This window comes from Sorex araneus, chromosome 3 (genome assembly GCF_027595985.1).
Source record: "Sorex araneus isolate mSorAra2 chromosome 3, mSorAra2.pri, whole genome shotgun sequence".
Lineage (NCBI taxonomy): Eukaryota > Metazoa > Chordata > Mammalia > Eulipotyphla > Soricidae > Sorex > Sorex araneus.
This window is the reverse complement of record NC_073304.1, coordinates 167,010,070-167,152,812: the sequence shown is the minus strand read 5'-3', so window position 1 is coordinate 167,152,812 and position 142,743 is coordinate 167,010,070. Positions and strand designations below refer to the sequence as shown.

The 142,743-nt window shown below is 47.5% G+C and overlaps 3 protein-coding genes across 7 annotated transcripts; 1 reads left to right on the top strand and 2 right to left on the bottom strand.

Moving 5' to 3' along the window:
• Window positions 1-1,917: 1,917 nt before the first annotated feature.
• HTR3B (5-hydroxytryptamine receptor 3B) lies at window positions 1,918-36,560 on the bottom strand. Its single transcript, XM_055132173.1, has 9 exons — window positions 36,505-36,560; window positions 31,096-31,241; window positions 14,922-14,966; window positions 14,518-14,627; window positions 13,184-13,353; window positions 12,254-12,411; window positions 3,693-3,903; window positions 3,367-3,549; window positions 1,918-2,153 (listed from the first exon to the last, which is right to left on the bottom strand). Exons 1-9 carry the CDS (start codon window positions 36,515-36,517, stop codon window positions 1,918-1,920), a joined length of 1,272 nt encoding a protein of 423 aa, XP_054988148.1. The 5' UTR covers window positions 36,518-36,560.
• Window positions 36,561-71,568: 35,008 nt separating this feature from the next.
• On the top strand, window positions 71,569-130,626 carry USP28 (ubiquitin specific peptidase 28). Of its 5 annotated transcripts, XM_055130454.1 has the most exons (26): window positions 71,569-71,694; window positions 85,501-85,578; window positions 87,310-87,442; window positions 89,183-89,288; window positions 90,815-90,974; window positions 96,167-96,253; window positions 96,886-97,023; window positions 98,501-98,574; window positions 99,519-99,592; window positions 101,650-101,798; window positions 104,268-104,395; window positions 104,720-104,815; window positions 107,581-107,760; window positions 111,403-111,620; window positions 112,773-112,843; window positions 116,408-116,636; window positions 120,028-120,222; window positions 120,810-120,946; window positions 121,163-121,345; window positions 122,524-122,619; window positions 123,436-123,614; window positions 123,745-123,823; window positions 125,052-125,131; window positions 125,833-125,956; window positions 127,150-127,345; window positions 129,318-130,626. In XM_055130454.1, the coding sequence occupies exons 1-26, from the start codon at window positions 71,638-71,640 to the stop codon at window positions 129,491-129,493; spliced, it is 3,423 nt and encodes a 1,140-aa protein (XP_054986429.1). In that variant the 5' UTR covers window positions 71,569-71,637; the 3' UTR covers window positions 129,494-130,626. The 5 variants fall into 5 exon arrangements, with proteins under 5 accessions (XP_054986429.1, XP_054986430.1, XP_054986431.1 ...); XM_055130455.1 differs by lacking the exon at window positions 107,581-107,760; XM_055130456.1 differs by lacking the exons at window positions 121,163-121,345; window positions 122,524-122,619.
• Window positions 130,627-139,523: 8,897 nt separating this feature from the next.
• On the bottom strand, window positions 139,524-140,174 carry CLDN25 (claudin 25). Its single transcript, XM_004605051.2, has one exon. The coding sequence runs from the start codon at window positions 140,172-140,174 to the stop codon at window positions 139,524-139,526; it is 651 nt and encodes a 216-aa protein (XP_004605108.1).
• Window positions 140,175-142,743: the final 2,569 nt, after the last annotated feature.

The window sequence follows — 142,743 nt, the reverse complement described above, 5'->3', positions numbered from 1 at the left end:
ATCCTTCCAAATGGTGCCGTATTGGAGGCTCTTTCAGGATCAGGGGAATGAGATCAATGAGATCCGTTATTGGCATATTGAATACACTACGGGGAGCTTGCCAGGCTCTGCCGTGAACACTATATATTACATATTATAAGATATATATATTCCCCATCTTTGGACTCTGCTGCCTTCCTATATAGCTCATAGATGTTGGAGCTGCCAAGCCTAAGAGAGGGTGAAATGAATTGTGTCTCCCTCCCCCAATCCCTACTTTGAGGTCCTGATTCTCCAGGACCACAGAATGTGCCTTGGTGGAGAGAGTGGTCTGAGTTGAGATGAATTCATTAGGTGGGCCCTGGGCCAGTACAAAAAGCATCCCAGGAAGACAAGAAGAGTGGATGCAGCTGTGTCAACACACAGGAGGAAGGCGACCCAAGGAAGTGGCAGAAAAGACACCCCAGCATATGCCAGGGAAGGCCTAGGGAGAAATCAGCTCGATGTTGGGGCTTCCAGAACTGTGAGAAAATCTGTTTGTTTCCAGAGTATATGAATGTGCTTGGGACCGCTGTGGGCAGACCCAGATGATGATTTTGAGAACATGGATTAGAAGCTTCGTGACCCTCATGGTGGAAAGGGCACCTTTCCTGTTCCGGCTGGTACGAGGTTGACCTTGAGAGTGAGGCTGAAAGGAGTGAAGAAGGGACTCTGGGTGGCATTTGTCTTCTCTACCTGATTCCGTCAAAGACTTAATCAACATTCAACAATTCCGCTGAATCACTAAATGACGAAGATTGGGAGAAGTAATCTTATTTTTTTTTTGAAGTAAATAGATTTTATTCAGAAGTTTCTGAGGGAGGGAGGAAGGGATAAGTGGGAGAGAGAATAGTAAGAATAACACGCTCAAGGGAGAACGTGGGCTTCCCCAAGGGTGGAGGAAGCCCCTACGCATAACCGAGCTTTAGACACAAAAGTATGAAAGCATGAAAGTACACATCTCAAGAGGGGAGATGCGGGCAACACATGTGCTCTGGTGAGACATGTGCTCAGCCACGTGGGCACAAGCAGCACATGGGCTCAGGCAGCATATGCGCCGAAGTAATCTTATTTTTAATACTTAAAAAAAAATTCTGGGGCCAGAGAGAAAGTTCAACAGACTCAAAACTCAAAATATGCAGAGCATGCAGGGGCCCTGGATTTGGTTTCGTTTTTTGGCTTGTTTAGGAGTCACACCTGGCAGTGCTTGGAGGCCGCCCCCAGAGATGTTTGGGGGGACCATGCCATGTTGGAGCTACAGCTTGGGCCTACAACGCATGCGTGGTGCCCTTTGACCTCCCTCTCCAGAGGTCGGGGTTTGATCCTTGGCACCTCAAGGACCCCTAAGCACCACCAGGACTGACCCCAGAACACAGAGCAGAGCCAGCAAGAGCACTTGAGCCCCATCAGTGTGTGTGTACCCCGCAAAACCAACAATTTTAAAACGACATTAAAATGTACATCTATACTTGTTACATACAAGAAATTTTTGAGATTGCTAATGTGTAGACTCACTTCAGGGGGGCGGACAGAGAGAGGAAGGTGGGCGCACTTTTTCCTGAGCCCCTGTAGGGTTTTACACCATGGCCATGCAGTATTACTCCTGGGTTATCTGGCTGGTCACAGGGTGCACAGACCTGGGGGTGCTGAAGGAGACACGGGGACTGGAGTGTGGGGGCTGTGCCTAAGTGACCAACTCTTCCCCTTCTGATTTTCCCACCAAAGTGCTTTGCTGTGAGAATGCAGATGCAAACCAGTCTACCCGTGTTTGTCGGGAGAATGCAGATGCAGGTCGGTCCGCCACAACTCAAAATATGCAGAGCATGCAGGGGGCCGGGTTTGGGTTTTTTGGTTTTTTTTTGGCGTGTTTGGGGGCCACACGTGGCAGTGCTCGGAGGCTCAAAAGTCGCTCCACAGTGCCCAGAAGGAGCTCAGGGTGATGGCGTAGAGCCCCAGCACCACCAGGTAGCAGTGAAAGAGAAGCCTGTCAAAGCGGTCCAGGAGGACCAGCCACTGGACTCGCTGCTGCTCCGCCCGCGCCCCGGTCCCGAGAGAAGCATTGATGGAGTGTAGCTGGGCCCAGACTTCATCCAGGGGCCCCGCCAGGCCCGGGCGCTCTTGACAGATGGGGGAGTCTGCGGGACAAAAACAGCAGAGATGAGCCAGGGGCTGCCCAGGGACCCCTTTGAAGTCCCACCGAGGTTGATGGTCGCATCCTCTTTGAGGGAGGAGTAGATGGGGACGGCGCTGGGACTCTGTCTCCTGCAAGGCTGCGCCAAAGGAAGCCCTGGGCGGAGCTGGCATGGAGGCGGGCTGGGCTGGACCTGGAGATTTTCTGAGCCTTAGGGGTTAAGGTGCTTCTTAAAACTTTCCACCCTGTAAGAACTGCGTGCTGAGAACAGGTAAAGGATCAAACATGAGAACCTCTCAGTATCTGTATTGCAAACCATAATGCTTAAAATGGGAGGGAAGAGGGAGGAGAGAGAGAGAGAGAGAGAGAGAGAGAGAGAGAGAGAGAGAGAGAGAGAGAGAGAGAGAGAGAGAGAGAGAGAGAGAGAGAGAGAGAGAGAGAGAGAAGAGAGAAAGTAGGAAAGTGCCCGCCATAGAGACAGGCTGGGAGGGGAGGGTAGCGGGAGGGAAACTGGGGACATTGGTGGTGGGAAATGTACATTGGTGGAGGATTCGGTGTTGGAATATTGTATGACTCAAACCTGACCATAAACAGCTTTGCAATTCTGTATCTTTGTATTGTATCAAATCTGGTGATTAGATAAAAAACAAACAAACAAAAAGCCACTTTGCACCCTGGGGGGGCTGGAGAGATCCTATAGTGGGTAAGGACATTTGCCTTGCACTCGGCTGAGCCAAATTCAAACCCTGCATCCCATTTGAACCCCCAAACCCGCCAGGAGTAACTTCTGAGTGCAGAGCCCAGAGTAAGCATAACCAAGTGTGGCCCCAAAAACAAAACAAAACAAAAAAACAAAATAAAACAAAAAACCTGCAACTTTTCACCAAGAGAGATATACATCCACTGTTCATCCACACACCAAACCTCCACTGTAGTATTCTGGGGTCACAACACTGTCACTCTTGGTAACTGGTGAAAACTGTAAAAGGACTAAGTCAGGAAAGAATAAGCATCTGGCGTCCAGGCTCCCAGAGCACTGGGTGAAAGCTGGGAGAAGGTGGCCACAGGCCCAGGGAGATGGTGCAAAGCTTCCTTAGGAGGTAAGGAGTGGGCAGCACAGATTTCTCACGTAGCCTGACAGGGCCTGGTGCCAATGGGAACTGGTGCTGAGAGGGAGAAAGCAGGACTTGGTGGTGGCCATAAGGCCTCTCACAAACCTGGTGTCCCCGCAAGGCCATGCCCGGGGTCCGTTGGAGGCCCGTCAGCCTCGGTGTGCCCTTGAAGGCACAGAAGGGGCTGTGCTCTCTTGCTGCAATGTTCGTCGTGGAGAAATCTCACCAGCAAGATGGACTCGGATAAGCTGAGCACCAATAAGGCCATGCAGACTGTGAAGAAGACCCCTACAGAAAGGAACGGGCACAGGGGGGACATTAACCGGAGTCCCGAGGTCTGTCTACCCAGCCCAGAAATGCCCCCTCACACCCTCTGGTGAGGGGGGTGGGGTGGAGACAGGGGTGGCCTGCGGCCCCCAGGCTGCTCTCACCAATCAGTGGGGTGCTCCCTGCACTCCTTGGCATCTCGTCAGCCATGTTGACCCGGAAGACGGTGTAGCCCACCAACACGGTCGTCTTGAACATGATCCTGGCACGGCAGCTGGGCGGCAGGTAGAAACTCGCCAGGTCCACGAGCATGAGGAAGATGCTGGGAATCAGGAGGCTGACGACGTAGAGCAGCGGGCGCCTGCGAATCACCACCTGGCCAGGGCCAGGGCACCAGCTGAGCCAAAAGACTGGTGTTTGGCTAAAGCACCAGTCGGATAGCACCAAGGCCCCAAGATTTTCACAGGAGGTGAAAAGTCTATCAGATCCCCCTTAGAAAAGGGTTATTTTGCGACTTGGAAAAGAGGGGAGGCAGCCCTTAGAGTTAAGATGAATAATGACACCCCGAATAAGCTACCCTTTACTTACCCTTGCCATAAACAAGGCAACGAACCAAATGTTGAAATGCTTTATCGCATTCAATCCTCACAGCTCTAAGGACTGAGAGTTTTTTTAAAATCCATTTTAAAAACAACAAGACAGATCCAAAGAGATGAAATTGCCTGTCCAAATACACAGCTGGTGAGTCTGGGGAATAAAAACAACTGCTTTAAAGTCAATCTTACACCCAAATCTCTCGTCTTACACCAGGCCTTATGCAAGAGCTGTTATCATGTGGGGCCCAGTCCAGCTTCTCTCTAGGAATGTGAGTGTCTTAGCACCCCTGTGTCTGTCTGAGCCTGGTAGGAACCAAGAGCACTGTTAAACTGGGAGGTCTGAAGAGATGGTGTGCAAGGCCGGGGCAGGATGGAGGACAAACAGGAGGAGGCGGCCAGTACCCCAGGGATGGGGCAGGGGGAAGGGCACTGGAACCCAGGGAATGGTAGAGCTGTGTGGCTCGAATGCAGGGTAGAGAATGTGACTCCTTTTAGGGGTGCACACTCCCCTAGCCGACACTGAGGGAGGTGTAGGTCCCACTTCCTGCCCTCCAATCTCCTGCTTCATTCATGTGACCCCACACCTGCCAGGAGTGATCCCTGAGTGAAGAGCCAGTAGCACCATTGGGGGTGACCCCAAAAGCAAACAACGAAACAGTCACCTTGAGGAAAGAACAAGCACACCTCGGGGCTGAGTGTCAGACCAGACAGGAGCGTGGTGGGTACTCTCAGTGCTACTTCTACTACCTTAGTGACCTTGGTTGAGGATTTGAACCTCTTTTTGCCTTTTTTTTCTTAAAAAAACAAAAGGAAGGAATCAAAAGAGGATGGGGGGACTACAGTGATAGTAGAGCGAGTAGGGCATTTGCCTTGCACACGGCCAAACACCAGGTTCCATCCCCAGCACCCCATATGGTCCCCTAAGCACCACCAGGAGTAATTTTTGAGTGCAGAGCCAGGAGTAACCCCTGAGCACCACCAGGTGTGACCCCCAAAACAAAACAAAAACAAAAAAGGGCCCATGCATGCATCTATTTTGAAGCACTCCTTTAGCATGTGTGAAGCCCTGGTTCGAGTCCCAACATTACACAGCTTCCCAAATACTACTCAGAGCATCTCTGAGCACCGAGTCTAAAGCAGGCTGCCTGTGGTTCCAAAGCCAAACAAAAGACCAGGGCCTGGAAGAATCGAGCTGCGGCTTTAAACAGTGGGTTGTGACCCCATATGGGGCTGTCTAACTGAATGTGGAGTTCTGAAAGATCTTTGTTAAAAAGTTTGAAACTCCATCTCTTTGTGATCATCAGCAGAATCGTATGCCTGTCATACAGGCCCATCTGTCAGGATTGCATCACAATTTCTCAAGGAAAAAGGGGTCAAGAGAGGTCAAAGTTGAAGAACCCCTGGCTTCGAGTGCCTGCCTTGGAAGCTCACAGTTTCAAGTTCAAGCCTCTGGGGTCCCACATGTGCCTTGCTCACAATCTTGGAAGCTGTTTGAGCGCTGCTGTGAGAATTGGAGTACCACAACTAAAATGCAGTGACATTTGAGTACCACAACTAAAATGCAGTGACTCCAGGTGAGCACATGGATGAACAGTGAGGGGATCTTGGGTGAGGCCCAGATCATCGCCACAGCACCAACACCAGTAACTATGGTAAAGGGATGAGGGAGGAAATAAAACAGCCTCCCCTCGCCTTGCCGAGCATCCTGGGTGCAATTGAGATTACCGGTGTGCACTTTAAATAAAGCTCCTCTGGAAGGAGCTTGTGGGGAATGGCGCCCCTCCACCCAGCTGAGAGACTAGAAAGCAGAGCCGGAAGTGAAGAGAGGCGGGGTGTGGGGGGACCCCTGAGTTCTTCCAGACTGCTCATTCCCCAAATGTCAGGGGCACCAGGTGGTGGCAAAAGCTGAGCAGCCGGGAGGCAGGTTGGGGCTGGGAGCTGTGTCGTTCCAGGCTCCACTCAGTTCTAAGCTCTGCTGCGCATTTCTGTATCTTGACTTTTTAGACATGGGAGTCCCGTGCTCGCTCTTTGCACAAGGCCCCCGGGGTGAGCCTGTATGGCGGCTGCTCGATCAGGAGGCTCACTGGGTACCAACAGTCACTGGGACCAGAGGGGAGCCAGGGAGACCCAGGAGCAGACAACTGACTCCTGCTGTCTCTGAAAGGAGACGGTTCTCTGTGTTTGGTGCACAAAATGGAAAACTACAGACGCCCGCCCTTGCCCCTTCTCCTGCTGTTTAGCAGAGATGTTCCCATTCCTAACACAGACAGATCAGGACCATGGGGTTTGTTTTCTTTAAGAACAAAGGAGACAGTTTTTTTCATAGGCTGATCTCGGGCCATTCCCCTGTCCAGGGAATAGTGAGCCTGGGGACCCTAGATGCCAGAGGAGTTAGAACTGATCAGAGGACAGCTCTCGCTCGCTCGCTCTCTCTCTCTCTCTCTCTCTCTCTCTCTCACACACACAAACACACACACACACACACACACACACACACACACACACACACACACACACACACACCCCTGCCCCTGTAGCCCTGTTTGATGGGCCCAGACTCTGGGTGGTTTCACAAAGCTGCAGAGGAAGGTTGGCCCAGGATGGACTTTCCCCAGAGTCATCGCCTAATTCAGTTGATGAGATCTGGGACTTGCTGAGTGAAAACTTAAATATTTTGGTTTTAGAGCTGCTTGCTGACATGGGCTAAGTGGGATGGTCAAGAATTTGGGGAAAGGTCAACTCAGAGAAGCGATCACCAACTACATTGTAGTCGAAGGCCATGTGGGGGAAGGGAGTTGCGGGCTGAATGAGGGCTAGAGACTGAGCACAGCGGCCACTCAACACCTTTATTGCAAACCACAACAGCTAATTAGAGAGAGAAAACAGAAGGGAATGCCTTGCCACAGTGGCAGGGTGGGGTGGGGGGGAGATGGGATTGGGGAGGGTGGGAGGGACACTGGGTTTACGGGTGGTGGAGAATGGGCACTGGTGAAGGGATGGGTTCCCAAACTTTGTATGAGGGAAGTATAAGCACAAAAGTGTATAAATCTGTAACTGTACCCTCACGGTGATTCTCTAATTAAAAATAAATAAATTAAAAAATAATAATAATAAAAATAAATAAATAATAAAAAAAAAGAATTTGGGGAGAAGATTATTAAAGATAAGCACTGGGAGGATTACTCCACAGCTTAGAAGTTGGCCTCACATACCGAGGGAAAAGGCAGTACAGTTAGAGAAGGGATCCCCAAGTAAAGGGTGCTAGGAGGATCCGCTCAGGATGGGAGACGCACCCTGAAAGCAGACTATAGACCGAACATGATGGCCACTCAATACCTCTATGGCAAACCACAACACCCAAAAGGAGAGAGAGAGCCAAAGGGAATGCCCTGCCACAGAGGCAGGGTGGGGGGAGGGGGAACGGGGTGGGGATGGTGGGAGGGATGCTGAAACCATTGGTGGTGGAAAATGGGCACTGGTGGAGGGATGGATACTTGACCATTGTATGACTGAAATGTAAGCACGGAAGTTTGTAAGTCTGTTACTGTACCTCACAGTGACTCGATGATAAAAAAAAAAAAACTAAAAAAAAAAGAATTTGGGGAAACCAGGCTGGAGCGATAGCACAGCGGGTAAGGCGTTTGCCTTGCACGTGGTTGACCAGGTTCAATTTCCAGCATCCCATATGGTCCCCCGAGCACCACCAGGAGTAATTCCTGGGTGCATGAGCCAGGAGTAACCCCTGAGCAATGCTGGGAGTGACCAAAAAAGCAATATATGTAAACCCAAGGAAATGAGACTGTGCTGGGTTATACAACCACCAAGACTCTCTGTCCTTTCCAGATGTTGAAAATGTATCCTTCTTTGGAGAGTGGGACCATTAGAAATGTGAGGAGTTAAGGTGAGGTCTTTCAGGGCCAGGGATAGAGTAGTACAGAATAACTGTACTTTGTGTTGCATCCGGATGGTTTCCAGTTCGATTCCCAGCATCACACAAGACCCCCTGAGCACCATTAGGAGTGACCCCTGAGCACAGAGCCAGTAGTATCCCCTAAGTGCTGTCGAGTGTAGCCCCCAAACAAAGAAAGCTGAGAGATTTCTGGAGCAGGGTGGGCCTAAACCGTGGACCCTAACTCATAAATCAATTTGTGACTGATGATTTCAACATGAAGAAAGCCTGCAAGGAGGCCAGCATGGGCTAGGAGCTTAAGATGCGTCTGTCCAGTTATGATGGAGTCTGTTCCTAATGCTTCTACTCGCTCCAGTGGAGGGGGGGTATGGTGTTTCCCCAAACTGGGAATCTCCTATGGAGGTCAATCTTCAACAGCTCCCCCCAGGTGGGGGGGTCCTTGCAGGAGTGTACCCTCAGCATCAGCTGGGGGGGGAGATAGGTGGGTTTGGGGAGACATTTCTCCCTGCAGAACGGCCCCTACCAAGCGCCCATCATTCCTAATGGACTAGAGGAGCTGGTGCCTTTAAATTCCCCAGCAAAGGAAGGAAAAGCACTTTAGTTTCAGTCCGTGTTCTCCATTAGACACCCTTCAGGTGTTAGCAATATTATGCCACAATTTCATTATCCATTAAAGCCAGGTAATAATAAGTACACAAAGGTATTTGGAGCCTATTGATGTTAATGAAAGAGATCAATCTAATTCAGAATGTGTGTGTGGAGAGCTCCTTGGAGATGGAATAGGCCCCAAGGTTAGTCTCTAATTGCCTCCATGATGGTAGACCCCACCAGTACTCAATTTTGCATGACCGTCTTTATGACATAGTTGGAATTTTGACGCCTAGACTCGCGCTTCATATAGAACCCATTTTCCTCCTCTCCTGAGCCCCTCCCAACATTCCCAACTCCAAAAAGAATGGGAAAGGGACTGCCATGTAGGAGCCATGCAGCAGAGGGAGAGTTTCTTGGATCTGGGCCAAGAGTCAGGCTGGGTTGGTGGAGAGTTCATGATCCCGGGATTCCTGGAGTAATCCCGGAAGAATTCTAGGGCTCTAAATCCACCCCTCTCTGCTCCTAAGAAGGGTCTCTCATGAGAGCTGATGACCTGCATTCAATGAATGTCTCAGCCAAACTACTCCACCCAAAGAAAGAGAGAAGCACCGCAGAAAGAGGGTGACCAAGGGACTTTTCTTTTCCAGAGACCCCCCTGCATTTTTTCTAGCAAATCTGCTGACCCCCCAATTCCTGCCCAAATGGGTTTTAAATTCCGTGAGAGGCTAAGCTCACCAGTTCCCTTTAGTTCACACCCCCTCCAACTAATATCCATGAATTCTATGGATCCCTACCTCCGTCCTCTTCACTCTGTGGAGCCCAAACACTGGCCACAGATATGGAATTCTACCTCCAGCTCTTTCCGAAGAATCAGGCACCCTGATATGTGTGGCCGGGGAGGGGGGGCGGGGGGAGTGCAGGAAGTGAACCCAGAGGGTCCCCAGCTCTGACGTGACTGTGTTCTCATCCCAGCGGGATGCCACCAATCACAGCCCTCACCACGCCCTGGGATAAGCACCACGTGTTCCAGGCCAGCAGGATTGAGGCACCTCGTTGGCTCTGGTGGGGCATGGGAATGAGCGACTTGGACTGGATCGCGCTCCCTCCTGCCCCTCTGGGGCCTGCACGGACTAGGAGGGCTCTGAATCTCCTGTCATCACGCTGCTGGAGGGCGCCAGGTGCGGCTATGGCTGGCTTCAGAGGATGCTGGGCTGCAGGAGGGGGTGCGGCAGGCCTGGGCAGGTGGGCCCTGAACTGACACTTTGAGATCTGCAGAGCCGCAGACAGAACTGCTCCCGGTCTGGTGCCCGCCCTGCCATCCACGAGCCATAACCGTGCTCTGGATTCCTTCCCTGCTCTTTTCTGGGAGACCCGGGTTTGGGGGCAGCTGCAGCCTACTAGACCCCCACCCACCTTGGTCTCAGCAAAAGTTCCAAAAGCACATCCGCCAGCCCCTCATGTCAGCCCTGTGGCTGGGGCACAGCTTGGCTCGGAGGAGAGTAAAGGAAGGTAAACGCTGCTCCTTCCTCAAACAGCCCTTTGTGCCGCCTTCATCCTGCATCAAGTTGTATCTGGTCAACAATTCCCAGCAACACCACTGGCAACTTCTGTTATCACGCTGTCGGAACGCCTTCCTGCCTCAGTCACAGGTTTGTTGGTGCTTTGGTTTCTGTTTCTGGGACCACACCTGGTGGTCCCAGATCACCAGGATCACTCCTAACTGGACTCAGGGGACCCTAGGAGATGGGATCAAGCCAGGGTCAGCTGCGTGCCGACCAAGCACTCTTTGGTACTGCCTTGGTACTATCTCTTGGCCACTCCACACAAATTTTAAAAAGTAAAAATGAAATGGAGCTAGCTCACAGGTGCCTGTTGCCCCTGTTGAGAAGACAAATCGGTACCTAGGGCAAAGGGTGACACAGAGCTACAAACAAGAGCTGCCCTGGGTGGGGGAGCTGGAGTGGCAGGCACAAGAGCCCTGAGGAACCGGGCCATCTCCGCTCACCTGCCAATCCAGCCTCGCTCTCGGCCGTGTGGCGCAGGTAATGGGGTGTGCAGCATTCTGGAGGGGGGCTTGGGGGCGGGGAGCTGGCAGGTGACTCCATTCCACCTTGCGTGTGTGGCTCCCTCCCACCTTCCTTTAATGCTCGCCATTATTCGGGCTGCATTAATAATGTTTGTGGGCTCATATCTTTAAAATTAATGAGGTGTTTACTCTTAGCCAAGAAACTCATTGAAATTGGAAAAAGCTTTCTTTTCTCTCCTTCCCTTCCTTCACTTAAAAAGGGAGGGGGAAAAAAGTGGACAAATGGGTCGCAAGGCAAAATCTTCGCTAAAAACCTCAGAGCAGACGAGGCGAACCCCCACGCCCACCCACCGCACTGCTGTGAGCTACCCCGTGCTGTTGGTATCACAGCTGTTTAAGACGCTCTGAGTTAACAAGAGCTTTGCCGGGAAATCTGGGAAATCTGCGTGTTCCCCTTTACTCATAAGGGAGGCATCTGTGTCCTCATTAATAGTTTTTGTTTCCCCCCACACACCTCACACATACACACACAACAGCCTCTTAGCTCATAATTACTCATTATAACCTTCGTCTCTCGCCCAGCATTTCCCAGCTGGGGGCCAGGCAGTTCCCTCTTTGGGTCCCCAGGATAGTCCAAGAGGACCACAGGTAAAAATCATATAAACGAGGGTCCTGGGGCTTAGCCAGTAAGAACCAGCAGGGCTGAGTATAGGAGGGAAGCATAGTTGGAAGAAGGGGTAGGGGGTGCTGCTGGAAAAGAGCTGAGAAATGGTGGTTGGAATGTTCCTTCTGACTCCAGGGGTTTGTTTGTGGGAAATTCCCTCCCGAGTGTGGTCCTGCCAGCAGCCTGGGCTTGACAATGAGACCCTTGACTTGGCATGGGCACCTGGTGCCCCTGACCTCCAGCAGACTGTGTGAAAGCAGGGCTCAGCGCCAATGGGGGCGTCTAAGGTTAAAACAGACAGCAGGGTCAACCAGGAAAGGCAGGGGGGGAGCAAGGCAGCAGGCTTCCCTGTCCTGTCCCCCGCTGACCCCCCAGCACCCCTGCTGGATGAGTGACCAGCACACCTAAGAGCCTTCTGGCAGAGCGTCTGAAAGGGCAGGTGCACATCACGTGCACTCAGGGCCGTTTCTCTCTGATCTGGAACTACCAGGGGGCTCTGCAGACCCTGCCGGTGATCTGAACCTCTCTGAGATATTCGGGCTCATAGGCTGATCATGTTATGCCTCTGCATCTGGGATCAATTCATAATCGACTCAATTAAAAGCAGGAAGCTAATGCGGGAAAGCCGCCCTCCTCCCAAGTGGAGTTGTGTGGGGAGAGAGTCCTGTGGTCTGTAGGATCCAGACACAAAGGTCGGGGACACCTGGAGTGCTAGAAGGTTCTGGTCTCAGGCGTCTGAAGTATTCGCTGTGGGAACCGGAGCCCAGGATCTGGGCTCTGGAAGTTCAGGGCCTGAATTTCTGCTCTTGGAGATGCCAGGAGGCAGACACAGGTCTAGGGTCTTTTGACTCAGTTGCTCCGAGCTGAAAAGACTGTGCACAGAATCCGGAGCCTGACCTGTAGAGAAGGCCGTGGGCCCAGGACGGGGCAGCACCTACATTAAACTGAATCTGAGCAAAGCTCTCAGTGTGGCTCGCCAGGATGCTGTAGGCGGAGGACACGGAAACCAGCTCCCACTCGCTGTCGTTCAAAAGCATCTTTTGGTCCTGTTCAATGTCTTCTCTGCTCCTCAGGAGGGCCAGGTCTACATCTTCCACTGAAGAGAACGGAAATAATTGACTTGGAGGATGAGAACGAGGCACTGATCCCCCAACACCCCAATCTGAACCTGCCCTTGCCCCACACATACAGTAAGTGGGATGGAGTCCAGTGTCCCTTTCAGAATTCAGGATAAAACCTTTAGAGCAGGGCGGGAGCAATAGTACAGTGGGTGGGGCACTTGCCTTGCAGGCGGCCAACCCGGGTTTGTTTGATCCCTGGCGTCCCATATGGTCCCCCCAGCACTGCCAGGAGTAATTCCTGAGTGCAGAGCCAGGAGCAACTCCTGAGCATCACTGTATGTGACGGAGGGGGGGGGGGCAGAGCAACTCCTGAGCATCGCTGTATGTGACGGGGGAAAAAATAAGTTCACGCTTCACGGGAAGAACTACCATGAATTTAGAGTGTGGACCCCTTTATAATGATAAAGCGGGTTCTGGTATTTCCAAACCAACAGAAAGAAAATGGCTGGTCCTCAGACTCAGACTTGGTCTAAGTTTCTGCAGGAGCCAACTAACTACAAAAAGAGATTGAAATTTTTTAAAGTGGGGCCAGGGATGTGATTCCATGGTAGAGCATGTACCTTGCTTGTGTGAAGCCCTGGGTTCAATTCCTGACAACAGCAAACACAAATTTTTCTTTAAAACTTTAAGTTAATTATGTTCAAGAATAAAACAAACCTGAAGGAAAACATAAATAGAACTTGGCCTATGTGTGCCACACCAGTAAGCAGACTCGGAGTTATTAGGGTGGTCTTTAAAATGGTTTACCTGTGTGTAGAGCACTATTGAAGGTCAGGCTGCAGTTCTGGACATCAAATGGAAAAGCATATGTCTCTAGACTGCATGCAGAGACCACCTGGATGGGCTTAGAGTTTTTGATGGTCCCAGAGGAGTTCACATAGACGTAGGGAAGGTCAGGGGATCGCTCCACCTCCACGCTGGATGAAACCCAAGAGACATTGTTAGATTTTGTTTCAGTACATAAGCTGAACTTATTATGGGATAGCCGTATCCATGACATCCAGTAAAACCTCAGAGGATAAAAGTACACCTTTCACACTCAGCCTAACAAAGATGGACAGTCTCATGAGATTATTTATTTGTTGCTATTCTGATGCATGGAATCCATGAGTAGCTTCAAACATAGATAATAGAATCTGTATCTTTTAAAAATATTATTTTATTTTTATAAAAGTTGTTCACAGTAATTGACTACATTCAATATTCCAACACCAATCCCACCACCATTATGCCTCCCCAACACCATTATTTTGAATTTGCCCCATCACCACCCAAACCTGCCCCCAAAGCAGGTCCTAAATAATTTATTTTGTATTGTTTGTTATGAATAATTTGCTAAAAATAACCCAAAAAATTCCCTTAGAGGAAAGTGTGTGAAGATTGTTGTAACTGACCCTGGAACCAATAAGCCCTTGCATAAGAATTACTAACATGTTAGTATAGGTTGAGCCCTGTGTATTAATATATGTATATTTTTTGATCGAGATAAGTTGCCTTATACTCTCAAATCTGCATCTCAAATGATGCCAATTCATGGCACTTTTAACCTGCATGTTACCAGAGATATATTCCTCAAGTTGAGAAATAAAACCGATTAACAATGACCTGAGGTAAGGAGCAATTGACCTGAATCTTCCCCTCTAAATCCCCCAGAAATATACTCCAGGGCTAGAAAAGATAGTACAGGGCATAGGGCACTTGCCTTGCTTGAGGCTGACCTCAGTTTTATCCGTCAAGCTACATATGGTGTCCTGCATACCTCCAGGAGGCAATCTTTTTTTGTTTGTTTTTAGTTTTGGGGGGTTTTTTGTGTATTTTTTGCTTTTTGGGTCACACCTGGCAATGCACAGGGGCTACTCCTGGCTTTGCATTCAGGAATTACTCAAGGCAGTGCTCAGGGAACCATATGGGATGCTGGGGATCGAACCCGGGTTGGCCACGTGCAAGGCAAACACCCTTTCTTTGTACTCTCGCTCCAGCCCCCAGGAGCAGTCTTGAGCACAGAGCCAGGAATAGCCCTCTAAGTCATTCAAGGTATGCCCCCACCCTTCAAATAAAGAAATACACCCCAGCAAACTTACAACTCATTAATGATGATATCGGGGGCCCAGATGACACTGAGAGGTAGGGAAATCTCCGTAATTTCATCGAACAAGCTGGAGTTCCAGGATAAAAACTCATCATCCCAAACCTGTCAGGAGCAGCCAAAAAGGGAAATTTACCAAAACAGGCAATGTCACGCTCATCAAACTGCTGAAGGTGGACTTGATGAATTACCTAAATGATCAGCCTGTTGGTACTGTTAGGGAAGATATCCTATCCAAATCCTAAGTCTGGTCGCACAAACCATGGCTGTACCTCTAACAAGGATTCTAAAAATTACATCTGCTGTAGAACTAAAGATTAATAAGCATTAAGATGATATCCATCTCTTAGGATAATTCTATTAGGAGTTCAGCAGACATGGAGGCAAACAGCAGTTTACCTCTTGGTACCACACACTGGTCTTCAGCTTCTGAGTCTGTACATCCTGCAAAACAAAAAGAAAATCCACATCAAATCTCAGAATGGCAGTACATGAAAACCCAACTCAGTACTAAGGTAATTTAGATAAAATAATAATAATTATAATAATGATCATAAGATTTAGCTAGAAATACTGATTAAAAAGACAGTACCAGGACTCTTCAATATCTGAGAATTCTTGGTTCTATTTCTTATGTACTTCAGTCTCTATAAAGCTTACTTTGTCTATGACGAAATGGCACTTTGACTGCACTTGACATCTGAAACTATTTGTGGATATTTTTTCCACAGAATATTTTGCCATTGTCAACTGTCACTGTCACTGACATCCTGTTGTCCATCGATTTGCTCGAGCTGGGACACCAGTAACGTCTCCATTATGAGACTTGTTGTTACTGTTTTTGGCATATTGAATACACCACAGGTAGCTTGCCGGGCTCTCTGGGAGGGGTGGAGGAATTGAACCCAGGTCAGCCACGTGCAAGGCAAAAGCCCTACCCACTGTGCTATCGTTCCAGCCCATAGCTATCTTAAAATAGAAAATATTTTAAAAGGAGCAAGAAGAATAATTGTGGGAGAGAACTGGGAAAACTGGTTACCCTTCTGTGCGCTGACTAAGAAATATGATGGTGCAGCAAGCATCAAATTCTCTAGCTTAAGCCATTCACCTCCCATCTTCCCAGGCTCAGGTGGCACCACATAATTTTCCACTGATCAGACTTAAAACTTATAGACTTAAGCCAATTCTGGTCTGAAAAATAAAAACATTTTTTTTATCTGTAGTCAATGTACTATTTATCTTTCAGGGAGTCCTTTTTTAATTAATTTACGCATATTCCCTCTTCTCTTTGTTCTTGTTGTGATAACTGGAGGCACACATACCTGGCTAGGGTGCTTGAGGGGATGGCTAAGGGGGGCTGCGTGTCATATTCGGGGTCTCCACACCTGGCCATGGGGATCACCGAAGTTTGAACTCCTCCCAAGAGATGCTTAGGGATGAGCACTGAGTTGAGTCACACATGTGACAGTGGTGGGACTCGCAGAGTGACTGTGGCCCCACACAAGTGCCCAACAGAGGCTGCACTTCCTAGCCATGGTATTCCCACATGCTCACTGCTGTGACCATGCTGTGACCATGTGGCACCTGCTGGACCCACCTGGCTGTGGTGTGGCCAGAAGCCAGGGGCCACAGGCAGCAGAACTAACACAGAACATGTCCAGTGAACATGGGACGTCTGGACTTGAACTTGTGACCATCTGCTCCAGAGGCAGATGCTCGGAGCCCCATACCATTCCTTCAGGCCTTGTCTGAACTCCAGCTGCTGCTGGAATCCTTTCTGGCTAACTTAGTTCCAAAGCTAAGAATTTACAGAACCTCTGCATTTCGATAATAATCAGTGTAATGCCAATGTGTAGTAACATGTAGCTTGGGGAGTTGATGGCAAGAACTAACAGATGCTTCCTCCCCAGTTCAGGATAGATTTAATTATCCTGCTAATTATGAAACACATCAAAATTATATTTTTTGTATAGAAGGTCAAGCCATCAAGATGACCACTGTGAAGACTCCAGATGGGGTAGAAGATAGGCCCATTGGATACTTCGTCCACGGCATTGGTATCCCCAGAATTGTATGGTGGGTCTAAAGTACCAGGTGGACACAGAGTGGAATTTTGTTGTTGTTCCTTTGGGGCCACATCTGACCATGGTCAGGGATTACTCCTGGCTCTGTACTCAGGGATCACACCTAGCACAGCTCAAGGGACCGTATGGGGTACCAGTGATTGAACCTGGGTTGGCTGTGGGGCAAAGTAAGTGCCCTACATGTTGTACTATCACTCTGGCCCCCTGAATGGCATCTTTTGAAAGAAAAACAATCAACTGTTAATATTAGAGTTCCCTGAGAACCACTGGGTATGGCCCCCCACACAAAAAGTTCCCCCCTTATGGGTTGGCCAAACCTAGTTTGACTCCTAAGTAGAGAGCCTGGAGTAGCCCACAAACTCTACTGGGTGTAGTCTGAATCCCCCTAAATTAATTTCCCCCTTTTTGTATCAAGAAGACAAATTGCTACCAAAACAAACATTTCCAGGTACCTTGGGAAAGAAGGGGTAGACACCCTACTTTGATGGATTAAGAAGAGCTCACATAAGTGAACTTGTTCTACAGAATTTGATGAGGTGCCTGGGGAAGACAGTTTGTTCCAGTGGTATAGAGAGTGAAAGACAGAATTCACAAGTATTTCTCCAAGGAACAGCTTGAGGAGGTAGAGAGGGGACTCCCAGCCAGGGCTCTGCAGGGAGCCTGGGAAAAACAACCTCTACTGAGAGAACCCAAGGTTAGGTGACATCTCTGTCTCCCGAGAGTACCAGCAGAGAGAGCCTGAAATAGACTGTGTCTCACCCACTGAAGGGCGAAAGACGCAGCTCCTGGCTTAGCTGCAACCGATGAGCTGGCAGCTGTAGGTAGGAAGGGTGTTACAGTGGACAGAGCGCTTGCTTTGCATGTGGCTGACCGGGGCTCGATTCCTGGTACCCCATATTGTCCCCCAAACACCACCAGGAGTGATATCCCTGAGTATAGAGCCCAGAGTAAGCCCTGAGCACCACCAGGTGTGACTCTGAAACAAAAGTAAACCTAAAAAAATGGGGGAGGGGCACGAAATGTAGTTTATATTACTGAGACACAGAGCAAACTGTTGACTAATCTCTCACAATACCTATTCCTGACGAATTTCTTGATCACTGTCTCTCAGGGTCTGTGAATGCATATTAATGCAGTCCTGTGGCTGAGAAAGGGTCTCTGGGCATTTTTTTTTTAAATTTTGGTTTGTGGGCCACTCCTGGCGGTGTGCAGGGCTTACTCCTGGTTCTGTGTTCAGGAACCATTCCTGGTGGGGCGTGGGAGACCATATGGGGTACTGGGGAGCAAACTGGGGCCAACTGTGTGCAAGGCAAGCTCCTACCTACTGTACCATCTCTCCAGCTCCAGGGTTCTCTGTTTTTATATTTCATTTTCTTTTTCATTTATCCAGTTGATTCTTTTTCACTGTCACGTGAGACTAGCTCATCTTCTCTTTGAGCCTGTCATTTCACATGCAACCACAGCCTTAATTTTTTTTCTTGGCTTGCTCTTCAAGCACATAAACACTTGTCTAGCTTGCTTGTCTCTACATTTCTTTTTTTCCTCTCTCTTTTTCCCTCTTTCTTGTTTAAAAAAAAATTGAGACACCATCAGACATGTAGTCACAATGTCTGTTCAGGATTGGGTTTCAGTCATACAATGTACACACCAGTCCTTCACCAGTGTATTCTGCCCCAATGCCCCCAATTCCCTCTCTATTTCTCTATGTTTCTTTGCTTATTTCCACTCTGGAGAAACCTATATCCTCTCTTGAACACATATTTCCCCTCTTTTTCTCCTCTCATATCTTTTTCTAATTTTTTCTAATTTTTTTTTGCTTTTTGGGTCACACCCAACGATGCTCAGGGGTTACTCCTGGCTCTGCACTCAGGAATTACTCCTGGCAGTGCTCGGGGGACCATATGGGATGCTGGGAATCAAACCCGGGTCGGCCGCATGCAAGGCAAACGCCCTACCTGCTGTGCTATTGCTCCAGCCCCTCTCCTCTCATATCTTTCTAAGAAAGTTTTGTTCAATAAAACCTTTGTTTCACTCTAGAAAGAAAGAAAGAAAGAAAGAAAGAAAGAAAGAAAGAAAGAAAGAAAGAAAGAAAGAAAGAAAGAAAGAAAGAATTCTTTTTTTCTTGGACTGAAAGATGGTTCAAAGGTGTGTTGCCCCAGAATTGTTAAATTCCTGGCACCACATGGTCTTTTGAGCAGTTCCAAAAGTAAACTCCCTGAGGACTATTGATGTAGCCCCAAAGTAAACATAAATAAATTTTAAAAAATTGAATCCTAAGCGATAGCACAGCAGTAGGGCATTCGTCTTTCACATGGCCGACCCATGTTCGATTCCTCCACCCCTCTCGAAGAGCCCAGCAAGCTACCGAGAGTATTGTGCCCGCACAGCAGAGCCTGGCAAGCTACCCGTGGCATATTGGATATGCCAAAAACAGTAACAATAAGTCTCACAATGAGAGACGTTACTGGTGCCCGCTCAAGTAAATCAATGATCAATGGGATGACAGTGACAGTGATAGTGACAGTGGGTCCGAAGCAATAGTACAGTGGGTAGGGCATTTGCTTGTATGGGGTCAACCCAGGTTCAATCCCTGGCATCCCATATGGTCACCCACGTACCACCAGGAGTAATTCTTGAGTGCAGAGGCAGGAGGAACCCCTGGGAATTGCTGGGAGTGACCCCCAAAGCCAAAGTAAATAAATAAATAGATTCCATCCTAGAAGCTGTTCTTTTAAAAGTAAATAGGTAAAATGTGGGGCCAAGGAAATAGCCCAGGGATTAGGGAGCTTGCCTTGCAAGTGGCCAATCCTAGTTCTATCCCTGGCGCTGCATGGTCCTGAACACAGTCAGGAACAGCCCCTGAGCATCACTGGGTGGTCCAGAAAATTAAATAAAAGATTTTAGAAAATCAAAATCTAACCATCTTCCCCCTAGCATCTTATTGGGGGTGTCTGAAAAGCTACATCAATTCAGCCCTACAGAACACAACGTTGAAAAGGAGTTTGGGGCTAAAACTAAAATCCTTTTTTGTTAACAGAGACAAGTTTCTCAATGCCAGCTGGTGAACATAATTGGTTCTCTGGTGGCATTATTCACAGCTTTCCCTCTGTGTATCTTTTTCTCTTTTTTTTTTTCCTTTAGATACCTTCCATCTTGCTTGTTAAAAGCAAAGGATATTTCAGAGAATTGGAATTCATTAGTCTTCCTAACAGAGGGAGTCTATTTAGATCTAAATTGGTGGTTAGCAAATATACAGATAATTCCCGCACATTCTTATTTATCTTTCCCAGTTCCGAGGACTATAGAAACAGATGCCTCAGCGTCTGGCTGGGAGGCACTCGTCAATGGACTGGAATACAAAGGTATCTGGGATTTGGAATTGACAAAACTCAATAGAAACAAATGGAGACTCTTCGTTGTTGAGTAGATTATCTCTATAATCAGATTTCCCTAAGGTACTCATAATACCCAGAAATTCTAAGGCAAGACTGTAGTCTTTCATATAAACAAAACAGGAGGCAAAAACAATATAATGGAAGCGAAGTGCAGTGCTGAAAGCTGGGCTGGAGCCTCTTCGTTCTAAACAAAAAGTTTCCTGTAGTTCAGCTGCTTACACATGCACCCAACAAGTTATCTGCTCTCCCTGGGGGCTGCTCAGCTGAGCCGGATCTCGGAGCAGATTTATCAAGTCTTTTAAAACTGGCCCTGTGAGTCAGTCACCTCAGTGAGGAAAAGGGGTTACCTGAAGGTAACAGAGGCATTTGCAAAGTATTTTAACTTAAGTCAGTCTTCAAACAATAAAGACAACTGTAGAAGTGGTACTTACATATTTTCATTCCAATCATTTCATTATGTGTACATACATATATGTAAGTTATACTTACATATTTCATTTTATATCCTTTTCATTTATGACAAAATTTCAATTTGATAAATTTGTTAAATTCATTATTTCAAAATAATTCATTTTCATTATTTCATTACATATTTCATCAAGATATTTCATTCAGACAAATATTTATCTAGTTTCTTGGAAGATATATTGTTATGCATATTGTGTAAATGAATGTGAGGGTTCGAGATTTAGGTCAATGGGCTGGAGCATATGGATTGGCTGACACCCAGGTTTGGTCCCAGGCACCACCTGGCCACCACCCATCTCCTGCCCCCAACCCAGCACCACCAAGAGTGACTCCTGGAATTTCAGCCTGGGAATAGTCCCTAAACACCACTGGGTGCGCTCCTCCATCCCAAATCAATGACAACGTTCATCCTTTACTTGCTTAGTAATAAATTGGAATATTTTCCCAGATGGACTGGAGTGATAGCACAGTGGGTAGGGCATTTGCCTTGCATGCGACCGACCTGGGTTTGATTCTTCCATCCCTCAGGGAGCCCGGCAAGCTACCTAGAGTATTCCACTTGAACGGCAGAGTCTGGCAAGCTACCCGTGGTGTATTCAATATGCCAAAAACAGTTACAAGTCTCACAATGGAGACGTTACTGGTGCCTGCTCAAGCAAATCAATGAACAATGGGACGACAGTGCTATAGTGCTATTTTCCCAGTTAGCTATGTGCATTTTGGTGGATTCAAAGGAAGGAGGAACTGTTGTTAGTTGGAAAAACTCAGAAATATTCCTTTCAGAGGCTGAAATCTGGAGGACTATTAATATTTTGCAGATGAAAGAAGAGGAAGACATTCAGTGGATGAAATAGAAGAATGAATGGAAAAATGACAAGAGTTTAGATTCAGCCTAGTAGTGAACAACTACTGAAGGCTGAGTAGAGAGGAATATGAACACATTTTGTTTCCAAAGGGCAATTTTGCCAGATATAATAGTATTACCTAATATTTTCTAGTAGCAAATTAGTATATTGCATAAAAGTAAAGAGACATCTCTGTTTAAAATGATAGTATTCTGGCGCATATGCTGCCTGAGTCCATGTGCTGCTTGTGCCCACGTGGCCGAGCACATGTGGTGCCCGAGCACATGTGTCGCCCGCATCTCCCCCCTTGAGATGTGTACTTCATGCTTTCGTGTCCAGTGCTAGGATGTGTGTAGAGCTTCCTCCACCCTTGGAGAAGCCCGAGTTCTCCCTTGAGTGCATTATTCTTACTATTTCTCTCTCCCACTTATCCCTTCCTCCCTCCCTCAGAAACCTCTGAATAAAATCTATTTACTTAAAAAAAAATGATAGTATTCTATGTAACCATCGCAAGAAGCTGATTTTCTTTTATCTTTTTCTTTTCAGCGTAGGAAAAATTAGGTTTAAAAAATTCAATTTGATATATCTTTATTAAGATCTTTCTAAATTTTTTAGTTCTCAATAAACTTAAATATTTAGTTCTAAACAAGCAACCTCTGAAGAAGCCTGAGCTATTCTACTTTCTCTGAATTGGAAAAGTCAGAAAATGGAAGAAGAAGAGGGGTAGAGAAGGGACCTGGAAAGGGGGTTTAATTTCTTACTCAAGGCTGAGCCTACCTCTGCTCCAGGGATTCAGAAGAAACAACTGAAGTCATACTCTTTTCACTAGGCAAAGTCTAACAATCCAGTCATCACAACCCACAGACTACAAGGACAAATAGTTCTTATGGAGGAGAAGTCGCAACCACAGACAACATCCAAGTTCAACACCCAATTAAAGAAAAGACTAGGGGCTGGAGTGATAGTACAGCAGGTAGGGTGTTTGCCTTGTAAGCAGCCAACCCAGGTTTGATTACCAGCATCCCATATGGTCCCCTAAGCACCGTTAATCCCTGAGTTCCTGAGTGCATGATCCAGGAGTAACCCTGCATCGCCAGGTGTGACCTGTGACCCAAAAAATAAAAGAAAGAAAGAAAGACTTAAATGAATGTTTTTACGGGGCTTTGCATATGAAAGCTCCAGTAAAGTACTTCCTTCTGGAGAAGGTATGGGTAATTCCTGACATTTATCAAAATATCATTGCAGGGTCCTCTTTTTACTTATGTGAGTAAGCACACAAGGTGAATAAAAGTTAAATTAGTGCGACAAAGGCTTGAAGTTGTAAGTCATGTAAAACATTTTACATGACTTGAGAGCCCTGTTATCTCAATTAGACTTTTAGTTCAAAATTACCTTTTCCATTAGTTCCAATTTCCAGTTTTGAAAAACTTAAGAGTATGATTCATAATGCTAAGATGTTCACAAAAGAAAATACTTTCATTAAAATTGACGCTGTGAAATTATTTTCATAAAGTAGATTAAGGTGACAACGTTGTTTTGTGGGGTATGTTACATCCGTAAATGTAAAATTGAAGGGGGATATAGAATAAAAAATGGGAATGGGAGAATGGAATTTAGTTTTTTGCTCCTTTCTTTGGGGGGCTTTCCAGAGGGGGTCACCAGGACCATGCATCACAGAGATTAGGGGGTCATGTGGCACTAGTGTTTGAACCAGAGACCCAGTATATGCCAAGTTGTGCATTTGCCATTTCTCCAGCCTGGGCAAATAGAGTCTTGCTGTTGTACAGATTCATACCAATTTTGAAATGAATCTGACAGAAAACATTACATTAGTTTCAGGTGTACCACATACTTACTTGTATATAGTGTGAAATGATGGCCATAATAAATCTATCTTATGTCCATCACTGTATATCATTGTCATATTTTTCCTTGTGCTGACACGTTTGTAAATTTTATGTGAAATGTAACAACATTAGTTCTACATGCTTTGTTTTAATCAGTTAATCATGATGGCACCAGAGAGAATTCAGGTATTAAGGTGCTTATCTTGAACCCCCCCAAAAAAAGAAAGAAAAGGAAAAACAGATGAAAAACAAATAGCAAAATGTGTGATAAATGGGTGAATCACTTCAATTAAAATGCACAAACTGACAGATTCAAAAATTGAGGGCCGGACCAGAGAGAGAGAGTACAGAAGGTAAGGTGCTTGCTATACCTGTGGCTGACTAGAGTTCGATCCCCACCACCGGATATGGTTTCCCGGTGCTGCTAGGAGAGATTTCCTGAGCACAGAGCCAGGAGTAAGCCCTGATCACAGCTGGGTGTGCCCCCACCCCCAGCCACCAAGAAAAAGCAATAGTTTTTTCTGCAACTGTAAAGCCAGGTGATTCCTAGCCAGGCTGGGGATATTGGGTTTTGATTCTTCTCTGAAGTCTTTCAATAAAATGCTTTGCCTTCCCCCCCAATTTTTTATTTTAATTAAAAAAAAAAACTCTTTCAGTAGTTTCTGCCAACCAGAAACTACTGACATGCACAACAACTTAGATGAGCCTGCAGGGAATTATTCTGAATGAAAGAAGTCAATCTCCGTGCTAACATCTTCCATGGATCCATTTCTGTCACAGTCTAAAAGTAACACAAATATAAAAGTGGTCATTTATTGGTTGACAGGGACTTGGGATTCCAGAGATTCCAGGGAGTGCCATATTGTCACTCTACAAGAGCAAGAACTCAGCCAAGAGATAGGAGAGCAGGGAAGGCACTTGCCTCGCATGTGGTTGACCCAGGTTCCATCCACAGTGCACTGTGTAGTTTCCTGAGCACCTCCAGGAGTCTCTCCTGAGCACAGAGCCAGGACTAGCTGTGAGCACCATGCAGGAACAGGAAGGGACAGAGGGAGCAGGGATGTGACTCAGCATATGCCTTGCATGGGTAAGGTCCTGGGTTCAATCCCAGTGCCACAAATATAAAAATAAAACAAAAAAATTTAAAAAATTAAAAATAAATAAATAAATAAAAATAAATAAATAAATAAATAAACAAAACCAGAAAATAACATCCTCAACCTGTGACAGAAGAGTTACCAATACACTACAGCTAAATCATACTTAATAGTAAAGGACTTTTCCCTAAGGATGGGAATGTACAAAGCAAAACTTAAAGAGAACAGAATGAGCGGGGAATGAGATTGGGAGGAAGTAAAAAAGAGATGAAAGGGATCAGAAGGAATAAACTTTCAGACATATGTCTCTCTTTTTTAAAGTATATATGAGCTATTTTAATCGACGTAGTATTACATTATAACATTTTAAGTTTCAAGTGTATCATTGAAAATGAACATGAATATATATTACATCAAGTTTGCCACTAAAAATGCAATACTCAGTGGTTAGAAGCTTGCCATAAGTGTGTGCGGGGCAAAGGCAGTTAGGATAGAGAAGGGAACAGTATGACAATAACAGTTAGAAATGATCGCTCCAGGGGGCTGGAGCGATAGCACAGCGGGTAGGGCATTTGCCTTGCACGCGGCCGACCCAGGTTCGAATCCCAGCATCCCATATGGTCCCCTGAGCACGGCCAGGGCTAATTCCTGAGTGCAGAACCAGGAGTAACCCCTGTGCATCGCCGGGTGTGACCCAAAAAAAGAAAATAAATAAATAAATAAATAAATAAATTTAAAAAAAAAAAAAAAGAAAAAAAAAAAAAAGAAATGATCGCTCTGGATAAGAACTGAGTGTTGAAAGTCAGTAAAGGGAGATACATGATAACCTCTTAGTTTCTATATCACAAACCACAATGCCCAAAAAGAGAGAGAGGGGCTGGAGTGATAGCACAGTGGGTAGGGCATTTGCCTTGCACACGACCGACCCGGGTTCAATTCCCAACATCCCATTTGTTCCCCTGAGCATTGCCAGGGCTAATTCCTGAGTGCAGAACCAGGAGTAACCCCTGTGCATCACCTGATGTGACCCAAAAATAAAAAAGAGAGAGAGAGAGATAATAAAAGTGCTTGTCACAGAGGCAGGCAGGGGCTAAGTGGGAAGGAAACTGGGGACACGGGTGGTGGGAAATGTATGCTGAAGAAATGGGTATTGGAACACTGTATGACTGAAACCCAATCATGAACAACCTTGTAACTGTATCTTACTGTGATTCAATTAAAAAATTTTTAATAAAATAAAATTAAAGTGTAGTTCTATTGCCCTGCATTTGCCCCTTTTCTTCCTATTTTTCCATTCCTCCTTCCCCCTTCCCTTGGGTTAACCACTAATTACTCTTATAACCTAAAAAGTTATTTATTTATTATTATTATTTTTTTTTGTTTTTTGGGTCACACCCAGCGATGCTCAGGGATTACTCCTGGCTCTGCACTCAGGAATTACTCCTGGCGGTGCTTGGGGGACCATATGGGATGCCGGGGATCGAACCTGGGTCGGCCGCGTGCAAGGCAAACGCCCTACCGCTGTGCTATCGCTCCGGCCCCTAAAAAGTTATTTTGTGTCATGCATTCATCTTTTGCTTCAGAAAAACCAACAAGTGAAATCATGTGGTGATGGTTTTTCCCCATCTGGCTTACCTTACTAAGCATAATATTCCCCGTCTACATTATTGCAATGACAGATCTCACCTTTATGTGTGTGGGGGGGAGGGGGAGGCAAGTGTGTTTGTGTGTGTGTTTACATCACATGATTTTGTAAGTCATTCATAGGTATGTAATACACAACAATCATAGATAATATTATATTGCATATTTGAAATTTGCGATGGAGTGAATCTTGGTCTTTTCCATGTTCATGGTACCCTCAGGACTTGGGTACCCAGAGCCTCAATTCATGCAAAGCAAGTTCCCTACATCTGAGCTTCTTCCCTAGCCAAGAACAATGAATCTTAAAGGTTTTCATCCTAAGAAAACACTGTGTAAGTTCTGATAGTGATGGATGTAACTAGAATTATTGTGATCATTTTGTACTGTATATGAATTTTGAATAATATTATATATCCAAAACTAATATAATAATGTCACATGTCAGTTTTGCCTTAATGTATTTAGATTTTCATTTTGGCCCTATCTGGCAGTGCTCAGGGGAGACTCCTGGTTCTGTGACTGGGATTTTTCCCAGCAGAGCTTAGGAGACCATGTGGCACCTGAGATCAAACCCAGGTCTCCTGTATGCAAACCAGGAACTTTCTCTGGCCCAACCTTAATTAATTTTGCTTTTTTAGGGGGGGCTGCATGAGGCATGTTCAGAGGCCATTCTCATCTTTGTACTTGTGGAATTCCTCTTGTGGTGCTGGGGGGTGGGGGGGTCATATGGTACCAGGGTCTCTTGTATGCAAAGCATGCATTCCAACACATATGTCGACCTTACTCTCAATTTTTTCAAAAGGAAATATACAGTGGGACTTTACACTAAAGAAGACTCATTTTAAAGTGGGCATAGGGGGCCAGTGTGATAGTACAGTGGGTAGGGAGCCTGCCTTTAAGGCAGCTGGCCTGGTTTCAAATCTCAGCATCCCATACCGTCCCCGGAAAACCTCCCGAAGTGATCCCTGAACACAAAGCCAGGACTAAGCCCCGAGCGCTGCTGTGACCCAGGCCCGCCACAAATTATGATCAATATTGTTAAGATGCCAATTCTCCCCTAAATTTCTTTGCAGATCACCCATCCTTCTAGACAAACTCTAAGAAGAGTTTTAGAAATTAAGAAAGAAATGCTTGTGGGAATTGAGGAGTTGATTATAAAACTAATAGACCAATGCAAAGAACCTATCACACCAAGCTATTTTTAAAATGACAAAAGGGCCAGAGAGGCAGGTCCAGAGGTGGAGGGGGTGCTGCGTTGCATGTGGAAGGCCCAGGTCCACTTCATGGTCCCCTGGGCCCTGAGACAGCTCCGAGAGCCCTGCTGGGTGTGGCCAACAAAACACGGACCCCCAACTAAATAAAAAATAATAAAAGTTGTTAAAGGTCCAAGGATTTACAGGGCGGGAGAGGGGGAGGGGAAGTTATCGGTGCCGCTCTCTGCCCAGACGTGACCTTGAGCGGCCGCACACAAACGGCTCCTCCGTTCCTGAACACCCATGATCCCAGAGGCCAGCTAACTACTTTTGGCACCCAGCAGCTTCTTGCAGAAATGCCTCCAGACTGTGAACTAAGCTATGGACCCACGCCGCCCCAGGAGGGGAAAGGTCTTTCTCTTTCGGCCTTCCCTTTCCCTGGCGTCGTGGCGACCACCATCTTATAAAGCCCACTAAACAGAGGTACGAGCTTGCAATGATGTGACTTCTGGCAGAAATTTCTCTGGACTTAATTACTAAAATACCAGAAATCCAAAACCACGTGGCCACACCCTCATATGCTCTTGCAATGGGAAACAAATTATCAAATGATGCCTTTTCGGCAGGTCTGATTGGGGAAAATTCCAAATAATAATAGTGAGTTTTCTGTTGAAATATTGAATGTAATCAAAGTAAAAAGAAAGTAAAGTTAAAATCGTCAGCCACACACGCCACTGGCCAAGCAAGTGTAAACAAAGATAAATAAATGGGACTATCTCAAACTAAGAAGCTTCTGCAACTCAAAAGAAACAGTGACCAAAATACAAAGACAATCTACAGAATGGGAAAGGATATTTATGCAGTACCCATCCGATAAAGGGTTGATAACAAGGATATACAATGCACTGGTTGAACTCCACAAGAAGAAAACTACCAACCCAATCAAAAAATGGGGTGATGAAATGAACAGAAACTTTTCCAAAGAAGAAATCCGAATGGCTGAGAGGCACATGAGAAAATGTTCAACATCACTAATTATCAGGGAGATGCAGATCAAAACAACAATGAGATATCATCTCACACCACAGAGACTGGCCCACATCCCAAAAAACAAAAGCAACCGGTGTTGGCGTGGATGTGGGGAGAAAGGGACTCTCCTTCACTGCTGGTGGGAATGCCGACTGGTTCAGCCCTTTTGGAAAACAATATGGACGATTCTCAAAAAGTTAGAAATTAAGCTCCCATTTGACCCAGCAATACTACTCCTGGGAATATATCCTGGAGAGGCAAAAAGGTATAGTAGAGATGACATCTGCATTTCCATGTTCACTGCCGCTCTGTTTACAATAGCCACAATATGGAAAAAACCAGAGTGCCCGAAAACAGATGATTGGCTAAAGAAACTCTGGTATATTTACACAATGGAATACTACGTAGCTGTCAGAAAACATGAAGTCATGAAATTTGCATATAAGTGGATCAACATGGAAAGTATCATGCTAAGTGAAATGAGTCAGAAAGAAAGAGACAGACATAGAAAGATCGCACTCATATGTGGAATATAAAGTAGCTGAGAGGTACAAGCTTACAATGTTGCGATTCCTGGCAGACATTTCTCTGGATTTAGTTACTAAAACACAGAAATCCAAAACTATGCTGCTGCTAGTGTGGCCTCCTGACCTCATATCTCTTCATTCTCAGCAATGGAAAACAAATTACCAAATGCTTTCTTTTCAGCAGATCGACTTTAGGGGGGAGAAACTCCAAATCAATAATAGTGATTTTTTTTTGTTTAAATATTGAATGTAATAAAGTAAAGTGAAAGTAAAGTGAAATTTACCAGTTACACATGTGGGGTGGGGGCTGGGGAGGTGAGGGGAAGGGGGAAGGTATATCGTGATTCTTGGTGGTGGAATATGTGCACTGGTGAAGGGATGGGTGTTTGAGCATTGTATAACTGAGACTTTAACCTGAACGCTTTGTAACTTTCCACATGGTGAATTAATAAAAGAATTAAAAAAAAATCGTCAGCCACACATGTGGGGGGGGATGGGGGTATACTGGGGTTCTTGGTGGTGGAACATATGCACTGGTGAAGGGATGGGTGTTTGATCATTGTATGAATGAGACTTAAGCCTGAAAACTTTGTAACTTTTCACATAGTGAGTCAATAAAAAAATAAAATTTTTTTCAAAAGTCCAAGGATTTGTAACTACCCAATATTAAGAAAAAGAGACAGACACTTATCAATTTAAATTTTGAACAAGGCACCAAAGCAATTCAACGAAGAGAAGAAAGACTTTCAAAACTATGGTACTGGAGCTGCTCCTATATAAATGGCGAGGGGAGGAGGATTCACAAACCAAACAAATGCAAAATTAGTAGCAAGAACCTTGAATCATACCAGATGCATTCACACATCACAGAAATTCTCCACAGACCATAGACCTAAACCTAAGAGACTGAAAACTGTAAGTTTGGCAGAAAATATAGGAAAATATCTGCAATAACTTGGAAGCAGTAAAGATTTCCTAGTGCCCAGAAATCATTATAAGAAATAGATTTCATTAAATTAAAAAATTTCTGTTCCTCATCAGGAAACCCTATTAAGAAAATGAGCAATCTATAAACTGCAGAGAAATATCTACACTGCATATCCAGCAAAGAATTATATCCAAAATATAAAAACAGCTCCTCTAAATCTAGTTAAAAAAGACCAACAACCCAGAAAAAAATAGGAAAAGACTTGAGCAGGTACTTCACACACACACACACATACACACACACACACACACACACACACACACACACACACACACGTAACGAATAGCCCTACAAGGAGCCCCCTATCATTACCATCCAGAAAATTTAAAATTAAACCACAGTGAGGGACTGAAGAGATAATACAGTGGGTAGGATGCTTGCTTTGCGTGCAGTTGACCTAGGTCAGATCCATGACATCCCAGATGATCCCATTAGAACCACCAGGAGTGATTCCTGAGTGCAGAGCCAGCCAGGAGTACACCCTGAGCATCTCTGGGTGTGGCCCCCCCCAAAAAAAAACAAAATCCCACATTGAAAATATCACTAAGTCCTTTCCAGTAGGACTAATTTTGAAAAATCTGGTAACTCCAAAAGGTGGTCAGAGAGTAGAGCAAACTGTGGTGATCATGAAATAACTATCACGGAATCTAAGGAAATAGGAAAATATCTGCAAGAACTTGGAAACTAAGGTGTTTGCCTTGCATGCAGCAACCTGACTTCCATCTCGGCATCCCATATGGTTCCCTGGGCCCCACCAAAAGCCAGGAGTGAGCCCTGAACATAACTCATGTAGTCCCCAAACAAACCTATTATTATTTTGGTATTAACAATTGTTAGTGTGGGGCTGGAGTGATAATACAACAGGTCGGGCGTTTGCCTTGCATGCAGGCAACCCGGGTTCGATTCCCAGCATCCCATATGGTCCCCCAAGCACCGCCAGAAGTAACTCCCGAGTGCAAAACCAGGAGTAACCCCTGTGCATTGCTGGGTGTAACCCAAAAAGAAAAAAAAATGTTAGGATTTTTTTGTAGGTGTGGGTGGAGGTACAGGACTGGGGGCATTTGAGTGACACTCAGTGGTTCTGGGGGCTATTCCTGGCTCTATAGTAATAGGTCACTCATAGCAGTGCTCAGGGGACCATAATGATACCAGGGACTGAACGGAGGTCAGCCACATGCAAGGCAAGCACCACAAGCCCTGTGCTATTCTCGCTAGCCCCTGCCATTAATGATTCCTACGAGAAAACATTCTGAGATCCATTAGGGCAGCATCAGCATTTGCAAAACCCGCATTGTCCTTCCCCGTGTAAGCTGGACACTAGGAAGCATGAGCTGTCGATGGAGATTTAACCTCAGGCTTGCTGCTAATCTAGCATCACCCCCCTCCTGGGGTCCTGCCTCTGCAGCAGTTTTACAAGAGTTAGTAATGGGACTGGGAGAGGAGTTGGCGCCCTTACCACGTCCAGTACAGCTCGGAAAGATATGTCCAGGTAGACAGTGGTGGCATCCGTCCAGTCACGAACTGGCCTCACTTCCTTGTGGTAGGTTTGTAGCAGCTCCTTGGTGAGACGGGTCAGGGCACTGTTCCTCGGAGGAGGGGAGCCTGGAAAAGAATCGCCATGGAGCGGGAAAGAGGAACTTAGCATCATGAATTGATTTCTAACTGTTCAGCCCTTGGTGGCTCAAGGCAGAACTGAATTCGCGGCCCACCCAATCTGTTTAAATTCACGGCCAGCTTGTGGGCCCTTTGGCAGATCCTAATGTTAAGTTAGTTGACAGTTGCCAGTCCCACGAGTAAAATCTCACAATAAATCCACTCCATCTCCAATTTCTTTATACTGCAATCACATCTTGGATCGCATCTTGGAGACACAGCCTTCCTTTTATGCCTGTGTCACCCCATCCTGGTATAAAAAAAAGAGAGAGAAAAAGAAAGAAAGAAAGAAAGAAAGAAAGAAAGAAAGAAAGAAAGAAAGAAAGAAAGAAAGAAAGAAAGAAAGAAAGAAAGAAAGAAGGAAGGAAGGAAGGAAGGAAGGAAGGAAGAGAAAGAAAGAAAGAAAGAAAGAAAGAAAAAAGAAAGAAAGAAAGAAAGAAAGGAGGGAGGGAGGGAGGGAGGGAGGGAGAGAGAGAGAGAGAGAGAGAGAAAGAAAGAAAGAAAGAAAGAAAGAAAGAAAGAAAGAAAGAAAGAAAGAAAGAAAGAAAGAAAGAAAGAAAGAAAGAAAGAAAGAAAGAAGGAAGGAAGGAAGGAAGGAAGGAAGGAAGGAAGAAGAAAGAAAGAAAGAAAGAAAGAAAGAAAGAAAGAAAGAAAGAAAGAAAGAAAGAAAGAAAGAAAGAAAGAAAGAAAGAAAGAAAGAAAGAAAGAAAGAAAGAAAGAAAGAAAGAAAGAAGCCAATGTACAATGTACTCGGGGCTAAACTTATTCTCCCCCAATTTTTTTTCTGCCTTTCCATTTGTGGTTCAATAATTAGGGAACCATGCAGAAACATAACAGACAACCCTGAGATCTATGTAGATTTTAAAAGAATGGACTTCATAAGATTCCCATTCATACATTTCTCATTTATAAAAAAAACTCATAAAAAAAACATATTATAGACTAATACTCAAGGACAGTAGAAACAAGAGCTGGGAGGACTGGTCAAGAACTGAGTGCTGAACGTAGGTAAAGGGACGTGGATGATAATGTTTCAGTACCTGATTTGCAAACCATAATGCAATTATGCATAATTCACTGCAAGAGAGAATGAGAGAGAGAGAGAGAGAGAGAGAGAGAGAGAGAGAATTAAAATGCCTGCCATAGAGGCAGGATGGGATGAAGGCGGAAAGGAAACCTGGGGACAGTGGTGGTGAGAAATATATACTGGTGAGGGACTGGTGTTGCAACATTGTATGACTGAAACCCAGTCATGAAGAGCTTCGTAACTGTGTGTCTCCCGATGATTCAATAAAAAAAAAATTTTTTTTTTCAATCTCTTTTCTCCCTCACTCTACCTTTCAATCAAACACACTTGTCAGAAAATGAGATCTTCCTTTTGGGCAAATCCCCTCCAGATCTGGCCAGCAACCATCTCCTCTGACCCAGGAATCCTGATTTGTAGCAGAGCTATGCATGATTGGTGTTGCAGGCTGGGGAGGCCAGGTGGGGGGAAGCAAGCCAGAGAAACGAGCACCAACAATTGGAAGTGACAAATTTGTGAGAACTTCCTCCGAATTGCAAAAAGATATTTTGTTCAGAAGCTGTGCAGGGGCCCCTGGGGGATTCACAGCTTCACTCAGTTGTCGCGCTGGCGCGGGCGCACAGCTCCATGCCCCGTGTGCGTGAGTGAAATCCATCAGCGGGCTCCTGTGCGTGATCTCGCCTCGCTGCCGGGGCTTTTGATGGTTATTTTGATGGGCTGCTGAAGGTGTGTGTGTGGGATCCGGCAGGAAACTGTCAATGAGCTCTCTCCTCCCCGTGTGACAGAGCTGCTTCTCCCCATTTCTTTATGAAGGATGCATGTCACTGACTGCTACGGGCAGCGATGTCTGTGATTTATCAGTGTCGGCGGGGTGAAAATGCTAACCACGGTGCTGGGGGTGCCATTGCAGACTCAGTGTGGGCAGTGGAATATTCCCTTTCATTACCGCGAGCACTGCGAGTCTAATGAGCATTTTAACTCCCTCACCACTCACCCGAGAAGCCGCCTATAGTGGCATCGCTATTCAGGCATGCACTATGAAGGTGGGTGGCTGGCATCCGGTGTCATTTTTAGGGGTTTTGTGAACTGTGATTGTCAAAAAAATGTGCTGTGAATCTCTCTCCTCGAGACCGTTTCTTGCTGTTGTACCCCAGGGGAGAAACGTCAGGAGTACAGAGCGAAGCTGGTCTTGGTGCTTTTCCTGGGAACTTTCCCTGTGGGCAACTTTTACTTTTACCTCGCTTGGAAGCTCCCAATTCAAGTCCCAGTTGGGGAAACTGAAATGTGCATGTTTCAATCCACAAAACTACCAGAGACAGAATGAAAACATAATTCTGAGAAAGGACCGTATTTACCCTATACGCTCCACTCGTAAAGACACCTATTCCCCCTAGGAAACCATTCATAGGTCCCCTATGAATAAGCACATCTTTTTTAGAACATGCCCAAAGTCTTTGGGTTAAAAAAAAAGAAAGTTCTGAAAGTTAGAACTATGGTCAAAGAGAAAGGTAGGAGGAAAACACAAAAATAAGAGCAAAAGGAAGTGCACGTAGATTGTCCATAGGATTTTTTTTTATTTGTTTCAGATGGGAAGAAATAATAAATTACATTTCTACTATGAATGCAAATTTGCTTGAGGAGCAAGATCAATTACAGGAGAGAGATTAAGGATTTAAGTGACCATTAATTAACCGTAAATTATGCCCTTTGAAAGCGAATGTGACATTCACACAAGCACCAAATGACTCACAGTTCAATGATGTTTCATCAGACACTGGTGGGAGCTATCAACAGACCCAGGACAGATTCCTGGCTAGCACCGCCTTCTTGAATGCTAATAACCGGCTTCAAAGAATTCCTTGTGAGGTTTCTGGAAAGTGAAATGTGTGAGGGACTGAGCTATGAGTTAATAGCACTTTTAGGTGAGGAGAAATTTCTAAAAGATGATCCAACAGAAAATTCCTTTGTTGTCCTGGTCTGAATGAATTACATTCTGCGCACCCATCTTAAAAGTGTTCTGAGCTCTTTGATGAAAAAAGCCATTCTGGTCCAGAGATGTGGCTCAAAGGACTGGAGCGTGTGTGCTTTGCATGATGGAGCCCCAGGTTCAATTCCCACCTGTCACAGTCCTCCAAACACCAGCTGGAACAACCCCCAAGCGCTGAACCCAGGAGTAGTACCTGAGCACTGCTAAGTTTGTGCCCACCCACCCATTCCCCAGCACACATACACAGGAACAGCGCTGTTCGTGCTTTTTAAGAGAGTTGTATGAATATATCAGGTTACAAGGAAATAGAGGGTTAGGTATGTGAGTCCCTAATAATTATTTGTATAACTTTTTTTTTTGCAGTGTGGGGGATTGAACCCATTCATGCCAGCCATGTGCCCTACTATTGAACTACATCCCCAGCTCCCAATAATGATTGAATACTTTCTGGACCCAGAACTCGGTAGAAAGCCCTTATTACGAGTGATCTCATTAAACCTTTACAATGACCTTCTGGGATCAGCCCACTGCAACCCTATTAAGGTGACACTTTTATCATAGCTGGGGGGCTCTATAGACTTACTATTGTCCAAATGAAGTGGCTGGGTTTAAAATAGGGCAGGTCTGGATCCAAAACCATTTTACTGGGGCATTAGACCAATCTGGCTCCTGAGAATGTTAGAAATAGTAGTGAGTGACCCTTAAAAAGGATGCCATGCTACATGGCACGTATCATTGGAGAGAAACGACCCATTGTTACTTGCTCCGTGTGTCTGTCTTCAGGTTAGAACTGCACATCTGAAGTTTCCAATGCTATCTCTTATTTGACCTTCAGGAATATGAAAAATAAAATAAAACAAACTCAAGGGAAACAGAATCCCTAAGAGACTGGCTGGTGAGCAGAGGGGCAGAAATGACTCCCTCCCATCCTAACATATCCCCACAGAGGGCAGCTGCAAATTGGCCGTTAGTTCGGGGTCTTAGATTTACAAATTATCGTAATATTAACCCAATACAGATTCCAAGGGGCAATTTTTTCTGCAACAAATGTTCCTAACATGAATTATGCTCAAGCACTGATTATTAGATCAGACTAAAACACATTTTCTTCCATGTTTGGAACAAAAATCAAGCATAATACGAAACATCAGAAGGCAACGGCATTAAGAATTTCTTGTTTCCTTACATTCATTTTTCTATTTAATCTTACTTAGTTTAATGTTCACAATTATTTTGTGCTAAAAAACCCATTTGGTATGTAATGAAATTCCTCTGTTTTCATTTTTATAATTAAGATATGCTTTTATCCTTTAAGTTGAACATCCAGGATTTTTTGTTCTTTAATGATAAGTGGCTACTATTCTTCTCTACTCAATTAAAAAAATCATTTCCAGCTTTCTGGTCACCAAATTCCTTCCTCATTTCTGTAATTGCCTTATTCCACTTTCAGTTGTACTTTTAAAAGTGAAAACTCAGATGTGAGCTGTAGGATAACCTTAAAAAAATTAAAAGTGGGATATTGGGCACTCCCAGCATAAATAAATTCTTGACTCATGCATGTTTTCTAAGACTCTATTGTATTCCCACTAAAATGGTTCAATCCAAATAAAGTTAATACTGGCACTGTAGAAATATAGAGAAATTTATTTAAAAGTACATTAACATCAGAAGCATTTTGGGATGGGACTTAACTTTAAAAGCTTCTTGTTTATAATACTGATATTTACAGATGCATTTTTTGGTTATAAAAATGCATCCAAATGATATCCACATATCTGTGCTACAATGCATCCAAGAGTAAAGACTGTTTTGGATAAGAAAAATATACTAACTACACATAAAAGAAAACCTGAAACAGAGTGGCCCCGTGCTCAATTTTCTTGACTTCAAATGGCTGTAAAGAGAATATGATTTCTGAAAGGCAAAAATAGATCAGATGAGTCCAATGTTCCAGATTGGACTCATTTTCAGCAATAAAAAAAAGTCCCACAATGTAACCCTACACATATGTGGATCTGAGTCTGGAACTGTGAAAGTCAAGTCATAAGTCACTGGTATTCACGCAGCTTCCCAGGCTGCCAACTGATACGATGAAAAACAAACGAGCAGTTACAGAGCTCGGAGACGAAAACTACCAACGGCCTCCAGTTCCCCAGAGTCAGTCTCCTCCAGGCCAAGCCAAAAGATCTCAAAGGACTCACCTGCAGTCACCATCAGGATGAAGGGCCACAGCGAAGCCAGCACACTTGCCGGTACCCCTGGGCACATCTCACAGAGGAGAGGGATGCAAACTTGCCCGTTGAATGGAAAGCCACTTAATTTTTGCCTCAATGTTCCCCCTTCACTCTGTTTCTCCTCTGCCTGCCAGTTTAGGCAGTGCTTGCCGGGGCTATTTGATAAAACTAGACCAACGGCAATAACGGCACCACACCGTCCTCCCAGAATTGATGCGATCACAGTCGTCCTTCACGTCTCCACTTGGTTCTGCCCTGGGATCAGATCATAGCCAACATTTCCATTTCCCTAACAGAAGATAGCTAAGTGAATAATAGAATCTAAGAGGAGCCCCTACGGAGAGGAAATTCCACAGTAATATGATTTCCTTTACAGCCTTTACCTAAGGCAATGTTCTTGCTGACATTCAGGACACTAATTTCATTAATAATTGAAGCCCAAATAGCTGTTTCAAATCAGACTTATGCAGTAACATCTTCAGCATTTGACAATGGTTATTGAACTCCTTGGATTACATAAAGCTAATGGAAACCTGGTCTTGTCTAATGAAGAACAACTGCTAACAATACTGAGGGAAACTGCTTTTTTTGTTTTTCTTAAGCCCCTTTAATTAAAAGAAACATTGATTTTTGATAAATGGGAGTACTTCTCAAATTTCCACTGTTTCAGAAGGAGACTATATAAGAGAGGATGTTTCTGACCTTACAAGACACTTACTGAAGTTTTATGACTTTCCAGTACATTTTCCAATTTTTCACTTTTTGATTGAGTACCGACTTTCTCTTCATTATTAAGAAAAAAAGATATAAAATTCCATATAACTCTTTCCTTAGTAGGCCCTTAGGTGCTCAAGAAACAAAGTTTAATATCATTTTCAATATTTCCCTACCTCTTTATTTTTAAGAATTGTTTTTATGTATTGTAAATAATAGACGTGGACTGAAGCGATAGCACAGCGGGTAGGGCGTTTGCCTTGCACGTGGCTGACCAAGGTTCGATTCCTCCGTCCCTCTCAGAGAGCCCGGCAAGCTACCGAGAGTATCCCGCCTGCACGGCAGAGCCTGGCAAGCTACTCGTGGCGTATTCGATATGCCAAAAACAGTAACAACAAGTCTCACAATGGAGATGTTACTGGTGCCTGCTCGAACAAATCGAAGAACAACGGGACGACAATGCTACAGTACTAAATGTTTTCATAGAGAAAATTGAGCGGGAAAGCATATACCTAATCTCTTGATTATGTGGTCCCTTGGCTCAAAACTCACGAGACTTTCCTCTAATTTTCATCTTCCAGTCAAACGTAGCTTCTTCACTGGTTTCCTACAGTTGGTGAAGAGAGTTAGAAATGCGGAAAGGGAGAAAAACTAGAATGAACTCTGGGGCTCACTGAGTTGGTTTCAGAGTTATCCGTATGCATGGCCTCTAATACTAACTGTCACTGTCACTGTCATCCCGTTACTCATCGATTTGTTCGAGCGGGCACCAGCAACGTCTCTCACTGAGAGACTTATTGTTACTGTTTTTGGCATATCCAATACGCACGGGTAGCTTGCCAGGCTCTGCCGCGTGGGCTCCATACTCTCGGTAGCTTGCCAGGCTCTCCGAGAGGGGCGGAGGAATCGAACTCGGGTCAGCCTCGTGAAAGGCAAATGCCCAATCGCTATGCTATCGCTCCAGCCCCTAATACTAACTAGAGAAATAAATACAAGTGTAAATGTGTGTGCACACATGTTCACATACAGTGGGCCAGAGAGTCAGCTCACTCCAAAAGCAACGAGTACATCTGGCACAGATCCTGCCATACCTACTTAGCAGTGCCAGAAAGACAGTGGGTGAAGGCGGGCAGGGAAAGCAGGAGAGCCTGGGCAACTTGCTGTAACATGAAAAATGCTAAAGGAAAGGCTGGGATGAAGGCACAGAATTCAACCTGCATGGGCTCCTGGTGGCCAAATCCGTGACAACCTGAGTATCAAAATCAATAAAGATGGTCAAGGATTATGACCCATGAAATAGTCATCGACAAGTTCATGCTGATTTAATGCATAAAAATAAGGCTTGCATTACATTAGAATGCCAATGAATAAATGTAGAAGGAATGATGGCAACTTCAGGGCAATAATTCATGGAATATCAATGGGTGATGAAACACAACTTGGTGAAAGACTGTTGAGCATTGGCGCATTTGTGCAAAATTCTAATTATAAAAGTAAAAAGAAAAAAAAACTTTCCAATGGAGAAACCTGGCAGGAGAGATTTCAATTGGATGATGAACACTCACATGCCTGAAAATCTCAGGTACACGGGTTTTGTGAGTGAAATCTCCAGGCTTTCACAAAGTCAGATGTGGACTACCTTCCTCCATCTTCCTGTGCTCTGGGAAGCTCTGGCAGTCACACCCATGAATCACCTCATGGTGGTAAGTAAGCTCATTCACTGGCCATGATCCAGAGACTCATAAATGAATTATCAAAAGGGATCAACAAGATGCAGAATTTCTTCCGACCCCTTGCAAGGCTGAGTCGTCTGGGGCATCCTGTAAGTTCGAGGGTGATCCCTGTGCATGCCCAAACAGAACCCCGAAGATGAAAGCCTCCACACTTCACAACTGCAGTCATGCTCCCGGCTGTGCCCCACTGCTCGGATGAGCCTCATCCAGAAATTAATCTCTTGAAAATCTCAGATATGCAGGTTTGTGACTGAAATCTCCAGGCTTTCACGAAATCGGGGATGAGCTACCTCCTCCCAACTCTCCATACTTTTAGAAACCCTGGCAGTCAGACATATGCCTCATAGCTGCCACTCACTTAAAAATTTAACTCCAGCTGTATGACCCCATTAAAACTTTTGGACTTCCTGGGGCAGCATCGCAAACTCTACAACACTGATAAACCAGGAATAGCACACCTGATTGGGTGGGAGGTAATGTAGAAAGCAACCAATCTCAATTAACATAGAAACACAGAAGGCTTAACCTGTAACATCTCAGTAATCTCTTACACAAGGGCTTAATGGCTCCATGGAGAGATAACACAATCTTCACTTTTCTTCTAAGGAAAACTTTTCTTTTCTTTTTTTTGTTTTTTAGATACCTTCAATTTTATTTATTTGTTTATATGCTTTTTGGGTCACACCCGGCGATACTCAGGGGTTACTTCTGGCTCTGCACTCAGAAATTATCCTGGCGGTGCTCAGGGGACCATATGGGATGCTTGGAATTGAACCCAGGCTGGTCGCGTGCAAAGCAAATGCCCTATTTGCTGTGTTATCGCTCCAGCCCCAGGAAAACTTTTCTAAGGAAACATTTTTTGATCATGTTGTTAGCAAGTTATTGATAACAAGCAATATAAAATAAATTATTGGGGCTTGCTATGGGAGGGAGGCTTAAGAGGTGGCTGGGTAAATGGGAGACAATGATGAGGGAAGGTGTAATGGTGACGGGACTGGTGTTGGAATACTGAATGCCTGTAACAAATCATCATGATCAGCTTTGTAAACCACAGTGTTAATATAAACTGTAAGGGGGGAAATGTGCTACATATTTTTTTAAAAAGAAGCACTGCACTGTCGCACTGTCATCCCATTGTTCATCGATTTGTTCGAGTGGACACCAGTAATGTCTCCATGGTGAGACTTATTACTGTTTTTGACATATTGAATATGCCACAGGAAGCTGGTCAGGCTCTGCCATTCGGGCAGGATACTCTCAGTGTCTTGCCGGGCTCTCCGAGAGGGACGGAGGAATCAAACCCGGGTCGGCTGCATGCAAGGCCCTACCTGCTGTGCTAGAAAAAGAAGATGAAAAGAAAACTCACATGCCCAGTTGTGAGAGTTGTGCACCATGAAACAGGAACAGCTGAGGAGACATAGCAGTACCTGGTAGCCAGCTGCAGAGATTCATAGTTCAGATGGACACAGGAAGAAACACCCAGCACCAAGTCCACATCTAGGACACGCTAAAGAATGAGTGCATGTATAATATTCCAAAACGCCAACATCAAGAAAGTTCAGGAAAGAGCAAGACATGGTATCAACAAAAAACAGATGGAATAAACAGGCTTCTGAATTGGATACTTTTGCTAGAAAGAATAATTCAGAGAGAATGAGTGAAATTCTAATGGGGACTCTGGGTAGTCAGGCAGCAATGGGGAAGGACTGGCTTTGTCTGCGTTGAGATGAGGTCAAAGAGCATCCCTGTGTGTAAGAATAATACAGTGAGCACTCTGAAGTGGAAAGGTACCATGCTGGCTCAAATGTTCTTTCCTCTGTTCTTTCCATTTCTATGTGCATCCAAAATATTCCAGAAAAGGTGGCGGGGGGGGGGGGGGAGTTAAATGCTGCCTAAGAGAAGAAATGTGATGTGAAATTGTGGAAAGTCTTTTTGAAAAAGACCATTTAACATGGAGAGTACAATGCTAAGTGAAATGAGTCAGAAAGAGATAGACACAGAAGGACTGCACTCATTTGTGGAAAATAAAATAACATAATATGAGACGGACACCAAAGGACTTCAGACACTAAGGCCAAGAATATTGCCCCATAGTTGGAAGCCTGTCTCATGAGCTGGGGGAAAAGGCAGCTGGAATAGAGAGGGGATCACAATACTGGTTGGAGGAATCACTCAAGATGGGAGATGTGTGCTGAAAGCAGATAAAGGACCAAACGTGATGGCCTCTCAGTATTGCAAACCATAATGCCCAAAAGGAGAGAGAGAGTATGGGGGAAATTGTCTGCCATAGAGGCAGGGGGAGGGTTGGGATGGGGGCCAGAGATACTGGGGACATTGTGGGTGGAGAATGTGCACTGGTGGAGGGCTGGGTGTTTGATCATTGTATGGCTGAAACTCAAACATGAAAGCAAGAAAGAAAAAGAAAAAGAAAAAGATCATTTAGAGAGCAAGACCCAGCACTGAAGACAGTACTCCAAACCAGATTCTCGCATGCAGTAGGCCCTGAGCTTGCTCCCTGGCACTCCACAGCCTCCCCGGCACTACCAGAGCTGTTCTGAGCCCATCCCAGCCGGGGTGCTGCTGGAGCAGCTAAAAACAATAAACAAAATAGAGAGAGAGAGAGTGATGAGGTTTCATCAAAAGATGAGACCAAGGTCTGATGTGGCCTTCCAAGTCCTAGAACTTCTCATCAGTTCTCCACACGACCCGCTTCTCCCTCGTCCAAATTAGGACGAGAGGAAGACAAGCAGCAGATACCCCCTTTTTTTTATGGGTCAGGAACACTGAAGCGTGTCTTTAATGCAAAGGTTTAATTGAGATGATGATCGACCTTGTACTCCTGCCCACACATTTCAGAGAGTCAGACCTCCTGGGACACGCTCTCCTTCCCCTCGCTTCCCACTTTCTCAAAGGCCCATCTGTTACTGGAAGGCCACTGCTAATGATGTGTATTACAGGTACATTATGACCTTCATTAGCTAATTTCACAACAGTCGGGTGATCCTCCCCATTACAGATCTTTATTGGCCGACGATGCTGCCAGCTTGGGAACGGGTCTGCGTGAGTGGTTTGTCTTCAGCGTAGTTTATACAGATGTTTCCGGATTTCCAAGCTCCCCCGGCTCTGCATTGTCCCCTGGGACTGTCCACTGTACCCCCCACTGTACTGACCTGGCTGAGTTTCAGCTGTTTCCTGGGACCTCTCTTTTGGTTTAGGGCCTCTCACCATGGAACCTATAATTTTTCATGAGAATGATCTCAATTCACTCCTTAAATATTCTACTCATGGGGCTGGAGCAATAGCACAACAGATAGGGCATTTGCCTTGCATGCAGCTGACCCAGGTTCAATTCCCAACATCCCATATGGTCCCCTGAGCACCACCAGGGGTAATTCCTGAGTGCAGAGCCAGGAGTAACCCTTGTGCATCGCCGGGTGTGACCCAAAAAACAAAAAAAATTTTAAAATCTACTCACATTCCTGATATCCCATTGGTCAAGGATTTCACCCCCTTTCCTTCTGAGTTAGAAGGATGTGTGATTAGTTTATCCATTCAGGCTCTTTCAAACCAGCTGATCACTGTATCACTGTCATCTCCTTGTTCATCAATTTACCCAAGCTGGGGCACCAGTAATGTCTCCATTTGTCCCAGGCCTGAGATTTTAGCAGCCTCTCCTTACTCATCTTTCCCAATGATTGGAGGTTCTTTCGGGGTCAGGGGAATGAGACCTGTTATTGTTACTATTTTGGGCATATCAAATACACCTGGGGAGCTTGCCAGGCTCTGCCGTGCAGGCGGGAGACTCTCGGTAGTTTGCCAAGCTCTCTGAGAGGCATATATACATATTTCCCTCTATGATTTTATGGAAAATGGGTATCAAAAAATTGGAATCACCCAGGGGTAAGCACTTGGGCTTCTGAAATATGACCTAGAGCAAAGAAGGAAAGACTTATCAATCAGAACCAGCCAACCTCAGACAATGGTCCAGCCCAGTCCTGTCTTTAAGAGAAAACTAAAGATATATATCTCCATTTCTCCTGGGTCCTTATACCAAATCTCTCTTATATGGACCAGTGTCTTCTGGAAGAAGTAGGGGGAGAGGTTTTATTATGCAAACATAAGAAGCAAGTGTTTATTATGCAAACAGCAACTGAGTTATGTGTCCTTAAAGACTACTAAATAGTTTTTAATTACTGCTATATCAGTAAATCCTATAAATATGCAAATGCAATTAGTTCACAAAATAGGCCTTAAATATCTTTATTCCTCTCCAACAAAGTTCTTTGAAGTTAACCGCCAACTCTCTTTGTTCACTCCCTTGGCAGTCATACTACAATTGACAGGGATTTTGACAGATGTACATATTCAAGGGGAACCACATTTTCTGAGCACATCTGGTCAGCCTGGAGAGGAGCAGAAATGGGCACCCTGACCAAAACCAGAGCCCGCATGAATCGATTCCCCTATGAAATCAAACTCCGGAGATTGTCCTCCGCAATAAGCATCAAGGTGACACCGACAGCCCATTTCAAGCCAACAGCCACACTCCACATTTGATTTTCTCCTGGCTTAGCCATTTACACTGAATAAAAATGCACATGTTCGGGCCCTCTGAAAAAAGAAATAGAAAAAGAAGCAGCACCCTGCCCCGTCCCACCCCCAATGCGTGCCTTTGGCCTGTCCGAGTTTATGGGAGAAGCTCACTCAGAATGAAGGTCCTTTGCTGTGGACTCAGCCACGGGACACAGCTCATTCTGTTTCCCTGCATAGTGACCCATGAGAGGCTCACAGCCTTGGCCCTGTTACTGCCCGTTACTGCTGCTCAGCCTTCATTTTCACATCTGAACAAAGGCTAGAAATAGGCTCTGCTGAGTTTTCTATGGCTGCAGAGAAAACTGCCACATACTTGGTGGTTGAAGACAAAACTCATCTGTGAGCTCACAGTTCTGTAGGCCAGGAGCCCAGGCCCTGGACAGAGGCCCCCAGGCCAGCAATCATGGGGGGCACAGAGGGGCCATTCTTCCTGGGTCCAAAGAGCCCCCCAGGGGGCATCTCTGCCCGGCACCGCTCAGAGACAGCAGGTTTTTCAGCTTGGGATCAGCCACGATGGAAGATTTGCCACATGGAAAACAACCAGCCCTGCAGACCAGGAGCTATCTCACCAGCTGGTTACTGAACAGTGTGGAATCAAAGTGGGCACAGAGGCAACCCAAGTGCAGGGGGTTTGAGTCAGTCCGGAAGAGAGAAATCAATGATAATAACAACAACAACAAAAACTCTTCCCTTTTGGTCTGTGCAAGGCCTAAGGCCCAGGCCACACACATTCCAGTCCCTTCTTGAATCCATGTGAAGACCAGGCTCACCACGTTAGCGGTGAAGACCAGGGACAAAATTCTACCTAACCAAAGAGCTAAGGGTAAGCGTCTCTTTTGTTAGTGGTACCTCTGGGTTATGCCACGAATATTCCTGGCAGTGCTCAGAGGACACTGGGTCCTCTGAGTTGAACCAGGGTCAGCTCTGGCAAAGTGAGTGCCTCAACCTCCCTATCTCTGGGCCCTGAATATTAACCTCTTAACTTGTACTTCTGGATACCCAGGATGTTTCCTCTGAGATAATGCGATGGAGTTTAAAATAAGCATTTCTGATTGCTCTCATTTGTGGGGTATGAAAAATCATCATCTGCAATTAATATTCAAGGACCGAAGAAACAGGAGCCAGGAAGACTGGTTCATGGTTGGAAGCTTGCCACAAGTGTGTGGGGGGCGGGGGGCAATTAGGATAGAGAAGGGACCAGTAAGACAATGATAGTTGGAAATGATCACTCTGGACAAGAACTGAGTGCTGTAAAGGGATATATATGATAACTTTTCAGTGCTTGTGTTGCAACCCATAATGCCCGGAGGAAGGGGGGATGGGGGAGGGAGAGAGAGAGAGAGACAGATACAGAGACACAGAGAGAAAAGAAAAGTGCCTGCCATAGAGCAGGCAGTGGGGAGTGGGGAGGGAAACTAGGGTCATTGGCAGTGGGAAATGTACACTGGTGAAGGAACACTGGATGACTGAAACCCAATTATGAACAACTTTGCAACAGTGTATCTCACAGTAATTCAAATTTTAAAATTAATTCATAAAAAAATTAAAATAACTTTTTTAATTTTTTATTAATTAATTAATTATTAATCGAATCACCATGAGGAAAGTTACAAAGCTTTCAGGTCTAAGTCTCAGTCATACAATGATCTAACACCCATCCCTTCACCAGTGCACGTGTTCCATCACCAAGAACCCCAGTATACCTCCCCTCCCACCTGTGTGGCAGACGATTTCCACTTTAATTTCTCTTTGATTACATTCAATGTTTCAACAGAAAACTCGCTATGATTATTTGGAATTCTCCCCCAACAATCAGACCTGCTGAAAAGGCATCATTTGATAATTTGTTTTCCGTTGCTGAGAATGAAGAGCATATGAGGTTGTGCGGCCACAATGGCAGCCGCGCGGTTTGGGATTTCTGGTATTTAGTAATTAAGTCCAGAGAAATTTCTGCCAGAAGTCGCATCACTGCAAGCTTGTACCTCTGTTTAGTGGGTTCGAAAAGATGGCGGTCTCCACACCGCCGCCAAAAGGAAAAGCAGAGAGAGAAAATCTTTCCCCTCCCAGGGAGGCATGGGGCCGTAGCTTAGTTCACAGTCTAGAGGCATTTCTGCAAGAAGCCGCTGGGTGCCAAAAGTAGTTGGTGAGCCTCTGGGATCATCAACTTTTTAAAAATAAAATAAGGATTTTCTTATTAGGTCAAGATATTAAGAATGGCCTGGCAAAGACCAATGCTTTGATATTAATAATAATTTTATTTTGGGGGTTGGGGCCACAGCCCACAGTGCTGGGGAACCATACCAAGCACATACTCCAGCACTTTGAGCTAGCTCTTCAGTCCCCAGAATCGGTTTACAGTAACTTTCTTCTGAGCTGGAGAGATAGTAAAGCGAGTAAGGTCCTTACCTTGCACGTGGCCGACCCAGGTTCAACACCTGGCATCCCATATAGTCCCATGAGCACCACCAGGAGTGATTCCTGAGTGCAGAGCCAGGAGTAACCCCTGAGCATTGCTGGGTGTGGGGCCCCAAACCAATAAATAAATTAATAAATAAAATTTTTAAAATAAGTTCCTTCTCTACTGGGACCCATGTACCCATTTCAGCTGTAGAAATGTTAGAGCCTGTTCTGGGGGTCAGGGAGGGCTTGCTGGGCGTCTCTGCTCTGAAAAGTGAGAGTTTCTCCTTCCCTCCAGGGCGCAGTGATGCTCTGATTCACAGAAGTTTCTGGTCACACCATGACCTGCTCCCTGGAACTTACAGGGCCTCCTTGTTTGGCCCTTACTCAAGAGTACTGTGAGTAATTATTTACCTTTTGATCTTCTTGCAGAATTTTGTGACTTCCTAGTTTGGTCCTTACTAAAGAGTATCATGAGTAATTATTAACCTTTATTTTTAACTTTTCTTTCTGCTTCCAGAATTGTGTGACTTCCTTGAAGGGACGATCCCTGGCCTTACTCATTGTTCTGTCTTCAGCACAAGATCTGGTGTCAAGTAAGGGCCTATTAAATATTTAGGAAGAAAAAGAAAGATATTGTTTCTTTTTTTTTTCCTTTTGGTTTTTGGGCCACATCTAGTGGTACTCAGGGCTTTCTCCTGGGCTCTGTGCTCAAGAGTCCCTCAGGAGAACTTATGGGGTGCTGGGGATCGAACCCAGATTGGCTGTGTGCAAGACAAGCGGCCTACCGACTGTACTATAGCTGCAGCCCCAGAAAAAGAAGAATTTCAAACAGGCAGAGGATGCTGAGAATGAAATTCAGTGGTGTGTGGGAGGACCCGGGTTTAATCCCTGGCACTGTACACATAAATAACAAGTGGGCACAGAGCTGGGACGTACATCACTTGACAGAGCCCCTGTCAGGCCTACCAGAGGCCCGAGTTCCATCCCCACTCATGTTCCCAGGTGGTTTCCAAACCACCAAGCCCGCATCTCTGCAGGCTGAGCAACCAACACTGACTGGCAGGGTCCTCCAACACCCAGTGTGGAGGCACCTATTAAAAAACAAAAACAAACAAAAATACCAACTTCGAGGCCTGGAGAGATAGTGCAGGGATGAGATGCTTCTCTTGCACAAGATCCCCCAAGCAACACCAGCAGAGATGCCTGAGCACAGAGCCAGGAATAAGCCCCAACCATCTCCAGGTGTGGCCCCAAATTAAAAATGAAAAACGAAGCCGTGGGATGGTGAGAGGGTCCAGGAGTTTGGGGCTTGACTTGATTGTAGCCTATTTTGGTTTGATGCCCAGCGTATGGCCCCTAAAGAACTGCCAAGAATGACCCTGAGCACAGAGACAGGAGTAAACCCTGAGTACCGTATCCACCCCACCCCACCCCATTCCCTCCAAAAACTCAACAGACAGAAAAGAATTTTTTTTTTGGGGGGGGGTCAGAGAGATAGTGCGTCAGGTGAGGTACTTTTTCTGCACGCAGCCAACCCACATTTGATCTATGGCACCACAAATGGTTCCCTGAGCACAGAGCCAGGAGTAAGTCCTGAGCACAGTTGGGTGTGACCCAAACACACCCCAAAATAATTCTGGTTTACCGGAGGGGGTGAGTGAGGCCCCTCCCTGCCTTAAGAGACCCAGCCCCAACAGCTGAAAGCCTCCAGAATTTACCCATCACCATGCTCACAACTGTTCTACACATGCTCGAACCGAGCCTCACCCACAAGTAAACCTATCCCTGGACCACGCGATATCTCATACCTCACACCACTCATACTCCAAGAGTAGCGAACCGCATTTGATGGGGTTTAAAGGAGAAGGTAACCAATCTTAGGGGGAAATATATTTTTACAGATATAAGCACAGAAAGCTCAACCTTTAACAACATATTAGTAATCTCTTATAGTAGAGCTTAATGGCCCCTGAGTGAAAAACAATAATCTTCACACACTCTTCTCTAAGGAAAGTTTCTTGGAGCCATTACATTTACAGTGATTTGTTCATAACAAACAATACAAAATAAACTATTTCAGTTTTGCCTTGGGGCCAGGGTTGGGGTTCAGGATAGAAACATCCAAAATATGGCGGTGGGAAGGTGTCATGATGGCAGGATTGGTGTTCAAATGTTAAATGTGATCAAATATTGTGAACTATTTTATAAAAATAATTTTTTTTAATTCTGGTTTAGGGGCTGGAGCAATAGCACAGCAGGTAGGGTGTTTGCCTTGCATGCCGCCGACCTGGGTTCAATTCCCAGCATCCCATATGGTCTCCAGAGCACCGCCAGGAGTGACTCCTGAGTGCAGAGCCAGGAGTAACCCCTGAGCATCACCAGGTGTGACCCAGAAAGCAAAAAAAAAAAAAAAGAAAAGAAAAAAAATCTGGTCTATAAAAGGAAGATGAACTCACAAGAAACCCTCCCCTTTTCAAACCATACCCAATATGCTAACATTCCAAGCATCACCCTACATTCACACACACACACACACACACACACACACACAAACATACACACACTCAAAGACTGAGGTGGAGAGCCTGATGAATTGGGAGTCCAATGCCCTGATGCACTTGCTCCTGGGAGTGGCCATGCAGAAGGGAAGCTCGTACACAGCGTCAGATTACCCTGCTCTCTGGGGAATCTCTGGGGGTGCCTGCAGTCACCAACACCCAAACCCTGCCTGAGAGACTCGTGGATGGACTGCCTGAATCTATGCCCCGAATGACCTCAGACCATGTAAGTTCAACCCCAGGTAAGGCAGATGGACTCAGCTTCCCACTGCTCCAGGCCACCTTCTGCGGGGATGACGGGCCTTATCTCACCTTATCTCACCTGATTTGTGACTTGCGTCAGGGTCCCGGGCGCTTCCATTTAGGCCCATTTGGGGGCTTCTGTGGACAAAACCACTTCAGCCTGACATGATTTGTCAAAGCAAGCAACAAGGTATCCTGGTTTAGGTCAAGATTTCTGGATATCTCTGTCTGATGTGGACTCCAATGGTTAAAACACTGATGATCTCTTAGAACTTGTTTTTACTTGGTGGGGCTTGGGGGTGAAGGTTTCAAGCAGTTCTCAGGAGGCTCAGGGTCCCTTCCTGGGGATCACCCATCACTCCCTGTGCAAGGGGGTTCAGTGTTGATGTCTAAGGCGATACTCCTGTACAGCTAGGGAATCATATACCAGGATTGTCCATAGCCAGGCCTGAGCCCCAACTGGTATAGATGTCACTGGCCCCCCCTTATGCTTATTTATTGAATTTATTGAGTCAGTAGAAGTAGAAAGTGGGCATTGCAGCATCCAAGAGCTTGGGTGAAGGTAGGAAGGAATGTTTACCATCCAATGCCAATGCCTGAGTAAACCAGGGAAGACAGAGGTAAAAAAGAGGCCAGATTCTCACATGCTGGGGGGAAAAGGCAGCTGACATAGAGAAGGAAACACCAAGTAGAGAATGTTGGGAGGATCCATTCGGGTTGGAAGATGAGAACTGAAAGTAGACTGTAGACCTCTATTGAAAACTACAACACCCAACAGGAGAGAGAACAAAAGGGAATGCCCTGCTGCAGAGGCAGGGTGGGGTGGTGGGGGATGGGGTGGGGGTGGTGAGAGGAATACTGGGATCATTGGTGGAGGGATGGGTAAAACGATCACTGTATGAGTTAAATGCAAACACAAAAGTTCATAAATTTGTAACTATACATCACAGTGATTCTCTAATAAAAAATAAAAAAAAACAGGCCAGATTTAGGGCGAAATATAGAGAAACTTTTTAAAGTGGACATCTGTGACTACAGAGAGAGTTAACTGGGAAGGGAAGAAAAAAGTTGGCAGGAGGAAGCAGAGCATGTGAAGAGAAGGGAGGGATAAGGATTAAAAAAAAAAAAAACAAGAAAGAAAGAAAGAAAAACAGCAAAGTGTCTTCCAAGGTCCCTTTCCCCCCATCCGACAAGCTGCATCATATAAAACAGGAGGCAGAGAATTCCAGATTCACATGAGTGTGGTAGATGAACAAGTTCATGATACCAAGTGCTGGGGGTGGGGCTGGGAGGGGGGGGAGTTGGAATAAAATGGAAAAGTGAAATATCGTATCGTGTGTATAAGTGCTGTTATTATGAAGCAGTCTCCGAAATGCCTGCAGCAATTATTCTAAAATGCACAACAGCTGTATTTGTCCCCTTTCTGCCATTGCTGAAATGTACACTGTCATTGCTCCAGGAGGACGGCTTGGCACTAATAACAGGCTGGCTGGCTGTGGCTGGAGTGTGACAGACCTCTAGTTAGAGCCTCAAAGACCGAGCGGGAGCGCGAGAACCCAGCGCGCGCCGGGAGTGTTCAAGTGAGCGTGGTCAGAGCGCCGCCTGGTGGCAGCGGTCACAGCTGCAGCCCCAGCCCGCGCCAGGGAACGGATTTGGCATTATTTTGCGCGGGGCACTCTATGCCTGGTTTGAAAGTCAAATCCCGCCACGTGTGCAGGTCACCACTCTAGTTCCTTTGCTCTAAATAGCCCTCTTCGGGTTCACCAACACCGGCTCCCAGCCACCCAGTGATGTCCACTCTGCATATCACAGTCAGCCCTTCCCTCCCTGTTTACTTCTTCCTGCTCTGGCTCCTTTGTTCTCCCGCATTTCCTACATTTCCAGAGGTGGAACAAAATTTATTCAATCTGCTCAATAACTTCTCAAGGGGAAATTATCTAATCTCTTCAGAGTGTGTGGGGGGAGGGGGGACCCCTTATTTCTCTCCCTCTCCAAAGTTTCCAACAATATTATTAAAGCTACAGGGGCTGGAGCAATAGCACAGTGGGTAGGGCATTTATTTGCCTTGCTCGAGGCCCACCCGGGTTCGATTCCCAGCATCCCATATGGTCCCCTGAGCACCACCAGGGGTAATTCCTGAGTGCAGAGCCAGGAGTGACCCTTGTGCATCGACGGGTGTGACCCCCAAAAAAGAAAAAAAAGCTTCAGAGGGATTGATATTAGAAAGGATAAAATTCCATCAAGTTGCCTGTCTACCTAGGAGTTCCTGAAGCATTTCTGGGGTGAGAATTCATGTGCAGTGCTTGTCAGGGAAGTACTCACAGCTGCAATGGCTATGGAAAAGGGCTTTCAGCTGCCTCCCCAGGCCGAGAAACAGCAGCAGGGAGTCTGAGCGTGATCCTTGCCAGGGAGGCTGGCCGGGGGTCTCTGGGGAGGGCTCCATTCTAAGGGAGTGTCCACTGTCAAGCTCTTGGTGAGGGCCTCTGCACGCAAACGAGCTCCCAGTGGCCAAGAGAAGGAAACGGTGAAAAGGGTTGGGAGAAGTTTAAGAAGACCTGGAGCTTTGCAAGGCAGGGAGAGCAAGGGTCTGGTGGGGAGACCATGTTTCTTCCTTGCCCACAAGACAATAGCGTTCGCAGGAAAAGAGGTCATCCCTGCAGAAGTAGAGCGGTCTTCCATTCAATATCACCCATCCCGAAGAAAGCTCTTCTCTCCCCCCACCGAGTACTGGAAGCAACAACGATAACAGCAAATCGAACCGAAGGCTTATTGATTCCTAACTTGATCACATCTTTAAAAAAGGGGGGGGGTGAAATATACATGAATAATCTTTCAGTATCTGTATTGCAAACCATAGTGCCCGAAAGAAAGGGGGGGAGGAGAGAGAGAGAGAGAGAGAGAGAGAGAGAGAGAGAGAGAGAGAGAGAGAGAGAGAGAGAGAGAACAGAGGTAAAATGTCTTCCATAGAGGTGGGGGTGGTAGGCTGGAGTGATAGCACAGCAGGTAGGGCATTTGCCTTGCACGCTGCCAACCCGGGTTCAATTCCCAGCATCCCATATGGTCCCCTAAGCACCGCCAGGAGTGATTCCTGAGTGCATGAGCCAGGAGTAACCCCTGTGCATTGCCAGATGTGACCCAAAAAGAGGTGGGAGTGGCAGGAGGGAAACTGGGACATTGGTGGTGAGAAATGTACACTGGTGAAGGGATGGGTGTTGGCACATTGTATGACTGAAACCCAATCATGAACAACTGTGTAACTGTATCTCACTGTGGTTCAATTTTTTTAATTAATAAAATTAATTTTAAAAAGAATAAGGAATAATTTTTTGAAGGAATAAGGAATAGTTTTTTATTATTATTAGTGAATCACTGTGAGGTACAGTTATATACTTACAAACTTTCATGCTTGTGTTTCAGTCATATAATGATCGAGTACCCATCCCTCCACCAGTGCCCATTCTCCACCACCAGTGATCCCAGTATCCCTCCTATGGAATAGTTTTTAAAAGAATAAGGAATAAGAATAAGGATCAGGGGCTAGAGAGAGAGCATAAAGGTCAAGGCGCTTACCTAGCGCATAGATATGGCCATAACACTGCTTCAAATCTTCAAATCCCAGCAGCACAGATGGTCCCCTGAGCACAGCAGATGTGACACCCCCCTCACAAACAGAAGAAAGAAAACAGGGACCAGAAAGATAGTACAGGAGTCAGAGTACTTGCCTTGTCTTGCTGAGCACAGGTAGATCTCTGGCACCCCAGAAAGTTCCAAAAATAAACCCCAAGCCGGCCTGTGACCTGCATCCCTCAAAAACAAAAAGGAAAATGGAAAGAGAACCATAAGTGGTGATGGCTCAGAGGACTAGAGCACATAGCACATGCTTTGCTTGCTGGAGCCCAGTTTCCATCCCCAACACCCAATGTGGTCCCCTTTGCCCTGCCAGAAGTGATCCCTGAGTAGAGCTGGGAATAAGCCCTGAGCACGGCCAGATTGCCCACCCCCCCCCCCGCCCCATTAAAAGAGGGGACTAGAGACACATGTCCAGGATTCTATCCCTGACATCCTAAGACCTGAAAATTTTTTTTTTCTTTTTGGGTCACACCCAGCGATGCTCAGGGGTTACTCCTGGCTTTGCACTCAGGAATTGCTCCTGGCAGTGCTTGGGGGACCATATGGGATGCCGGGGATCGAACCCAGGTCGGCCGCATGCAAGGCAAACGTCCTACCCGCTGTGCTATCGCTCCGGCCCCCAAGACCTGAAAATTTAAGTTAAAAGAATGTAAGCCTAAACAATTCGTTTGCCAACCTGGGTGCAAACTAGAATTTAAGAACCTGGTCCACAACACCACAGAGTCTAACATTATGCAGAGGGCAGGGGCGGAGCCTGGGCACGACCTTTAAACCACGGCTGACTTGACTGCAGCCTGAAAACCCCATGTTTCAAGCCACACAAACACATTCACCGAAAGTGGATGAAATGCGTTTCTCTTCACTCAAGTGCTCTGAGATGCAACCTGGCTGCTTACCCAAAGGGCCGCTGGGCTCTCTGTGAGGCCAGGCCTCCTTCCTGGAGGGGGAAGCCCCCTTCCTCCTGCTCTAAGAACCAAATTTGCCAGCTCTGCAAGCCTTTGGTAGCACAAGGGCTGGGCCTCTAGACTCTCCTAGAACCCAAACCCACAGCAGGAAGTCACTGGGTGCTCCATGGGGCTGGAGCTGGGGAGCGGTGACGGACTCAGACCCCAATATCAGTTTCTGCCCGGTCCACAGAGAAGCAAACGCCCACTGAGTGAGAGAAGCAGACACAGAGAGAGATGCAAGACAGCGTGGTCACAGAGAGGAGCACTTTTGATTCTTGATTCTCCCAAGACTGGTGTGGTCCAGGCTCCTGTGGCCCAGCTGAGCCACCACGAGGTCGCTCTGTGACTTTCATGAAATACATCGCCCTCCCTAACACTTTTTATTCAGACATGCTTGGCGCTGATTTCTTCTCAGACTTGCAAGTTGAAATTAAAAAGCCTTTGCTTCATCCGTTTGTCTGTCCTCGGGCACTCAGGTTATTTCTAGAATTTGGCTATTGTGAAAAGTGCTGCAATGCCACATCGACACAATGGAATACTATGCAGCTGTTAGGAAGACTGAAGTCATGAAATTTGTCTATAAATGGATGGACCTGGAGAGTATCGTGCTGAGTGAAATGAGTCAAAAGAGACATAGAATGATGGCACTCATTTGTGGGATATAAAAAATATATAGTAGAAGTCTAATATTCATGACTAGGGAAAACAGGGCCAAATTCTGGAAATGGCCAATAGTTGGAATCAATCAGAAGTGTGTGTGTGGGGGGGGACAGAGGGTAGGTAAAATAGAGAAGAGGTCAGTATGACAATAATAGCTGGGAATGATCACGCTGGACAAGGACTGAGTGTTAAAAGTAGGTAAAGGGATATTCCTGGGCTGGAGTGATAGCACAGCGGGTAGGGCATTTGCCTTGCATGCGGCCAACCCAGGTTCGAATCCCAGCATCCCATATTGTCCCCTGAGCACCGCCAGGAGTAATTCCTGAGTGTATGAACCAGGAGTGACCCCTGTGCATTGCTGGGTGTGACCCAAAAAGCAAAAAAAAAAAAAGGGGGGATATTCCCGATAACCTTACAGTATCTATATTGCAAACCACAATGCCCAAAAGGGGGGAGGAGAGAGACAGACAGACAGACAGACAGAGACAGAGAGAGACAGAGGTATGGCCTCACCTCCCCGTTGGTGGCAGGACTCTCTGCCTTTTCTTTCTTTCTTTCTTTCTTTCTTTCTTTCTTTCTTTCTTTCTTTCTTTCTTTCTTTCTTTCTTTCTTTCTTTCTTTCTTTCTTTCTTTCTTTCTTTCTTTTTTTTTTTTGTCTTTTGGGTCACACCGGCAATGCACAGGGGTCACTCTTGGCTCTGCACTCAGGAATTACTCCTGGCAGTGCTCAAGGAACCATATGGGATGCTGGGAATCAAACCTGGGTCGGCTGCATGCAAGGCAAACGCCCTTTCCGCTGTGCTATCGCTCCAGCCCCCTGGGGCCCTTCTTAAGAGGAAAGCAGGCTTTGAGTCCTTGGGCTAAATGGGCTGGAACACATTTGCATGGCATGGGCTGGGTTTGATCCTGAGCACCAGGAGGGTATGTGGTTCCTGAGCAGTGCCAGGAGGGGCCCCTGTGTGCCTAGCTGGGAATGGGCCCTGAGTGTCCCCGTGTGTGGCCCCAAGTCCTCAAACGAACCAAAGAGACCAGTCCCGTTGGGGTGGCGTCTCCCATTTGTTCTTTGAACTCGGACCCAGGGGCACCAGGCCCTAGGAGCCAACCTGGGAATCCAGTCTCTGACCCACAGCTTCGCTTTCAGAGTCTGCAGCCATGAGTGAGCTTTCGGCTTTGCTAATTTTCTTTCTCTTTTCAAAAAAGTGGGAGGGGAGAGGTATACCAGCAATACTCAGGGCTTACTCCTGGCTCTGAGTTCAGGGATTACTCCTGGTGGGCTTGGGGGATTATACGTAGAGTCAAGGATTGAATCCAGGTTGGCCACATGCAAGGTAAACACCCTACCCACTATACTATCACTCTGGCCCCTAATTACTCTTGTATTAAGTTCACTCACTTTTTAAAAAAAAATCTTTTCTTTTTTTCTGGGGAGGGGATTCATTTGGCCCCCACCCCTAGCAATGTTTAGTGCTGGGATTGCCCCCTGCGGTGGTGTCGCTGATTCTACACTGGTACTCACAGAGCCTGCATACGCTCTAGGAGCCCTTTGTAATCGCCGGATCTTTTTTGGGAGGGGGTAGGTTTGGGCCACATCTGGCAGTGCTCAGGAGTCACTCCATACAGGTAGCAGGGACCAAACTGGGGGTGGCCACGTGCAAAGCAAGTGCTTAAGCTCTGTTCTATTCTCTCCAGCCCACAGCCTTTATCTCGTTAGAGTCTCTGGTCTAGAGAATTCACATACGGGCCTCTAATCCAGGCACTCCCCTAAGCCCGGCACAAGGACATCACATATGTTGGTATGTTCTGTTATCAACTTCAGTTTTAATTGTTTCTTTTTGGGTTTAGGGGGCCTCACCTGGCAGCACTCAGGGCTTACTTCTGGCTCTGCTCTCAGGGGTCACTTCTGGTGGGCCAGGGAAGGACCCTAAGGGATGCTAAGGATTGAATCCTGATCAATCACATATAAGGCAAGCACCTTACATTGCTTCTTTCGCTTGGGTCCCAACTGGAATTTTTATCTCAGTACTTCTGTCAGTCTTAGGCAAGCTTCTACGTATGATTTCTGGGGCCTAGTCTAATTTTTTCCATCCTAGTTGGTGCCATGCCTGCAGTGCTCCTGGGTGACTAGCCCACCCCCTGCACTGTGGTCCGAGACTGGGGACCCACCCAAGGCCTTACATAAGGAAGAGCCTGTTTGGGCTGGAGTGACAGTACAGTGGGTAGGGCATTTGCCTTGCATGCAGCTGACTTAAGTTCAATCCCCGGCATCTCATATGATGATGAACACTGCCAGGAGTAATTCCTGGGCATCGCTGTGTCTGACCCAAAATAAAAGCAAAAAAAAAAAAATAAATAAGGAAGAGCCTGTAGCCCCAATCCTGGCCAGTGATTCCATTCTAGCTTTCACTCCCCAGTCTTGATCGTTGGCCTCTGTAGGGGGCCCTGACCTTCGCACATTTGTCTTCCCTCAAAACCTCGGAGACAGAGAGCTAAAATATTTTACAATACAGACGTTCTAAGTGCCTGTGCATACTCTGAAATCTGAAATTTTTGACATCCCTGCATAGCGTCCTTCCCACCCTCATTTCTCATGGTACTGGGGACTGAACCCTGGTCTCCTTTCAAACAATCAAACACGGAGCCAGCCACATCCCTGGCTCCTGATCTGCATGGAAAGGAATGACAGCATTTTTTCATTTGTTTCATCATAAGGTTCTCCTAATTGTCCATTCTGTGCTGTGTGAATCGAAACTTTGTCTTCGCGTGGTTAGAGCTGCTGTTTGTTGGACCCTTGACCTGCTCTTGATAAAGTACTGGGTAAAGTTTTTCTTTACCTTTGATTTTTTTTTTTTTATGGAGGCCACACCTAGCGGGAACAGGGGAACCCAGGGGCCACTCCCAGGAATTCTCAGCCAGGGAAGGAGGCCAGATGGTTCATAGTGCTCAGCTCAGCAGTGCTCAGAGGCCCAGGACTGGGGGTCCCTGGGATACCCCCCAGTGAGGTAGGGAGCAGAACCCAGTGTGCTGGGGCTAGACTCAGGGCTTTGAACGTGCCCGGCCATATCCCTGTGAGCCATATCCCAGCTCTTTCCCTTTGGGGGAGGGGAAGGGGCTTCCCCATTGGGGATCCAGGGTCTGGGAGCTTCTCCCCGTGATACAGCCTGGGCAGTACAGGCCTGACGGGATGGAACTCGGGACTTAACACAATCAGAGCCGGACTCCACCACGCTGATCTCCCACCAGGCGCCCCCCCCCCCCTTACCTTCCAAGCCGGCTTCCTAGAAAGCCAAGACTTTGTTTTTGTTTCAGTTTTATCTCTTTGGGTCACACCCGGCGATGCTCAGAGTTTACTCCTGGCTCTGCACTCAGGAATTACTCCTGGTGGTGCTCAGGGGACCCGATGGGATGCTGGGAATCGAACCCGGGTTGGCTGCCTGCAAGGCAAACGCCCTCCCTGCTGTGCTATCACTACGGCCCCCAAGACATTGGGTTTTCTGAAAACAGTTTCCTTTGACTTTTGTCACGCCTTTATCATCAGCTCTTGATCACTGAAGTCAGTCTTGTCCCACAGGGCCCGGAAACAGTTCAAAGCCTGTGTGCAGGCTCAACCCCCACACCTCATGGTCCCCTCGCTGCACCCCTGCACAGCCCTCAGCACAGACTGTCCCCCACCCCAAGGTGCCAGCTGGGTGTAGCTCTCAAACAAACAAAAACTATATATATATATATATATATATGTGTGTGTGTGTGTGTGTGTGTGTGTGTGTGTGTGTGTGTGTGTGTGTGTGTGTGTTTTTTTTTTTTTTTTGGCAAGGCTTGGGCTCTGGCTAAGTGGTAGAATGTGTGCCTGATGACCTGAACTTCAATTCCCTGCACTGCCCAAAATAGTGGTTCATGTACATCAATAAGCAAGCCCACTGTTAGGCTAATAAACTAGTTCACTGCGATTATCTTTTTAAATTTTTTTTTATTTTTATTGAATCACTGTGAGATAGAGCATTACAAAATTGTTCATGATTGCGTTTCAGTCATACAATGTCCCAACACCCATGCCTCCACCAGGGTCTTTCCCAGCATCAGGGTCCCCAGTTTCCCTCCCACCCCTTCAAGCCACCCCCCTTCCCAGCCTCTCTCCTCTCTCTTTCTCTTTCTCTCTCTCATTTTAGGCAGTATGGTTTGTGACACAGATGCTGAAAGGTTATTTATCATCTATATCCCTGCACCTGCTTTCAACACTCAGTTCTTTTCGAGTGACCATTGACAACTAGTATTGTCATAATGGACTCTCCTCTGTCTTAACTACCTTCCATCTCCCACACCATTAACCCACCATTGACCAGTCCTCCTGGCCCATTTTCCAGGGCCGAGGAGAGTAGTCTCATCCTATTTTTTTTCATATCCCACAAATGCATGCAGTCATTCTATATCTGTCACTCTCGTTCTGACTCATTTCACTCAGCCTGATGCTCTCCCAGTCTACTTATTTATAGGCAGATTTCATGACCTCATTTTTCCTAACAGCTGCATAGTATTCCATTGTGTAGATGTACCATAGTTTCTTTATGTGATTATCTTTGAGCGAAATACGGACATAATTACAAAGAGAAAAAATTACGTTTGCAGCTTTTTAGGCAGTAGATTCTTACATTCCGGTCCTGTTGAAGAAGTAATATAGCGTTGCCTCTTTCTGAGCCTTTGTTACTTACCTGTAAGGTAGATTCAATCCTCAATTCATCTGGTTTCCTCCAATACTTAACTCTCCAGCGTTTCCCATCTTCCCCCACCCTCTGATTTGGAATTATTCAAAGAACAAAGACGGCCCTTGAGTCTCCTTGGGAAGTGACTGGATTGGACCTCCTCGCTACCCAGACAAAAATATCAGAATGGAACCTCGTGTCCAGGTGCGGGAGGCCTGCAAAGGGTGTTGAGCAAGAGGAGAAGCTGTAGACACCCGTGGGAACTGCTTCTACCCAGCAAGACTGGACTCAGCCTTGACTCCCTCTCTCTGCACCCCTGCCTTCCTTTCCCCTGCCATTGGTCTCACAAGTCTGCACCTTCAAGCACAGCTTCCTAGGTCACTGGAAAGGTGCCTCCGGGAGGGGTGAGGTGGGGTGGGGCGGGGCGGGGAGGGGGGTGGGGGGGTAGGATTCAGTCTGTCCCATTGCCACAACACTGATCTTGTCTAGCCCTTCACAGAACTTCCCCCAGATTCCTAATCCTTCCTAAAAACGTCCAAAAAAAAAAAAAAACCCACCTCGGGCATCCTACCCTGTGGAGATCCAGTGCCCGGTCACTGGTTAACGACTCCAGCCCTGGGAACTTTGTCCAGCGTCTATTTGAATAAAGGAACATCACACACAAAGCCAAGAATAATGACACCAATGTAGGCCATTGATGCTGAGATTTCACTGTCCTCCATCGCTGTCACAGGATTGAGTTTTTTGATGGATGATGCTAACGGGTCACTTCCAGCTAGAGAACCAGGTTTGAGGCAGGGAGACACTGCAGAGCCTGGGTTTGCAGAGGCCTCTCCGACGGCACCCTGCCCCCCCCCCCACACACACACATCCTGCTGAGTAAAGCATGTCCTCTAGCCTCTGAGCTAGTGCCAAGGCCCACAGCTGTAAACTTTCCCACCCCAAATCTGCTAAAGCAACACCTACCCAGCAAAAATCCTTTGGACTTCCTCGTCAGAGTTGTTACCGCCCTTCATTGTTTTTCAGCAGTGAATCCATGATGGGATGAACATCTATGCACTCAGATTAACACTACTGGGAAAGTGAAGACTCACCTGGCAAGCTGCCAGGTTTCAAAGGGCAGCTCCTTCTCCAGTGTTCAGGGCCCTGGATCCAAGCTGAAATTCGGGTAGGGCATTTGCCTTGCACGCGGCCGACCCAGGTTTGATTCCCAGCATCCCATATGGTCCCCCTGAGCACTGCCAGGAGTAATTCCTGAAGTAACCCCTGTGCATTGCCAGGTGTGACCCAAAAAGAAAAAAAAAAAAAAGGCTGAAATCTGAACACTGGGGGTTACTCTATGGACATCACAATCATCCCCCTAACCTCCAAATGATCTCCCTGGAGGGACTTCCACGTTTGAGGAATGAGGAGAGTGACCAAATAGAAAACTAAAGGAGATCTAAATCAGCGCTTCCCCAGGGGCACTGGAAGGAGGCCGTGGGGGAGGGAAGTTAGTAGCCTCGGGTGCAAATGCAGGACTCTTGGCCTAAAGAAGGCACTTTTGCAAGGGGCAGGTGTTGAGTAATCATTTTCTGAAAAGGAACAGTAGAACCAGATAAGCTTATCAATGGCCATGATCCAGAGACTCAATATCCTTCTCTCTTAGAAGAAAGCTTAAAACTACTGCCCATAGGGGCTGGAGCAATAGCACAGTGGGTGGGCATTTGCCTTGCACACGGGGTTTGATTCCCAGCTCCCATATGGTCCCCTGAGCAGCTCCAGGAGTAATTCCTGAGTGAAAAGCCAGGAGTAACCCTGTGTGTCGCCTAGTGTGACCTCCCCCCCAAAAAAATATACCAAAAAACAAAGAACTACTGGCCATAGCCTTGTGCCAGGTTGTTTCATATGGAGCCCCCTGGAGGGGGGGTAGTGAGCCCTCTCCCTGCCCGCACAGACCCAACCCCGGCAGCTGAAAACCTCCAGAATTCAACCGCCACCATGCTCACGGTCACTCTCCACATGCTTGGGCAGGCCTCACCCATGAGTGAACCAATTCCTGGCCCAATCTTAGAGAGAAATATGTATTTTTTACATATATATATAAACATATATATATATATATAGAGAGAGAGAGAGAGAGAGAGAGAGCACTGTAGCACTGTCATCCCATTGTTCATAGATTTGCTCAAGTGGGCATCAGTAATGTATTCATTATTAGACTTGTTACTGTTTTTTGGCATATCGAATAAGCATGGGATACTCTCGGTAGCTTGCCAGGCTCTCCTAGAGAGACGGAAGAATTGAACCCGGGTCGGTCATGTGCAAGGCAAAAGCCTTACCTGCTGTGCTATCACTCCAGTCCATATATATTTATATATATATATATGCATATATATATATACACACACATATATTGTCCCTCTTTTACATGAGGGAGGGCACAGAAGAGCCTGGCAAGCTCCCCGTAGTGTATTTGATATGCCAAATACAGTAACAATAACAGGTCTCATTCCCTTGACCTGGAAAGAGCCTCCAATTGTTGGGAAAGATGAGTAAGGAGAGGCTGCTAAAATCCCAGGGCTGGGATGAATGGAGACATTACTGGTGCCCGCTCGAGCAAATTGATGAACAATGGAATGACAGTGATACAGTGATACAAGCACACAGGTTCAGCCTTTAACAACATAGTTATTTCTTATAGAAGGGCTTAATGGTCCCTGGATGTAATACAATCTTCACATACTCTCCTCTAAGGAAAGTTTCTTGGAGCATTTTCAGCAATTTATTCATAACAGAAAATACAAACTAATTTCGGTTCTGCCTTGGGGGCAGGGGTTGGGGTTCGGGATGGAAACATCCAAAATATGGTGGTGGGGAGGTGTAATGGTGGTGGGATTGGTGTTTGAATATTAAATGTAATCAAATACTGTGAAATAATTTATAAAAATTAAATTAAATTAAAAGAAAAGGAACAGCAGATCAGCTAAGTTAAACCAGAGGCTCAGTAAACCCTGGAGAATCTGAATGGTGGCCGGGATTTGCAGTTGTGCCTCAAGAATTTTATTATAAGGGACAATAAAATATAAGGGATAAATTGATTTTAAGAAAGAAAGAGAGGCGGGGCTGGAGTGATAGCACAGCGGGTAGGGCGTTTGCCTTGCACGCGGCCGACCCAGGTTCGAATCCCAGCATCCCATATGGTCCCCTGAGCACCGCCAGGAGTAATTTCTGAGTGTAGAGCCAGGAGTAACCCCTGTGCATCGCTGGTCCCCTGAGCACCGCTAGGACTAATTCCTGAGTGCAGAGCCAGGAGTAACCCCTGTGCATCACCGGGTGTGACCCAAAAAGAAAAAAAAATAAGAGAGAGAGAAGAAGGAAGGAAGGAAGGAAGGAAGGAAGGGAAGAAAAGAAGGAAGGAGGGAAGGAGGGAGGGAGGAAGGAAGGGAGGGAGGAGGGAGGAAGGAAGGAAGGAAGGAAGGAAGGAAGGAAGGAAGGAAGGAAGGAAGGAAGGAAGGAAGGAAGGAAGGAAGGAAGGAAGGAAGGAAGGAAGGAAGGAAGGAAGGAAGGAAGGAAGGAAGGAAGGAAGGAAGGAAGACTTGCAAATCTTCTTTTGTGGGGAGGGGCACACAGGGGTCATTCCTGGTAAGGCTCAGGAGACCATTTGTGGTGCAGGGTCCCAATGCCAGGCTGTTTGCAAGGCAAATGCCCTTCCTGCTGTACTATTTCTCCAAATGCTCTATCAGCTGTACCAGCTCTCAGAGAGCCCTATCAGCTGTACTTGCTTTCTGGCAGCCAAAAGAAGTCAATTATACCAAGCTCCACACTGAGACAACTCCTGACCTAACTGCAGTTTCCACCTCCCCACAAAGACACACTTTGAATGTGCCCTGCTCTGGTTTGCCCTGGTGAGGGAACCTGCATGATAGCTGAGCCCCTGCTTGGGGCTGCCAGGAGCTGTCTCTCCCCTGGTCCCACGGGGTGTGGCCCCCAAGCCAACAAAGAAAACCTTTCATTTTGTGCAAATACTTGTAGCATCTTGTTTGCTAGATGGGCCGATGTCCAGTTCATCCATTATTTAGAAAGTCAAAGAATGCTCCAAACTTCTTCCCATGTATTTTTGCCTTTTCAAGGGTAGTTTAGCATAGGCTGTCTCCAGAGAGGGCACATGGCTTGCTTAGTAATTGTGAACATGCACTTACCGCCTTTGTCCATGTATAGATACAAACATTCTGTGGTTTGCTTTTCACCACACAGCACAGTGCTTCTGAGATTCACCAGCACACTTGTAACCCATTCACTTTCACTACTATACAATATATCCCGCCGAGTGGTTACACAAAAATGTATCACCTTGACTGTTGATATGTTTTCCTGTTCTGCCTGCTGTTAAAAGTGTCTGCCTGGGGCCTGAGAGATAGTTCTGCTGGGCAGAGCACCTAAGGGTACCTGGGTACTCTTTAGAGTGACCCCAGAGCAGAGACTAGAGTAACCCTGCCTCCAGTACTGCCTCTATGACCCCCTCCCCACAAAGGATGCACCGCACTGTAGCACTGTCATCCCGTTGTTCATCGATTTGCTCGAGCGGACACCAGTAACGTCTCCACTGTGAGACTTGTTGTTACTGTTTTTGGCATATTGAATATGCCACAGGTAGCTTGCCAGGCTCTGCCGTGCAGGCAGGATACTCTCGGTAGCTTGCTGGGCTCTCCAAGAGGGATGGAGGAATCGAAACCGGGTCGGCCACGTGCAAGGCAAACCTATACCTGCTGTGCTATTGCTCCAGTCCACAAGGGATAAAAGCCAAGATGAGTGCATAGTCTTGTATATATTTCCTGGTAAAAAGATGGACTTTTTCTAGGATACTATTGCAAACGGCCATGGTTGGTGCTGAGGGAGGTGTGCACATATTCAAATTTGGGGTGGACACCACATCTGAAGATGCTCAGGGGCTACTCTGTGGTCAGGGGGTGCTTTGAGCAACCCCCAAATCTCACTTGAGGGAGGGATCGTGTAAGTGCCAGAAATTGAACCCAGGCGCCCTGTAGGCTAAGCATGTTGAGTTTTCTCTCGCCAGTGCCCACATGCTCCAATTTTAATGGTTGATCGTAAATTACCTTCCAGGGCAGTTGTGTTTATACTATATTGTCTGACCAATATTTCTTGTCATCCTGTTGATCTTCGATTTGCTCGAGCGGGTGCCAGTAACGTCTCCATTTGTCCCTTTCGCATGCTAGTGTAGCCCAACGATATCTGCTCGCTTCAGGAACAGGAAGAGCCTCCAATGGTTCATTCAGGGTTTTGATGAAGAAGTCTGACCATCTTCTTGGTGGACGGTCACGTGGTCTTTTGATGTCCCATGGAATCCAGTCGGTAATAGCTCTTGTCCAGTGGTCATCTCTGAATCGCATTAGATGTCCGGCCCATCTGATTGTTGGTGCCTTGGCAAACCAATATTTGACCAATATTTACTGAGATATTATTTATTTATTATTTTTTTTTACCATTGTTGGAATTGGAGAGATGGATGAGCAGGTAAGACATTTGCCTTGCACACAACTGAACTAGGTTTAATCTCTAGAACTATATGCGGGCCCCTGAGCCCTGACAGGAATGATCCCTGAACACAGAGCCAGCCAGGAGTTCAGGCAACAACAACAAAATGACAACAACAAAACAAAAATAACAAAAGTGAATATCCCACAATGCACAGGACAGCCGCCATCACAAGGTAGGAGCATGTGGGCACATGATAATAGTGCCAGTAGAGAACTAGTGCTGGCTACTAAAATGCCATTATAGATGTGCCAATATTTCCTCCCTGAAATATGTCCTCAAGGCATTTTTTTGACTTTTTTCTTGGGGGGTGAGGGTGGAAGCACACCTGTCTGCGCTCAGGGATCACTCCTGGTGGTGCTCAGGGACCAAGCCACATGTAAATGACCATAGACATCTCCTCATGGTAAATTTTGATCAAGAGACCCTAAAAGTCTTTGGGTTTTGTTTGTTTGTTTGTTTGTTTGTTTGCTTTTTGGGTCACACCCGGAAATGCACAGGGGTTATTCCTGGCTTTGCACTCAGGAATTACTCCTGGTGGTGCTCAGGAGACCATATGGGATGCTGGGAATCGAACCAGGTCGGCCTCATGCAAGGTAAACACCCTCCCCACTGTGCTATCGCTCCAGCCTGTTGTTTGTTTGTTTTGGAGTCACCTATCTGGCTCTTCTCTGGGGTTACTCCTGGACCTGCACTCAGGAATTATTCCTAGTGGTGCTCAGGGGACCACATGGGATGTCAGGAATTGAACCTGGATCAGCCATGTGCAAGGCAAGCACCCTACCTCTGTACTATAGTTTAGCCTCAACCAGGCCCTAAAAGTCTTAATTTTAACAAAACTAACATCATCAGCAATTTCCTTTTATTGATTTTGTTTTGGGGTCTGAGCTAGGAAAGCTCTCTTATCCTCAAAACAAGAGACTTCTCCAGAAAATGCTTTCATTTTAAATTTTGCTTTGTAAAATGTCTTTAATTCTTATCCCCCCCCACAAAAAAACACCCTAATTAATTTTTTTCCTTTTTAAAAAAAAATTTTACTGAATCACCGTGGGGTACAGTTACAGAGTTACAAACTTTCGTGATTATGTTTCAATCAAACAATGTTCCAGTACCCATCCCTCTACCAGTGCCCATTCTCCACCATCAATGTTTCCAGTGTCCCTCCCACCACCCCTACCTCTTCCCACCCTCTGCTCTGTGGCAGATACATTCCCTCTTATTCTCTCTCTCCTTTTGGGAAACACCCTAATTTATATATATGATATACTATAGGAGTCTAACACTAGTTTTTATGTTCATAACTGAATGGACTGGAGCAATAGCACAGTGGGTAGGGCATTTGCCGTGCATGTCGCCGACCAGGGTTCGATTCCTCCGTCCCTCTTAGAGAGCCTGGCAAGCTACCGAGAATATCCCACCTGCATGGCAGAGCCTGGCAAGCTACCTGTGGTGTATTCAATATGCCAAAAACAGTAACAAGAAGTCTCACAGTGGAGACGTTACTGGTGCCTGCTTGAGCAAATCGATGAACAGGACAACAGTGCTACAGTGATACAATGAACTGAATATCAATAATCAAACATTTTTCTTACCCGCTGGTCTGTGCTCCAGGCCAGGTGCACTGCAGTCACAGACAACTGCAGCTCGGCTCAGGAGTGAGCTGACTCTCCCTCTCCTCTGCCAGCTTCCCCTCCCCCTAAAACTTCCTAAAGAAAATTACTCACTTCTCCCATGTCTGAGATACAAACCTATTTCAGTTATGTTTCATTATTATCCTTTTTTTCAAAAAATTGAATCACTGTGGTATACAGTTACAAAGTTGTTCATGATTGGGTTTCATGCACACTTCCCTTCTCCAGTGTGCATTTCCCACCACCAATGTCCTCAGTTTCTTTCCTCCTCCTCCTCCTCCTCCTCTTCCTCTTCTTCTTCTCTCTCCTCTCTCTTTCTCCTCTCTCTCCTTCGCATTATGGTTTTCAATACAAACACTCAGTGGTTATCATGTATATCCCTTTACCTAGTTTCAATACTCAGTTCTTGTCCAGGCTTAAGTCTAGCCCTCTGTTCTCAGGCACTCAGGTTGTTTCTAGATTCTGGCCGTTATGAATGGTGCTTCAATAAATATGGAAGTGCAGATGGTGTTTCTGCTGTGTGTTTTTGGGTCCCCCAGCTATAGTTCCAGAAGTGGTATTGCTTGGTCAAATGGGAGCTCAATTTCTAGCTTCTTAAGGAATGCCCATACTGTTTTCCAAAAAGGCTGGACCAGTTGACATTCCCACCAACAATGAGGGAGAGAGCTCATTTCTCCCAGCATCTGTGCCAGCACTGCTCTTTTAACCTTTTCATTATTACCCTTTTTATCTGGGACCAAATTAATTTTCTCCTTTATATAAAAGGAAAATTGGATTCCAAGAGATTAAGGTGTTCATGAATTTTCCTGAAGAATTCTGAAGAATTTTACATAAAAATTTATTAAAATCAATTTTAAAAGATTTTAAAAGATTATTTTGAAGGGATGGGGGGGTACAGGACCACACCCAGCGGTGTGTGTAAGCTCAGGGCTTACTCCTAGCTCTGAGCTCAGGGATCACCCTGGCAGGACTGGACAGTGGTGGAGGTAGGGTGGAGGGGGTGTTTGTTGGGGAGCACATAGATGCCAGAGATTGAACCCAGGTCAGCTATATGCAAAGCATCCTATCTGTTGTGTTATCATTCCAGGCCCTGCTGTACTCTCTTAAGAGACTTTTAACAATTTTTGTGCTTCTCTTCTTTAAAGGACTGGAGCGATAGCACAGCGGGTAGGGCCTTGCACATGGCCAACCCAGGTTCAATTCCTTCATCCCTCTTGGAGAGCCTGGCAAGCTACCGAGAGTAGCCCACCCACAGAGCAGAACCTGGCAAGCTACCCATGGTGATATGCCAAAAACAGTAACAACAAGTCTCACAATGAGACATTACTGGTGCCCAATTGAGCAAATTGATGAGCAAAGGGACAATAGGGCTACAGGGCTACAGGGCTACAATGCTCTTCTTTAAAATACATTTTTTAAAACAGGCATCTACTTTGGGAGCCTTCCCAGCAGGGCTTCCAGGGCTACCCCTTGAGGCGCCTGGGAGGCCATCCAGTATCGGGGGTTCCAGTGAGGTGCCCCATGAAGCCAGACAGGTACTCCAACCCTCTACAGATCCCACAGATGCTCAATTTTACAGAATAACAAAGGAGACAGGAGGTTGTTATTTTGACCATCAAGTTCAAATTTTGTGGGGGGGGGGGGGAGAGGAGGGTAGAGAGGATTGAGAGAGGTTGTAGCACATTGAATGGTGCTTGGGGGCTACTTTGGGCTCTGTGCTCTGGGAGTTGCTCCCCAGGCAGCTGGGCCCCTATGCACAGAAGGGCTCTTAGCACTCGGGACCAAATGCCTCTCAAGTGAAAATGAACTCTAAATGTTTCCATTTTCTACAAACTGCATTTGCCTGCGGCATACACTTTAAGAAGTGTAGAAACCCATTCACTATATCTTCCCACTGGCAAAAGGAACCTTTTCTGCAATATTTCCTATATAAGTAGGGAGCAACGCCTTAGCTGGGCCTGAAGACTTTGCACAGCTGGGGCGTTGAGATTGAGGGCGCTCCATTTGGCAGGGTCATACCCTGGGTGCTGGGGGCTGGGCTGGGGTGCTCCAGGGCTATTCTTAGTGATGCAGGGAATCACGTGGTGCTGGGAGCGGTCATTTTTGCCTTCAGTCCTCTACTAGCTCTCCGGCCCTGACCCTAGGCACTTCAGAAAAATCAAATATAATGCCATCATCTAATTATTTTTTATTGCCTGTTTTATTGCCTCCCCTCCCTTTTCCCTCCTTGGTGTTATTGATGCAATGACCAGGTACAAACCTGCCCAGGGCTGGGTTGCTGGCATACTGAGCTGCCACTTTAGGGGGTTTGCCGGGGACCCCACATTAGGTCGTCAAGCTAGCATACCCTTCACCTAATGATTTAATCTAGAGGTTGTAGTGGAAATATCCCCATTCTATTTTCCCCTAGGAAAAGAGATTGCTTTCCTAACTGCTAAAGAGCTGTTCCTGAAGGACATTTCTGACGAGATCATTCCAGTGAAGGAATTCAGAGCCCAAAGAACAGTCACACCTGTCAATCAACCTCAGGCACCAGCTTTCAAATCCAGTTGGTCTGAAGTCTACGTCAAAAACTATTTACAGAGTGAAGGAGACAAGAAATAGATTTATTTCCTCTTCTCTTCTCTGCACTTCTTCCCTTCACTTGCTTATCCCACACAAACATTTGATAGCTCTGACCTGAAATAGCTTTATAATACAAACTATATTCTGGGTTTGAGGAAATTGGAAGCAAAAGTAGAAATCCAGTGACTCAGTAATTAGCAGTATCAGGAGGAAAGGTTTTTGATTTTAGGCTTTTTGTTTGTTTGGGGGGGGAGGGGCATGCCCAGCTGTGCTCAGAATTTATTCCTGGCTCTGCACTCAGGGATCACTCCTGGTGAAGCTTGGGGGAACCATATAGGATGCCAGGGATTAAACCCAGATTGAACCCAGGGCAAAGCAAGTGCCCTACCTGTTGTACTATCTCTCCAGTCCCATGGGACAAAAAAAAAAACTTAACAGGAGAGAAGTTTTCTTTGGGGGGTAGGGGGGAAACCTGCAGAAACACTCCCTTTCATTTCCTTTTAAAAGCCATGTCAGTCGTGAGTTATTGCTAGTTCCCCTTGTTCCAATTATTTCTCGTTTGGCTAAATTCTCTTAAAATAATGATCAGCTAATAATTTATTCTGGAATGAGACAGGTTTTCTACGGTGAAGGCATATGTTCCATGACACCTGCTTTTGATATTTGATCACGCTGAAGCTTGACAACTGATTGCCAAATGGTGACATAAGAGTGTTCATAAATACTCCAGTTGGACAAACTGTGCCTTTGGTGACAGCCATGTCCAGAACGAGGCAGTCGTGGAAAGCAGCGGGGCTAGCAAGATGGATCAGCTCGAGAGCTTTCAAATTGGTTCGATGGATCTGAATCTGGATCTTAGTGGATCAGAATGTCTAGACCTGTATGCCCTCAAGCCTTCATGGAACTGGGGGCTAGTGTTTACCAAATGTCCCTTATGTGTACATCCTCTTCCAGAGATAAGGGTACAGATCAGGTTACACAAGGTCTTCAAACAACGTTTTCATGAACAAGGGCTTGTAGGTCTTACACACATGGAAGACACAATTTCCTGGCACGACTATGGAAAAACAAATAAACGCTGTTCCAAAGACATGGTAAAAGCACACAGAAATAAAGTTCTCCAGCCGCGTAGAATGCAATGCCACAAATACACTAGACTAAGGATTCAATCTGTTTACAGACACTGCTCCATCCAAGCCACGAACACGTTTTGATGATTTAGGAAAGGAAAAGAAACAACAGACACCATTAAAAAGTCACATAAATCACCAGGTGTAAATAGCCTGTTGAATGTGGGAGGTTGTGATCACTGGACTAGTTTCCCTACTGGGGACAGGGGACCCCTGGATGTGCAGAAGCAGGAAGTAGCAGCAGGGTTGAGGCTGCTGAGTGTGTAATCGCGGGTCCCTGGGGAGCTGCACTCATTCTGCTTCCATTTCCTTCAGCCACAAGCTGTGCTTGCACCCACCCTGCCTGGGAAACCTCACCATCACGTGCTCAGCAATGCTGGAGCCAAGTCCAGGGACCCAGTAAATTCACACCAGAGGCGCTGTCCCGGGCACCACACCCAGGCAAGGGCAGACGCGGTGCCCCAACCCAAGGTTGTGCTGTGCTGTCCACGGACATCTGGGCCAGTCAAACGTACTGTGACACGTAGATAGGTGTGCCACACTGTTTGGTAAGTACAACTCCCCCCACCAAATTGCTGAAAAGATGAGTCTGTTTGGGAGTATATACCTTTGCTCAATAGGCCATCATGCCAGCATCCGGCTCAAACTTATCAAACTATGATCAAGATGTTAAAGTTTAAGCTTCACAGACTCTCGAAGGAACAGCACTTGCTAGCCTGGCTCACGGTACCCAGGTGGGGCTTGGAGCGCCAGGCTGGGCATCCGTGCTTGGAGCCAGGCCGGGCATCCGTGCACAGAGGCTTGCTCTGAGCCGCTGCTGTCCTCCTGTGCACTAAGACAGTGCCACAGTTACCCAAGAAGTCTCCACTACACTTGCTGTCTGAATTGAAGAGTTTTTATTACCCTGCAGAGGCTGCCCAGCCTGAAAGCGAGGGTTTCCCTGCCACCAACAGCCAGCCCCTGGCCTAAGTCCGGGAGGCAAAGGTTTAAACATTTCTTATCATTTTGCTTGGCTCCATCAATCAACATTCTCATTGGCGGAAAAGCAAGCAAGCACCAGGACGGGACAGAAGCCAGACGCTCACGGTTGAGCCTTGAACTGGCTCAAGACTTTTCTACTTGGCAGCTGCCAAGAGCAATGCGTGTGGACCACCTAGTCAGGACTCGGGTTTGCTCTGGACATCCTGTCCCTGCGTCCTTGGAGCATCTCGGCCTGCATACCAGCTGTTAGCGGCCACCTGCTTTTCTGCTAACTTGGGGCCACATCATCACAAGGGGAATTTGGAATGGTCATGTGGGAAACCCTCGGGCACCGCTCTCCTAGGCAGGGGTTTCGCGTAGGGGGGTGGTGGTGGGGAGCTGGTTAAAGTCCACAGCGCCGAGGCAGGAGTCAGGGCGAGCTCTGGCAAGAGTTGGGCGGAGGAGAAACAAAAGGGGCTCTGGTTCCCCTAAACTCTCCCCTAGGGCGTCCAACGCTCCTAAGGCCACTGCCATCGGCGGCGACGCCGCTCACCGTTAGCCGCCGGCAGGGCGGGGATCACGCGGCTGGCGCCGGGGTCGCAGCCCGGCGTGCGCGCGAGCACGTACAGAAGCTCTCGGCCGCGCGCCTTGGCGCGCGCGCGCAGGTGGGCGAGAGAGGGCGGGGAGTGTAGGCTGTGGCTCCGGCGCACGCACGAGCACGCACAGCAGACGCTCTCGGCCGCGCGCCTTGGCGTGCGCGCGCAGGAGCGGGAGGGGGCGGGGCGTGTGGGCGGTGGCTCCGGCGCGCGCCCGCGCGCACCTACAGAAGCTCTCGGTCGGCCGCGCGCCTCGGCGTGCGCGCGCAGGCGCGGGAGGGGTGCCGGGCGTGGGGGCGGGCGGCGGCTCGGGCGCACGCACGAGCACGCACAGCAGACGCTCTCGGTCGCGCGCCTCGGCGTGCGCGCGCGGGCGGGAGGGGGCGGTGCGTGCGGGCCGAGCGAGGCCCGGCGCGCGCGCGGGGCGGGGGTGGGGGCGGGGCCTGCTCCTGCGAGGCCGGACTCGCGGCGGCGGCGGGAGGCGGGTGACCCGCGGACGGGCGCCTCGGCCATGACTGCGGAGCTGCAGCAGGACGACGCGGCCGGAGCAGCCGAGCGCCACGGCTCGGTGGGCGCCGCGGGGGCGAGCGGGAGCGGTGGGGGGCGGGCGCGGGGTCCCGGGAAGGAGAGGCGGGGAGGGTGCGGGGGCCCGGGCGGGCGGGCGGGCGGCCTGCGGGGGCTGCGGGGGGCCGGGCCGGCGGGAGACCCCCGCGAGCGGGCTGCGGCGCCGGGATGGGGGGGCCCTTGGCGGCGCCGCGGGCCGGCCGAAGTTCCGGGGGGCTCCGGCGCGTTGCAGGAGCGGCTCGGACGGGCTAGCTCGGGGGCCGGTTCCCCGGAGTTGCTCCCCGGGGCCCCCCGCGACCTGCGCTGAGAAACTTCCGAGAGGGGCCGCCGCGGGTGGGTGTGCGCGTGGGGATTTTTTGTTGTTGTTGTTTTGATTTTCAAATCGGTCTTTTGGCCGCGCTGTTTTTCAAAGTCGGGAGCACGACCTAAGTTCCCGACGCCGAGAGCCGGGCTTTAAGCCACGCTCGGAGGTCCTGGGTCCATACCCGACCTCTCTGTCTCCGCCGTCTGTCTCCGCCGCCCACCCCCCCCCCCGCCGCCCCTCCAGGCCCCGCTGGTTTCCTTCGCTCCGATTTTAAATTCAATAGCACCTCCCGGATCGCTGCTTTCAGCCCTAGATTTTTTTTTTTAAGGCGGGGGGGGGGGGGGGCAGGACCAGCGCGATGAATAGGGCTGCTGAGAATCCTTTGCTGTTCCTCGGGAGAACGTTGAAATCATTACACAGTTTCGGGGCGAGGAGGGGGGCGCAGGTCGGAGGGGGATGCGTGGGGTTTGGGGGGGCGCGGGGGAGGCCCGGGTCCGCGCAGAAACTTGGGAAGTGGGCGCTTTGAGAATGCCTGCCACTGTTTCTTTGCAATGTTATAATTTAACACGTGCCTCCTCCCCTCCTGTGCCGCCGCTTCTCCGAGAAAGGATGGACGGGAAATCCGTGCTCGTGCCAGTGTGGAAGTAGGAGCCCCATCACTCATTTTTTTTATTATTCCTATTATTGTTATTATTATTACTTTGCACATGCAGAGTTCTCAGAGGCCTCCACGTGCGAAAACTTTCAAGCCCAGGAGCGTGTAAAATGAACACTCGCTGATCTGCCAGGCTCTGAGATGAAAGCGCCGCTGCTGGTATTTCCCGAGTTGATTTCTAATGGAAATAGTATGGCTCAGTGTTGACAAAAAAATGCCTCGTCTGAGTCAGGAGTTTTTTTTTTTCTCTGTTTGGTTTCAGAGATCAGTTCTGTTTGTTTTTTAGGACAGTGACTTAACGGCAGATGGGAAAACCTTCCTTTCGAGATGGGTCACGGTTGATTCAGAGGGGAGACTATTTTAAGGGAGCAAGTCAGATTTAAATGGCTTGGGACTGGCTTTGGCCGAGACCCGCGCCTGTTAAATCAACAGCATGGCTCACGCTTCTCTTGGACGCTGAGTGCTGAGTGACCCCCCCCCCCCCCCATTTCTGCCTCTTGGGATGGGAGAGCTTGAATGGAGATCTGGTGAGCCTTGGTATGTGAAGTCATAGCTAACTTTGGAAAGCTCAGGTGGCTGGCGGGAGTCCCCCTGCCCTGCACCCTGCAGAGTGGTGACATTTAGTGTTCTTCCCAGTGATCCATCCCATGCTGACTGTTGATAAGCTTGGAATGCTTCATACTGTTTTGCACTCTCCCCCATATTTTTTGTTTTTGCTTTTGTAAAATGCCCCTCCGCTGAGGCTGGGAAGGTGTCTTTCACATCTCTGAAGAGAGATTTGGAGATTTTAATAAGGCCTTCCTTATCCTGAGAAGTTTCCTAGCAGGGGCTCTTAATTTGAATTCTTCGAAGCACTAACGGGGTCCCTTAGAGGATTTTTAATTGTTCTGGTTGAGAAGAGCTCTCCCCACCCCCCAGAAGTTATTTAAAACCTCCAGTGCTTCCCTGCCCTTATTGGTCAGTTGTCCATGGGACAGACAGAGCCCTTTATAGCCTCCCAAGAATTTTACAGAGAGAAAATTGTGATACTCTTGAAATAGGTTCCTGGGGCTGGAGTGATAGCACAGCGGGTGGGGCGTTTGCCTTGCACGCAGCCGACCCGGGTTCGAATCCCAGCATCCCATATAGTCCCCTGAGCACCGCCAGGGGTAATTCCTGAGTGCATGAGCCAGGAATGACCCCTGTGCATTGCCGGGTGTTACCCAAAAAGCAAAAAAAAAAAAAAAAAAAGGAAGAAAGAAATAGGTTCCTAGTAGATCCTGGGGACTAAAAGAGGAAGCTGCTTGGTTACAGCACTCCTTCCCCCCCCCCCCCTTGCACCCCCCAGTGGTCTTCAGATACGATCTTCAGAATATTTATGGGCTGGTTCCTGTATTTTAATCAATTCTGTGACTTAGAGAAAACCCAGCCGCCCCCTTTGCTGTCATCACAGGATAAACAACTCAAAGTCAGGTCGGTGCTTAGGAACCTGTCAGCCTTGGCGGTGGGGCTAAGGTTCAACTCCTATCTTTTATGCTAACGGGTGCCCGAGGAAAGCTGCCCATGAGAATTTAAAGGCCTCTGCTCTCTGGTGACTTACCGGCTCTCCATTCTCTTTCCCCTGTCTCATATTTGATGGATTGATTTGGGGGGGAGGGTCTGGGAGGGGGGAGCATCAGGTCAGGGCTTCATTGCCACCCCCTACTCTCCATACCTGCCCAGCTATAGCCCCTGCTCCCATGGGGCAGGGGTCCAGATTTAGGAAGCACAGTGACACACAGGATCTCAGTGCGCAGGTTGCTTGTCGTGTGCTCTCTCAGGAATTCTGCAGTAGCCAAGTCATGAGGGTATTTTCAAGGGAAAATAAAGCGAAGTTGTGATTGGGGCAGGTCCTGTGTGCCAGAACTCAACCCAACTTTCAGTAACAGGGTCAGCAAGTTCGCTATAGTTGCCACGTTGCCGGCTTTGCTGTTGTTTACTTCTCGTGTTCCCAGGAGGGTGGGTTATACCCACCCCTCATTGGGCGTTTGCAAGTCTCTCAATGGGAGACATTACTGGTGCCCACTCGAACAAATCGATAAGCAGCGGGATGATAGTGATGATGATGATTCTCACCCGGGTTCATGTATCTGCTTGAAGAGCGTGGACTGCTGGTGGGTGCTCGACATGGACTTCACACACTTGCTGGGGGCCCTTGGGATTGCACATCTCTTAGTTGAGGTGTTCGCTGTGGGGATGTCACGTGGATTTGCAGTGACGGCAGTGCCGCTGGATTTGGCATGTGGCACTGAGAACCACAGACAGCCAGGCACAACCACTTACAGAGTTGTTGGCGTCACCCTCGGTACCTGTGATGGGACTGGGGATCAGGTGCACCCCAAAATTGATCTTAATTCCGTAAGGCAGGCACTCTTGGCCACTAAGCTATTGCCCACCTCCCATCCCATCCATGAAGTTCATTAAAAATATTTGCCACCCCCAAACATTTGGGGGGGCATACCTGAGTGTGCTCAGGGCTTGTTCCTGGCTCTGAGCTCTGGGGATCGAACCCAGGTTGGTCGTGTGCAAGGTGAAAGCGTCATACTGGCTGTGCTCTCTCCATCCAGCCCAGTTCTTTTAAAATCAAGCTTAGACTTGTTAAGTTAATTGCTACGGATTGTAGCCCCTGAGGGAGGATGCTGCTAGCATCTTATGGAGGAAACCAGGGATGCTGCTACACCTACACCCCACAAGATTCCAGAATAGTCCTGAGAGCAGTTGTGCAACCCCGTCTTCTAAGGAGAGTTTGAACCGCGCTACGCTGGTGGCACCTGAAGCCCTGTGCTGTCTCTCTGGCCCAAGGGCAGATGTCTCAATCACTGCCCTAGTCCGTCACACACAGACCCACAGAGTACACTGTCCATCCTCTCTTCTGACTGGGCAGCGTCATTTAAAAGAAGCAACAGGAGGCCTGGAGAGTTGTTTGGAATTGATAGGATGCAATCTTCATCCTGCAGGTGCAGTGCTAGGCTTTGGGACTTGATTGACTTGGAAACACATGCTCTGGCAAACACCAGAACAGGGTCTCAAGTTCAGGGCTCTCAAAATTCCCTGCGCGTAGTGCTCTCTTCTCCTATTTGGACATAAACACCTTGTTTTACTCTAGTATATCTCTCCTTTTTTCTCTGCTAGCAGCCAGCTTGTTTGCTTTTCGCGTGCATGCTTATGTATGTGTTTGTGTATTTTTTTTTTTTTTTGTATTTTGGTTTGGGGGCCTCACATGGCAGTGCTCAGGGGAGTTAGAGGATTGAAGCTGACCTGTAATCTATGTCCTCAGCCTGTTGAGCTGTTCTTCTTGAGTTCCAGATGTGCATTTATAATCCAGAGTTGCAGATGACTCTGTGTGTGTGTGTGTATATGTGTGTGTATGTATGTGTCACACCTAGCAATGCTCAGGAGATATGGCACCTCCCTCAGGAATCAGTCCTGGAGAGCTTAGGGGATTGTATAGTATGCCAGGGATCCAACCTGGGTCAGCCACGTGCAAGGCAAATACCCTACCCATGGTATAATCACTCTGACTTTTGTATAACCACAACCGACTTTCACAAAACTCTTCATTTTTAGGGCTTTTGTTTATCCCTTATGTTTTGGTTTTGGACTACAATTTTTTTGTCTGTTCCTTATGGGGTTTATTTTATTTTGATTTTTGTTTTTGGACTACGCTGTTTTGTGCCATTTGTTGGTTTTGGTAAGGGATTATACCCAGTGACCAAGCTGGGTATGAGGGCTACTCCCAGTGCAGTGCTCCACCATTCCAGCGAAGTGGGCACTTTACCCCTTTGAACCATCTCATCAGACCCTGCTTCCAGCTTTTTTGAGTAGTTCTCTTGGATTTCAGCCACCTTGGCTATGAGCATTTGCTGCTTAGTTCTCTTTTAAATGGCTACTCCCCTGTATATTACAGATACCTGTTTGTAACAATAGGATGTGACATATGCCAAGTACTGCCTGAAGCACTTTCCTGAGCCTGTTTTCATCTGTACAGAAACCTGCCAGGTCTGAATTATGTCTTAATTACTGATGAGGAAACTGAGATTCAGATACCAGTATAGCTTTGGAAGGGCCCACCGTGGAAGGTTCACGAAGCCTATTTCCCTTCATCCTGCAAAGGAGCAGCGTGGCTCAGTCAAGGTCCCAGTGCAGGCAGCCAAATTGGGGCTCTGGTCACTCTCGCTTCCCTCTTGACCTCTTGCCCTCTTGCCCTCAACGACCTCTTGACAATTTAGGAAGTTCTCTAACATATTTCTGTGAACTCCATGAACAAACCGATGAACTAAGATTTTACGTGGCAAGTAGAATTTGCGAAGAGACAGACAGCTAGTAAGTTAGCAAACCAAAGCCATAGCCCAGGTGATCATTTGTGTGCAGGGGAGTACCCCTTGTTGGTGCTTGTGCGGGTGTTGGGGGGCGGGCACTATCCCAGTGGAGCTTGGGGTGCCGCGTGGGGCTGGAGGCTGAACCCTGGGACTCTTGCATGCACATCATGTGCTCCCTGGCACCAGATACCAGTATTTTTACTACGATCTAGATGAAGTGCCTTTGAAACGGCAGATAAAGACTCTGGGTTCCTCTTTGCTTTCCCGGCTTTAGACATTGAACACAAGTAAAAATGTCAGAGTCACAAAGCCACGTTAGATATCTGCACAATAGGGGCTTGCTGCGTGCTTTTCCTGAAGGCAGATAGGCAGTTTGGGGGGGCTTTGGTCCTTTGGGGTCACACCTGGCGATGCTGAGGGCCGCTGCAGGCTCTCTGAGCTCAGGAGAGCTGTGTGGGGCAGTCGTGGGGTGGGGTTGAACCTGGGCCTCCTGAGCCGTCTCTGGGACTGCAGGGGTGTTTCGCTTGTGTTTTATTAAGGATTATGGCAGTGACCCATCCTTGCTCCCCCCACCCGCCGGGAGGTCAGTTTACCCTGGGGTGTCCTAAACAAATGTTTCTTTTCTAGCCTTCCTGCCGTCCTTTTTCTGGTTTGGGTGTGTGTTTGTGCATGCATAAGCACTCACTCTAGTTTTTATTAGCGTTTTTTTTTCCCCCTTTCTGTAGAGACCTATAGAAAGTGACCTGCAGTGACCTGCAGTGACCATTCATATGTAGATATTTGAGGGCCCCTGTCTTGGGCCTCGGTCATGGTGGTGGCTGAGAGCTGGGTCATGGCAATTTGTGTGCTAACTTTTTGAACAGCTGCCTGTCGCCTTGCTGCCAGCAGTGATAAGGGTCCTGCTTCCTACACCTCCTCAAACCCTGGAGGAGGTTTTGTTTGTACTGGCCATTTTTGTTTTGTTGCAAGCGGTGGTTTTGATTTGCATCCTCTTTTCCGGTTTCTTTTTCTTTTAGGTTTTGGGTCACGCTCGGCAATGCCTCAGGGGTTACTCCTGGCTCTTCACGCAGGACTGGACTCCTGGGAACTCCTGGCAGAAGCTCAGGGATGCTAGAGGTTCCTGGTTAGGCACATGCAGGGCCAGTGCCCTCCCCGCTTTCCTATCTCACCAGCCACTGATTTGCATTTTCTTAATAGCTCATGTTAAGCATCTTTTTCATATGCTTAGTGACCGCCTGAAAGAATAGCCTTTAGCGAGCTGTCTACTCTAGCCTGTAGCACCTGTTGGTCTGGGGTTTGAATAGTATGTTTTTAAGCTATTCAAAGTTAAGAATTGAAAATGCTTTCTTCTTTTAAACTTGGTTTGGGCGCCAGGAATAGAGGCACCAAGCCGCCCCTCCTGGTTGGTAGCATCTGTGAAACAAAGGCCAGCTCCTGATTTTAAGAGGCAAAGCTGGGGGCTGGTGTGATAGCACAGCGGGTAGGGCGGGTAGGACGTTTGCCTTGCACACTGCTGACCCGGGTTTGATTCCCATCATCCCATATGGTCCGGTCCCCCTCGCCTCCCCCCCCCCCCCACCGCCAGGAGTAATCCCTGAGCATCGCCTGGTGTGATCCAAAAAGCAAAAAAAAAAAAAAAAAAAAAGTGGGGGGAGGCAAAGCTGCATGGGGAAAAGAAATCCCTTTTTCTGGAGTGCCTGCTTTGCCTCCGGGAGAAGGGGGGTGGTGCTCAGTCCCAGCCCAGGGATAGTTCCCTGAGCTGCTGGGTGCAGGGCCCCCCCCCCACGTCCCCCACACTGCCCTAGGGATGGCCACCAGACCAGAAGTGACCCTTTATCAAGTTGCATAAATTCCCTCCCTCTCCTGGTTTTCTGATCCGTCTAAATAGGAAAGGATGGTGGGTTTTGTAAACCGCTTTCTTTGGTGTGCAAGAATCTCGATGACCCTGTGGTCCCTCCCTCTGGTGTGTGGACCACATTGGGTGGTTTTAGTACCAGGTTTCATTGGCCCCATTGGTGTACCGTTCTCGTAGGCATTGGTCTGAAGCGTTGGACTAAGCGCGCTCTCTTCCTCCTGCGAACTGTGTCCTCCCTGCCTTCCCACCCCTCCTGAGCACTCAGCACACCTGTTTAGTCAGTAGCCCTCTAACTCAGCCTTAAGCAGCCCTGGTCTTAACCGACTCTAAACCAGTTCAGAGACGCTCATCAATCCCCTCAAAGTGCCTCCTCTGCCCCCGCCCCCACCCGTCTTGTTTCGCTGAGAGAATTTTCATTCATCGGTTCATGTCTAAACTCATCCTGACTTTCAGAATCCTTCACAGGCCAATCCCACATTACTTCTCTGGCCTCTTGTTACTTATTTAAGAGAAAAAGATGGAAAGTCTAGGGAGGTAGTTCAGCAGACTGGCTCAGTGCTCTATGCATGGGGACCCAGGTTCTATTCCTGGCACTGCCGGGAGTGACCCCAGAGCACGGAAGCAGGAGTGGCCTCTTGCACCTTGCAAAAGGAAAAAACAGCCAAAAACAGAATCTATGGCCTCATTGGCGCAACTAATTGTAACTTAATTTTATTTTCAAGTATCTTAACACTATACGCATGTAAATTTGATTTCTTATGTCTTTTCCCCAATTTCTCCTTGGATTTTCTATTGGCTGCATGCCAAGCAAGCACTTTAACCCCTGTAGTAGCCCACCTCCAGCCCCGTGTTTTTTGTTTTATTCTGGTTTTGGGGGGGCTCACGCCTGGTGGTTCTCAGGACCTACTCGGGGCTCTGAGATCAGAGATCACTCCGGAAGATGGGCTGGGCTACCAGACAAGCATCTGGCCTGCTGTGCTCTTGCCCCCTCATTTAAACGACTATTCAGATAGCCTCTTTCAGACACTTGAGCCACAAAAATCTATTTATTTTTTTCTTAAGCATAATAAGTGCCTCCTGTGCTATAAGGTCACGAGTCACCTGGCCTAAGAGGAAGTTGTTGCAAGAAGAAAAACCTAGAAACTCCGTGGGTTTCTTTGGCCCTTCTGAGAGTTTCGAAGTTGGGGCAGCGGGGGTGGGAGGGGGCCAAGGGGGGTGGTTAGTGACCAGTCCAGCCCTTGGAGCCTTGGACCAGGGCTGCTTCCCTCTTTCTCAAGGTCCTTTCTCCCTCAGGACACACTCTGCAGCCCTGGGCATACTGGGTACATGAAATGGGCATCCGCGGCATTTAAAGATTATAAATCACAAATTTATCTTCAAGCCCCGGGCGGGGGGGGAATGGGTCATCAGGGTATGTTCTGGCTCTGTGCTCAGAAGTGACTTCTGGCATTGTGGAGGTGGGGAGGGTACTGTGGGGATCACATGTGGCACTGGGGGTTTGAACCAGGATCGCTGGGGTTAAGGCTGCTCCTTACCCTAACCCAGACTGGTTCCCCTTGGCTCCTTTAAAACAATTTTTTTAATAAAGTGAAACAACTTGATCTTGCAGACCCACCTAGAAGCTAGACCTTAGACTGTCTTGCAGGAATTGCTGGTGTCTTATTTTCTTTGATTCCTAAAGTTATTCTTTTGTTTTTCTTGGGTCACTGTCACTGTCACTGTCATCCCGTTGCTCATCGATTTGCTCGAGTGGGCACCAGTAACGTCTCCATTGTGAGAATTGTTGTTGCTGTTTTTGGCATATCCAATACGCCACGGGGAGCTTGCCAAGCTCTGCCATGCGGGCGCGATACTCTTGGTAGCTTGCCGGGCTCTCCGAGAGGGACAGAGGAATCGAACCCGGGTCGTCCTCATGCAAGGCAAATGCCCTGCCTGCTGTGCTATGGAGTAAAGAAACAAATTAATGGGGGGGGGGCCTTCGGGGCGGCAGTGGGCCACATCCAGCAGTGCTCAGAAGTGACTCCTAGAGGTGCTGAAGAACCATAATTGGTGCCAGGGGTCCAAACTGTGGTAAGACTATAGACGCCCCTTGTCAGACTCAGTTCCCGACTTCCTGTACTGTCTCTGGTCCCTATATTCAGCTTTAAATTTTAAGCTATCTTGATGAGACAGGACAGTTGAGATAGAGAAACGTGAGCATCTGAGGTGAGAATAGCATCCTTCTTTGAGGGAATGGACCGTTCTGGGCAAGTCCTGCCCAGCCTTCTGCCAACTTGAAGATTTCAGAGATTAACACCCCCCCCCCCCACACACACACACCCACCCCCGGAGACACCTTTCCCTAATAAAGATAAACATCTTAACTGGTAATGTCACAAATTTGCCTCATCAAGAGTTTTCATTTAGCTGTGGTTGAGGATCAGACCCAATTACTGCTTATTACCCAAAAATAAAAGCTGAGCGCTTAAGTGTTTTTTATTGTGCGGCTAATCCTGTTTATGGTTTATGGTGAGTTGAGTTATTGACCCTCCAGAAAACTGCAGGCTTGAGAAGTGGACCGGATTACACCAAAACCACCACATAACTGTGGTCAGAAAACCTCAGTTCCTTTCTGGGAGATTTGTGGGTACCTGTCTCTCTTCCCTGCCTCCCGGCAAGAGAAGAGAGTACTTTTGTTTTATGACAACGACATGAATTAAGCAAAGGAAATGCAGACCTGCTGGTGCTTGCCAGCGACTTAACTTCTTTATTCCTGGGCCCACAGGCTTTGTCTTGTCTCCTGCCAGGCGTGTCCTTTATATATAGCATCTTGGGTGGGGGGGAGGGGGGGAGGATTTCACTGGGCTTCCTGTGAAGTTTTTAGGAGAAACTGAGTGAGAAATGCCCGTTGGATCCTACTGTGATTGGATATTTGTTATTACCAGCACTGTTGTATGACTCAGGTGCTGAACTAAGTTCTCTGACTCCTTGCCTTGGAGAGGCAAGGATTCATGTTCAAGACACACAACCAGGGGGTGAGAGGAGCCTGGTAAAGACAGCAAATGCTGTCTACTCCCAGGCTCATTCACGCCCATGACCGGACGGGTACGGAGCACTTTTATGGAGGCTCGGGGCCAGATTGAGCCCCCAGGTTCAGGATGACGTTCCGAGGAGGGGTATAGTGCCGAGTGTCAGAGAAGTGATTATTCCAAAGCCCTCCTCCCAGCGGATGGCTGTGAAGTAGAGCCTGGGGAAGGTGCCTTTGGGGCAGCTGCAGTCCCCTCTCCACACACGGTCCCTTCCTGAGCACTGCTGGGGGTGGGGTGGGAAGAGACTGAGCCGGTCAGTGGCAGAAACTGGCGCAGGTGTGCCCCGCTTTGTCCGAGTTCGAACTGTGGCGCTTTGGTTTTCTGAAGGACTTAACGCTCTTACTTGTTTTTGCCTATTGAAAGAAACACAAAGAGGACTTCTGCTTTTGCAACAAAAGGTGGGAAGTGGAAGGTGTTCAGCACTTGTTTTGTGCAGCACCTGCTCTGGAGACCCACTTCTTCGTTGTGGTCTTGTTTGGGGGGGCCACACCTGGTGGAACGCAGGGATCTAATCCGGATCAGCCGGGAACAAGGCAAGCACCCTCTCTGCTATGTTGTTATTACTGCTCCAGCCCCTTTTGTTTGGAGCAGGAGGCACACCAGGCTCCGGTGCTGCTCTAGAAACAGTGCTCCACGGTTGCTCCTGGCAGCACTCAGCACTGTTTTGTACCCAGGCCAGGGATCGAACCTAGGCCTGCAGCATGCCTAGCATGCGTGCTTGACCTTTCAGCTGTCTCCCCGGCCAGCCTGAGCCTTGCTTTGTAAGCTGCGGGTCATAAAACTGTATGTAGGGATTGCAAAATTAAAGAAAAAAATTTAAAATAAGTTTCTTCATAATTTATCATCAGGAAATGTTTGCTCTGGTTCCCTATTTCACATGCATGCATATATATATCTCCAGGGCTTACTTTAACATGTTTTAGGTGTAGAGCGGAAGTTTAGGAAGCTCAGGCCAGACCATTGGCTGCCGTATCTCCTTGTACCTAAGGACCAACCAGCTCCCAGGCAAGGAGCAGGCAGCTGAAAACGTCTGTTCCAGAGGACACCACTAGTGGGAAGGGTTCTGCCAGCTTCTTCCTTAGGAGCTTCTGTATCCGCACTGTGGATTTATTGTGGCACTCCTGCTTTCATGAGCTCTTTTAGGGTTTTTCAAGGTATTACGTGGTGACGAAGGACAGGATACTCGGCAGTCCTGTTTAGTAAGGACTTGAGTCTAGGAATGTGTAAAATAATTTTTTATATGAATTGATGGCTTCCGGCTGGGACCGGACCTTAGCTCAGCAGTCAAACCCTTGTACCCCACGTTGGATACCCTGGCACTGCAAAAATACTATTAGTAAAACACATCCGTTATTGCGGATTACTCCTGTGCTTCACGGCATTTTGACACTTCAACAGGGAGAAGCTGCAGTAGTTTCCACTGAATGGAGGAAGTTGGACTTGAAATTAATCTGTAAAGCATTGTTTGCAGAGCTGTGCAGATGGATACGACATAGTTGTTAACTCTGTCCAATAACTTTTGTTTGCGTATTTATTTTATGGCCCTAAGGATTGAATCCAGGGCTTCAAACATCCAGGGCAAGCACTCGTTTTGTTTGTTTGATTAGGGGCCACACCCATCAGTGCTCAGGGCTTACTCCTGAGTCCGAGCTTGGGGGTCACACCTGGTGGGGCTCAGGGGACCATATGAGGTGTCAGGAATTGAACCTGGCCAGCTGCATTCAAGGCAAGTGCCCTACCCTCTGTAGCTATCATTCTGGCCTCACAGAGAGTATTTTACCTGAGTTCTCTACCTAGCCTCTGTTCAATAGCTTTTTGTTTGTTTTGTGTTTGTTTTCTGGACCACACCTGGCTGTACTCAGGGCTTACACTTGGCTCTGTGCTCAGGAATCACGCCTGGCAGATGCAAGTCAAACACCTAACCCACTCTACTATCTCTCTGGTCCCTGATTTTGAGTTTTTTATTTTAGAAGAGTATATATGATCGGAGATACTTCAGTTCACATATTTTCACACAACAGAGTCAAATGGCATTAGAATTTATTTGGGACAAATAAATTCTTGTTCTATTTTGGGGGCACTCCTTGCAGTGCTCAGGGGACCGGCCATATGCAGTACCAGGAACCGAACAGACACCAGCCGAGTGCGAGGCAATCCCTGGCTCAGAGAAAACTTGTCAATAATTTCTCTGAAGATCGTGCATGTTTGGCGTTTGCCAAGGCTAACTGGACACCTTTGATGCTGACAGTTGCTGTCCCGGTCGGGGACAGCGATTGCCTTTGACAAGCCTCCAAGACTGCTGATCTCAGCAGGGTCCGGTTCCATTTCTAGCCGGTGACGATGACCTGTGACTCGAGCAAAAAAGACCATTGACGCTTGTCCAAGGACAGTAGATGGATGTTTCAATCGGCTATTTCGGGTTGTGTCATACGTCAGCGTTACATCGGGCCCTCAGCTGTTGAAAAGCATCGAGTGGTTCCTCTAGTATTACAGCTGGCCGGAGTGGATGGCCCCCTGGACACATTCCCTGCCAGAGAGCTGCTGGGGAACCAGCACACAGTGAGGGATAGGAAATCTATAGCGGATATCCTTGGGGATGGGACCAATTAGATTTCTTTTCACTGAATTCAGTTTGAACGATTTCATTTTCAATATGCATCTCAGAGACCAATTCATTTAGCCTAGTCAGTGTTTCAAAATTGCTTCTAAGTAAGTGGCTTCTGTTAATTTTTGTTTTGGTGACAAACAGGAGAAAATGTGTCCGTGAAAACTGAAAACGGGTATAGACATGTGGTAGTGGGAAATCAACATGGGAACGGTGTTCCCACAATTGGGATTAGTGGGAACATTCCCTATTTGCTCCCCCTCTGCCATCTTCTTTAGAATTCAGTCTTTTTTTTTTTTTTTTTTTGCTTTTTGGGTCATACTCAACGATGCTCAGAGGTTACTTCTGGCTCTACACTCAGGAATTACACCTGGCAGTGCTTGGGGGACCATATGAGATGCCAGGGATTGAACCCAGGTTGGCCACATGCAAGGCAGCTGCCCTCCCCGCTGTGCTATTGCTCCGGCCCCAGAATTCAGTCTTGCTTTATATTTCTTTCTAAGCATTCAAACCTAAAGTTTATTTAATATGGTGTCGGTGGCATTGTTGGTTAATTGCGTGATTGGAAAGTCATTGTCAGTGACAAGTGACACACAGTGGTATGAGCAGTGAAGCTTAAAATAACCCAGCTTCACATTCACTCACATTCCCGGGACTCCTTTACTTAAAGAAGGAAAAAAGTTGGGACACTGTTCAGGCTGGAATCTGACATTGAATTTTTTTTTTTTAACAGTTGTAGTTGTGCTGTTTACTCACATTTCTTCCAGACGTGTCAGAAGCACTTTCCCCCTTCCCCCCACTGATTAAACTTTTAAAAAAGGAATTCTCTTCTTAGAGCTTGTCTTTTTTTTTTTTTTTATTAAAAAAATGCAAACCTTAGACCTGTTGGAGAAGCAGATTCTTGTCAATATTCCTTAAATGCATTGAGGTTTAATTTCTGACTAACATGTTTGTGCTTCTTTTGTTTGCTTATTTCTCAAATGTAGAGCTGTCAGATGCTGTTAAACCAACTGAGAGAAATCACGGGTGTTCAAGATCCTTCCTTTCTTCATGAAGCCCTGAAGGTTAGTTGGGGGTTTTGGGGACGGGGAAGCTTTATTAGGCCAAAGGCCTTTAAAAGCAGTTGTCCTTGCATAGTTAGGTTGCACCAGGCTATTTTTATGCCAAAACATAAGAATGTGGGAGCTCTTTACAACTCAGTTGTCCTTGAATTTTCAATTTGTAATTTATGAGGAAGCTTTCGGGAGCTTTTATTATTATTATAATTTACATAAGTTATTACAGGCTATATTATAATTTCTATAAGTTATTATTATTATAATTTATGAGGGGAGATGGGGATGAGGGAGACTCCGGTTCAGGGGAATCCTTCAGGGTAAAAGATTTTAGAAGCATGTCAACATGTCAATAAATGTTTATGAGGATTTTGGCTACATGGAACAAACTGAAGTGTAACTTAAAACTGGAAGTTTGAGCTGGTCATTTGGTTAAAAACAAACAAACCAAGAACCTTGTTACTTTGTTTCCTGGGCTCATAGCTTACTCATGGCAGTGCTCAGGGAACCTTCTGAGGTAAAGACATTGAACTTGACTTGGCTGCTTGCAGGCTGAGTGTCTTCAGCTCACCTTGTTCCTTTTTGACTGGTGAGATAGTTCAGTGGACTGGGGTATACACTTTTTCATGCAGGAGACCTGGGTTTGATTCCCTATACTAAATGCTCCTTGGAGCACCAAGCCAGGAGTAGTTCTTTGAACACTGTCAGCTGCGGCCCTAACTCCCTCCTTCCCCCCCCCCCAAATAAATAAGTAAATAAATAAAGAGGTGGGAAATGAGCCTGGGAGAGAGTACAGCAAGTTGAAGGCTCGCCTTGCATGCTGCCAGCCCTGGATTTGATTGCCGAACATGGCCCTGGAAATAAGCCTTGAGTACAGCCATGTGTGGCCAAAAAAAAGCCAAAAGAGGGGCTGGAGCGATAGCACAGTGGGTAGGGCATCTGCCTTGCACGCGGCCGATCCAGGTTCGATTCCCAGCATCCCATATGGTCCCCCGAGCACTGCCAGGAGTAATTCCTGAGTGTATGAGCCAGGAGTAACCCCTGTGCATCGCCGGGTGTGACCCAAAAACCAAAAAAAAAAAAAAAAGCCAAAAGAAAGGAGGGAGGGAAATATTTAATTAAAGAAATAGGAGAGAGAGAGAGAGTGTGTAGCCGGTAGGGCATTTGCCTCGCACGTGGCCAATCTTGCTTCAGTCCCTGGCATCCCCTATGGGCCCCCAAAGTAAGCCCTGAACACCGCTGGGGGTGATCCCCCCACCAGAACCAAAATGTAGATTAAAAAAAGAAATAATATACCCTTTTGGCATAAGTTGACTTCATTTAGATTCTGCCCTTTTTTGCCCTAGTTCCTCTGGGAAGTGTGGCGGCGTGTCCCAGCTGTATCTCTTGCTCTTGTTTGTACAGTCTGGGAAATCCAAGTTTGGCAGCTCCTGTAACTAGGGGTTTGATGTGTACTTTAATCTTATTAGGCTTCTGTTGTTCCACTGTGGGTTTTTTTTTTTTCTCCTCGGTTTTGTTTTGGGGCCATGTCTGGTGGCGTGCAGGAAGTCTTGCCCGGCTCTGTGCTCAGGTGGTCAGCTCTGGCCCTGGATTCTTTTTCGTTTTTTTCCTACTTTCTGTCTTCGGGTTACTTGTAGATGGGTTTATTAGATCACTAGAGTCATAAGGAGTCACAGTCACAAAACTAATTTGCTACTTTAAAAGTGTGAGGTGATGCTGTTGGCGTCTTTCTTCCCTTAGGCCAGTAACGGTGACATCACACAGGCAGTCAGCCTTCTCACAGATGAACGTGTCAAGGAGCCCAGTCAGGATCCTGCGGCTACAGAACCGTCAGAGGTTGAGGGGCATGCGGCCAGCCAAGAAGCCTTAGCAAGTGAGTAGGATCAGTCTTGGTCCAGCTTTGAACTCAGAAACAAGATAGTCTGTGAGTTTCCTACCAAGTGCACCAGCGCTTGGGGCTGGTGCAAACTTCATTGGATTGGTGCTTTCCTGCATTCAGCTGCCTTTTAAATGAGCACCTGTTATGTCCCGAGCACTGTTTTAGGCACTGCAAGTGAAGAAACACTGCAAATGAAGAGACTGCTTTTCTGTGCTTTATTTTTTCATGGAAGAGACTAATAGTCAATAAAAGTAAGGACTGAAGTAAAAGAAGGGGGAAAGGAGGAATGGACACTAGATTTTAAATAGGATGGACTAAGGAGATGCTAGGGGTGGGGGCCTAGAGGGACAGCACAGAGGTTAAGATGCTGGCCTCGTATGTGACTCTACCTCCTCCTGTGGTCTTCATGGTCAGTGTGGGGTGATCCCAGCACCCCAGGCCCCAGCAGCTCTGCATCCTCTGGTGCCCATTTGGCTGAGACTCTCTGAGAGGGGTCCCGAGGTCTCCCAAGCACTCCTGGGACCCTTCCCCTCCCCCCCCCGGCTGCCCCCGAAAGGAGAAGGTTCAAAGCAGGGGAGTCCGGAGTAAGTCATAAGTCCCTTGGGCTTTAAGATGGGTCTGGTGGCTGGAGCAATAGTACAGTGGGTAGGGCATTTGCCTTGCAGGCGGCCGACCCGGGTTCGATTCCCACCATCCCATATGGTCCTCTGAGCACTACCAGGGGTGATTCTGAGTGCAGAGCCAGGAGTAACCTCTGTTCATTGCCAGGTGTGACCCATAAAGCAAAAAAAAAAAAACCATGAAAATCCGAGAGTTTTCCACAAAAAGATACGAACACTGTAATCGTATGCTATTCATTCAATAAAATTCACAGTGATTCAATAAAATTAAAAAAAAAAGATAGGTCTGTACTTCGACATGCAGGAGGCTAGAGTCGAGGGAGGCCTCATGAGTGAGCACTGTGGAGGGAGTGTGGATCGGTCCAGAGAACCTTTTTGTGCTTGCTTCTCCTTGGAGTCGGAGAGAGGCAGCTGTTGGAGTCGGGCTCAGAGAAATGATGCCAGCTGGCTTCAAGGTCATTTTGACCTCTGCATTGAGACCAGAATAGGGCAGTGAGCCCAGGTCACAGCAGGGAATCTTGGGGGCCCCCCAAGAGGCAGTGACAGATACTGGTGGCCGGGGCCAGGATGTGGGGTGGGTGAGCAGGGCTGCTGGGTGAGAGTTGCGTGCAGAGGAGGTGAAGTTAGGAGGGGAGTAGCAGGTAAGGAGAACTCGCAGGCTTTTCCGCTTGTTTGTTTCTGGTGTCTGGCCACACCAGCGATGTTCACGGGTTACTCCTGGCTCTGCGCTCAGGAATTACTCCAGGTGTTGCTCTGGGCACGAGATGGGATTCCAGGGCTCGAAACTGGGTTGGCCACGTGCAAGGCAAGCACCCTGACTGCTGTATTGTTCGAACCCCGTAAAGGGATTGTTTAACCTACCGGTGTGGCCCTTATTGTTGTGGAATAAGGCTGCAAAAGGAGGTATTTTACTTCTGCACTGTTGACTAGTCTAAGGTTACAGCGTGGCTGTAAGTTACTCACTTGGTTCTGGTAGAGAGTAAAATGTTGTGGCCCAGATGAGCCATTGTAATTTTTATCTCGGAATTTTCTTTTTTTCAAATGCTTTTTTTACCGCACACAGAGACGCAGTTTCCTGTATACCGAACTGACTAAACATCTGTTTATTTTGCAGAAGTTATTGACCTTACTCATGATAGCAAGGATGATCTTCAGGCTGCTATTGCTCTGAGTCTCTTGGAATCTCCCAAAATTCAAGCCGATGGAAGAGATCTTAACAGGTTGTTGATTGATCTGGTAACTTTTGTGTTCCCCACCAGTGTGCAGATGAAAGGCAGTCGTTTGGTGCATGCCACCAAGAGCCAGTTTCACTCACGCTCCTTGAATTGCATCTGAGGGAAATCTCTCTTTGGGGAGTGGATCGGGCTGGGGGACAGCCCCTCTCCCTCTGCAGTACTCAGGCTGTTCCTGGCTCCCTGCTCAGGACTGACCCCTCAGGGTCCTTGGGGAACCCGGTCAGCCAGGGTCAGGGGCATGCAAGGCACGCACCTTACCACTCTGCTCAGTTCCTCTCTCTCTCTCCCCTCCCTCTCCCTCCTTCTTCCTCCTTTCTCCCTCTCTCCTTCTCTCTCTCCTCTCTCTCCCCTCCTCTGTCTTCCTCTCTTCCCTGCTCTCTTCCCCTCTCTCTCTCTCTCTCCCTTTCTCCCCCTCTCCTTCTCCCCTCCCTTTCTCTCCTTTTCCCTCTCTCCCTCTCTCTCCCTCCCCTGAATGAAATTTCTTTAGGAGAACATTTAACTTTCCATTTGGTTATGTAATCTTTGATTCACTTTTCCAACACCCGAGTACCTGAGTGTGACCTGTCTCCTAGGTGTGACTGCATATCTTTGATGGGACCCCAGTAATCCTTAACACCGCTGGGCTCCAACTGCATTGCAGGGCCTGAGCACTAAACCATGAATCCGAGTAGCATAGAGTGGCCCTATGGCCCCACTCCTCCTCCAAGCAGAGCCAGGTGTGGTTTTATTGCAGCCCGAGGTCTTCGAGTAGAAGCCAGCAAAGACTTAGAGTTCACAGCTAAGCCAAGGAGGGACCAACCGAGAACCTTTAGCAACTTGGGGTTCTTGGAGAATGAATGCGACTCAGCTGCCCCTGTCTCGGTGGTGACCAGGAGCTGCATTTCCCAGAATTTGTTCCCATTTGGTAATTACCTGGCCTAGCGCTCAGACATCCACTTCCACCGGCGACCTGTCAGCTTTTTCCCCCTCGTGTTGCTGAGCGTTCTTGCAGAGCACCTTAGGGCCATGGTCATGTGCAAGACCATGTGGAGGCCCATCTCTGCATCCTCGGCTGTGCCTCAACGGCCTCTTTCCATAGAGGGTCTGAGCTAGGGTATCTCTCACTAGGAGTCATCGTACAGAAGTATTAATGTGTCTATATTTAAATCCTTGCTGTTTGCTTGTTAGAATCTTACAGTTCCTAGAAGGCCCGTGAGGGCCGGAGTGATAGAGCAGCAGGGAGGGCGTCTGCCTTACATGTGCCCGACCCGGGTTCAATCCCCGGCATATCATATAATTCCCTGAGCAACGCCAGGAGTGATTCCTGAGCACAGGACCAGGAGTAGCCCTTGAGCATCACTGGATGTGATCCAAAAAGCAAAAAAAAAAAAAAAGATAAAAAACCTAGAAGGCCATGATTGCCCAACAGAGAGTTTATCTGGCATGTTTCATGCCACCATCCTCCTCCCGATGGACTATGCTCTCTAACTCTTCTTATCTTTCCTGCCCGTGTGGTGTGCTTGGTCATGTAGGATGCACGAGGCAACCTCTGCAGAAACAAAACGCTCCAAGAGAAAACGCTGTGAAGTCTGGGGTGAGAGTCTGAATCCCAGCGACTGGAGGCGAGTGGACGGTTGGCCAGTCGGGCTAAAAAACGTCGGCAACACATGCTGGTTTAGTGCTGTGATTCAGGTATGGTATGTTTAAACCATAAGCGCCTCCTGGAAATAATTTTTGTCATTTTATTAAGCGGGGCTGTTGGTGCCATTTTTTAGTCTTATTTTTAGAAAGAAAACATAAGACCGGGGGTGGCTTTCCCCCACAACATTATTGTGGTTTGGAATCTGATGCTCTGGGGTCTAAATTAATGGTACTAAAAGCAAAATCTTCTAGCTGTTGATCGCACGTCGAATGGGTGTCACTAATGAATCAGCATTTAGTGACCCCTTAGGGAGCAGAGCAAGAGTGAACTAGGGGGCAAGTCAGTAGCTGGGATCCTTGTAGGTACCCAGACAGAAGATGACGGCGGTCTAGAGTGGAGATGTGGCATGCACCGGGGAAGGAGAAAGTAATTCTAGAGGTTTTAAGGAGATGGGGTCGATGGACTGTAGCGGAGTGACTGGACATAGGGGACAGGTCAGGAGCTAGCTGAGAGACTGAGGAAGTCCTGGAACCATGTAGATGACAGCCTTGATTGACGTGGGAGGAGGAATCATGTGGGTGTGGTTAAGAGTGGGATTCCGTCCGCTTCAAACAGGCTGATTTTGAGGTGCCAGCGTGGTGTCTCCACCTCCGACTGCCTCGGGTGCTACCTTGAAGTCAGCGTACAGTGGCGGTAAAACTGAGTGGGCGCAGGCCCCGAGGGCCGAGCTGCCTCCCTCAAAGGCCAGAGAGGTAGCACTTCAGGCAGGGCACGCGTTGCACACTACCGATGGCCCACCAGCAGTGATCGCTGAGCACTGAGACAGGAGTCAGTCTCAGCATTGTGCCAGGTGCGGCCCCAAACCAAGCTGAACAACAGCAACAAAACAAAATGATTCTCCCGGGCAGCCAAACGTGGGCACCGCGGAACATCTCTCTGGCTCCGTCTTCTGCTCCATCCTGGTGCTTGACGCCTGCCCTGCTTGGAGGGCGGGAGTGAAACCCTTCCTCTCCACACCTGAAGTGGACTCAGTCCGCTTCCGGTAGGGCTGGCCTGGTGTTAGTGGTGGGAAAGGGTGGTGAGACAAACAAAGCCTTTCCTTACTCCAGGAGGGTTGACTTGGACGCGTTGGACAGTGAAAGGGTCTGGGGCGGTGATAAGAGCTGGGCACGGGCTAGAGAGAGAAGGGGCCTGCTTCTCCAAATGTTAAGTCTGGCTTTTCCCAGGAGGTGGGCCGTTCAGCAGAAGCCTGAAGGGAAGGGATGAAAGCTTGTAATTACGCAAGGAATCTTCATGTAATGACAGTATGGCAGTGGGGAGACAGGAGGTGGGACGGGCCAGCTTTAGGAGCTTGCTTTTCGGGCGGAGAAATAGGAACCCTAGAATGTAGTCATTAAGAAACGGGGAGCAGAGGGGCCAGAGACTTAGTCCAGGGGTGAAGTCCTGTAGAACCTTGCTTGAATCCCTGGGACCACATATGGTCCCCAAAGCCCCACCAAAGGTCACTCCCAAGCACAGAGCCTGGGATAGCCCCTGAGCACTGGCAGGGGTGTCCTCCTAGAAGGAGAGCAGAGAGCAGCGAGGTCAGAGCATTTATTGATAAGCGCTTCTAAATAATGTGGAATCAAAGTTTGTTCAAACTCACTACATCAAGATCCTCCGCGAGCTGTATTAGGGATTCACCACCAGGATCTCACTATTCTACAAGGAAGTGATCATTGATGTAAAGAGAGGGGTGCGGCAGGGTGATACCATTTCACGGAAACTCTTCAGTGCCATCCTTGAGAACGTCATGCGACGACTGGAATGGGAAGGAATGGGAGTGAAGCTAGATGGTCGGCAACTACACCACCTCCGCTTTGCTGATGACATCGTTCTAATAACACCAAACATTGGCCAAGCAGCACAAATGCTGGCTGACTTTGACCACAAGTGTGGAAAGGTCAGACTGCAGCTGAATCTCACCAAGACAATGTCCATGGAAAATGAACTAGTCCCTGACGTTCCATTTGCTCCCAACGGAACGAACATCTCCGAATGCAGCAGCTGTGTATACCTGGGTCGAGAACTCAACATGAGGAATGACTTGGCACCAGAACTGCACAGGAGGAAGAGAGCTGTGGAATGCCTTCAAGAGCGTTGAAGAAGTTGTTAAGAGGATGAAGAACCTCCGGCTCCGAGCACATCTTTTTGACTCCACCATTTTTCCTGCACTAACATACGCCTCAGAGACCTGGGCCCTACGAAAAAAGGATGAGAAGGCTATTCGGGTCTCCCAAAGAGGAATCGAAAGAGCTATGCTTGGAGTATCATGTCTCACTCAAGTGAGAGAAGGAATCCGGAGTTCCATCCTCCGTCGACAGTCAAGAATCATGGACGCTGTCTCGTTTGCCAAGGCGTTGAAAATCAGATGGGCCGGACATATAATGCGATTTAGAGACAACTGCTGGACTAGTGTGGTTTTTGACTGGATTCCACAGGACGTCAAAAAACCCATTGGCTGCCCACCTATGAGATGATCAGACTTCTTTGTCAAAACCCGGAGTGAACGGTTTGAGGCTCTTTGTATTTTTGGAGCGAGCAGATATCATTGGGCTACACTAGCACACGACAGGGACAAATGGAGACATTACTGGTGTCCACTCGAGCAAATTGAAAATCAACGGGATGACAAGTGATACAAAGTTTGATAGAAGGAGACAGGAAGAGTGGAAGGAACCAGCAGTCAGAGACAGGAAGGATACCAGTTTGGGGGCCAGAGCAATAGTGCAACAGGTAGGGCATTTGCCTTGGGCAAATAAGGCAATAGCTGACCTGGGTACAGTACCCCATATGGCCCCCCCCCACACCACCAGGAGTGAGTGATCCCTGAGTTCAGAGCCAGGAGTAACCCCTGAGCATCACCACCTGTGGCCCAAAAAAATGAAGATAAATAAAGAGGCCAATTTGCTTGGGTCCGGATTGAGGTCAAAGAATGGTCACATCATCTGCACCTGTATGTTCATTGCGGCACTGTTCACATTAGCCAGAATCTGGAAACAACCGAGTGGGCACATCTACACAATGGAATACTATGCAGCTGTTAGGAAAGATGAAGTCATGAAATTTGCTTATATTATATATAAGCAATTATATTGCTTATTATGATGGTCATGAAGAGTGTCATGCTAAGTGAAATGAGTCAGAAAGAGAGGGAAAGACATAGAAGGACTGCACTCATTTGTGGAGTATAAAATACCATAATATGAGACTGACACCCAAGGACAGCAGAGACAAGGGCCAGGAATATTTCTCCATGGTTGGAAGCCTGCCTCATGAGCCGGGGGAGAAGGCAGCCGGCATAGAGAAGGGATCACTAATTCAGGATCGCTCAGTATGGGAGATATGTGCTGAAAGTAGGTAAGGGACCAAACATGATAGTCTTTCAGTATCTGTATTGCCAACTGTAATGCCCAAAAGTAGAGAGAGAGTATGGGGGAAGGGTGGGAGGGGAGGAGGTTGGTGGGGTAGGAATACCAGGGACATTGGTGGTGGAAAATCTACACTGGTGGAGGGATGGATATTCGATCATTGTACGACTGAAACTCAAACATGAAAGCTTTGTAAGTGTAGCTCATGGTGATTTAATTAAAAAAATTATTTTTAATTAAAAAAAAATGGTCATGTTAGGGAGGTTGAACACAGGCAGGGCTCACGAGTGGACTCTTTGATTTATGAGTTGGGAATTGGTGGCTTTTTGGGTAGTGCCATCGTCAGGAGAGGGAATTGTGAGTCTCACTGGAGCCGAGATGCTGCGGTGCCCTGAGGTTTCTCCCGCAAGCATTAGAGACCCTCCAGCGCACCTAGCAGGAGGCCCAAGGGTGAGCCAGGTGTCCTGAGGAGGCACATTCCAGGTAGGGCTGGGGTGCAGACGAATGGTGGTGGCCGAGAGGGAGCCTTTCCGCATTGGAAGAGCCAGTGGGGTTGTGAATGCCGGGGAAAGGGCGCGCTTCTGATTGCGTCTTGCCTCCTCAAGAATTCTGACAGCTGCGGACTTGAAGGGCTTTTCGTTTGAGGACTATTTGGGGAGAAGCAGTTTGATCCGTTCAAGGGAATGGATTAGATTTTCTGTTTTTGTTTTTTTTGGTCTTGGGGCCACTTGCTCCTGTCTGGCTTGCTCCTGCCCTGGCTCTGTGCTCAGGGATCACTCCTGGTAGGATTGGGCGGCCATCTGGGGCACTCAGGATTGAACCCAACTTGGCTATGTGCAAGGCAAATGCCCTTCCCTACTGTACTGTTACTCCAACTCTTCATTCAAGGGGTTGTCAAAGATTATCAGCTTTGGAAAGATACAAATAGTAGGGTACTGCCTGGTTTACCAAGGGTGAAAAGACTCCCTCTTTAGTTCTACCAGCCAAAGTTGTTAGCTCTTACCTCCTGCTTTGTTTTCATCTAGCTTTGAAATACATTTTGCAGATCTCACTTCTGCCCTGCCCCAGGTATAACCGTAGGGGTGTCCCTGACCATTATTATATCACACTGTGTCAGGGAGAATTGAACTCAACCTATAAACAGTGTATCACTCTGCTTTCTGCACCTGTTGTTCTTTTTCTAAAATTTTTTTTCTCAGTTTTTGAGATTTAGGTGGCTGCATGTAATTGTTGATCATTTGTTTTCACTGCTGTACAATAGACCGTTTTACGGAAATAGCTTTCTATACTTAATGACTACTCAGTCATCTACTATATATATTTACTATAGTTTCTGTAGCCTAGTCCTTTGGCTTCCCCCTGAGTTGCTTATAATTTTCTCCTGCAAAGGATTCAGACATTTGTTCAGCTAAAGAGTTGGTGCACTGCCGAAAGTAGATAATGGACCAAACATGATGACCTCTCAGTGTCTGTGTTGCAAGCCAGAATGCCCAAAAGTAGAGAGAGAGTATGGGGAATATTGTCTGCCATGGAGGCAGGGGGAGGGTGGGAAAGGGACGGTATACCCGGGATATTGGTGGTGGGGAATGTGCACTGGTGGAGGGATGGGTGTTTGATCATTGTGAGATTGTAACCCAAACATGAAAGCTTGTAACTATCTCATGGTGATTCAATAAAATTAAATTAAAAAATTTGGTGCACATCTAGTGCCATTTCTTTAGATTTATTAGAATTACTCCGTTGATTTTATGCCCTATTTTTAAGGTAAAAGTCATTTTAATTCAGATGTTTAGAAAAGAAAGGCGCTGAATCCATTTCTTTCCCTCTTACAGTCTCTCTTTCAGTTGCCTGAATTCCGGAGGCTCGTGCTCAGCTACAGTCTGCCCCAGAATGTTCTAGAGAACTGTCCAAGTCACACGGTGAGTTGGTTGTTGAGGAGCTGCCCTGGGGGTTGGTCACTGTTTTCCTCGAAGCTTCTCTCCGTTTGGACTCGAGCCAGTAGCTGAGACGTTCTGACACAGCCAGGCTTCGTTTCCATCCTCAGTGGCTCTTGTTCTTCTCTGTCATGGGGAGTAGGATCGGGGAAATGTAGTCAAGAGGGGATGGAAGGGGAAGGGCGTTTCCAAGAAAGCCCCGAGCCCCTGAGAGAGCACTGGGATGGGGCGGGGAGGGAGATGCAGATGTTCCTGGCGTTTGAGGCTGTTGTCACTGCTCTGGTGGGGCAGTGCGGGACAGGTGACCAGGTGGACGGAGGTCTGGGCTTTCTTCGAAGAGACTCACTGAGGCTCCTCGCGCCAGAGGAAAGGATGCGGCTCCTGCCCGCCTCCAGACCCCCCTGCACCACCCTTTATCCTCACAGGGCATAGCCTCGGGAAGGCAGCGCTCTGGCTTTTCCGACACTGCACAATGGTCTTGGGTTTCTGTTAAACGTCTTAGACGACGCAGAGAACCTGTCGCCCGGCTTAGTCCCGGTGTTTTTACCCACCTCCGACGGGGAGCGAGCGTCCGGCAGTTTCTGAATAAGAGGAATCCTTTGCTGTGTCTCCCACAGGAAAAAAGAAACATCGTGTTCATGCAAGAGCTTCAGTATCTGTTTGCTCTCATGATGGGATCAAATCGCAAGTTTGTGGACCCCTCCGCAGCCCTGGATCTTTTAAAGGGGGCATTCCGCTCCCCTGAGGAGCAGCAGGTACAAGAAACCCATTCTGGCCCTGCGGACCCCCCGCCCCCCACCCCCGGCCCTGACACTTGAAACTATGCCTTGTTAATATGCCTCTGCTCTAGTTCTGAGCATCTCGGAAGCCATGAACAGGACCGAGGGGGTGCTGTGACTTCCCAGTCGTGGCCTTTTCTAGTGCCTAGGGAAGAGATGGGAAAGAAGGTCTCTGGTGGGTGAAAGGGAAAAGATTGGAAGGAGGGTGTCTGATGGGCGAATACTTGGGCTGCGTGTGTGAGGCTCTGAATTTGATCACTGGTCACACACACACATACACACACACACACACACACACACACACACACACACACAGAGCAACGCATATACGCTCTGTGTGTTTTGTGTGCAAGGCTGGTAGCACACCGGAGGAAGAAATAGTAGTAGAAAGATGAGAAGTTCACAGGGGCTGTTCAAGTAAAAAGGAGGTTGGCAAAGACCTCAAATTATAGAACAGTCTTTCACATCTTTGTCTTGGGATGAGCCAGCCAGTAATTCTGTTTGTATTTACTTATCATGCCAAGGATGGAACAATATGTGAAGCTTAAGCTCTCCCAAATCCCAGGCCTGAAACCCTAATTGTAAAACTATCTAAATCTGAGTTCAGAGATTCCTCTCTCCTTGACATGAATGACTTCCCCGCCTTACTTTCTCTTAGAAAAACAAAGCTGTCTCTGTTAAAACAGCTTTTCCTTTAGAACATCTTTCATAACATGTATTGTTTACACCCCTGTTCAAATATTCTTAAATTCTACAGAATTCTCAAAATGTTTCATATCAAAGTTTCTTCATTTAGATCTCACACTGTTTTTAGAGGACTCAGATTTGTTCTTTGCTCCTTTTCTTCGCTTTTTTTTTCCTGTTTTTTAATTTTTTTTTTTTTAAGTAAGGCCTAAGTGTCTGGAGCAATAGCACAGCGGGTAGGGCGTTTGCCTTGCACACAGCCAACCCGGGTTCGATTCCTCCACCCCTCTCGGAAATCCCAGCAAGCTACCAAGAGTATCTCGCCTGCATGGCAGAGCCTGGCAAGCTACCCGTGGTGTATTCAGTATGCCAAAAACAGTAACAAGTCTCACATGGAGACATTATTGGTGCCCGCTCGAGCAAATTGATGAGCAATGGGATGACAAGTGACAGTGATACAGTGAAGGCCTAAGTGGAAGGATTTTTTTATTTAAGACCTACCTGGAAGATTTTGTTAGTGTAAGTGGCTGGAGGTCACAGAGGTGACAGTCCCTCCTAACCACGATTTTAAAGGTCACCAGATGTGCCTTCTCCTTTATCTTCATATTATAGTTAGTTCCTCTACACCTTGTATCTGCATGATACTTGGCCGTAGGAAAAGCAATTTTAAAAAAAGAGAACTTTGGCCATTGGTGGGAACGGGCAGATTTTCATGTCCCTCCATGGAGTGTTGGGTCTAACTCTTGTGCAATTTGTGCCTCTCTTATAGCAAGATGTGAGTGAATTTACACACAAGCTCCTGGATTGGCTAGAGGACGCGTTCCAGCTAGCTGTTAATGTTAAGTGAGTGTTGAGGATTTGTTTGTGCATCCTTCCTACTCACAGCGGTCCAGTGAGAGTCAGGGCCTGGGGGAAACCCTCTGCTCCTCAAGAAATGACTAGTCTTTCCCAACCCCTGGGGTCACTGCTTTTCAGTATGTATCATTTATCCCTACCCGTTTTGGGATTCTTCCTTCTGAACGTAGAGAAGATCCCCCTGACTTCCGATCCTTTTTTACTACAAGGGCCCTAGTAAGTGATTGCCCATGCTGTAAAATGAATTGCAAATTCCAATCAGTCCTAGATGGGAGTGTGGCCGTGTTAGTCAGGTGACTGCATGCCATTGCAAACTCTTTGTGAAGTCTGTAGAACGCTGGAGATAGCTTGAAGCCATTTCAGTCACCGATAAGTAGAATTCAGGAGGGAAAATATATATGTGTACATCTCGCTGAATACAGATGCTAAGAAATTATTGTTTTTTAAAATTCTTTGAACTCTGGATAGAAGAAATGCGTGTGTTGGAAAAGCAAAATTGCGACCTGTGTAGTAGTTACTAAGAATTTAAGTTGCACTTGTGAAAGTGAACTATTTTCATTCTTATTTGTGTATTATTTCTATGCCTGAAACGCATCTAACATCGAATGTAGATGTGTGTATGAAATATAAAGGAATATACATATACTCATCTCCATGTATGGTCCCCATGGTAGGTTTTCCATTCTCTAAGGCCAGAATTGTGTCTATGTGTCTAGAACTTAGCACAATACCAGACATATAACTTGTTCAAAGAGTGTTTAAGCTGACCTAATTCATTTACTTTAGACTATTCCTGACTCTTTAGGGGGGGTGATTGAAACATACTGTTTTCGCTTTGGAATGATGGATTGTGTTTGGAATACTGCTTATTTGATCCAAATAATACAGAATTCTCTCTCTCTTTTGTTTTTAAACAAAAACAAAAATATCAGTCCTGGGAACAAATCTGAAAATCCAATGGTGCAGCTCTTCTATGGAACTTTCCTCACGGAAGGGGTTCGTGAAGGTAAATTCTCTTCTCTAAATGTTCATTCCAGTCTGTGACTATCTCTCTTACTGGCCTCTTTGGGGATGAAGAAAATGAATCCAATCGAGATGCATGCATGAATGAATGAATGAATGAATGGAAATGAGAAGAATCAAGAGCAAGTGGATCTAGGCTTGATTGTTGGTTCTGCCTCTTAAAAGCTGTAAATTGTGGGCACAGTCTGGCTCCTCTGTCTCATGTAAAACAGGTGCACAGGCTGTACCTAAGAATTGTTGCATTAAATTGTACAATATTTGCGCCCACATTTACTAATGCCAGATACACAGTAATGCTATTCAAGTTTTCTGAGTTGGTTTTTTTTGTTTTGTTTTGTTTTGTTTTGCTTTTTATGACGTGATATTGAATCTCAAAAGGTTTTACTGATTTAGACTGCCAAAAATGTGTACTTAGAGGCTTATCTAAGCTATATGCGCTATATGCTGGACACATAACTTTCTGGTTTTGCTGTAGAGAATTTTGAACGCAGTAAATTGAGCAGTATAAAAACTCCCACGAATTTAGTAACCAGTGTCCTCTGGGCAGTCATTCCCTGTCCTCTGTTGTCCCTCCATAGTTCTTTTCTCTTTAAAAACCTAACAGCATTGGGGCTGGAGCGATAGTACAGCAGGTAGGGCGTTTGCCTTGCACGAGGCCAACCTGGGTTTGATTCCCAGCATCCCATATGGTCCCCCAAGCACCGCCAGGAGTAATTCATAAGTGCATGAGCCAGGAGTGACCCCTGTGCATCGCTGAGTGTGACCCAAAAAGCAAAAGAAAAAACAAAAAAAACCTAACAGCATTTTCGCTATAAACAGCCTTTCTTTTCTTTCTTTCTTATTTTTTTAATTCTTTTTTTTTGGGGGGGGTGGGGGCATACCTGGTGGTACTCAGTATCACTTCTGATAGTGCTTGAGGAAATCAAACCCTGGTCGGCCCTGGGCAGGGCAAGTGCCTTACCCATTGTACTTACTATGTAGATGTATATATAATAGCATTTGTTAATATCATACCTAATATGCGTTCAAATGACCCATTTCTTTTACGAACTGAGTTGATTCATATATTTTGGATTTGGGGCTACCCCTAGCCAGTGCTTCTCCTGGCTTGGTGCTCAGGGAACATGCCATTCCCGGGATCGAATCCGAGTCTCTGCATGCAGAGCCTGCTCTCAGCCCATCGAGCTAGCTCTTGGGCCCAGATATAAAACTTTTTATAGTTCTTTAAAATCAGAAACTAAATAGGCTTCATTTAGTTTCTTACAAACCTGGCTGATAGGAACTTAACATAGTGGTGCCACATCTAGTGGCAGAGATTGAGCTTGGGTTGTGAGTTCTGTCATCTGAGCTAGCTCCCTGGGCCTTCAAAATTTATTTTGTTTGGGGCTCACTCCCAGCTCAGTGCTTGCTCTTGGTCGCTCAGGAGGCTGTGCAGTGCCTGGGATCGACCCCAGGCCTCATGCGTGCAGAGCACATGCTCCGGCCCACGGTGGGGATGTGGGTTTTTTTTCCCTTTGGTACAGTCAGGAGCCTTGTTGCATGCGTGTCCATAATATAGTTGGATGTAGTCCTGTTCCCCTGTCCTCCTCCTTCCTGTGAGTTGATAGTTGGAAGTATTTAGTAGAGATTTGAACAAGCTCCGGTCAGGCTTTTGGGGGTGAAACGAATGTACGGGAGGAGGTGGGACAGCTTTTGATCACGAGGCACATGAAGTCCGACTGCCTGACTTTCCGCGTGGTTGGCAGTGGGGCTGCCACCAGGTGTTTTTTTCTCTGCACTCAGGAATTACTCCTGGCGGTGCTCGGGAACCACATGGGATGCCAGGGATCAAACCCGGGTCAGCCGTGTGCATGGTGAAAACCTACCTTCTGTGCTGTTGCTCTGGCCCCACCAACCAGGTTTAAGAGAAGTGCTCAGCCCGTTTTCTCGGAGTTGCTGAATTTAAGAGGGGAGTGCCTTTGTGGGGCCAGGAGAAGGCAAATCAAAAAGCCTGAGGTAGCAGCACGGCGGTCTATAAAGGACATCTGTTTCTCTGCCTAGGAAAGCCCTTCTGTAACAACGAGACCTTCGGCCAGTATCCCCTTCAGGTAAATGGTTATCGCAATTTAGACGAATGTTTGGAAGGGGCCATGGTGGAGGGCGACATCGAGCTGCTTCCTTCGGATCATTCGGTGAAGTATGGACAAGAGGTGAGTCGGATTTCTGTCAGTTGGGCCAGTGACAAAGCCAGTTAATTAGGAATGGCGAGTGTTGGCCAAGCTTTTCGCACTACTTATTCAGTAACTGTCCACTTCTGAGAACCCGAACAAATCTGAAGTCTCTCGAGTTGATAATGAGTTCGAGAGTCTTGGTGTGTACTAAAATATTGACTAAAACTGAATGTTATTCATCACACTTATACGAATGCTAATTCATAGACAGTACAAATAGTAATCATATTAAGGTTGTGTGCTGCCTCTGAGGGGATTTTTGGTTTTTTTGGATTTTTTTTTCTGCTTTATGGGTCACACCTGGCAATGCTCAGGGGCTACTCCTGGCTCTGCACTCGAGGATCACTCCTGGTGGTGCTTGGGGGACCATATGGGGGCTAGGAATCAAACCCTGGTCGACCGAGTGCAAGGCAAACCCCCTCCATGATGTACTATTGCTCCAGCCTACCTCTGATGTTTTAAGTATGATCAAGTTTCTCTCCTTCTATTGAAGCCATCCTGTACCTGAACAGAGTGAACCCACTACCTCCGTATTTTCGGAGGGTAAAAAGTACAGTGACTTACTCCTGTGGTTTGTCGTTTAGAATATTTTCCCTATTAAATAAGTATTGACTGTTCTCCTTTGTAAATTCTGCCTTTGCTTTCAAAGTATTTTCTGAATTTTTAGTTGTTTCTTTTCTTTCTTTTTACATGCTGGAAAGAAATGGGGCGGAGAGCCAAAGGGAGGGCCAGGGTGATTAGTATCTCCAAAGTTCCGTAGGGTTAAGAAATGAGTTGCCTTTGTAAATGTAACTGATAGCATCACACAGCTTGGATTGTTCTTTCTTTCTTTCTTTCTTTCTTTCTTTCTTTCTTTCTTTCTTTCTTTCTTTCTTTCTTTCTTTCTTTCTTTCTTTCTTTCTTCCTTCCTTCCTTCCTTCCTTCCTTCCTTCCTTCCTTCCTTCCGTCCTTCCTTTTCTTTCTTCCTTTTCTTTCTTTCTTTCTTTCTTTCTTTCTTTCTTTCTTTCTTTCTTTCTTTCTTTCTTTCTTTCTTTCTTTCTTTTTCTTTCTTTCTTTCTTCCTTCCTTCCTTCCTTCCTTCCTTTCTTTCCGTCCTTCCTTCTTTCTCTTCCTTCCTTCCTTCCTTCCTTCCTTCCTTCCTTCCTTCCTTTCTTTCTTTCTTTCTTTCTTTCTTTCTTTCTTTCTTTCTTTCTTTCTTTCTTTCTTTCTTCCTTTCTTCCTTTCTTCCTTTCTCTCTCTCTCTCTTTCTTTCTTTCTTTCTTTCTTTCTTTCTTTCTTTCTTTCTTTCTTTCTTTCTTTCTTTCTTTCTTTCTTTCTTTCTTTCTTTCTCTCTTTCTTCACTCCCACAATCCTTCCTTCCTTCCTTCCTTCCTTCCTTCCTTCCTTCCTTCCTTCCTTCCTTCCTTCCTTCGGTGATACTCTTGGGTTACTCCTGGCTCTGCACTTCGGAATCACTCCTGGCAGTGCTCAGGGGACCATATTGGATACCAGGGATTGAACCTGGATTGGCCGTGTTCAAGGCAAGCACCTTGCTTATTGCTCTGGCCCACAATTTACTTTTTTTTTTTCCGGGTACTCAAAGTACACAAACATCCTGGGGTAATGTGATTGAGTTCTTTGCAAAAACATATTCTTAAGTTAAGAATTCCAGACTTTTCTCATAATGTAAAATTGTGAAAACTCAAAATCATGAGGCAATGTCAGTTTTTTTTTTTTAGACATTAGGGGATTAATTTATTTAGTTTATTAGACATAATTTCTAAATCTGTTTAGGCTATCTGTTCTCTCTAGAGTTTGAACCTCCTGAATACTGATGACTTCATGTGTTGTATAGGTGCTTGGTGCAACCCCAACGTATTCATTTTTTTATTATCCTTGCCTTGTTAATACTGAGGTCACATATAGTTTGCATTTGTGCTAATATTCAGGTAGACACTGTTACCCCACCACCCTCCACCACAGTCTGTACCCCTTCTCACCTCCTCTTTCCCTCCCAAGAGTGGTTATTTCTAAGGATGACAGCTGAGAAATGTTCTTGATTGACTTAATTCGGAGACTTGAGTTTTTAGCCACGTTCCTTAAGAGGAAGTGATTATAATTTTTTTTAATTAAAATTTTTTTTTTCCTTTTGGGTCATACCCAGCAATGTTCAGGGGTTACTTTTGGCTCTGAAATTACTCCTGGCAGTGTTTGGGGGTACCATATGGGACACTGGGGATCATACCCATATTAGCTGCATGTAAGGCAAATACAGGGCTGAGCAGGTCCAGGGGCCCCTCTCAGCAAATCTCTGCCAACCAGGCTGCATTCATGCTCAAGTCTCTGTGTGTGGTCTATATGAATGTAAATTATATACCAAGAGAAGAAAATGTGGTGAGAGAGAGTTTGAATCTGACTCTCGTGACTTCCTCAAATTAACTTCTTCCTCCACATTTCTGTTCTGGCACAGCGTTGGTTTACAAAGCTACCTCCGGTATTGACCTTTGAACTCTCACGATTTGAATTTAATCAGTCGCTTGGTCAGCCAGAGAAAATTCACAATAAGCTGGAATTTCCTCAGATCATTTACATGGACAGGTGAGTGTGCTGTGGGAGTTGCCACCTTGCTGTGCTGACGCAGCAGGAATGAGTGTGGAGGAAGTGGACGGCACCTCGGGAGCTCCCAGAGCCTGGGCACAGCCTCATCCCTCAGGGCGTGACCCACAGATAAGAAGCATCCCCCTCTCCCTGCTTAGAGTTGCAAACTCGTGGACCGTAGCATACAGCCACCGAATCGCTATTTTGCTGAGATTTTTGTGCCAGTAAATGTTCTGAAATGCAAACTTCCAGAAACATAATTTTTCTGTTTCAGGATAACTGTCAACACAATAAACTATTTTGGGGATTATCATTTCCTCTTAGGTACATGTACCGGAGCAAAGAGCTTATTCGATCAAAGAGGAAATGTATCCGGAAACTGAAAGAGGAAATAGAAATTCTGCAGCAAAAACTGGAAAGGTGGGTCTTGGGCATCTTTGTGGTTAGAAGTGTAAAAGGGGGGGAGAAACACAGTGGGCTGGGGCTGTGGGTTTGGGGGCGGAAGCACATGCTTTGCATAGGGGACCCCAGGTTCCGTTCTCAGCACTGCTGGGTATGCAAACACCTCCCCCACCCACCCCCCACATACACCCAAAGGTAAGGTTAAACGCCAGCAGCTTTGTATTTAGCCTTTAAATCCATTTTAAGTATCGAGCAGTGTATTTCTTTCTGGATGGCAAAGAGGAGTGTTTGCGGAGTGAATGGCCATCTCGAAGGTGAGCTGACAGAGCTCATGTGTCGTCCCCCCACTTCCCTCTTCCCCCCCCCCCCCCCCCCGTGTCCAGGCAGAGCTTAGCCCTTCCACTCCCCCTTGCAAAGCAGTTTCTGGAATGTCTTAGAAAGCAAAAATATAAAATAAGACCATTCTACTGTGAGCAGTGCTAATTCTAATTCTAGAGGCTGATATTTCACTGGGGTGTGTGTGTGTGTGTAGTTGCTAATTCTTTGGGGGAGGAATGTATGTGTGTATGTTGGGATGTGTCAGTGTGTGTGTGCGTTTGTGTGTGGGGGGGATGTGGTGGGTGTGGGTGTGGTGGGTGTGTGATGGGGCCTCCCAAGCAGGGACGAGTACTCTGCCTGCAGGACCAGGCGGTGCAGCCCAGCATTCTGCATGCTACTGGGGCCCATTAGGGCTGGGGCCTCTGAGGCTATCCCTGGCCACTCCCAGGGGGCCAGTCATATGGTTCTCGGGACCTAACACAGGGCCCTCTGCCTGCCCTACAGTCTCTCTGGCCTTTGAACTGGTCCCCAGCCCCAGGGCTAATATTTCTGACCCAGAGAAAGCCCCATCTCTTAAGGAGACTCTTTCCTCTTTATTTTGCTCTAGATGTATTCTGTGGGATCACCTTGCAGCTTTTTTTTTTTTTCTTTTTGGGTCACACCTGTTGATGCTCAGGGATTACCCCTGGCTCTGCATTCAGGAATTACTCCTGGTGGTACTCAGGGGACTATATGGGATGCTGGGAATCAAACCTGGGTCTGCTGCATGCAAAGCAGATGCCCTTCCCACTGTGCTATCGCTCCAGCCCCCTCCCCCTTTTTTTTTTACTTGCAGCTTTTAAAGAAGAGGTGAGGCAGTTGCTTTCTAGTCAAGTTAGGAGTGATCCCTAAGCACAGAGCCAGGAGTCAGCCCTGAGCATAGATCCAGAAGTCAGCTCTGAGCACAGAGCCAGGAGTCAGCCTTGAGTACAGAGCCAGGAGTCAGCCCTGAGGCACCGCTAGGTATAGTCCCAAAACCAAGAAAATTAAACAAAAATCAAGTACGTTTTATTGATGAGACATTGCTAAGAAGTCTTAACAGCCCAGAGTTAGTCCAAGGGGCAGCCCTCGTGCTCGCTGTGTACAGGCCCTGCCTAGTCGGCCCCTGCTCCACGTGACTGCCCAGGTGCCGTCAGCCGGTGCCCCGCGGCTAAGCTGTACTCAGCAGCACCCGACAGCCACCAGCCCCAGGTATCCCAGACAGCACCGAGGGCTTGCTTTCCCCTTCGTCTGCTTCCTGGCTTGGCTGCCTCTGTCTGCCCCACACCCTGCCAGTTCCTGGGTCACCCATGTCTCTCCCTGACTGATCAGCCCCGCTGCCGCTCCCCCCCAGCCCCCTCCAGCCCCCAGCCCTCGCTCTGGAGGAACTTAGCCAAGGTGTACAGTGATCCGACTGGAATCACACCCTGCCTCTCAGACGGCCTCCTGGACATGACTTACAGGTTTTTGTCTGGGAGATTTAGTTTCGTTTTATTATTTGTAAGATAGGAAAGTTTTTATTGCCTTTTTGAAAATAAATAGATCTGATTATTGAAAACCAAATATCCCCAATTTATTTGTTCAATTTCTTTGGGGGTGGTTTTCAGACAAATCCACTGCTGGTTGGGGGCTAGTCCTGCTCTCTGCTGGTCGTTTTGGGAGTGGGACCTGGGCTTCCCGCCTGCAAAGCACGAAGCATGCATGCAGGCCTCCAGATTGAGCCCCTCATTTGGCTTTTACTTTTGGGGGATTTGCAGGTGGGAGGTGGGAGTGGAGCGTGGCATGGTCCGATACAGGGCTGAGCAGGCCCAGGGGCCCGTCTCGGCAAATCTCTGCCAACCAGGCTGCATTCGTGCTCAAGCCTTGGTGTGTGGTCTACTCGGGCTGTGCGGTGCTAGGGGGCCCCTGAGGTGCCAGGGACGGAACCCAGGTCAGCTGCGGGCAAAGCACCTACCCCTCCTGTACCAGCTCACTGGACCCTCATTTTGCTTCTAAAATAGTATCATACTTAAAAAGTCTCTTATATTTTATTTCCAAATTTATATAAGCCAGAGTGCCTTACCTTTCTCTCATCTGTCTTCATTGCAAGGTGGTCTAAACTCTTAAAGTGTAGACCAGCATCTTTTTTTTTTTATTAGGTTTGAGTACATGTTTTTGATTATTTTCTATTTTTAGACACAGAATTTTTCGTTGCCGACCAGACCCTAAATATGAGTGTTATCAAAGGAACCCATAGCTGGCATGACTTTGAAAACCGTTTCCTGCCAAGTACAACAGTTTAGAGTTGTGAATTCTCACTTTTGTAGCTAGAGGACTTTTGCCCTTGAGCCTAGGTGACTAACCGTACCCTCGAGGGCGAAGTTTTTTTTCCTTCCCATTGGCTCCATACCTTAACGGACTTGTCAGCCTGGCCCATCGAGTGAGTCCCACTGTTTTGGCCTCCTCAGGTACGTGAAGTACGGCTCGGGCCCCACTCAGTTCCCGCTCCCAGACATGCTGAAATATGTCATTGAGTTTGCCAGCACGAAACCTGCCTCAGAAAACCCCACGTCGCAGAGTGACGCTCGTGTGACGGTGCCGCTCTCTTCAGCGCCCTTCCCGCCTCCTGACCCGGCACCCGAGGAGAGGTAAACACGTGTGTCAGTGGCAACCTTTGTGGTTCCCTTGGTCCACTTGTTTGATGGGGACTGACCTCTCCTCCCAGTGAACACTTGGCCCCCCAAAAGTGTGTGACAGCTGTGGGCTCTCACACGTCTGGTAATCTTCATCGTGCCCACCTGTGCGCTTGTCTTGCCCCCTACCCTGGGATGGTCAGGATTATCCCCAAGGCTCCTTGAACCATCTGGCTTAGTTCATACGCCAGCAAGGAGCTGCTTTGAGTTGGCTGTGAGCTGGCTGCCGCCGAAGGCCTTCCACAAAGAGGTAAATCTCACAGTTCTCTCTCAGCACCTCCCCTCCAGCCTGGTTACCGATGGGCACCCCTAGGTTACCGCTGATCCCCAGCACTGCTGGGTGTGACCCCAGAATAAAACCCAATGACCCTAGGATCTGCTTTTTAAATGTTTTAGGCTTTAATGCTAAGAGAGCCGCCAATTGGGGCTGGAGCGATAGCACAGTGGGTTGGGCACTTGCCTTGCACACGGCCGACCCGGGTTCGATTCCTAGCATCCCATATGATCCCCTAAGCACCGCCAGGAGTAATTCCTGAGTGCAGAGCCAAGTGTAACCCCTGTGTGACCCCAAAAGCCAAAAAAAAAAAGCCACCTCTGTCCCTAACTTCCCCAGCCCCACCCCCACATTAATTTTTGGTCTTCTATGGCTACCCGGAAATGCCTGTTGGAGCAAGACATACCAGGTGTTAAGCATGACTTATCTCTGGGGCATGTGCGGGGAACATCCAGCCCTCGGGCCATGTCAAGCTGCATAATCATGTGACCTGGCTCTGGCCTGTGACAGGACAGTCACGTAAGCTGGCCGCTGCCTGTCAGCCTGTGTGAATAGAGCCTGCAGATGTCATAAATCCTCCAGTGGCCCTGGGCAGAAGAGTTGGTCCTGCCCCTGATCTTGAGGATGTCACAGGTCTGGATTGAAGGATCCTTTCATTTTTACACTCTGTGTGTTTGGATTTTTTGTTCTGTTTTAGGGCCACACTGGGCAGTGGTCAAAGCTTACTCCTGACTCTGTGCTCAGGCATCATTCCTGGTGGGATCCAACCCCTGGTTGGCTGTGTGCCAGGGAAGCGCCCTCCACTCTACTCTCAGACTTATCTGGATTTTTCCATACAAGATTTTCATGTCCTTTTGGAAATAAAAATGGGTTTTGTTGTTTTCGTTTTTGTTTTTGCTTCTTGGGTCGCACCTGGTGATGCACAAGGGCTCATACACTCAGGAATCACTCCTGGTGGTGCTCAGGGGACCGTATGGGATGCTGGGAATCAAACCTGGGTCGGCCACATGCAAGGCAAACGCCCTACCCGCTGTGCTATCTGCTCCAGCCCCCAGTTTTAATTTTTTTTAAACCGCCTGACCAGGGCTTCGGAGGCCTTTATCCCCTGCGTTTATTCATAGAGGGGCAAAACTGACGCCATGACAGGCGGCAGAAATGAGAAAAATCAGGTAGCCTCAGGTTCAGTTCCTGGAACTGAAACAGTCTTGGTTTCCCAGCAGCAAAACAATGTGTAACTAGCCAACCTGAACCCACGTGGGAAAGTTCCTGGGCCCAGCAAGTGGGCTCAATCAATCAATCCCAATGCCCCAGAAATTGTCTTTTCTTAACCCTGAAAGAATGAGTAGCATATGTAACCATAAATTGCGAGTGGAAACTATTGTTTAACTATTGCCTGACCACTGTTACCCTAGACACTTGCCAAAACACCTTTGTTTGGAAACTAAGATTTCTTTCTGAAACAATAAGGCACTTACTGCTTATGTAACCAAAACCTATATAAACTGCTTGCTGCCTGAAGTGAGGGTCTCTATCTAGAGACCCCCTCTGTGGGTGAGATAGTTGGCCCCAGTATGTTGGAATAAAACTCTTGCTGCTTTTGCATTATCATGTTCGATTCTCTGGCCATCTCGCCACTTGGGAACCCACAGTCCTGGGCTTAACAATTCAAACCCTGTGTTCCCATTCACCCTCTGCCCACCCGTGCCTGCCGCCATTCCCCCCTCCCCAAGCAGTGCAGGGCTGCTTTTTGCCCCACAACAAAACAAAAGAGTAACTGGCAGGTTTTCAATCATAAACTCCGGTTGCCTGGTATTATTAGATTTTAAAGTGACCCCCTAGAACCTGGAAGTTCTGATACTAAGATACCTTCTTCTTCTTTTTTTTTTCTTTTGCTTTTTGCTTTTTGGGTTACACCCGGTGATGCTCAGGGGTTACTCCTGACTCTGCACTCAGAATTATTCTTGGTGGTGCTCGGAGGGACCGTATGGGATGCTGGGAATCAAACCAAACACCGTACACCTGTACTATCACTCCAGCCCCTAGATACCTGCTTTCTTGCTCGTAAATTAGACCTGGGTTTGACCCCCAGCACAACACCCACCACCATCCCCGCCCCATAAATAAAGAACCAAGTTCAAGTTGTGTATTTATGTTGTTCAGTTTTGGTGAGGAACAGAAACTTTGTTATTCCTGCTGTTTTGTCTCTGTGAATCTATGTGATTGATTAGAATTACTCTGCATATTTTATTTTACTCCGCGTATTTTATTCTGTTACTTTACAGCAGGATGTGAAAAAAAAAAAAGTCCTTTTATGTTTTATAGCTGGAGTATTACATTGCCTGGCTGAGGCTAGTACTTTTTCTTTGGTGTTTAACTCGGGACTGCAGCCCTGAGGGCTCTCTGACATTTACTCCAGCCCATCTTCTCTCTGGGTAACACTTGGTCACTTGGTAATTCTCTGCTGATTTTTTCTTTTATATTTTGTTGGGGGGGGGGCAAGGTAGGGAGGCCCTTGCGTTGGCCTATTGAATCTTCCAAACTCAGTAGTTGATTCCTCTCTTCTTGATCCCAGTGCCCAGTTGTGTCCATCTTCCTTCTCGTTCCTTCCTCGTTGAGACGGTGTGACAAGTGTACAGTCAAAGACTCGGTAGATCCAGGTTTAAATCCTTAATCCATCAGGGGCCAGAGTGATAGTACAGCAGGTCAGGCTCTTGCCTTGCATCCAGCCTTCCCAGGTTCAATCCCCGGTATCCCGTATGGTCCCTGCGTCTGCCAGGAGTAATTTCTGAGCTCAGGACCAGGTATAACCCCTGAGCACTGCCGGGCATGGCCCAAATCAACAAATTTTTTTGGTTTGTTTTATTTGTTCTGGGCACACCTAGCGATGTTTCTGGATTTGCACTCAAGAATTACTTGTGGTGATGCTTCTGGGACCTTAGGGGATGCTGCAGATCAAACCCAGGTCAACTGTGTGCCCACTGTACTATCTCTCTGGCCCACTAATAAATTCTTACCCTTCGTTAGTTGGCTGAACTTGGGTGCATTGCCTAATTTCTCTAATAGTTAGGTTTGTAATTTGTCTTAAATCGAGACGATAATAGTATTTGCCTCATAATCAGTTTGTGTTAAATGCGATGCCTATTAGGAAAAGATACCTGTAAAAAAAGAGGTATGGTTTGAGTCCATGCCTCTGGAGAGTACATGCTCAATAATAGCTGTATTTCCCATCCAGAAGCTCTCTGTAGGCCAAAATATCTCTTAGGAATTACCCTTTGAGTGCGGTTTCTGTCTTCCATATGAGCGTGATTTCTTTCTTCCTTCAGTACAAGCAAAGAAGCCTCTTCTCAGGATGTTGAAAGCACGTTTTCTTCCGAAGATTCATTACTCAAGCTTAAGACGATGAGTAAGACCCTTCCACCTTCCCGGACTTCTTTGGAAATGCCCGCACACCCCGCTCCTCGGACGGTCACGGATGAGGAGATAAACTTTGTGAAGACCTGTCTCCAGAGGTGGAGGAGCGAGATTGAACAAGATATACAAGGTTGGCTTTTGTCAGACCTGCCTGGGTCTGGGTCCTGTGGCTCAGTGGTCAAGCACTTGATTGCATGTGTGAGGCCCCGGGTTCGAGTGCCGGCACCAGCAAAGCACATCATCTGTAACCTTTGACTTTTCTGTTGGAATACAGGGATGTTGGGTCACTTCCTGCCATTGCTGTATTATGCAGTTGCATTTTGTCCCAGTACTTGTTAGTTCTGTCATACGTTTTGTGTCCCATTAGACAGCTGTGCAAAGACACCGCCTGGTTTCCTTCCTCATTACGTCTGGGACTTCCTGGGACGTGTGGGGAATCCGGATGTAGCTGGGATTTTTCTCTTTTTGCAGGTTTCCGTTCTTAGTGGTTACCTGATTCTGGCTTCCAGTTTGGGAGGCATAGAGTTGACTTCCCTTGACGACTTACTTTAAAAGTCTTTTCTCTGTAAATTATGTATCACTGAAGATGATGAGGCGGAGGGTATTTCAGCAGCATGAACAGCATGAGATTGACTCAGTCCACATTCTGTGCTTGCAGGCCCTTCGCCCCTTTGTCGTGTTCAAACAATCTCTTCTCTTCTAATATCCAGGGAAGAAAAATACAAAGATTACCCTCCCATGTTCCTACTCTTAGGAATCTAGCCCTAGATTGCTCTGCCTTCTCCTTTCAAGTATTGGGGATATTATTTCACACCCAAGTAACTCACTGAAGCTTTTTGCTAAATAGAGTTTGTGTTCCCTCTTCAAGAAATCTTAGTGCCAATTACACAAGATTATTTTTTTTTCAAGCCATGGTATTATTAGATATTGCTATTACCTAGCCTGTGTATGCTGTCAGGTTACATAAGTCTAATTATATTACACTAAAAGCTTTCATGGCCTGCCTTTAAAACCCTGTGCTCTCAGGCTAGAGAGACAGCCCAGTGGGTAAGGCTCTTGCTGTCCTTTCGCATGACCCTTATGGTCCCTGGCAACCCAGGTGTCCTCAAGAAAATGATTGATTAAAACAAAAACTCCTATACTCTCTTGTGGTTCATGGAGTAAAGTAGCAATCATCAGAACCTCAGAGAATAAGCAAAGTTCTTTGTTTAGTTGAAGCAACTTAAGTGTCCTAGATTGAGATAATTTTAGCTAATTGTTTCTATTTTTTATTTTTTAACAGACTTAAAGAATTGTATTGCAAGCACTACCCAGGCTATTGAGCAGATGTACTGCGATCCTCTTCTTCATCAGGTGAATAAAATGGATGGAAAAGTAACCAAGGCTTGATTGTCTTGATTGTGCTCATGATAAATGAAAAATTTAATAGTTGGGCTGGAGTGATAGCACCGAGGGTAGTGTGCTTGCCTTGCATGTGGCCGACCCAGGTTTGATTCCCAGCATCTCATATGGTCCCCTGAGCACCACCAGGGGTAATTCTTGAGTGCAGAGTGACCCCTGTGCATCGCCAGGTGTGACCTAAAAAGCCAAAAAAAAGGGAGGAAAAATTTAATAGTTCCCTTTGAAACTAGATGGGAAGCTGCCTGGAACATAATAATAAATTTTGGAAGAGTTAGATATTACAGTTTTGTTTTATTGTGTTTGGGGGGCACACCTAGGGGTGTTTCCACCTTACGCCTGGCTCTGTGCTCAGGGGTCACTCCTGGTGCTTGGAGGGAACCATATAGGGTGCCAGTGATTGAGCCAGGGTTGGCCACACATGCAAGGCAAGGGTCTTAAATTATTTATTTCTTTAAAAAGGTTTATCTGTATAAACTTGTTCAGAGTAATTAATTACATTCAGTAGTCCAGCACCAATCCCATCACCATTATTTCAAATTTTCCCAGCCACCAACCCAAGCCTGCCCCAGTCGCAGGCCCGAAAGGATTTATTTTGTATTGCTTGTTATGAATAATTGTTAGAAATGATCAAAAAAGATTTCCTTAGAAGAATGTGTGTGAAGATTGTTTTATCTCACCCTGTAGCCATCAAGCCCTTATATAAGAGATTACTAAGGTATTGTTACAGGTTGTGTCTTGTGTACTAATATTTTTAAAATCAAGATCGGTTGCCTTCTACTTTATATCCCATCTAGTATGTCGTGCTACTCCTGGTACATGAGTGGTGTAGAGTATGAGATGTCGCTCCAGGAATTCTAAACTTTCTGGAGTTAAATTTTTAACTGTATGGTGACTGTGGAGTTCAGAGGCATCTCTGCAGTTCACTGATTTCTTTTGAGATTTACTTGTGAGTCGCTGGGTCATGGCTAGTTACTGAGCTACTATGGCACCAGAGGCAGTTCGTGAACATGACTGCCAGGCTCCCGGAAGAACAGCGAGATGAAGGCAGGTTGCCCATCCCCAACTCCATGAGGTTTTGGTCACAAACCTGAGTTTTTCAACAAACTGATTTATGGATGAGGCTCAACTTGAGCTTGTGGAGGTGGGCCATGTGGCCATGCGGCCATGTGACTGAGCTCTGGAGGTTTACAACAGTTGTGGCTCTGTTGAGCGGGTGGTGGCTCAACCAAACCCTCTGGGGTGCCCCAGTAAGACTCAGCCTGGCGCAGGGTCTGAAGGCATCTCTTAAAGGGTCTTAAATGCTTTACTACTTGTCTGACCCTAATACTCCATTCTTTTTAAACTAAAGAAGCAGTGTTTCTGAACTTCCAACCTTGATCTTCCTTCTTCCCCATGGGAGTTTTTCTATATAGCTGCCAAACACTAATAAAATCATCTTAACAAATGATGATGTAAGTCGTGCCCTGGGGAAACCTTGAATTAGGGGGCAGGTTACTCATCCTTTTTTTCTTTTTGGGTCACACCTTGTGATGCACAGGGATTACTCCTAGCTCTGCACTCAGGAATTACTCCTGGCGGTGCTCGGGGGACCGTATGGGATGCTGGGAATCGAACCAAGGTCAGCCGCGTGCAAGGCAAATGCCCTATCTGCTGTGCTATCGTTCCAGCCCCTCTGAAGCGATTCTTCAGTCTTTCTCTTGACAAGCTTTTAAGCTTAATTTCCAGTTACTCCAAAAGGGAGGAGGGCCATGCAGAAATGACGGTCTTCCACATGGAGTTTTTTGGGAAAGGATTTCCTCTTGTAGGGCCACATCCAGCGGTGCTCCTGGGCTGCCCCAGTCAGGGCGGAGGGCAGGCAGAGGGCTGCTCCCAGCACTGCCCATCCTTTGGGTCGGGGATCAAACCCGGGCCCCTTGGCATGCCGGGCATGCACTCGGCCACCCAGCCCACAGTGCTGTCTCCCCGGCTGGACTTCTGCTGTCAGTAACGTTTTGGGCATGGACGGGGCAGCAGGGCTCCACTTGGGGCTTGAGCAGCTCTCGGCGACTTCTGTGTGACTGGCTGGAGAGAAGCTCCGTCTCCAGGGCGGCCTGAAAGCACGGTTCTGCTGCGTTCATTGAAACGTGCCATTTTCTGTTTTACATTTAAAATTTTTGCCCCCACGGGCTGGAGTGAGTCGGATTTAAAGAACTTGCCTTGCACACAGCCAGCCCCAGCTCCAAGTCCTCTCAGGCCCTCGCGTTGCACTGTTGGCCCATTGGCCCTGCGGGCACCTGGGCATTACTTGGCAGCTCTGCCTCCAGTGGATTAAAAAAGAAAAACATGTCAAGAGAAAAACAAAAATGTCAAGGTGCGGGTTAAGTCTAAGCTGGATTTGACCCTGGCTGACTTTTTACATCGGTTCTTCCCTTAAAACACGAACATTGCTCTGTGTCCTCCATCTGAAAAATATGCACATGCTTTCTAAATGTTGAAGCACACAAGCATAAAGGGGTCTTTATCAGGCCAGATAGAACGGGCGTGAAAAGTGTTAGGCCCCGGTTTGATCCCCGGCAGCACTTGGTCCCCCTGAGTACCACCAGGTGTAGCCCATAGATAGATAGACCGGTGGATCGATCTGTCTTCATCTGAGGGAGGTGGATGATTGAATTTTAATCAGAAATATCAGGACTGGAGAGAGAGTCCAGCAGGGAAGGTGGTTGCCTTGCATGTGGCTAACCCAGGCTTGATCCTCAGTGGCCCAGGGGGGTCCCTAGAGCACCACCGGATGTGATCCCTGAGCGCAGAGTCAGGAGTAAGCCCTCAGCACTGCCATGTGAGGCCCCCCAAAAAAGCAGAAAAATACAGAGCACACATGAATGTGCCTTCAGAATAAAATAGGCATAGGGCAAGAGAGCTCTCACGGGGGGACGCCATACTGTGAACACTTGATCTTCATAAGGGCACGAGATGACCCCCACTCACAGGTATATGGAATTTGCCTGTAAACTGGGGAGATGAATAAGTCGAGGCTACTTTGGTTTCTGATCAGGTGCCGAGTTTAGGTCTGGGAGAGACCCTCGGGGGAGTCCTGCAGTTTGCCCTTAGAGATTGGCCCACTGCCACAGGATTGGTGGGTTCCAAGCTGTTCTTTTGTTAGCTGCCCATCACTGTAGCACTGTCATCCCGTTGCTCATTGATTGCTCGAGCGGGCAGTAGTAACGTCTCCATTGTGAGACTTGTTGCTACTGTTTTTGGCATATCGAATACGCCACGGGGAGCTTGCCAGCCTCTACCATGCGGGCGAGATACTCTTGGACGAGGCCGACCTGAGTTTGATTCCTCCGTCCCTCTCGGAGAGCCTGGCAAGCTACTGAGAGTAGTTGCCCACAAGTCAGAATATTTCGGTGTGAACTTCAAAACAAACCCACTTCTATGGGCAGCTTTCTCGTGTCGAGAGTGGTGGTGAGTAATTCTGATCACCTCAATGGGGTTGTTTTGCTCAGTGTCACATGGGAATGTGCCTTCTGGTTTCAGGTGCCTTACCGCCTCCACGCGGTTCTTGTTCACGAAGGACAAGCGAATGCCGGCCACTACTGGGCCTACATCTACAACCCAGCCCGACAGGTCTGGCTGAAGTACAACGACATCTCTGTGACTGAGTCTTCTTGGGAAGAACTGGAAAGAGATTCTTACGGAGGACTGAGAAATGTCAGCGCTTACTGTCTGATGTACATTAACGACAAGCTCCCCCACGTGAACGCAGGTGAGGCTGTCTCCTTGGGAGCTCGAGATGGGAGCGAGGAGGGGAGTGGTTTGGGCAGCTCATAAAAAGAAACAATATGTGCTTTTTGTTTGTTTCTTGGTTTTGGCAATGTTCAGGAGTTCCTCCTAGCTCTGCACTCATGAATCACTCCTAGTGGTGCTTGTGGGACCATATGGGATGCTGGGAATTGAACCTGGGTCAGCCATGTGCAAGGCAGATGCCCTACCTGTTGTACTACCCTCCAGCCCTAAAAAAATTTTTTTTTTTTTTTTGCTTTTTGGGTACACCCAGCGATGCTCCGGGGATACTCCTGGCTCTGCACTCAGGAGTTACTGTTGGCAGTGCTTAGGGGACCATATGGGATGCCAGGGATTGAACCCGAGTCAGCTGCGTGCAAGGCAAATGCCCTACACGCTATACTATCACTCTGGCCCCCCAGTATGTGGTTCTTAAAAATGTAAACCTGGGACCCCCGGGATGTGGCACAGTGGTGAGGTACCCACCTGTCAGGCGGCAGCTCCTGAGTCCTGTCCTGGACCCATTTTCACCACGGCCACCTGCACTCCCTGTTTCAGCTCTTCCTTCCAGTTTCGTTTTGTTTTATCTTATTCCAGTGCCGTCCTGTGCACACATGTTAGCACCCTTTGAGAATAGCTAATTTTTATATATGCATTTGCTTGAACGGTTTCGTATTTCTCATAACGCTGCCACTCATTCATGCTCAAGGCAATAATAATTGCTTCCGTTTGTACTTTGCTCATGACTACACACCTTTGAAATATTTTCACGGTAATTTCTGGCTCCAAAAGGGGGAGGAAGGGAGGAGAGGAATTTAGGGTCCACACCCATCTCTGTGAGGGGCCTGGGGCCTCTTCTAGCTGGGCTCCGCCTGCTCGGGATTCCTTATGCTCCTCCTTTCCCAGCCAAGGCTCTGGTTGTTCAGAATCTTCCTAGTCCATAGCAGACCCAAGATTCAAATTGGTTCCAGCTGGAAATTCGTTCCTTTCTTCCATTTGCGTTATTGTCCTTTTCTTCCTTCTGTGAGAGGTCTCCTGGCCAGCATTCCACGTTTCTCAGGTCTTCGCGGGCCTGTTCTTTCACATAGCTAACTCTGATGCGTGGCACAGTGAAGAGGACACCTAAGCCACGTAAGCAAGCAGCCCATGCATCGCCTTTCTGAGTTGCCAGTGCGACTAGCGGGTCAGGGGTGGGCAGCAGGAACATGTCACAGCCGCTGATCTTCGTGATGGCATATTTGCAGTGTGAAGGAGGAAACAGGTGTTTGTGGAAGTTACTGTACGGAGTGACTGTTGGTGGTCTGTAGTGTCCATGAGATTAGTTATAGAGCTCTTTTTTTTAAAAAAAAAAAATAGGGTCCCCACCTAGCGGTGGTGCGCAGGAAGGAACCTGGGGCCTTTCCCAGCAGCACTTAGCCACTGTGGCAGGTGATGACTCATGGGTCTGGCAGTGACAATGATTACACTCACTGCCCTGTGCGTGCTGGGTCTGTTCTCTGCCACTTGGGATAACTTCCCTATCCCTCATGTTTATATTATAAGCACAAACAAGTAGAGCCTCATCTGCTTGGTTAAAAGACAAGGTAGGAACGCCAGCTGAGAAGAAATATCCTTCTTTCTCGGGAAGAAACGCGGCGTGGCGTCAACCATAGTGTGATGTCCATTAAGCAAACAGACCTGGTGGCGTGGGAATGGGATATAAGGGGAAAAATTATGTACGTGGGACAGCGGGACGCTGGTGGAATCTCGAGCCGGAGCCGATACCAACGCAAGACCTTTGGTTCCAGAAACTGCTTGCAGACACTCTACTAGACTATCAACTAAGCCAGAGCCCCACACCAGCTGATGACGGGAAATAACCATCCTTTTCGGTTTTTTTTTCCCTTTGTCAGACAGCGTGGTGATTACTAAACAGGCGTGAACTCGGTGGCGTGGGGCAAGGGGGAAAAAGAAAAGTTATGTAACAAACAGTGGGACTTAATATCTCTATATTCTTAGCAATGGAGAACTATCAAATGCTTCCTTGGCAATAGGACTGTCTTTTTCTTTTTTGGGGGAAACCCCAGCAACGGTAGTGAGTTGTGTGTTGAAACATGGAATGTAATCGAGATAAAGCGTAAACGAAGTGAAACTTATCACTTACAAGGGTGGGGACTGGGGAGATGGGAGGGGGCGGCAGGTATACTGGGGGGGTTGGTGATGGAAGATGGGCACTGGTGAAGGGAAGGGTGTTTGAGTATTGTATAACTGACATAATCCTGAGAACTATGTAACCCTCCACATGGTGATTCAATAAAAAAAAATAAAAATAAATAAAATAAATAAAAGACAAGGTAGGAGCTGGAGCCAAAGTACAGCAGGTAGGGCATTTGCCTTGCATGCGGCCGACCTGGGTTCAATCCCCGGCATCCCATCTGGTCCCCTGAGCACCAAGAGTGATCCCTGAGTGCAGAGCCAGGAGTAACCCCTGAGCATCACCGGGTAGTATGACCCTAAAAGCCAAAAAATTAAAAAATAATAAGTAAATAAAAAGACTAGTCAATAGCAAACCTAAGTGGATGGATTATTCTCCTGTTGTTTTTCTGTTTGCTGTTGGTTGGTTGCAAGGTTAGAAATGGAACCTAATATGTCGTTAACGGTTTTCATTCAAAGCTTTGAATGAGCAAGGGTGTCATTGGCCACCTAATTATATCAAATGCCTCTGTTAGCACTCAAGTGTGCGAAACTCAAGGCAGCACAAAGTCTTGAAAATCATCCCTAACTCTCTTAGAAGGATATTTTTATCAATGATAGGTGCCAGTAGTCCCATTGATAAACCTGGATGGTTTAAAACTTCACTAGACCTAATGGATTCTCTGAATTTCTTTTGTTTTTGCGGGGGATACACCCAGCAGTGCTCCGGGCTGGTACTCCTGGCTCTGCGCTTAGAGAGAGCCCATATAGGGTGCCTAGGTTCAAACCCAGGTTGGCCACGTGCAAGGCACATGCCCTACCTGCCGTATTGCCGCTCCAGCCCCATGATTTTCTGAATCTCTTAAGAAATGTTTATTTAGTTCATTCTTATTACCTGGACAGTGATTGGCCCTTTTTCTAATTCCTTGCTTTTGATTTCATTCATTTGGTCATTCATTCATTCAACAGGTGTTCAGTGACTGCTATTTCCCAACATGCCAGGGACTGTGTATTACTGGTGCTTTATGACTGCTGGCTTTATATTGTCAGTGTTTCTGGGGGTCATGTATGTGTGTATGTGATTTCATTGGGTGTCAAAGAGAAGACTGTCAAATTTTCTTTCTAGAAAGGACCCGTTGGATTCCCGTGACCGTTGGCTGGATGGCTCGGACCCCACTTTAACTCCGTTGTTCTTTCCTCAGATGCAGCTAGGAAAGAAGCAGACCAGATGGCGGGAGAAGTGGAAGCTCTGTCTGTGGAACTGAAGCATTACATTCAGGAGGACAACTGGAGGTTTGAGCAGGAAATAGAGGAGTGGGAGGAAGAGCAGTCCTGCAAGATCCCTCAGATGGAATCCTCAGCCAACTCGGCCTCACAGGACTTCTCTCCATCACAAGGTATCTGAGAAGACTGTCTGCCAAGGCCGGGCGCCCTGGCCAGCCCCGGATGAGGCAGCCCCAGTCTGTAAATGGGGTTCCGGTGTAGTCGGTTGAGCAGTCATCCAGAGAGAGCTGTGGCTTTCGAATCTGGTTTCAGACGAGGGGAAAGGCTTGTCAGGAAAACTCATTACCGGGCCTTTCACTCTGTTTCGTTTTTTTCCTTACTTCCCAGATTGTTTTGGGGAAACCATGTTAGAATTAGTAGGGGTGTCTGTAACCTCGACCGCCCCCCGACCTCCCCTCCCACACGCACTTGATGGAAGGAGTTGTGTCAAGGTGCCTTCCTACAAGCTGGTTGTTCATAGAAGGCCGTCTTGGCACAGAGAAAGTGGACAAAGTTGGGAACACGTTGAACATTGACCGGCTGATTGGCTGCTTGCTCAAGTAGCTGTTTCTGTCGCTCGTTTGAGGGGGATTCTGGTTGGGATTTGTTTTTCTTCTTGTTTCAAGGCTTGCTAGGAGGCGGGCATGTTAGACTGCGTGTCCCTGCAGCTCACCTCTCACAGCGTCCTCGGGGCTCACTCCTCTGTGCCCTTCTTTCCCAGAGCCGGCCGTCACCTCTCATGGGGCTCGCTGCCTGTCGTCGGAGCACGCAGTGATCGTGAAGGAGCAGACGGCCCAGGCCATTGCCAACACCGCCCGCGCCTACGAGAAGAGCGGGGTGGAAGCAGCCCTGAGTGAGGTACGGACTGACAGATGGGTGGGTGGACGGATGGATGGATGGATGAGTGGATAGACGAACGGACGGGTGGACAGACAGATGGACAGACTGACTCCACTGTTGTCTCATTGTTCTGTGACTCCCCTGTCTCTGCTGCATTTAACCAGCCCCCCTTTCTCTCTCTCCTCTCTCTCTCTCTTTATCTCTTTCTCTCTTTTCCACTCTCTGCGGCCACAGCGTGAGGAAACCGACCCCACACAGCCCAGGTCCCCGGAAAAGCTTGCAGAGCCGTCAGAGCAGCCCCCCGAGGCTGCTGGCGCAGAGCCTGTGGCTGAGCCTAATTCCGAGGTCTCTGAAGTCGAAATCCCCAGTGTGGGGCGGATTCTGGTTAGATCCGATGCAGACGGCTATGATGAGGAGGTACGGCCCTGAGTGCAGGGCCCAGCTCTCCCCTGTCGGTCTGATGTTCCCGTCTCTTGTGACTCCGCCTCTTTTTTTTTTTTTAAGGTGTCTGGGAATAGTTAATATTCTCTCACTGAAACAAATAATGGGCTGGTGGGCCTTGTCTGCTTTTGACTTCCATTACAATTGGTTTTTTAAAAATTGCCTGTTCCCACGCTGTGGGCTTCTCCCAGTACCTGCCCAGAGTCTCGATGACTCAGAAAGGTAGAATTTCATTCCTTTGAGAATTCAGGGCCCCAAATTGCCTTTTGTTTTAAGTGAAGAATGATTTGGGGTTGGTTTTTTTTGTCTTGGGTCATGTTGGTCCATTGTTAACCCCCTTTGAACATAAATAAAGGTCTCAGTTGTGAGCAAAACAAACATGACAGAGGTGGCTGTTTTCATTCTGAACCCCTGGGAAGAAGCTGTCAACCCACCCACTAGTCATTCATTTGCTTTGCGTTTGTCCCTGCGCAAAGATGACCATGAGACCTTTCCTTTAGATTTTTAGTTCTTCTTGGGGGACATAGTTAAGACTATGTCATTAAAAGGTTATTACTTTATTAGTGCTTCTAGGGGCCATACCCATTGGTGCTCAGGGCTTATTCCTGCTCAGGGATCATTCCTGGCAGTTCCTAGGGACCCATATGTGGTGCCTGGGGTTGATCCTGGGGTGGCCGTGTGCAGTGCAAGGACCTTAACTCTGCACAACCTCTCCGACCCTCGAGACTTTTCAATATCATAAATTCCTGCTAGTAAATCTCTAGGGTAGTTGCGCCCTTGGGCTGTTGCTCCGAAACCGTGGAGCAAGTTTGGCATTCTCGCCACAGACACTACCTCCCCGAGAGCTATAATTTCACTCGCTGCTTCTGCAGTGCCATATGGGAGCTATTTTTAGACGGGTGTCTTTCTTTATCCTCAAAATTAGAGAGCGCGGGGACGCGCCAGTCTGGGGGAGGTCCTGCGTGTTGCGTAGTGGGACGGGCTGGAGCGTGAAGGGGGGCGGGAGTGTGGGAAGCTTCACCAGCCGCAGCTGCTGGCCGACAAGCCGCAGCTCCGCTGCCCCCAGCCCCTGCTCACCTGTCTCTTCCGCTGTCTCCTTTTGAACCTGTGTTTCTCTCTCCTTTTTCTCTGTGTTGTGTGCCCTCCTGTGGCAGGTGATGCTGAGCCCCGCCATGCAAGGGGTCATCCTGGCAATAGCTAAAGCCCGGCCGACCTTTGACCGGGACGGGTCTGAAGCAGGGCTTATTAAGGTACCTCTGACTTTTCCCTTTTAATCCCTTGTACCACGTAGAGACAGTAAGGCCGTTAGGTGGTGACGAGTGGGGTGGAAAACGGTCTTCGTGGAAAGCAGATACACCATGTCTCGTCTGCCACATCTCGATGGCTGCTCCTCTGGGGGGCAGGGGTTGGGCACTGCCCTCCTGTGCCAACCCAAGCCCTGGCTCTTGCTGGCCTTGGGAAATGTCTTTTTTTTTTTTTTTTTTGCGTTTTGGGTCACACCTGGCGATGCACTCAGTAATTACCCCTGGCGGTGCTTGGGGGGCCATATGTGATGCTGGGGATCAAACCCGGGTCAGCCGTGTGCAAGGCAAGCACCCTACCCGCTGCACTATCACGCCAGTCCCAGGAAATGTCTATTATTAAGGCTGTGAATGAGACATTGCCTTGGTAAGTTGGGTGCCACAGCATAAGACAGTAGGCCGTGGTTTATTTGTTTGTTTTGTCAAGATACTTATATAAAATCAAATTGGAGGTTACTTGGATGGATCCACTGCATTTATGCAGTGTTTTTTTGGTTTTGTTTTGTTCTGTTTTTAATTTTTGTTATGATTTTGAGAACTTTGTTAGAAGTGCTAATGAGTGTAGAAGTATCTCCGGTGCCTGAGTGGTAGAGGAATTTCACTGCTTACAGACCGTGGTTGTAAAAGTTCTGAAGTCGCCTCAGTCTGATGTTTCTTAGTGTTTTTGGAGTCCAGGAGGCCTCTCCGGCCTTTGGCTGTTGCTCCCCATGTGCAGAAGCCGCCCTCAGCGCCACCTCCTCTGACCGCCACGTGTGTCTCTGACAGGCCTTCCACGAGGAGTACGCCAGGCTCTACCAGCTGGCCAGGGAGACCCCCGCGTCTCACAGTGATCCCCGCCTCCAGCACGTGCTCGTCTACTTCTTCCAGAATGAAGCGCCCAAACGGGTAGTGGAGCGGACCCTTCTGGAACAGTTTGCAGATAAAAACCTTAGCTATGACGAAAGGTAAGAAGGAAATGCGGCGGCAAGTCGGACCCCCCCATACCCCCGCCCCCCACCTTCCCGGGCTCAGTTCTGCTGTCTCTATGGGCAGACTGACCGTGTCTCACTGCCGTCTGCACTTTGTCCCGAGCAGGTCCATCAGTATCATGAAGGTGGCACAAGCGAAACTGAAGGAGATTGGTCCAGATGACATGAATATGGAGGAGTATAAGGTAAAGCCTTTGGCATCTGCCCCGGTGAAATGTTAGTGCCTGGGGCAAACCTGACCATTGCCTGTCATCGGGTTTGCCCTCTTGCCTGACCCTACACTTCCTAGTTTATACCAACTGGACATAAGAATGGATAAAATCTGTAAAACAGCTGCCCCTTTACTCTCCTTCTCTCAGAATCAGCCCTTCAATACCTACTTCAGCCTTGTCTTAGAAAATAGTATTCTTCAGGGCTGGAGAGAATTCAGTAGATAAGGTGTGGGCTTGCACACAGCAGACCTGGATTAGAAACACACCAGTACCACGCAGCGTACCCTGAGAACAGCCGGGTATGGGCGCCAAAAGGAAGGGCTATATAGAGAGGTTTTATATATATATATATATATATATATATATATATATATATATATGGTGCTACTATATACACACCTTGTATATAGTAGCACTGTAGCACCGTCATCCCATTGTTCGTCAATTTGCTCGAGCGGGCACCAGTAATGTCTCCATTGTGAGACTTGTTACTGTTTTTGGCATATTGAATACGCCACATTTAGCTTGCTAGGTTCTGCCGTGCAGGCGGGATACTCGGTAGCTTGCTGGCTCTCCGAGAGGGATGGAGGAATCGAACCCGGGTCAGCCGTGTGCAAGGCAAAATGCCCTATCCACTGTGCTATTGCTCTTTATATAATAGAAGCTAATAAATTTAAAACTTCAATGAAAATAAATCTTCTAGGGCCAGAGCATTAGTACAGTGGTTACAGCTTTTGCTTTGCATCCTGTCGACCCCAGTTCAATTCCTGGCATCCCATACGGTTGGTTCCTCAAGCATCACCTGAGAGCAGAGCGAAGAGTAACCCCTGCGCATTGCCAGGGATGGCACAAAAACAAAAGTATCTTCTGTTTCACAGTTACAGAATTTTGAAATTTAAGATTGGACTCTTGTCCCAAAATGTTGAGTGCATTTTTAATCTGAAAAGTTTGCGTTTATTGCTTTTGCATCTGGCCATGTGTTTGGGGGACCTTATGGGTTGCCAGGGATCAAACCTGGCCATGTGTTCTCAAAAAACTTTGTCTTATTGGACTAGCTGGACTGTGGCTCATGGTGAAAGTGTGTGCCTTGTGTGCTTGGGTTCTGGATTTGAAATGGGAAAAAAAAAAAAACTTACTATGGTAGAAAGTGTAAAAATTCCTTATTCTTGTAATCCCTAATTGTGATTGTTTTCCTTTGCAGAAGTGGCATGAAGATTATAGTTTATTTCGAAAGGTGTCTGTATATCTGCTCACAGGCCTGGAGCTCTATCAGAAAGGAAAGTATGTTGACCTTTTTATGCCCCCAGTCAGTGGTGCTGCCCAGGACTCTTACTCATCACAGCAATGCATCATGCTCCTTAGCCCGTTTACCCCTGTGTCTCTGCTTTGTCCCAGTGTTGCATGACTTTTGTTCTCCTTCCTTCACATAGTAATAGGTTTATCAGGAAAGAGATAGAACGACCAAATTTTTTTGTGTGTAATATGTAAAGAGTAATTTTTAAAAAGAAAACAATTTTTGAGTTGGTAAAGACTTCAATAAAATACCAACTGTCCTGTTTAAGTGGAGGTGAGGGGGAATGAAACTCAGAGGGTGTTTCATAGCATGCCTATGCTTTTTTGGTGAGTTTGTTGAAGAGCTGGGGCCAGAGCGATAGTGCAGCGGGAAGGGTATTTGCCTTCCATGCCGCTGACCTGGGTTTGATCCCCGGCATCCCATAAGGTCCCCCAAGCACTGCCAGTAGTGAGTGTAGAGCTAGCAGTAACCCCTGAGCATCACCAGGTGTGGCCCCCAAACAATTTGTCGAAGAGCTGGGCCTGGCTGCCCCTTTGCCCCAGGCTGCCTCCTGCCTCCCTTTCTTCTTTCTCTGTATTGTGCTTGACTCTGCTCTGTAGCCATAGTGGAATGCAGGACTGGTTGGAACGAGGTTGATGTCCCAGGTGCTGGCCAAGGCGGCCTGAGCTGTTGTTCTCCATCTTCTCAGGTACCAAGAGGCGCTGTCCTACCTGGTGTACGCCTACCAGAGCAACGCAGCGCTGCTGCTGAAGGGCCCCCGGCGGGGCGTCAAGGAGTCCGTCATCGCCTTGTACCGCCGGAAGTGCCTCCTGGTCGGTGCCGTTCGTACAGCCTCAGCGCACCTCTTCCCGGGTTGTGTTTATTGCTGCCCTTGGAAAAACAAAATAATGGGAGTGATCAATAAAACAAAGAGTGGGGCCAGAGCAGTAGTAGAGCAGGGAGCTCATTTGCCTTGCATGTGGCGGACCTGGGTTTGATCCCCCACATCCCCATGCGGTCCCTGGAGCGCCACCAGGAGTAATTCCTGAGTGCAGAGCCAGGAGTAAACCCTGAGCATCGCCGGGTGTGATCCAAAAAGCCAAAAAAAATAAAAGTGGGTGGAAGTGGGGGCAGCTTTCCAGACTCGGCGGTTCGGGGCCGCCCAGTGCGGTGGGGCCTGGTGTGGAGGATCTGGAAGTTGCTGGAGGAGGAGCTCGTAAGCGTGCTCATCGCAGTCGTGCCATACACTGAGGGAGAGGAATGAGGCTTGTGATCGCCTCAGAGCCGGTGCAGATCCGGGGATGCTCTGTCGACCGCCTGGTGCTGATGTGACCTAAAAGGGAAGTTAGACCGCAAGGAAGAAATAAAGGGTCTCCCACAGCTTTTAGGTTTCTCCTCAACAGTAACTTCACAGACAGGGGCTGAAGCAGTAGTACAGCAGGTCAGGGGCTCTCCTTGCATGTGGCCGATCCAGGTTCGATCCCCAGCATCCCATGTAGTCCCGTGAGCACTGCCAGGAGTGATTCCTGAGTGCAGAGCCGGAGGAAGCCCTGAGCACCCTGTACTATCTCTCTGGCCCACCAGTTGGTTTAATGTTTTTGTAGGGGCCAGACCCAGAGGTGTCTGGGAAGATGGTATTCAGGCCTCTGGGATTATCACAGCCACACCCAGTGGTGCTGGTGTGCAAATAATGTGCTGGGGTTTGAACCTGAGGCTGTGCAGATACAGAATCCTCTGAGCCATCGCCCTGGCCCCACCAACACTAGTGATATACAGGGAGGGGCCCTGGCGATAGTATAGCGGGTAAGTCGGGTAAGTCGCTTGCCTTGCGTGCGGCTGACCCGAGTTCGATCCCCGGCATCCCATATGGTCCCCTGAGCACTCCAGGAGTAACTCCTGATTGCAGAGCCATCAGAGCCATCACCGGGTCTGGCCCAAAAAGCAAACGTAAAATAAAATAAATCTCCCACTTGTTTATGCTCTTACCAATAGCTGTTTTTCTTCTAACTCTGCGTTTCATCCATAGGAGCTGAATGCTAAAGCGGCTTCTCTCTTTGAAACGAATGATGAGCACTCGGTCACAGAGGGCATTAACGTGATGAACGAGCTGATCATTCCCTGCATTCACCTCATCATTAATAATGACATCTCCAAGGACGACCTGGACGCCATCGAGATCATGAGGAACCATTGGTGCTCTTACCTGGGGCAAGATATTGCAGGTCTGTCATTGCTGGGCACTTGTAATCATCTCAGGGCTCTTCGGGATTCTAGAAATTGCGCTCGTTTCCCACAGCAGACCAGCTGTCTGTTTTTTTTTTTAAGAGACACACATCCTCACTTGTGTGACCTAATAGTGAACCCGCTGTCCACAAAGTAAGGGAGGGAAGTCTGGTTCTCTTCCCGCTAAGCCCCCCATTACCGCCTTGGTACCCACTGAAGCACCTGCACAGCCAGCCAGAAATAAAACATCACTGCTATCCAAACTTATTTCATCTGCCAATATCTAACTGGTTTTATAGTCAAAAACTACACTTCAGGCTTGGAGAGAGGGTATAACAAGTACTGTATCTTGCCTTACTTGCCTCTGGCATGACATATGGTCCCCAAACCCTGCCAGGAGTGATCTACTGAGTATGGGTCCAGGAGTAAGTCCTGAGCACTGCCTGGTAATGACATACTAATATATATATATATACATATATATATATATATATATATATATATATATATATTAGCACAGGTAGCTCAGATCATGTTTTGCATGCAGGGGGCTGGATTTGGTCACTGGCAACGCCTGGTCTCAGGAATAGCTTTTCAGTTCCACTGGGTGTGTCCCTAAAACCAAATACTAAAAATGACACAATATAGGGCCAGAGCGATAGTACAGCTCGCCGACAAGAGTTTGGTCCCCAGCTTCCCATATGGTCCCCTGAGCACTGCCAGGAGTGATTCCTTAGTGCAGAGCCAGGTGTAATTCATGAGCATTGCCAGGTGTGGCCCAAAAACAAAAAGCTCAGAGAATCAGTGTGTCTATTTTGCATGCTGAAACTGTGTTCCCAGCCCCAGCATGCACGACCCTCTGTGCACCTCCGGCACTCACCCAGAGGGAGCAGGCCCGCAGGCCCACTTCTGCACCCACATTACCCCATGTTGCCAGAACTGAATCTCCTATGACTTGGAAGTTTCAAGACAGAGTTGTTATTATCAGCCATGTCTTCAAGATTGAAAACCGTGGAATGTCTCTGCTTTCCCACAGCATTTTGGAGAGGACACACAGTTCTTTTTATGTGTGTTTGATAGTTTTGGAAAACTGGTGTGTGTTCCAATTGAATTTCCTTGTCGGTGAGGTTAAGCTAGTCTCCTGACATGTTGCAACTTTCAGGGTTCTAAGATTTGTTGAAAAGTTCTATATGTTGAAATGTTCTAAAAATAATTAGTAGCTACAGATTTCCACTTAATATTTTCCGTTTTCTTTTTTCACGTGTGACAGAGAACATTTCCTTGATGCTGCTGGGGTCCACCCTGCGACTTAGGAATCACTTGAAAGAAAGTAGCCTTTGATTGTGTCTATGGTGCAGGGTCTCCTATTCACTGCCTCATATGCATTTGGTGGGGTACCCTCCCCAGCATGCTTATGGTCCCAGAGATCTTGCTGCTGTGCTCAGGGGGGCTGAAGGGGGCCTCCTGGTGCTGGGGATCACACGCAGGTCCTCAAACATACTTGGAATGCATTCTACCCCTTTTCAATGTTGCACCAAAGTAATGGGGGGGGGCTACATCCAGCAGTGCTCAGGGCTTACTCTTGGCTCTGCACTCTGGGATCATTTCTGACCGTGCCCAGGTGTTTGGGATCAAACTCGGTTCAGCCACAAACAAGGCAAGCACCTCCCCTCCTGTGCCGTCTGGCTCTTTCTCAAGTTTTAAACGCCCAACTGATCAGAGGACCTTTCTGTAGAGAAGTGCTCTGTCAGGTTATTCTGTCACCAGTCACATGGCTGCAGGCAATGACCCGAGCCGATAGGTCTGTGTTGAGCCTGAAGGAATCACACTTTGATGTCCAGAGTGACATTTGACCTTTGGGGTTGGGCAGTGGGTGTGCAGAGGACCTCCCAGTACGATTGCAGACTGAACTACTTTTATTCACATCCATGTGCCTGTGTGTGTAACCATCAAAAAATTTTCCTCCCACAGAAAATCTGCAGCTGTGCTTAGGGGAGTTTCTGCCCAGGCTTCTCGATCCTTCCACAGAAATCATTGTCTTGAAGGAGCCTCCAACCATCCGACCCAATTCCCCCTATGACCTTTGCAGCCGATTTGCCGCAGTCATGGAGTCCATTCAGGGGGTCTCAACAGTGACAGTGAAGTAAGCCCCCACCTGCTGGGGGCCCCGTCCCGGTCTGTGGTCGCCTGCCTATTGCCCGGAAGTCTGTGGACAGCGTATTAACCTCGGGAAAGGGATTAGGTGGAAAAGGGAGATTCCTGTCCAGACCCCAGCCACGCCCTGTGTGCGACGGATTGAAAGTACACTCGTGCTTTCCCAACACAGAATCATGTAAGCAGTACAATGGAAGGGACTGGAAAGGCAGGAACCAGCGCTGTATAAGGTCTTGAATCATGCCTGAAGGCCGGAAAGGCCTCTGGCACCTACACACAAGCTTGGGCTCTCCACACCTCTTGCCATTTAAAGAAAAGAATCCTCCTTCCAGCATTAAGATTTCTGCCTGCAGAAGCCTGCATCAGAACCCAGCCCAAATGGACAGCTCCGAGGTACCACGGTGGACAACTGTCAAACTGAGGGGGCCGGCGGCTGCAAGACGGCGAGCGAGAAGCCTCCACTGGCTCTTGACAGGAGCCGACAGGCTGTGCCCCGAGTGAGGTGCTAACCACGCCCCGTCTTAAACCGTGGTCTGGCAGCTGAGATTCCCGTGGCGAGAAGCTGCTGCCGAGTCGCCAGCAAACCATCTCTCCCTTTTCTCCTCACTTGATGTTTTTAAATAACCAGAGAACCTCATACCCAGTCCTGGCCGAAAGGAAGGGAAGTATTACTAGGTGGACTAGCATCGTGAAACTTGACTAACTTTGAGCATTTTGTTAACCCAAAAGGTTACCCTAAAAAGGTAAACTTTTCCAGCATCTGCGGATCTTGAGGGATGTGTCAGAGGCTATTGCTGGCCACAGAGTAACATTTTTGATGGCCCCACCCCTTGTTTTGTTTTTTATTTTTGTTTTGTTTTTTAACTTTTGTTTTGTTTTTGGTTTTTGCCTTGAAAAAAAAATAAAGGGGTGTGGGTTTGTAAAAAGAATATATATATATATACACAAATATATATATATGTATATGTAGAGAGAGAAATAACCTGTTTGACCATTTGTACAAGGCTTCAGATTGGATGTTGTGTCTTAGCCAAATTTTCAGATTCCTGAGGGAAACGTGGGAGGGAAGAACACTTCTACATAACTATGCAGATTTTATAAATGTGCAATAAAAGTATTTGTTTTACTTTCAGCGTGCAGGATGAACTTTATTTAATATGTGCACAGGTTAAATACATTTTTTTTTCGTTATTGTTAAACACATTTAAAAATAGACAAGGGATTTTTGTTTGTGTGATTTTTTTAGTTTGGGGCCACACCTGCAGTGCTCAGAGGTCTTTCCTGGGAGCTCTCAGGGGCTGCAGTGTCGGATACTGAACCTAGGTCTTGTGTATGCACTGCTCTTGCTCCAGCCCACGTAAGAGTTTTGCATATTCATGGGACAGATTGGCCTTTTAATTTCCTTCTGTTAAAAAAACAATAACAACACTGGTTTTGAGCCACATCTTGTGTTCAGGGCTTACCCCTGACTCTGTGTTCAGGAATCACTCCTGACTGCTCAGAGGCCACTCCTGGCAGACTCGGGGACCACATGGACCGCTGGGGTTCAAACCTGGATTGGCCACGTATAAGGCAAGAGTCCTACATGCTGGACTATCACACTGGTCCCTGCTGTGTCCGTTTTGAAAAATTATTAGAAATGAAGACAAAAAGTTTATAATAATACATATTGTCACTATCATCCCGTTGCTCATTGATTTGCTCAAGCGGGCACCAGTAACATCTCCATTGTGAGACTTGTTACTATTTTTGGCATATCGAATACGCCACAGGTAGCTTGCCAGGCTCTGCCGTGTGGGCGAGATACTCTCGGTAGCTTGCCAGGCTCTCCGAGAGGGGTGGAGGAATCGAACCCAGGTGGGCCACTGTGCTATTGCTCCAGCCCAATAATATATATTATATATTCATTATATATTTTATAATTATATATTATGTATGTGCTTAGGACTATGGGGTACACTGGGCATTGAACCCAGACCACCTGCATGCATAGCATACAGAACCAGCCTGTTGAGCTATTTCTCCAGCTCTTGATGTGTTTATAGGATATTCCTGATCTCTTTTTTCATTATTGATACTCTGTGGCTTCTTTTTTTTGGGGGGGGAGGGTGTTAGAATTTCCAGGAAGTTGATCTTTTCCAAGAACTCTGTTTTGCTTTTCCTTATTTTTGCCCATATTTGTGGGGGGAGGGTAGATTGTACCTGACAGTACTTATGGGTTACTCCTGACTTTGCTCTCTTTGCTCTCAGGTGGTCCTTGAGGGACCATTCATGGTGCCAGGGACTGGACTTAGGTGGGCCGTGTGCAAAGCAAGTGTCCTACCCACTTGACTATCACACCAGCCTCTTATTTTTCTCTGTTACAACTTTTTCCCCTGTCCTTTAAATTCTAAGCTTTAGCAATGATGATTAGCTCTGGCTCCCCCCCAACAACTGTCACAGGGACCAGGGATACCTCAGAGGACTGGGGCAACTTGATTTACGTGTAGGAGGCCTCTCAGATTTCATCATAGCGCTCACGGTCCCTGAGCAATGCTAGGAGCAATCTTCAAGCTTGCAGCTGCGAGTTTGCTCCTCCAGGTGTGGCCCCGAAACAAATGCTGCATCGCTTTAGCAAACACAGCTGCAAGGCTGCCCACGCTGTAAGGAGCTGACAGGTACAGGTAGGGATTAAAGCCAGCCCCCTGACCCGTGCTGAGGTCATACCTGTGCTCCTGATGGACAGTCCAGCTGAGAGCTTCCTCCAATTCCTGTACCCACTAAGAGTGCTTTTTACGTTTTCATCGACCTTAATTCCTTGCTGTGAATTACAAAGTCTGTAAAACCTCTTTCATTAATAGTTTATAGTTTTTATGTTTCCTGAATTATATATCTGCTGCCTACATTCCTGGCGTGAAAATGTAGATGGTAAGATGGAAAAGTGTATTCTTTATAATTAACCATTCCTTTAATTTCCATAAACATGAAAGTTGAGGGGGCTAGAGCAATAGCACAGCAGGTAGGGCGTTTTTGCCCTGTACGCGGCCGACCTGGGTTCGATTCCCAGCATCCCATATGGTCCCCCGAGCACCGCCAAGCCAGGAGGAATTCCTGAGTGCAGAGCCAGGAGTAACCTCTGATCATTGCAGGGTGTGACCCAAAAAGTAAAAAAAAAAAAGTTGAGCCGGCGGGTTCAAGTTCTTGGTTCATTGTATGCATTTATTCATTAGTTTTTCCAAAATGTTTTAAGAAATTCACATTTGGAGCTGGAGAGATAGTACACCACGTAGGGCCCTTGCCTTGCATGCAGCCAACCTAGGTCCCCCAAGCACTGCCAGGCATGGTCCCTGAGCACCACGTGTGTGTCCTCCAAATCACAATCACAATCACAATATCCCGTTAATCACCAATTTCTCGGGCGGGCTCAGTAACATCTCATTTCATCCTTTCCCTGAGATCTTAGAAGTCTATTTCGACTTGGCCCTCCTAATGATGTTGCACTGGGGGCTCTTCAGGGTCAGGGGGATGAGATCCAGCTTGTTACTGGATTTTGCATATGAATACACCATGGGAAGCTTGCAAGGCTGTCCCATGGGGGCAGGAAACTCTCAGAAGATTGCCAGTTCTCCTAGAGGGAGAAGTAGGCTAAAGATACAGCACGGCTGCAAAGCGATATCCTCCAAATATCAAAACAAAATTCTGCTTTTCATCACCAAACAATAAAGCGGATGGACACTCATGACATCAGAATGGAACCAGATTTTTTAAAATGCGGGAGGGCGGGGTGGGAAGGGGAACCAGCAGGGTTTGGAGCTTATTCCTGGCTCTTTGCTCAAGAATCGTTATCTGGTGGAACTCGGGGAACAATGTGGGGTACTGGGGATCAAACGTGGGTCAGATGTGTGCAAGGCAGACGCTTTACCCACTGTACTAATGCCTTACCCACTGTCCTATCTGCCCCTTGAAGAGGTTCCTTTAAGGAGGCCACAGCACTTTCTGGGATCACTCAATTTGGTTCTTGGGAGACAAGATGGTGCTGGGGGTCAAACCTGGAGTTTCCACACATAAAGCTTGTGCCCCAGTCCTTTGAACTGTCTCCCTGGTCTTTAAGAATCTTTGAAGGGCATGCCCATGACTTCCTCTTCACTTAATTGCTGTGTTGCCCATGAGTTGCTGGCTCTTTAAGGATGACCTCTCAACCATTTTTGGTTTGGGGGCCACGCCCAGTGAGTGCTCAAGTCTTAAACATGTCTCTGTGCTCACAGGTCATTTATCATATAGATTTCTGGGGATGGGTACCCAGATGGTACCCGCTGTACTGTGTCCCCACCTCTCACTGGACTTCAGTTGTGTCCTGATGCTGGTTTAGAGACAAATGACCAGACTAGTTGACAAGTGCTCTAGCAACAGGTCCCGCTGGCCAGAGTCCTGCCCTCTCTAAGCTACACTGCGATTGCTCCTGCTGTATCAGAAAGAGAGAAAGTTAAGAGGAATGGATAGGAACGTTCATTTCCAAGAACCCTGTCGCAAGCCTCCGCTTGGCTCTGAGAGGTGGCTTGGATTTTCAGGCTGTCATCAGCTCCTGCAGTTCTCTGGAGCAGTGCTCCCTGACCTCCTCCCCCCCCCCCCCCCCACGCACACTTTGGCTCCTGGGAAAGCTCCTGTCCCAGGGCTGGAGAGATAGTTCAGGGAGGGGGGCACTCACTTACCTCTTCTGTTTGCAAAGCACATGATGGTGACCCTGCCAAAATGTGTTTTAGATGATCACAAATCAATACGAAGGAAGACTGGAAGCTAAGATTTAATTAGTCCTATTTGTTTTATCTTTGTTCTTTTTTGTTGTTATTGTTGCCAGTGACCAAATCCAGCCCCTCTGCATTGCAAAACATGCACTCTGAGCTATTTGTCCTACGATGCTCAGGGGTTACTCCAGGCTCTGCACTCAGGAATTACTCCTGGCTGTGCTCAGGGCACCATACGGGATGCCGGGGATTGAACCCAAGTTGATCATGTGCAAGGCAAACGCCCTATCTGCTGTACTTTCACTCCAGCCTCTATCTATCTGTCCTAATTTTTTTTTTAAATACATCATACCTTCTAGTGTTCAGGGCTTACTCCTAGCTCTGCATGCAGGGCTCATTCCTGTCAGGACTTGGGGGAACCATATATGTGTGGTCTGTATGTCTCCAGGGATTGAACCTGTGTTGGTTGCATGCAAAGCAAACACCATACCTGCTGTGCTGTCCTTTGGCCCTTTATTCTACTTTAAATTCTTACTATATTTCCTACCAAGCAGGTAGGTAGAAAACAGTGAGTGTTAGGTGCATAGCATCTCTTCCCTCCAACTTGCTCCGAAAAAAAAAAAAAAGTGAATTTGAGGGGCTGGAACGATTGTACAGCGGGTAGGGCATTTGCCTTGCACACGGCCGACCTGGGTTCAATCCCCAGCATCCCATATGGTCCCCCAAGCACCGCCAGGAGTAATTCCTGAGTACAGAGCCAGGAGTAATTCCTGAGTACAAACCCCTGAGCATTGCTGGGTGTGACCCAAAAAGAAAAAAAAAAATTTCACCAGAATATATTCCTTTCTGAGGATGATACTCTGTTGGTTTATTGGGAATCATATCAGCATTCCCATTCCCACCTCCTATGTTTGGAAAAGGGGTGGGTGATCCAAGCAGGAGGATCCTTCCTGGTCATTCCCGACTCCGGGCTCAATGTGAGGATGCGAAGAGGCAGTGCTAGGGATTCCCTGGGTCACCCTGGTGGTGTTTGGGGGCCTTCACGGCTGCACCTAGTAATGCCCAGGGGAACTCTAGTTGTGGGCATCAGACTTAAGGGAGGGGGCAAGCGGAGAATTGGTATGGAGGGAGCTGTTTAAGGTGCTTGCCTTGGGCTGGGGTGGTAGGACGAGCCCAGTGCTTGCCTAACCAGCAAATAAATAAAATGCTTTGGATGAGGCTGACCTTGGTTCAGTACCTCAATTGTGGTTATTGTTTTGTTTCATTGTTTTTTGTTTTTTGGGAGGGCTATATCTGGCAATGATGATGATGATGATATCTAGCAATACTCAGTGCTTATTGGCTCTGCACTCAGGGCTCACTCTGGAAGTGCTCAGGGGACCATAGCTGGTATCAGGGATCAAACCCAGGTCAGTCTCATGTCAGACAAACACCCTAATTGTTGTATCTTTTGGGCCTCCGGTTTGTGGTTTGGGGGTTTGGGTGCTATACCTGCAGTTCTCCGGGGCTGCTTCTGTGCTCTGTACATGGAGGTTGCTCCCTAGAGTGCTCAGGGGTCAAATCAGAGCCAGCCTTATTCAAGGCTTGCGTTGACTGCTGTGCTGTATCTCCAGTCCCTGCCTTTGGTCCTTTACAAGGAGAGTTTGCAGGACAGAGACTTAAATCTGAGTTTGCACCCATGTCTTTGCCGAGGAAGGCATAATTGGATGGTGATGGATGATACCGGCATCTACAACTGTGGGCATATGAGGACTGCAAGCCACCAGCCGGCACAGATGTCCCAGCTGGCCACAAAGACCCTGTTTAGATCGAAACAAAAGCCCAAAGGTCAAGATTTCCTTCTGCAGGGCTTTGCATTTTCCCTCTGTCTTGGTGTTGGGAGATTTTCTCGGCATCCCAACCCAGTGGAATGACAAAGATGGACTCAAGAAAGACTTCCTGACAGCAAACCCCTGGGTGTAGGTCCTAGCCAGGTCATCATGGGCCTGATGACTGAATGGTCTGGGCATGTTTACTCACTGCACTGCGCTGTAGCACTGCACTGTCGTCCTGTTCATCAATTTGCTTGAGCGGACACCAGTAACGTCTCCATTGTGAGACTTGTTGTTACTGTCTGCAGTGCAGGCAGGAAACTTGGTAGCTTGGAGGGACACATGCAAGGTAAACACCCTACCTGCTGTGTTATTGTTCCAGACCTCACTAACAAGACAAAAGTCTCCTCTCCTGACCTGGAAAAACAAAACAAACCATTAAAGATAGTTAAAGCTCCCAAGATCAGGGCTGGAGCCATAGCACAGTGGGTTGGCTGTTTGCCTTTCACACGGCTGATGCCGGGAGTCCATATGGTCCCTTGAGCCAGAAGTGATTCCTGAGAGCAGATCCAGTAGGAAGCCCTGAGCATCAACAGGAATGACCCTGATCATCACCAGGCCTGGCCTCCCAGACAAACAGACAAAAAGATCTTACTCCTTCCTACTCTGCTGTACCCATTTCCCTCTTCCCCATTTTCACATTTCCTCTCCCAGTCTAAGTTAGGGTTCCACTCCTTAGCTTTTGGTTCACTTCCAGAGGATGCACGACTGTCTGTTGACTTCCGACTTAGCTAAGTTCCTCTCAGTTCATGCATGCTCTTTTCGAGTCCCACAGTGTGTTATGAATACAATTTCCACTTATTTGTGTGAGTTCACTGAATTACCTCCTTAAGTGTGAGGGGCAGGGATGAAGGTTATCTTTTTTTGAATTGAGTCACAAATTACAAAATTATTCATGATTGATTTTCAGGCATACACTATTTCCAACACCAGTTTTAACCGGCATCCACTTCCCTCCACCAGTGTCCCCAGTTTCCTTCCTGCCCCTGGCTCTGCCTGCCTCCATGGCGTGCACCTTCCTTTCCCACCCGCTTTAGGCACTGTGCATCACAGTACTGATACTGATAGGGTTATATGCATAGCACTTCACTACCTTTTAGCGCTCCCTGCCCACATCCAGAGTGAATCTTGTCTTTTTTTTTTTTCCTTTGGGGACCACATCCAGCTGTGCTCAGGGGCTGCTTCAAGCTCTGTGCACGGATCTCCCCCTTGCAGTGCTCTGGGGACAATGTGGTGCTATGGCTCCAGCCTCCCTCATCTCCCCTTGGTAAGCTGCCTCCTCCCCAGTGTTCCAGTCACTTCTCAGGCCCCAAATTTTGTCATCTTATTCCTGGTTCTTATCACAGTGCCTGGCATGTGGTAGGTGTTCCATGAACATTTGTTCGATGGAATAAAGCATGATCAAACGGAAACGATGAAACAGTCCCTTGTAACTACAGTGGGAGGGGCGTGTAGGAGAATGCTTACTGTTTGAGTCTCAGTCCTGATTGAAACTTGGTCTAAAAGGGCACTGAATTTTTGTAGACAAGAGGGAGTTGATTAAAAAGAAAAAAGGAGGGGCCGGAGCGATAGCACAGCGGGTAGGGCATTTGCCTTGCACGCGGCCGACCCAGGTTCGATCCCCGGCATCCCATATGGTCCCCCGAGCACCGCCAGGAGTAATTCCTGAGTGCAAAGCCAGGAGTAACCCCTGAGCATCGCTGGGTGTGACCCAAAAAGCAAAAAAAAAAAAAAAAAAAAAAAAGGAGGGGGAGGGGCTTTGGAATCAGAGACCTGGCTAAAACTGTGATGTAAATAGCTCCTTCTAGTCAGAAATGCATTCACCTCAGAGCCATTTGGGTTTATGTATGTATTAAAAAAAAAGACACAGAGGAACCGGGAAGGAGATTTCTAACGAGATGGATTCTGAGAAAACCCTACTTTGAGCCAGAAGGTGGAAATGAAGTTGCGTCAGCCTCGACTCATTTCCTAAAGAAAACAAAAACATGGCTTTTCTAAGGAAGGAATTAGCCTGAGCGATATGGGCAACGTTGTTTATTCTTATCTCGGGATGTGTGGTGTGCTTCATGCGGGGCGGCATCTATCTTGCGATGCCAGGGCCATGCCAAGCTATTTATGGAGAGAAAAGAAGTGTTTGCCGCGGCGCTGAGCTGAGCTGGCCAAACGCAGGCAACCCTCGTTTGCCACTGAGCCTGCGGAAGGGGCCTGGTTGGGCATCCTGGTATTGTGCTCTAGGAACTGTCCACAGGGCTGATGGTGACTCTTTCCCACCACCCAGGCAGTGAGTGGCCGGTGGTGGCAAGGAAGGGAGAGGTCAGTGTGAAGTGAGAGTTGGAGAGGCCGCAGGAAGTGTCTCTGAGGACCTGCAGACCAGGTACTCAGAACACCTGCGGTGGTGGAGTTAGGACAAAGACCAGCAAAACTGCAGATAATTCTTCCCACAAATAAGCAGCTTTTTGGCATAACCTCTCAGGTAACCAATTTGTCCTGGGTTGCCTAAGATTTCCCTAGTTTAAGCACCAAGAGTGCCAAGTTAGAAGTAAGTCAGATGGTTCACCACGCTACTATCCACTCACTCATTTGTGGTATCACTCATACTCACTATTTCTTTGTTGGTTGTCAATTTGGCCTACACCAGAGGTGCTCAGGGGTTACTCCTGGCTCTGCTCTCAGCAACCACTCCTGGCAGGCTCAGGGGATCGTACATGGTGCCAGGGAGGGATTGAATGTGTGCAAGGCAAGCACCCTACCCACTACACTATCTCTCTGGCCGCTATTTCCCATTTCTTACCTCCATGCTGGGAAGAGAGAATCTGTGACCTCTTAATGTAGAGGAAACAGTAATATGTCTTCCCGTTAGGATAATAAAACTCTGAAACAGCGAAGATATTGTCAAACTCTCTTTCAATTGTTTGCTTCAGGCTAAAAGAAAAATGGAAGGAAGTTTCCTATTCTCAGATGCCATTCTGAGCCAGTAATTCATTTCATAACTCATTTTCATTTGTTCTGTCTCTGCCCCCTCTCTCTTCTCTCTTCCTCTCTCTCTCATTTTCTCTCTCATACTGTCTCTCTTTAAATTTTAAATTTTCCTACTTTAAATTTTCTATGTTGGATACGATGAGTGCATTTTTGAAATATACTTTCCTTAGTTAAAAAAAAAAAGAATCGGGTATATAATTGATACTCTGAGTTCAAAAGCATTTTATATTTAAAAAAAAATCCCACCAAACAAACCTTTCTTTTACAAATTGCCCCTTGACCTTCCATTCTGAAACAAAGATCACCATGCCCACCCGCCCCCTCTCTTCCCCCGCAGTAAGGCGAGTCAGAACAGCACGATGAAGGCTAAAGGAAAGAAAGGACTTTCCTGACGTCCCTTTATTCCAAGAGATTCCTGGGCAGAAGCCTTTCTGGACTCGACGTGCTGGTTCCTAGGTCACCGTGTGCATAGAAGGAAGCAGAAACTCGTCCACGGGGGCGCAGGAGGGGGGCGCCGAGGATGCATCTTCTCTCCCCAGGCAAGTGGAGAAGATGAGCAGTGACCCCCCACAGGCCAGGAAGAACCCGGCCGCCCAGCCCAGGAAGAGAGCGTCTCCGAATTCCCACCGAGGCACGATCTCCGGGACGCGGTCATCCCAGAAGTCCTGGATGGTGGCATGGGCCACCCAGGAGACTGGCACAAGGGTGGTGACGGAAGCTGAGAGCTCCAGGGTGCCCCCCAGCAGGCAGAGTCGCCTCTTCTCTCCCCAGCGGATCCGGTGGAACTGGGAGCACTCGAACCCCAGGCTTGCCAGTAGAAGGCCCAGGAGGCCCAGCCCCTGCGAGGCCACCATGAGGATGCGCGCTACCTGCAGCTCGGCGGGCATGGCCAAGAAGGACTCAAAGGCTTTGCACACGCTGCCGACCTCCTCCTGCTCCACGCAGGCCTCCCACAGCCCCAGGCTCCACGTCTCCATCTCGTTGAGGTCCAGGTTGAGCGTCTTCCACTGCGGCAGGAGCAGGGTGGCACAGGAGCAGCCCCAGCCCAGCAGCGTGAGCGCCAGGCCCCCCAGCTGCGCCTGCCCCCGGCAGCTCCGGGCCATGGTGGCTCCCGGCGAGGCGCGCAGAGAGAAGTGCTGGACGGGGCCCGGGCCCCGGAGGCGGGAGGGATGGGGAGGAAGCTGCGGGGACGGGCTCTGCGTTCCCACCGGATTCCGGTTTCCGCGTAGCTCGGGCAGCTGCGGAGGCAGGTGCCTGGGACGCGGCTGAGCCGGGGTGTGCGCAGGCTGGGGGAGGTGCGGGTTCCCACGGAGGGGCCCCTGGCAGGCCCAGGAGCCTGCCCGGGAGAAGCCACCGGGCCACTTCTGGGAAAGAAATGCCCGACTTTGAAGTTAGAATCACACCCGGTGTTGGGAGGAAGAGGATGATGTTGTGGGAATGTACAGTGACGTCACCCTTGTGCCACAGCACATCTGACTTTTAGCTATAGAATAATCGAGGGGCTGGGGAGAGAGTCAGAGACACAGACAGACAGAGACAGAGACGGAGAGACAGAGACAGACAGAGAGAGAGCGAGAGAGAGAGAGAGAGAGACAGAGACAGAGACAGAGACAGAGAGAGAGCGCACGCAGGGCTTAGGAGGGCATTTGCCCTGCATGGGTCAGGCCCAGGTTGGATGCCCAGCACTACAGATGATCCTATGAGCACTGCCAGGTGTGATCTCTGAGCACAGAACTAGGAGTAAGCCCTGAGCACTGCCTGGTATGTCCCCAAACAAAACTTTTTGTTTGTTTTTTTTTTGTTTTGTGGCCATACCCAGCACCTATTACAGTACTCCGGGGTCATTCTCCTGCAGTTTGGGGTGGGGGGAGATTATGTGGTATTGGGGATTGAACCTGGAGCTCCGACATGCAAAGCCTATATTCAATCCTTTGAGACATCTCCCTGGCCACAGAAGCCATTTTTCTTTTCTTTTGGTTTAGTTAGGTTTGGGGGCCATACCTGGTGTGCCCAGGAGCTATTCCTGGCTCTGCGTTCACAAATTGATTCCTACTGGTGTCAGGGAATCAACCTTAACTCCTATATTCTCTCTTCAGCCCAAGGCATCTGTTTTGTGTTTTTGTTGTTGTTTATTTTGGGCCACACCCTGTGCTCAGGGTTTACTCCTGGCTCTGTGCTCATGGATCACTCCTGGTGGGACTCAGGGCACCATATGGTGTGCTGAGGATAAAATCCAGTCAGTCATGTGCAAGGCAAGCACCCTACCCACCATACTATTTTTCCACCCCTCAAGGCAACAAACCATTTTTTTTTCTTTTTGGGTCACACCTGACGATGCACAGGAGTTACTCCTGGCTCTGCACTCAGGAATTACTCCTGGTGGTGCTCAGGGGACCATATGGGATGCTGGGAATCGAACCCGGGTCGGCCGCGTGCAAGGCAAATGCCCTATCTGCTATGCTATCGCTCCAGCCCCCAACAACCTTTTTTTTTTTTTTTTTTCTGTTTAGGTCACACCTGGCAATGCACAGGGGTTACTCCTAGCTCTGCACTCAGGAATTACCCCTGACGGTGCTCAGGGGACCATATGGGATGCTGGGAATTGAACCCGGGTCAGCCGCGTGCAAGGCAAACGCCCTACCCGCTGTGCTATTGCTCCAGCCCCCCAACAAACCATTTTAAAGGAATGTAATAAAAGGAAGTTTAGGGGCTGGAGCGATAGCACAACGGGTAGGGCGTTTGCCTTGCATGTGGCCGACCCGGGTTCAATTCCCAGCATCCCATATGGTCCCCTGAGCACCGTCAGGGGTAATTCCTGAGTGCAGAGCTAGGAGTAACCCCTGTGCATTGCCAGGTGTGACTCAAAAAGCAAAAAAAAAAAAAAAAAAAAGGAAGTTTAATCATCTAAAAATCATTCTTTATATCAGTGATATCAGTGAATAAAACAGGTGACCCAACAGTATGTAGAGTACATAGAATCCAATTTTCACACGAAAGTACATTTAAGGGCTAGTGCCGAGGTTCAATCCCAGGCACTGCATGGTTCCCTGAGAGACTGCCAGGAGAGACCCCAAAGGTCCATAAGTGCTGCTGGGGTAAGCCAAAGACAACTGAACCAAAACAACAATCAACAAGAGCACCGTTATCTGGGTATCCTCCATCACATCACCTTAACCAGGGTCATTTCTGTGGTGGGGCTATACTTTTTTTCACCTTTATTTGTGCTTATCTAGGCAGTTCACAATTTTTATGAATCTGCCACTTAGTATCCGTGTAGGGAGAAATTAATGGCAGATCAGATCGCCACCCCCCACCCCGCCCCCTTCAAGGAATCTAACCCAAACCCAGAAGGGAAGTGAGTCCACGGCAGAGGTAAAGAGATGGCGTCAGGCCTGCTCAGTTCCTATTTTATTCTGCTGACAGGAGGCACGTCCTGACAAGAAAGCAAATAGTTTGCATTTACTGAGGGTGACTAAGTGCCAGGCTTTGATTAGATCCAGATTGGATTTTCACACCATCATTGTCATACATGTTATGTGCCGAACTTCCATAAGTAACAGACCTTACTCCTAAGCCAAATGGCTCGAGTAGAGATATTTCATGTTCTTGTCACCCCCCCCCCCAATGAGGTGGTCAGTGGTGAGAGATGCAGAGAGGTGAGCACTGTTCTCT

What these genes read in the sequence shown, in the direction of transcription:
- HTR3B (XM_055132173.1), bottom strand. An exon ending in CAATAGTGCTCTACACACAG is followed by an intron (nt 12,412 to 13,183) that starts GTAAACCATTTT and finishes CGTTCTCTTCAG; the next exon opens with TGGAAGATGTAGACCTGGCC. An exon ending in AGGGAGCACCCCACTGATTG is followed by an intron (nt 3,550 to 3,692) that starts GTGAGAGCAGCC and finishes TCCTTTCTGTAG; the next exon opens with GGGTCTTCTTCACAGTCTGC.
- USP28 (XM_055130454.1), top strand. Translation starts at nt 71,638, where the DNA reads ATGACTGCGGAGCTGCAGCAGGACGACGCGGCCGGAGCAGCCGAGCGC. An exon ending in GGACTTCTCTCCATCACAAG is followed by an intron (nt 120,223 to 120,809) that starts GTATCTGAGAAG and finishes CTTCTTTCCCAG; the next exon opens with AGCCGGCCGTCACCTCTCAT. An exon ending in CAGACGGCTATGATGAGGAG is followed by an intron (nt 121,346 to 122,523) that starts GTACGGCCCTGA and finishes CTCCTGTGGCAG; the next exon opens with GTGATGCTGAGCCCCGCCAT.
- CLDN25 (XM_004605051.2), bottom strand. Translation starts at nt 140,174, where the DNA reads ATGGCCCGGAGCTGCCGGGGGCAGGCGCAGCTGGGGGGCCTGGCGCTC.